The sequence below is a fragment of the Macaca thibetana genome, chromosome 15 (assembly GCF_024542745.1).
Source record: "Macaca thibetana thibetana isolate TM-01 chromosome 15, ASM2454274v1, whole genome shotgun sequence".
NCBI lineage: Eukaryota > Metazoa > Chordata > Mammalia > Primates > Cercopithecidae > Macaca > Macaca thibetana.
This window is the reverse complement of record NC_065592.1, coordinates 21,447,319-21,591,497: the sequence shown is the minus strand read 5'-3', so window position 1 is coordinate 21,591,497 and position 144,179 is coordinate 21,447,319.

Here is a 144,179-nt window from a genome sequence, read left to right as displayed (position 1 = left end):
CGTGATGCCTCCAGCTTTGTTCTTTTGATTTAGGATTGTCTTGGAGATGCGGGCTCTTTTTTGGTTCCATATGAACTTTAAAGCAGTTTTTTTCCAATTCTGTGAAGAAACACATTGGTAGCTTGATGGGGATGGCATTGAATCTATAAATTACCCTGGGCAGTATGGCCATTTTCACGATATTGATTCTTCGTATCCATGAGCATGGTATGTTCTTCCATTTGTTTGTGTCCTCTTTTATTTCACTGAGCAGTGGTTTGCAGTTCTCCTTGAAGAGTTCCTTTACATCCCTTGTAAGTTGGATTCCTAGGTATTTTATTCTCTTTGAAGCAATTGTGAATGGAAGTTCATTCCTGATTTGGCTCTCTGTTTGTCTGTTACTGGTGTTTAAGAATGCTTGTGATTTTTGCACATTAATTTTGTATCCTGAGACTTTGCTGAAGTTGCTTATCAGCTTAAGGAGATTTTGGGCAGAGATAATGGGGTTTTCGAAATATACAATCATGTCATCTGCAAAGAGGGACAATTTGACTTCTTCTTTTCCTAACTGAATACCCTTGATTTCTTTCTCTTGCCTGATTGCCCTAGCCAGAACTTCCAACACTATGTTGAATAGGAGTGGTGAGAGAGGGCATCCCTGTCTTGTGCCAGTTTTCAAAGGGAATTTTTCCAGTTTTTGCCCATTCAGTATGATATTGGCTGTGGGTTTGTCATAAATAGCTCTTATTATTTTGAGGTACGTTCCATCAATACCGAATTTATTGAGCGTTTTTAGCATGAAGGGCTGTTGAATTTTGTCAAAGACCTTTTCTGCATCTATTGAGATAATCATGTGGTTCTTGTCTTTGGTTCTGTTTATATGCTGGATTATGTTTATTGATTTGCGAATGTTGAACCAGCCTTGCATCCCAGGGATGAAGCCCACTTGATCATGGTGGATAAGCTTTTTGATGTGTTGCTGAATCCGGTTTGCCAGTATTTTATTGAGGATTTTTGCATCGATGTTCATCAGGGATATTGGTCTAAAATTCTCCTTTTTTTGTTGTGTCTCTGCCAGGCTTTGGTATCAGGATGATGTTGGCCTCATAAAATGAGTTAGGGAGGATTCCCTCTTTTTCTATTGATTGGAATAGTTTCAGAAGGAATGGTACCAACTCCTCCTTGTACCTCTGGTAGAATTCAGCTGTGAATCCATCTGGTCCTGGAGTTTTTTTGGTTGGTAGGCTATTAATTATTGCCTCAATTTCAGAGCCTGCTATTGGTCTATTCAGGGATTCAACTTCTTCCTGGTTTAGTCTTGGAAGGGTGTAAGTGTCCAGGAAATTATCCATTTCTTCTAGATTTTCCAGTTTATTTGCGTAGAGATGTTTATAGTATTCTCTGATGATAGTTTGTATTTCTGTGGGGTCGGTGGTGATATCCCCTTTATCATTTTTAATTGCGTCTATTTGATTCTTCTCTCTTTTCTTCTTTATTAGTCTTGCTAGTGGTCTATCAATTTTGTTGATCTTTTCAAAAAACCAACTCCTGGAGTCATTGATTTTTTGGAGGGTTTTTTGTGTCTCTATCTCCTTCAGTTCTGCTCTGATCTTAGTTATTTCTTGCCTTCTGCTAGCTTTCGAATGTGTTTGCTCTAGCTTCTCTAGTTCTTTTAATTGCAATGTTAGAGTGTCAATTTTAGATCTTTCCTGCTTTCTCTTGTGGGCATTTAGTGTTATAAATTTCCCTCTACACACTGCTTTAAATGTGTCCCAGAGATTCTGGTATGTTGTATCTTTGTTCTCATTGGTTTCAAAGAACATCTTTATTTCTGCCTTCATTTCGTTATGTACCCAGTAGTCATTCAGGAGCAGGTTATTCAGTTTCCATGTAGTTGAGCGGTTTTGATTGAGTTTCTTAGTCCTGAGTTCTAGTTTGATTGCACTGTGGTCTGAGAGACAGTTTGTTATAATTTCTGTTCTTGTACATTTGCTGAGGAGTGCTTTACTTCCAATTATGTGGTCACTTTTGGAATAAGTGTGATGTGGTGCTGAGAAGAATGTATATTCTATTGATTTGGGGTGGAGAGTTCTGTAGATGTCTATTAGGTCTGCTTGCTGCAGAGATGAGTTGAATTCCTGGATATCCTTGTTAACTTTCTGTCGTGTTGATCTGTCTAATGTTGACAGTGGAGTGTTGAAGTCTCCCATTATTATTGTATGGGAGTCTAAGTCTCTTTGTAAGTCTCTAAGGACTTGCTTTATGAATCTGGGTGTTCCTGTATTGGGTGCATATATATTTAGGATAGTTAGCTCTTCCTGATGAATTGATCCCTTTACCATTATGTAATGGCCTTCTTTGTCTCTTTTGATCTTTGATGGTTTAAAGTCTGTTTTACCAGAGACTAGTATTGCAACCCCTGCTTTTTTTTGTTCTCCATTTGCTTGGTAAATCTTCCTCCATCCCTTTATTTTGAGCCTATGTATGTCTCTGCATGTGAGATGGGTCTCCTGAATACAGCAGACTGATGGGTCTTGACTCTTTATCCAGTTTGCCAGTCTGTGTCTTTTAATTGGAGCATTTAGTCCATTTAGATTTAAGGTTTAGATTGTTATGTGTGAACTTGATCCTGCCATTATGATATTAACTGGTTATTTTGCTCGTTAGTTGATGCAGTTTCTTCCTAGCCTCAATGGTCTTTACATGTTGGCATGTTTTTGCAATGGCTGGTACCGGTTGTTCCTTTCCATGTTTAGTGCTTCCTTCAGGGTCTCTTGTAAGGCAGGCCTGGTGGTGACAAAATCTCTAAGCATTTGCTTATCTGTAAAGGATTTTATTTCTCCTTTACTGATGAAACTTAGTTTGGCTGGATATGAAATTCTGAGTTGAAAATTCTTTTCTTTAAGAATGTTGAATATTGGCCCCCACTCTCTTCTGGCTTGTAGAGTTTCTGCCGAGAGATCTGCTGTTAGTCTGATGGGCTTCCCTTTGTGGGTAACTCGACCTTTCTCTCTGGCTGCCCTTAACAGTTTTTCCTTCATTTCAACTTTGGTGAATCTGGCAATTATGTGTCTTGGAGTTGCTCTTCTCGAGGAGTATCTTTGTGGCGTTCTCTGTATTTCCTGAATTTGAATGTTGGCCTGCCCTACTAGGTTGGGGAAGTTCTCCTGGATGATATCCTGAAGAGTGTTTTCCAACTTGGTTCCATTTTCCCCCTCACTTTCAGGCACCCCAATCAGACGTAGATTTGGTCTTTTTACATAATCCCATACTTCTTGCAGGCTTTGTTCATTTCTTTTTCTTCTTTTTTCTTTTGGTTTCTCTTCTCGCTTCATTTCATTCATTTGATCCTCAATCGCTGATACTCTTTCTTCCAGTTGATCGAGTCGGTTACTGAAGCTTGTGCATTTGTCACGTATTTCTCGTGTCATGGTTTTCATCTCTCTCATTTCATTTATGACCTTCTCTGCATTAATTACTCTAGCCATCAATTCTTCCACTTTTTTTTCAAGGTTTTTAGTTTCTTTGCGCTGGGTACGTAATTCCTCCTTTAGCTCTGAGAAATTTGATGGACTGAAGCCTTCTTCTCTCATCTTGTCAAAGTCATTCTCTGTCCAGCTTTGATCCGTTGCTGGCGATGAGCTGCGCTCCTTTGCCGGGGGAGATGCGCTCTTAGTTTTTGAATTTCCAGCTTTTCTGCCCTGCTTTTTCCCCATCTTTGTGGTTTTATCTGCCTCTGTTCTTTGATGATGATGGTGATGTACTGACGGGGTTTTGGTGTAGGTGTCCTTCCTGTTTGATAGTTTTCCTTCTAACAGTCAGGACCCTCAGCTGTAGGTCTGTTGGAGATTGCTTGAGTTCCACTGCAGACCCTGTTTGCCTGGGTATCAGCAGCAGAGGCTGCAGAAGATAGAATATTTCTGAACAGCGAGTGTACCTGTCTTATTCTTGCTTTGGAAGCTTCCTCTCAGGGGTGTACTCCACCGTGTGAGGTGTGGGGTGTCAAACTGCCCCTGGTGGGGGATGTCTCCCAGTTAGGCTACTCAGGGGTCAGGGACCCACTTGAGCAGGGAGTCTGTCCCTTCTCAGATCTCAACCTCCGTGTTGGGAGATCCACTGGTCACTTCAAAGCTGTCAGACAGAGTCGTTTGCGTCTGCAGAGGTTTTGGCTGCGTTTGTTATTGTTTACTGTGCCCTGTCCCCAGAGGTGGAGTCTACAGAGTCAGGCAGGTTTCCTTGAGCTGCTGTGAGCTCCACCCAGTTCGAGCTTCCCAGCGGCTTTGTTTACCTACTTAAGCCTCAGCAATGGCGGGCGCCCCTCCCCCAGCCTCGCCGCTGCCTTGCTGGTAGATCACAGACTGCTTTGCTAGCAATGAGGGAGGCTCCGTGGGTGTGGGACCCTCCCGGCCAGGTGTGGGATATGATCTCCTGGTGTGCCTGATTGCTTAAAGCGCAGTATTGGGGTGGGAGTTACCTAATTTTCCAGGTGTTGTGTGTCTCAGTTCCCCTGGCTAGGAAAAGGGATTCCCTTCCCCCTTGCGCTTCCCAGGTGAGGCAATGCCTCAGCCTGCTTCAGCTCTCGCTGGTCGGGCTGCAGCAGCTGACCAGCACCGATCGTCCAGTACTCCCCAGTGAGATGAACCCAGTACCTCAGTTGAAAATGCAGAAATCACCGGTCTTCTGTGTCACTCGCGCTGGGAGTTGGAGACTGGAGCTGTTCCTATTCGGCCATCTTGCTCCGCCCCCTCACTTTTGTATTTTTTATAGAGACAGAGCTTCATCATATTTCATAGGCTGGCTTTGAACTCCTAGGCTCAAGGAATCCACCTGCCTCAGCTTCTCAAAATGCCGGGATGACAGGCATGAGCCACTGCTTCTGGCTTTAGCAAATGCTTTAAAAATAATTAGATTGTATATAACATAGAAAGGTAGTTACATGTGGAGGAAACAGAAAGAGTTAAAATGTGATGAGAAATCAAAGGGCATCTCCATAACACAGAGAAAACCATTGTTTCATTTGTCTGGAACATGGGCCTGAAGTCTGAATTTTATTCTTCATATAATGTGGAAACATTGCAAGTGAAGAATAGTCTGATTGAGGACAACTCATCAGACAGTTTTTACACATCAAACTAGAGAAGTAAGAGAATGGACACAGGGAGACCAGTTAGGTGATAATTTTAGGAGGTACCTGAGATTCAGTGAGATCTAAAAAGAGATGTGTCAAGAATTAACATAGCTTGTTTTAAAGATACAGTTTACAACCTGCGGCACCTGAATGAGTGTAGGTACTGAGGAAGAGGCATTATCTAAATACTTTTTCTCTTGGAGTTAAATGCGTTGAATTTAGTGGACAGAATTCTTATTTTCTTACTTCATTTAATCAAAATGATTTTGTTAGTGACAACATTGGTCTAGTTACCATAAAATTTCAGTATGGTGAACATGAAGAACCTCCAATTTATGTCCTATTTCTCTGTTCTTGTAAGAGAAGATATCCTCAATAAAAGTTGTTTACATGTATCTTAGATTCCTCTCCTCTCATTTCCTCTTAAACTCAGGCTAGGGTAGCCTTTGCCTCCATCATTTGATTAAAACGCTTTGTGTCACGGTTGCCATTAATGTCCATATTACTAAAACCAGTGGTCAATTCTCAGTTCTCAACCTACCTGTTGTTTCACAGGTATTTGACTCAGTTTGTTTTTTCTGCTCTTTCACATTCTTGTCTTTCAGCTTCCTTTATCCCTATGCTAATTTTTCTCTGGCTTCACTGGTTACCACTTCATAACTTCTTTTGGTGGTTCTATGTCTTCTTCCCCTACTACTTAATTTTAGAGTGATCGCGGGCTCAGTCCTTGACTTTTCTGTCTGTATTGCCACCCCTTTCCTGGTGATCACATTTAAACACTCGGATTAATCTTGTTACTCTCTTGATGCTGAAGATGTCAAAATGTATATTTTTATCTTAGATTTTTCTCCTGACATCAGAACCATGTATCCATCTGCCTAGTCAATATGTCCATATAGATGTAGAATTGACATTTCAAATCAACGTGTCCAAAACTGAAATACTCTTTTCCCCTAAATCTGCTACTTCCACCTGCTTTCCCATCTAAGTTAGATGTCTCCTTCCTTAGATTGATTCTTGGCTTCTCTCCTTCTCTTATACCATCACATTCCATAAATATATTATACATTCCAATGGCTCTATCATAAAAATATATTTAAAATCCACCTATTACTTTGGTCTGCATCCCAGTCATCTCTCACCTGGATGACAGTGCTAGCCTGCTATGTTTGCCTACCCTCTCTCCCTGCTCTTCTCCACAACACCAATCTAATTTTACTACATTTCAAGAATAATTATTTAAAAATGCAAGTCATATTGTATCACTTCATTGTACAACATGCTACATTGGTTCCACATTTCACTCACTGCAAAAGCCCAAGTCCTTGCAATCATCTGCAAGGCACCATTCAATCTGTTTACCATCATCAACGTGTTATTGCTCTGAGATAATATTGTATCATTTTCACTATTTTATTATTGCTCTTTTTTTTCCCTCTAGGCTGCCTGGTCTTTAAGCTATTTAGTAACACACCAAGCACAGTCTTAATTTAGGATCTTTGCCTAGAAATCTCTCTCCACTGATATTGGCAAGTAAGAATCTCTCACCTCTTCACATCTATGAAATATCACCTCCTCAAATATCCATCTGTCCTGTTTCTCTTATTGAAAATTACAGACTGCCTCTCCTCCTCCAATACTGGCTACTATTTTATCCTCTTCTCCTTTTGTTTTGTTCCCTACATTCTCTTGTCTTGTGGCAAATTATAAATATATGCACATATAAGTATTATTCATTATGGTCATCACCTGTCTCTCCCTATTAGAACATATACTTCATGAGGACAGGGATCTACATCTTTTTGTCCCTAGAAGAATCCCTGGCACAGAGTAGACACTTGATAAATGAATTCACAGTTCTGTGGGGTGAAAGATACATCAATGTAGTGTGTATAGCTATGATCAAGTACTGCTGTAACAAAGGAGAAGATATGCTTCTTTCTTGGGTAAAAAAATCTTCTTCAGAAAATATGCATATCTGAGTGAGTTGTGAAAGTATCAACTTTGAGAACTTGATTGTTAAATTTTAATAAGGATGAAAAATCTCTGATCTTTACATCTATCCTATAATGGAGTTTCTGGTGAAGAATAGCAGAAATGTTAAAGATTTTTCTATCACACGGGAGTACAAAACTTGAGATCCAAATAAGCCCACTTGTATTAAACTTTAAATCAACATGGATGTTTTCCAGAGCTACCTGCAAAAATCCTGTTAATTCTCGAAGGTTCAGCTCCAATGTAAGGTACTCCAAGAAGCCCTACTTACCTCCCAATAATCAGAAATAAGCACTTCCTTTTGCAATTATTGTTTGACATCCAATTCTCCATTCTAAATTATAAACTCATTATGAATATAGAACTCTAGACCTATTTTTGTGTTCCCTACAATTCATTAAAAAGGTGCCTGCATAGAGTTGAAGATAAGAGGTTACACTAAATTATTTCTTAAAACTCTTCTAAACCTTATAGTATATTGGAATATCTCAATCCAGTTTCATTGATATATCCAATTTTGTTGTACTGCCATAGGGCATACAGAAATTGAACCTATGAATTTGATTTTATAGGCCCCTTCAACCAAGGAGAAGAAAGGGAAAAATCGTTCAACATCTCTTATGTTCCAGGAAACGCGTTAGGGATTTTTACATACGTTATCTCATGCAATGTTCAAAATAGCACCATTATGCAGGCATAATTGTCCTTTTTTGTTTTGCAAATGAGAAAACTGAGTCTCATAAATGTTAAATAACATCTTGAAGGTCACACATCCTGTAAGTGACAGAGCTAGAATTCTAACTCAGTTGTGTATTATTCCACTAAATCACCATCCACATGGCAAAGGAAATGAACAAATGAGAAGTGATAGCAAATTCAAAATGTTGAAAAACCGAAGGGGATGCAATAAAATAGATATGATGAATGTCACACTGGGGCCTAGTTTGTGGAACTAATTCCACAATGCCATAAACAATGGGTTCTGGGAAGAGTTCACACTAAAACTTACAAGACAAGGAGCTATTCTTGACACTGTCTTGAGTAAAACACTGGTGTCGTCAGAGGCATTAAAAGAGGTTACAATGCTAAGGCAGGATGATGGTTATATAATTAAGTTTGGCATCTTTACTGGAGATCATATCAGTTACTTTTGGCCCAGTGAATTAAATAACATAGAGTAAGTTAGAAACTGCTGAAGGGAAAGTTAGAAATTTAAAATCTATTGAATCCAAAGGAAACTGGTTTAAGAATAATTTATGAGAAATCTCAAAGTTTTGTCAGCTACAGAACAACCAAAAAGCAGGAGCTAAGAGGGTGATAACAAAACTAAACTGGCTAGATGCAGAAATAGAACTTGATTTAGGTGAAGAAAGTCTATTTTAAACATTTAACATTAGTATATGTAATTTCAATGATGACTAATGTATTTAAGTGACTATAATATAAAAAAAAGAAAATAAAAGAATATTATCTTATAAATATCTGAAATAAGGCTTATGCCTTGTTAAATACTTGCAACAGCCCTACATATCCTATAGTTATATAATATGTGAAATTAGATGGCACTGTACAGATGTCAGAGGCATGTGAACCAGAGCAACTCCATCTTACATAGGAACTGGGTAAAATGAGGCTGAAGCCTACTGGGCTGCATTACCAGTTGGTTAAGACATTCTCAGTCACAGGATGAGACAGGAGGTTAGCACAAAATACAGGTCATACAGACCTTGCTGATAAAACAGCCCCCAGTGAAGGAGCCAGCCACCCGCCCAAACCAAAAATGGCCACAAGAGTGACCTCTGGTCATCCTCATTGCTATACTCCACCAGAGCCATGACAGTTTACAAATGCCATGGCAACCGCAGGAAGTTACCCTATATGGTCTAAAAAGGGGGGCCATGAATAATCCACCCCTTGTTAAGTGTATAGTCAAGAAATAACCATAAAAATAGGCAACCAGCAGCCCTTAGGGCTGCTCTGTCTATGGAGTAGCCATTCTTTTATTCCCTTACTTTCTTAATAAACTTGCTTTCACTTTGCATGGTGGACTTGCCCTGAATTCTTGAGCTAGATCCAAGAACCCTCTCTTGGGGTCTGGATTGGGACCTCTTTCCTGTAATATTTCTCTGTCCCGTAACAGACACTATGGAAGGGGTCACTCTTATCAAAACTTTTCTTCATCTTTCTGAGCATACATTTTCCACACTTCCTTGCATTGTGGCCAAGTCACTGAATATTTGCTAGCAGAACATGACCAGAACTGATGTGTGCTTCTCCAGGCTGAGCAATAAAACCTTCCTTATAGATGAGCGTCCATGTTCTTTTCCATTCCACTTCAGGTAAGTAAAGGAGGCATCTTAGGCAGGCATGATTGACAATGATGGAAGTACAACATGAAAAGACCCTACATCATTGATCTGCTTGCCAATTAGAAACATTGCTTTTTGAGCTGACTTGAGTAAGAAGTACATTTCTATAATGTTTGACCTATCATATATTTGGAGTTTTTGTGTTACAGCAAGTAGCATTACCTTAAACAATATAAAGATTATTTATCCAACCTAATCAATAGATAAATGAGGAAGTAAAGACTAGAAAAGTTAGGATTAGGATGAAGATGAGGGATCTGGCTTTTTAAATGCTTCTGTGTGAGGTTAAGGGTCTACAACTTTGGGAAGAATTGAAGCACAGGGCAGAAAACCAGGGAGTGATTGACATGAATTACTTAGTAGATATTCATTTAATGAAAACACCTTAATTCTTAATGTAAAATATAATTTCAGCCAGTCTGGTTTCAGCCAGACTTCCAAATTTAGAATCAGTGAAAGTCACACATAAATGCAAGACATTGCCTCCATGTGATGAAACCTATATGAAAGTAACAATAGAGCATCCACGTTTTTGAAAACATCTGGTGAAATTCTAGTTGTTAGTCATTTCTTATTTAAAGATTAGGTATATTTCATAAACATTTTCTTTGGAAATTTAATGGGAGATGGTCACAAAGACAAAATTATTAATAGGTTTTTAAATTGGCAGAGGAAATGAAAATAATTTTTAAATAATTCAAATAAGTACCAGAACAGTATAACATGAACATAAAGCTAGGATTCACACCATGTCGGTATTGATTCTGATTCTTTGATTAATTTGCTTGATGTTGAAAAAAAAACCCATTTAAATCTGCATTAGCCCTTTTATCTGTGAAATAGAAAGTATGGGTGTTGGTTTCTAATTTACATTGAAGATAAAATAGAGGGACTGTGTCCACTAGATAGTACAATATGCTAGGGATCCTACCTAAGCTCTATTATTAATAAGTAGATATTTATTATAGAAAAAATATATGCTCCTGTCTTCAAAATGCCAAACTTGGCCAAGACCTTGCTAAAGACTTAAGATTCTTATAATAATTTTGATATGGAAATTTCAGGACACACACACAAAAACAGTCACAGGTTCTACTCCCTCTAGATTACCTGAAAATATATTCAGGTATTTCCTACACAGCAATACCTCCTCTGACCAATAGTAGGAATCTTTTTCTATGAATCTATCTGATTCTTCAGTGGAAACCTTTTTCTTTGATTTTAGGGTGTAAAACAGAGAGGAGTTGTCTTTCTGTGGCTAAGTCTGCAGGCTTTCAAAAAGGGGGAGACATGTTGTGATCCCTTTTCTACCCTATTCCAGAAAAGAATTTCTTGGCTAAACATGACATCAAATCATGACCCTCTTAGCTCATATGAAATACTTAGGGGCAAGTTTAAAATGCAAATTTCATCATTTACAAACAAAAATGTCTGAAGTACAAGGCTTAGCAGGTTTTACATTTTTCTCTTCCCTCAATGTAGTCATTGTTCTTGAATGAAATTTACATACAAGGAAGCCCAGGCAAGAACTTAGATAATAGTCACTGCCTGCTAATGCCACCTGTTTCCAATGGAAAAGGCAACAATAGGATACGCCGATTTCCTGGTGTATCAGGGCTACTTAGGGAATTCACCAGAATCTTGAACAGACAAACACAGCACAGGGATTTGCTATCATCTTTTACTTCCATCTATTCATTAAGAAATGGGCATCAGGGGAGTAGAGAACATATTGGTATTATCTATACTGAGAGACAGAGATTAGATGGTGATTCAATCTTAGCATCAAGCAATTAGTTCTAATAAAAATCAGAAAAATGCCCAATAGGTCCAAGAGCCTCAACAACCTAATAGCAGATGAGATTTTGGACAGACAGCTGAGAAGTGCTGGTGGAAATTATGGTTTTAATGACTACCTGCTGATGGCTGCTGAATTAGCTGAAAGCTTTTCATGAAAGAGATGGACGAATGATGGCAGGAAGTTCAATAAAGACTTCAGAGGTTGGTGTACCCTGACAGTTGGCAAAGCGAGTTTTATAGAAAGAGAGAATTATGTTCAGCTGCTACATAAGTCATTCTCACAGATTATGTTTTCAGGTTAATAATACTGACGAGGAGAAATAGAAACAGTTTTAGAAAAATGATTTGACAATTTCAGCATACTGAGGGCATTTTAGGTTTTAAGAATTTTGTTGAAAATAAAGAAATGAAAGGAATGATGAGTGTGATTATAAGTTGAAATATGTCCACAGGGTTGTCATTATAGGAAGGGATCTGAAAGCCATGTCCAAGAAGAATTGGAGAAAGAACATGGCTAATTTTTTCCATAAAAAGAGAAAATGTGAGGGCAGCAGGATAGCCACATTCAAATGTTGTAGGGCTCCATTTGAGAATAAAAGGAAGACTTGGTTGAAAGATGCTTGAACTTATATTATGAACGAGAAAATGTGCTATTATAGGCTTGAACTGAATCATCCCTTTCCATGCTCACAATATACATTGAGAAAGGTGTTATTTTTCTTTATCTTGTAGATGAAGATACAAGATTCAGAATAAATTATAATAGACTGTAAGTAGGTAGCTGGTGTTTGAAACCATGGGTCAAATTTTCCCTTTATTTGTCCAAAGGCCCCTAAGGCTTTTTACAAAATTAGCAAATTTTTATTTTTCTTTGGAAAAAAATATAAAATTTCCAGACATTGACTATGAAGTTACAACAAGATCAGTGTGCAACATTCTTAGAAAGCTATTATTTCCCATGTTGCAATAAGTGGAATACATTCCATATAATGCTTGAAAGTTTCTGTAAGGTATCTCTGTTCAAAATCTGTACAACCTTGCTTTTTTACCTTATAAACAGTTTATTTACCATTTCTTAAAATTTCATTATCTTAAATTTTTTCACACATCCTCATACAGACATATTTTTTTCTTAGTGTTTCTGATTTCCATCCAGATATTCATATCTTAAATGAGAGCAAAGATAATTGTATACATTGAGAAGATATCAGACATATAAACACATAAAAGTTTTTGTTTTCTCTCCTCTCCTTAGCTTGGCATCTGAAAGGCACTTGGCAACTGGTCAATAAATTATAATAAAATATTACTGCTTTACAAAAAAATGTTCGACCTTGAGCATTTCCTAAAGAAATACACATATGACCCTTGTTATAAACAAATACCATCTATTTCACAAATGCATTAGTCATCTTAAAATTCCCAAAAATATTGATTCTAAAACTCCATCCCTGGAAGTCCATCCTAAGGAACTAATAGCAAACATAGATAAAAGCTTGATGAACCAATCCCATAGAAAGTGTAATATGTGTATCTATAACACATTCTTCTGAAATATCAGATACCCATCAAAATACTTATACGGATTTTGTATTAAAATGAAAAAAATGTATGCATATAAAACAGATGTTAAGCCAATGAATCAGAATAAAATTTGTATGTACACCACGATTTAAGTCACTGAAACATGCCCAGAAAAATTGAATAGAAATTATCAAAACATGACCAATAGCCAAAACTGAATCATGGGATAACGTAGGGGATTTTTTTCTGTTCTTCATAGTTTTGTGTACTTTTAAAAATATTTACCTATTACCTTTATAATGCATAAACCATTAATTAGTTTTTAAATTAATTAACCAATTTTTTAAATATGGCATGCAAGACTACAACATTTAATGAGAACAAAGCATTTAAAATGAATATCAAGACTCCAGCTGCCCTTGATGACATTTTTCTCTTCCCTAGAGAGAGAAAATCCAGTCCCTATTATTGGTTTCAAGGAGATGGTTCCTGAGACAATCTATGATAATACATAGTTTATTCAAGCATTTGCCTACTGATACATAGCTAGATCACCTTTATTCCACTGATAATGTGAAAGAGATGAAAATAATATCTTGAAATTAAGTTATTTAGAAGCATATGTCTGGGTATTGGCCATTTTGTATTAACATTTTCTAGTGTATTTCTTCAATCAGTGATTTAAGAGTTTTTTTTAATAAATTATTTTTATTTATATTTATCTGTTTCTCCAGAAGTGGAATCGAAGACTCATTGTCTTCTTCATGGTTCACTGTCTTTTCTTGACTCCCAGCTACCCTAAAAGTGCTTTGCTTTGTATTGCTCTGAAAGGCACAACAGGAATCAAATAGTTGAAGTCACAGGGAAACACATTTCAGGGTACCACAAAGAGGTGATGTCTAATAAGAGCAGTAATGACATTGGCACTGAACTCCAATTCCATAATTATTTACCAGTTCTAATGTCCTCTCTTCTGAGCTACCTTATGAGACAGTGAATTCTTAAGCATTGGAACTGTTCCCAGAGAGCCTGGGGTGACCCATCAAATATGTTGTTGGAGAAATTATACATGTTTGAAAGGGATGGATTAGAATACTTTTTAAGATCTCTTCTGAGCTCAACATTCCCTTTTGTGTATGTTAGAAATTTTGGACTAAAAATTTAGTTAACATTCGAATGAACTTGCGGTGAAGGGTTGGAAAAGTCACTTAGCTGTTAGTTTTCCACACTATAAAAACAGTGAATGAAATTGTCATGTCAGAAGGATACTACACAGATTAATTAGCTGATGTCTGCACAGCAATAAAGATTATACAACACAAGGTCTACCTAATAATAAAGGCTGTGCAAAAAGGCCAATTGGAATTTACCCAGCACTTCGTAATGGTAAAATGGGGGGCAAAGGGTGAAATGGCCCAAGAGAACCAGGAAAAAAAACAAAAGGGAAAAGAGTGCATAGTACACAAATGCAAATGCTTAAAAAACGCACACACCCATACATACAACAACTTAATTAACCTGTAGAGACCTCTGCGACCCAATGGTTACCAAGCAGATAGATTAGACAGGACATTTAAAAGAGTTTGTGGTTAGTAATGAGAAAAGGATCTGCAGTTAACAAGCTTATCCTGGTTTAGGCTTTTGAAATGACCTTCTAATTTTACCTGTGTTAAAATTAACTATTTCTTAGAACAGCTTTAGATTTACAGAAAAATTGCAAAGACAGATCACAAAATTCCCATAGGCCTCACAGCCAGTTTCTTCTATTATTAACATTTTACATTAGCATGGTACATCTCTAATAATTAATAAACCGATATTTGTACCTTCTTATTAACTAACGTTTATACTTTACCCAGATTTCCTTACTTTTTACTTAACATTCTGTTTTTGTTCCATGATCCCATCTAGAATACTATATGCATTTTAGTCACCATGGTTCTTTAGGTTCCTGTTGGTTGTGGCAGATTATCAAAATTTTATCCTTATTAATAACTATTATGGAATGAACTATGATTTCTTCTAAATTCATATTTCAAAGCCCTAACTCCCAATATGATGGTATTTGGAGATAGGGCCTTTGAGACGTCATTAGAGTTAGATGAGGTCTTGAGTGCCGAGGCTTCATGATGGGACTGGTGCCCTTATCAGCAGACACCAAAGAGTTTTTTCTCTCTCTCTGTCCACCATGAGAGGACATAGCAGAAAGGCAGCTGCATGCAAGTCAGAAAGAGGGCCCTCACCAGAACCCAATGATGCTGCTATCCCGATCTGTGCCAGCATCCAGAACTGTGAGAAAATAAACTTCTGTTGTTTAAGGCACCTAGTTTATGTTATTTTGTTATGGCACCCAGGCTGACTAAAACAATTATCTTGATGGTTTGGCTGAGCACTTATCAGATTATATTGTAGAAAGTCTCTCAAATGGGCTTTTTAGATGTTTTTTCTCCTCGTTAGAGGGGTGTTATGTATCTATGGGAGGAAGATCACAAAGGTAAAGTGTCATTTTCATTTCATCAGATCAAAGGAACATACTATCAATATGACTTTTCATTCTTGATGTTGATCTTTTTTATTTTTATTTTTTTAAATTATACTTTAAGTTCTAGGGTACATGTGGATAACGTGCAGGTTTGTTACATATGTATACCTGTGCCATGTTGGCGTGCTGCACCCATCAACTCGTCAGCACCCATCAACTCGTCATTTACATCAGGTGTAACTCCCAGTGCAATCCCTCCCCCCTTCCCACTCCCAGTGATAGGCCCCGGTGTGTGATGTTCCCCTTCCTGAGTCCAAGTGATCTCATTGTTCAGTTCCCACCTATGAGTGAGAACATGCGGTGTTTGGTTTTCTGTTCTTGCGATAGTTCACTGAGAATGATGGTTTCCAGCTGCATCCATGTCCCTACAAAGGACACAAACTCATCCTTTTTTATGGCTGCATAGTATTCCATGGTGTATATGTGCCACATTTTCTTAATCCAGTCTGTCACTGATGGACATTTGGGTTGATTCCAAGTCTTTGCTATTGTGAATAGTGCCACAATAAACGTACGTGTGCATGTGTCTTTACAGCAGCATAATTTATAATCCTTTGGGTATATCCCCAGTAATGGGATGGCTGGGTCATATGGTACATCTAGTTCTAGATCCTTGAGGAATCGCCATACTGTTTTCCATAATGGTTGAACTAGTTTACAATCCCACCAACAGTGAAAAAGTGTTCCTATTTCTCCACATCCTCTCCAACACCTGTTGTTTCCTGACTTTTTAATGATTGCCATTCTAACTGGTGTGAGATGGTATCTCATTGTGGTTTTGATTTGCATTTCTCTGATGGCCAGTGATGATGAGCATTTTTTCATGTGTCTGTTGGCTGTATGAATGTCCTCTTTTGAGAAATGTCTGTTCATATCCTTTGCCTACTTTTCAATGGGGTTGTTTGTTTTTTTCTTGTAAATTTGTTTGAGTTCTTTGTAGGTTCTGGATATTAGACCTTTGTCAGATGAGTAGATTGCAAAAATTTTCTCCTGTTCTGTAGGTTGCCTGTTCACTCTGATGGTATTTTCTTTTGCTGTGCAGAAGCTCTTTAGTTTAATTAGATCCCATTTGTCAATTTTGGCTTTGGTTGCTGTTGCTTTTGGTGTTTTCGACATGAAGTCTTTGCCCATGCCTATGTCCTGAATGGTATTACCTAGGTTTTCTTCTAGGGTTTTTATGGTATTAGGTCTAACATTTAAGTCTCTAATCCATCTTGAATTAATTTTCATATCAGGAGTAAGGAAAGGATCCAGTTTCAGCTTTCTACTTATGGCTAGCCAATTTTCCCAGCACCATTTATTAAATAGGGAATCCTTTCCCCATTTCTTGTTTTTGTCAGGTTTGTCAAAGATCAGATGGCTGTAGATGTGTGGTATTATTTCTGAGGACTCTGTTCTGTTCCATTGGTCTATATCTCTGTTTTGGTACCAGTACCATGCTGTTTCAGTTACTGTAGCCTTGTAGTATAGTTTGAAGTCAGGTGTGATGCCTCCAGCTTTCTTCTTTTGACTTAGGATTGTCTTGGAGATGCGGGCTCTTTATTGGTTCCATATGAACTTTAAAGCAGTTTTTTCCAATTCTGTGAAGAAAGTCATTGGTAGCTTGATGGGGATGGCATTGAATCTATAAATTACCCTGGGCAGTATGGCCATTTTCACGATATTGATTCTTCCTATCCATGAGCATGGTATGTTCTTCCATTTGTTTGTGTCCTCTTTTATTTCACTGAGCAGTGGTTTGTTGTTCTCCTTGAAGAGTTCCTTTACATCCCTTGTAAGTTGGATTCCTACGTATTTTATTCTCTTTGAAGCAATTGTGAATGGAATTTCATTCATGATTTGGCTCTCTGTCTGTCACTGGTGTATAAGAATGCTTGTAATTTTTGCACATTAATTTTGTATCCTGAGACTTTGCTGAAGTTTCTTATCAGCTTAAGGAGATTTTGTGCTGAGATGATGGGGTTTTCTAAATATACAATCAGGTCATCTGCAAACAGGGACAACTTGACTTCTTCTTTGCCTAACTGAATACGCTTTATTTCTTTCTCTTGCCTGATTGCCCTAGCCAGAACTTCCAACACTATGTTGAACAAGAGTGGTGAGAGAGGGCATCCCTGTCTTGTGCCAGTTTTCAAAGGGAATGCTTCCAGTTTTGCCCATTCAGTATGATATTGGCTGTGGGTTTGTCATAAATAGCTCTTATTATTTTGAGATACGTTTCATCAATACCGAATTCATTGAGAGTTTTTAGCATGAAGGGCTGTTGAATTTTCTGAAAGGCCTTTTCTGCATCTATTGAGATAATCATGTGGTTTTTGTCTTTGGTTCTGTTTATATGCTGGATTACGTTTATTGACTTGCGTATGTTGAACCAGCCTTGCATCCCAGGGATGAAACCCACTTGATCATGGTGGATAAGCTTTTTGATGTGCTGCTGGATCCGGTTTGCCAGTATTTTATTGAGGATTTTTGCATCGATGTTCATCAGGGATGTTGGTCTAAAATTCTCTTTTTTTGTTGTGTCTCTGCCAGGCTTTGGTATCAGGATGATGTTGGCCTCATAAAATGAGTTAGGGAGGATTCCCTCTTTTTCTATTGATTGGAATAGTTTCAGAAGGAATGGTACCAGCTCCTCCTTGTACCTCTGGTAGAATTCAGCTGTGAATCCATCTGGTCCTGGACTTTTTTTGGTTGGTAGGCTATTAATTATTGCCTCAATTTCAGAGCCTACTATTGGTCTATTCAGGGATTCAACTTCTTCCTGGTTTAGTCTTGGGAGAGTGTAAGTGTCCAGGAAATTATCCATTTCTTCTAGATTTTCTAGTTTATTAGTGCAGAGATGTTTATAGTATTCTCTATGGTAGTTTGTGTTTCTGTGGGGTCGGCGGTGATATCCCCTTTATCATTTTTTATTGCATCTATTTGATTCTTCTCTCTTTTCTTCTTTATTAGTCTTGCTAGCAGTCTACCAATTTTGTTGATCTTTTAAAAAATCCAACTCCTGGATTCATTGATTTTTTAGAGGGTTTTTTGTGTCTCTATCTCCTTCAATTCTGCCCTGACCTTAGTTATTTCTTGCCTTCTGCTAGCTTTTGAATGTGTTTGTTCTTGCTTCTCTAGTTCTTTTAATTGTGATGTTAGGGTGTCAATTTTAGATATTTCCAGCTTTCTCTTGTGGGCATTTAGTGCTATAAATTTCCCTCTACACACTGCTTTAAATGTGTCCCAGAGATTCTGGTATGTTGTATCTTTTTTCTCATTGGTTTCAAAGAACATCTTTATTTCTGCCTTCATTTCATTATGGACCCAGTAGTCATTCAGGAGCAGGTTGTTCAGTTTCCATGTAGTTGAGCAGTTTAGATTGAGTTTCTTAATCCTGAATTCTAGTTTGATTGCACTGTGGTCTGAGAGACAGTTTGTTATAATTTCTGTTCTTGTACATTTGCTGAGGAGTGCTTTACTTCCAATTATGTGGTCACTTTTGGAATGAGTGTGATGTGGTGCTGAGTAGAATGTATGTTCTATTGATTTGCGGTGGAGAGTTCTGTAGATGTCTATTAGGTCTGCTTGCTGCAGAGCTGAGTTCAATTCCTGGATATCCTTGTTAACTTTCTGTCTTGTTGATCTGTCTAATGTTGACAGTGGAGTGTTGAAGTCTCCCATTATTATTGTATGGGAGTCTAAGTCTCTTTGTAAGTCTCTAAGGACTTGCTTTATGAATCTGGGTGCTCCTGTATTGGGTGCATATATATTTAGGATAGTTAGCTCTTCCTGATGAATTGATCCCTTTACCATTATGTAATGGCCTTCTTTGTCTCTTTTGATCTTTGATGGTTTAAAGTCTGTTTTATCAGAGACTAGTATTGCAACCTCTGCTTTTTTCTGTTCTCCATTTGCTTGGTAGACCTTCCTCCATCCCTTTATTTGGAGCCTACGTATATCTCTGCATGTGAGATGGGTCTCCTGAATACAGCAAACTGATGGGTCTTGACTCTTTATCCAGTTTGCCAGTCTATGTCTTTTAATTGGAGCATTTAGTCCATTTACATTTAAGGTTAATATTGTTATGTGTGAACTTGATCCTGCCATTTTGATATTAACTGGTTATTTTGCTCGTTAGTTGATGCAGTTTCTTCCTAGCCTCGATGGTCTTTACGTTTTGGTGTTTTTGCAATGGCTGGTACCGGTTGTTCCTTTCCATGTTTAGTGCTTCCTTCAGGGTCTCTTGTAAGGCAGGCCTGGTGGTGACAAAATCTCTAAGCATTTGCTTATCTGTAAAGGATTTTATTTCTCCTTCACTGATGAATCTTATTTTGGCTGGATATGAAATTCTGGGTTTAAAATTCTTTCCTTTAAGGATGTTGAATATTGGCCCCCACTCTCTTCTGGCTTGTAGAGTTTCTTCTGAGAGATCTGCTGTTAGTCTGATGGGCTTCCCTTTGTGGGTAACCCAACCTTTCTCTCTGGCTGCCCTTAACAGTTTTTCCTTCATTTCAACTTTGGTGAATCTGGCAATTATGTGTCTTGGAGTTGCTTTTCTCGAGGAGTATCTTTGTGGCGTTCTCTGTATTTCCTGAATTTGAATGTTGGCCTGCCCTACTAGGTTGGGGAAGTTCTCCTGGATGATATCCTGAAGAGTGTTTTCCAATTTGTTTCCATTTTCCCCCTCACTTTCAGGCACCCCAATCAGACGTAGATTTGGTCTTTTTACATAATCCCATACTTCTTGCAGGCTTTAGTCATTTCTTTTTCTTATTTTTTCTTTAGGTTTCTCTTCTCGCTTCATTTCATTCATTTGATTGATCCTCAATCGCTGATACTCTCTTCCAGTTGATCGAGTCGGTTAGTGAAGCTTGTGCATTTGTCACATATTTCTCGTGTCATGGCTTTCATCTCTGTCCATTCGTTTATGGCCTTCTCTGCATTAATTATTCTAGTTATCAATTCTTCCACTTTTTTTTTTTCAAGATTTTTAGTTTCTTTGTGCTAGGTACGTAATTCCTCCTTTAGTTCTGAGAAGTTTGATGGACTGGAGCCTTCTCCTCTCATCTCGTCAAAGTCATTCCCTGTCCAGCTTTGATCCGTTGCTGGCAATGAGCTGCGTTCCTTTGCAGGGGGCGATGCACTCTTATTTTTTGAATTTCCAGCTTTTCTGCCCTGCTTTTTCCCCATCTTTGTGGTTTTATCTGCCTCTGGTCTTTGATGATGGTGACGTACTGATGGGGTTTTGGTGTGGGTGTCCTTCCTGTTTGTTAGTTTTCCTTCTAACAGTCAGGACCCTTAGCTGTAGGTCTGGTGGAGATTGCTTGAGTTCCACTGCAGACCCTGTTTGCCTGGGTATCAGCAGCAGAGGCTGCAGAAGATAGAATATTGCTGAACAGCAAGTGTACCTGTCTGATTCTTGCTTTGGAGGCTTCCTCTCAGGGGTGTACTCCACCATGTGAGGTGTGGGGTGTCGGTCTGCTCCTAGTGGAGGATGTCTCCCAGTTAGGCTACTCAGGGGTCAGGGACCCACTTGAGCAGGTAGTCTGTCCGTTCTCAGATCTCAACCTCCGTGTTGGGAGATCCACTGGTCACTTCAAAGCTGTCAGACAGATTCGTTTGCATCTGCAGAGGTTTAAGCTGCTTTTTGTTGTTGTTGTTGTTGTTGTTTAGCTGTGCAGTGTCCCCAGAGGTGGAGTCTACAGAGACAGGCAGGACTCCTTGAGCTGCTGTGAGCTCCACCCAGTTCAAGTTTCCCAGCCGCTTTGTTTATCTCCTTAAGCCTCAGCAATGGCAGGCGCCCCTCCCCCAGCCTCGCTGCTGCCTTGCAGTGAGATTGCAGACTGCTGTGCTAGCAATGAGGGAGGCTCCGTGGGCATGGGACCCTCCCAGCCAGGTGTGGGATATAGTCTCCTGGTGTGCCCGTTTGCTAAGATCCTTGGTAGAGCGCAGTATTTGGGTGGGAGTTTACCTGATTTTCCAGGTGTTGTGTGTCTCAGTTCCCCTGGCTAGGAAAAGGGATTCTCTTCCCCCTTGCACTTCCCAGGTGAGGCGATGCCTCGCCCTGCTTCAGCTCTGGCTGGTCGGGCTGCAGCAGCTGACCAGCACTGATTGTCAGCCACTCCCTAGTGAGATAAACCCAGTACCTCAGTTGAAAATGCAGAAATCACCTGTCTTCTGTGTCGCTCGCGCTGGGAGTTGGAGACTGGAGCTGTTCCTATTCAGCCATCTTGCTCTGCCCCCTCGATGTTGATCGTGATCAACTAGCTGAGGTCATGTTTGTCAGATTTCTCCACTGTAGAGTTATATTTTCCCCTTTCCATGTTGTATTCATTAGAAAGACGTCACCATGCACAGGCCACACTTAATGAATAAGGAGTTCTGGTGGTGAAGTGTCTACATCAATTATTTGGAATTCTTCTGTATGAGAGATTTGTCTCTTTCTCCCTACTAATATACTTATTTAATTATTTTTTTGTATCAATATCGACTCATGAATGTTTACTTTGCATTTTGATTCATAGTCCAAAATGATTTTATTTAAATTGTTATTAAATTGTTATTAAAACTTTTCCAACTTTAACAATCAGGAACCCTTCCTATTGGACCCTATGTTTGCCTTTGGCATACTCCCATACTTTTCTTTCCTTAAGTGCTTTAATTTTTGCTACTAGAAGATACTCCAGGTTCATTCTGATACACCTTGCATCAATCCAAGAATCAGCCATTTCTCTAAGTAGCCTTGTTTATTTTTATTTATTTTATTTTTAAAATTTTACTTTTATTGATACATAAAGGATATATTTTGGGAGTGCATGTGATAATCTAATACACGAACTTCTCCAGAGACAGAGGTGGAACACAATGGCCACATAGAACCATCCAGTGATCATCCTTGCTGCAGGAATACCAAATTGAAAAATTATCCACATAAGAAAGCACCTTCATAAGTACCAAAAATCAGGTGAGTAATCACAGCAACTGGTTTTAACATAATATCATTGAAAGAGTCACTAAAAAGGGTAGGAAAGACAGTCTTGAATTGCTGACACTTCCTCCCCCACCCCTGCAGTGACCACGTGTCACAGAGAGAGAATCTGTATGTTTGAGGGAGAGAGAGTACAGTGATATGGGACTTAGCATTGGAACTTAGTACTGCCCTTTCACAGCAGAAAGCAACATGGGACAGAATTCAGCTGACATCTATGAAGGCAGCATTTAGACCAACTTCTGCCGGAGGTGAATTTCCCATATCAGCAGTCAGAACCTGAGTTCTGGCTAGCTACACCACCATAGGTTAAAGTGCTATGGGGTTCAAAGTAAACTTGAAATCCAGTATAGGCAACAAGAACTGCAATTCCTGGGCAAGTTCTGGTGTTGTCCTGGGCTCAGAGCCAGTCGACTTGGGGTGCACATGACCCAGTGAGACAATGGCCGGGACAGCCAAGGGAGTCCAGTGCAGCTCATAGCTCCAGAAAAGATTTCTTCTTTCTGCTTGGGGAAAAGGAAAGAGTAAAGAGGACTTTGCTTTGCAACTTGGATGCCATCTCAAATACCGTAGGATAGGACACTGGGAGGAATCCTGAGCTCCCCATTCCAGGTTCTAGCTCCCAGAAGACATTTTTAGACACATCTGGGCCAGAGGGAACCTGTAGCTTTGAAGGTGAAGAACCAGTCTTGGCGGGATGCATCACCAGCTGACTAAAGAGCCCCTGGGCCTTAAATAAACATCAGTGGTACCCAGGCAGTTCTCACTGAGGGCCTTGGGTGAGACCAGGGCAGTGCTGGCTTCAGGTATGACCCAGCACATTCTCAGCAGCTGTGGTGGCCATGGGGAGAAAAATCCTCTGCAAAAAACCCAAAACCAAACAAAACAAAAAAGCAGGAAAGGAGCAAAGGGGACTTTGTCTTGCAGCTTGGGTACCAGCTCCATCACAGTGGGGTAGAGCACCAAGCAGCCTCCTGAGGTTAGTGATTCCAGGTCTGGGCTCTTGGACAGCATTTCTGGACTCACCCTGGGCCAGAGAGAAGATCAGTACACTGAAGGGAGAGATGCAGGTCTGGGAGCATTCAACACACACTGACTGAAGAGCCCTTTGGTCTTCAGTGAATATTGGCAGTAGCCAGGCTGTAATCATGATGGGCCTGGGGAATTGTGGCCATTGGGAGAGAATTCTTCTCTATGAGGAAAGGAGAGGGAGGAATGGGAAGGACTTTGTCTATGGGTTGGGTATCAGCTCAGCTACAGTAGAATAGAATATCAGGTAGATTCCTAAATTTCCCACCTCCAGGCCTTGGCTCCTAGCTGATATTCCAGGACCTGCCCTGGGCCAAGGGTTAGTCACCACCCTGAAGGCAAGGACATAAGCCTAGCTGGATTAACCACTTGCTGACTGAAGAACACTTGGGCCTTGATGAACATCAGCAGCAACCAGACAAGGATTGCTCCAGGCCTTGGGCAACACCCAGTGCTGTGCTAGCTTCAAGTCAGATCCAGTCCAGTCCCAGTGGTGGTGGCCACAGTGGTGCTAGTGTCACCCCTCCCCCAGCTCCAGGCAGCTCAGCATGGAGAGAGAAACTCTGTTTGTTTAAGGTTAAGGTAGAGAAAAAAAAAAGTCTCTGCCTGGTAATCCAAGGAATTCTCTGGGATCATATCCAAGACCACCATTGTGATATCTCCATGAGTCTGCAAGAGTCATAGTGTTACTAAGCTTTAGGCACCCCCTAAGACAGATATGGCTTCAGTGACCAAACATTTACATCACAATACTCAATTCCCTTTGAATGCTTGGAAAACCTTCCAAAGAAGGACAGGTACAAACAAGCACAGACTCAAATACTGCAATAAATACCTTAGTCTTTAGTGCCCAGGCATCGATAAACATCCACCAGTATCAAGACACTCCAGAAAAACATGACATCATCAAACAAATTACATAAGGCAGCAGTAACCAATCTTGGAATTACAGAGCTATGTGACCTTTCAGACAGAGAATTCAAAATAACTGTGTTGATGAATGTCCATGAAATTCAAGATAACATAGAGAAGGAATTCAGAATCCTATCAGATAAATTTAAGAAAGAGATTGAAATAATTTTTTTAAAAAATCAAGCAGAAATTCTGGAGTTGAAAAATGCAATTGATGTACTGAAGAGTCTCTCAACAGCAAAACTGAACAAGAAAAATAAATAATTGTGAGCCTGAAGACAGGCTATTTGAAAATATTCAGTCAGAGAAGACAAAAGAAAAATGAATAAAAAATAATAAAGCACAACAACAAGATATAAACAACAGCTTCAAACAGGGCAAATCTGAGAGTTATTGGCCTAAAAGAGTACATAGGGAGAGAGATCATTGTAGAAAATTTATTTAAAGGGATAATTAAAGATAACTTTCCAAACCTATTGAAATATATTAACATTCACATACAGGAAAGTTATAGAACACCAAGCAAATTTAACTCAAATGAGACTACCTTAAGACATTTAATATTCAAACTTCCAAAAATAAAGGATAAAGATAGGATATTAAAAGCATCAAGAGAAAAGAAACAAATAACATACAAAGGAATTCTAATATGTCTGACAACAAACTTCTCAGTGCAAATCTTAAAGGCCAGAAGAGTGTGGGCTGACATATTTAAAATGCTGAAGGAAAAATGTCTTTTGTCCTGAAAAAGTATATTCACTGAAAATATCCTTCAAACATGAAGGAGAAATAAAGACTTTCCCAGCCAAAAAAAAAAAAAAAAAAAGCTGAGGATTTTTCATCACCAGACCTGTCCTACAAGAAATGCTAAAGGAATTTCTTCACTCTTAAGAAGAAGAATGTTAACAAGTAATAAGAAATTAACTGAAGATACAAAACTCACTGGTAATAGTAAGTACACAGACAAACACAGAATATTTTAACACTGCAATCGTAGTGTGTAAACCACTCATATCTTGAGTAGAATGACTAAACAATGAACCTATCACAAATGATAACTACAAGGCTGGGCACGATGGCTCATGCCTGTAATCCCAACACTTTAGGAGGCTGAGGTGGGTGGATCATGAAGTCAGGAGTTTGAGACCAGCCTGGTCAACATGGTGAAACCCCACCTCTACTAAAAATACAAGTATCGGGGAATGGTGGTGCACATCCGTAATCCCAGCTACTCATGAGGCTGAGGCAGGAGAATTACTTGAACCCAGGAGGCAGAGGTTTCAGTGAGCCACGATTATATGTTGCACTCCAGCCTGGGTGACAAAGCAAGACTCCATCTCAAAAAACAACAACAACAACAACAAAAACAGTGACTACAACAACTTTTCAAGACATAGATAATATAATAAGATATCATAGAAACAGCATAAAGTCAAAAAGTGGCAAGGAATGAAATTAAAATGTACAGTTTATATTAGTTCTCTCTTAGTTTTTGCAATCAATGTTAAGTTGTCATCAGTTTAAAATAATGGGTTATAAGATGTTATTAATATTTGCAATCCTCATGGCACCGTTAAATTAAAAAAATCTATAACCGATACACAAAAAAATAAAAAGCAAGACATTAAAATATACAACCAGAGAAAACCACCTTCACCTAAAGAAAAATAGTAAAAAAAGAAGGAAGAGAAAACAATAAAACAAAACAAAACAAAAAAAAACAAAAAAAACCCCAGAAAACAAAGAAGAAAATGTCAGGAGTAACTCCTTACTTTTCAATAATAGCATTGAATGTAAATGGACTAAACCCTCCAATTAAAAAATATAAAGTGCCAGTATGGATTAAAAAAATGAGACTCAGTGATCTGTTGTCTACAAGAAACACATTTTACCTATAAAGGCACACATAGACTTAAAATAACAAAATGAAAAAAGATATTTCATGCAAATGGAAACTAAAAAAGAGCAGGAGCAAGTATGCTTATACCATACAAAATATATTTCAAGAGAAATCTATAAAAAAGACAAAGGAGATCATTATACAATAATAAAGAGGTGAATTCTGCAAGAGGATATAGGAATTATAGATATATATGTATCCAACACTGGACCTCCCAGATACATAAGGAAAATATTATCAGAGCTAAAGAGAGAGATAAACTCCAATACAATAATAGCTGGAGACTGCCACATCCCATTTTCAGCATTGGATGGATCATCCAGACAGAAAATAATTTTTAAAATATTATTTTTTAATTAGGCTGAATCAGCACTATAGACAAATGGACCTATTGGACATTTACAGAATGTTTCATCTAATGGCTGCAGAACGTACATTCTTATCCTCAGCACCTCAGTCATTCTCAAAGATGGAACATATGTTACACCAAAAATCAAGTCTGAAAGATTCAAAAAATTGATATTATATTAAGTACCTTCTCTGACCACCACAGTGTAGTAAAACTAGATATCAATAATGGAAGGAAACTTGCAAACTATAAAAACACATGAAAATTTAACAATAGGCTTCTGAATGACCAGTAGGTGAATGAAAAAATAAAGAAATGAATTTCAAAATTTCTTGGGCAAATGAAAATGGAAATACAACATTCAAAAGTTTATGGGCTAGAGCAAAAGCAGTACTAGGAGGAAAGTTTACAGCAATAAGTCTATACATAAAAAGTAGAAAAATTTCAAATAACAACCTAACAATGCATCTTAAGGAATTAGAAAAGCAAGAGCAAACCGAAAACAAAATTAGGAGGAGGAAGAAAAATAATAAAAATTAGGACAGAAATAGATGAAATTAAAACAAAAATTACAAAAGATTAATGAAACAAACATTTGGATTTTGGGAAAGATAAAAAAATTGACAAACCTTTAGCTAGATTAAGAAAAAAGAGGGAAGACTCAAATATGTATAATTATAAATGAAGAGGAGACATTACAAGTGATACTGCAGACATTCGAAAAATCATTAGAGACTTAAATGAGAAACTATTTGCCAATAAATTGAACAACTTAGAAGAAATGGGCAAATTCCTAGATACATAAAACCTACCAAGGTTGATCCATGAGCAAATCTGAAACCAGAATAAATTTATAATAAATAATGAGATTGAAGCCATAACAAAAAATCTCCCTGGAAAGAAAAGTCCAGGACCCAAAGGCTTCACTGCTGAATTTTACCAAGCATATATATATATATATAAATAATATCAACCCTACTCAAACTATTCTGAAAATAGAGCAGGGAGTACTTCCAAACTCATTCTACAAGGCAAGTATTACCCTTATATCAAAACCAGACAAGGACACATGAATAAAAGAAAACTATAGGCCATTATCCCTCGTGAATATTGATGTGAAAATCCTCAACAAAATATTAGCAAACTTAATTCAACAACATGTTAAAAAGATCACTCATCATGACCAAGTGGAGTTTATCTGAGGGGTGCAAGGAGAATTCAACATATACAAACCAATCAATGTGATATGTCATATCAAAAAATTGAAGGACAAACCTCAGGCCTGGGCGTTGTGTCTCATGCCTGTAAATCCAGCACTTTGGAAGGCAGAGGCAGGCGGATCACCTGAAGTCAGGAGTTCAAGACCAGCCTGGCCCCCATCTCTACTAAAAATGCAAAAAAATTAGGTGAGTATGGTACTGGGCACCTGTAATCCTAGCAACTTGGGAGGCTGAGGTGGGAGAATCGCTTGAACCCAGCAGGCAAAGGTTGCAGTGAGTCAAGATCGCACCAATGCACTCCAGCCTGGACGACAATAGCAAAACTCCATCTCAAAACAAAACAAAACAAAACACCACAAACCTCAAAGTCCTGGGGATAGAAGGAACATACCTAAACACAATAAAGGCCATATATGACATCCCCACAGAGAGTATCATACTGAACAGGGAAAAACTGAAAGCTTTTCCTCTAAGATCTGGAAAAAGGAAAGGATATTCACTTTCAACACTGTTATTCAACATAGAACAGGATGTCCTAACCAGGGCAATCAGACAAAAGAAAGAAATAAAAAAAAATCCAAATTGGAAAGGAAAAAGTCAAATTATTCTTGTGTGCAGATAATATGATCTTATATTTTGAAAAACTTAAAGACTCCACCAAAAGAAAAACTGAGAGAACTGATAAACAAACTCAGTAAATTTGCAGAATACAAAATCAACACACAAGAGTCATTATATTTCTATAGACAACAGAGAACAATACGAAAAGGAGAACAAGAAAGTAATTTCACTTACAATAACTACAAATAAAATAACATATACTGGAAGAAACTTAACCAAAGAAGTGAAAGATCTCTGCAATAAAATCTATAAAACATTGATGCAAGAAGTTGAAAAGTACACAAAAAAGTAAAGATATTGTTTATGGTTTGCTAGAATCAATATTATTGAAATGTTCATACTACCAAAAGCAATCTACAAATTCAATGCAATCCTTAAGAATATACTAATGACATTCTTCACAGAAATAAAAAAAAAAATCCTAACATTTATATGAAACCACAAAAGGCCCAGAATAGCCAAAGGTATCCTAAGCAAAAAGAACAAAACTGGAGGAAGCACATTACCTGACTTCAAATTATAATACAGAGCTATAGTAAACAAAACAGCACGTTTATGACATCAAAACAGACACATTGATTGATAGAACAGAATAAGGAACCCAGAAATAAATTCATACATCTACAGTGAAATTATTTTTGACAATGGTGCCAAGCACATACAATGGGGAAAGAACAGCCTCTTCAATAATAGCACCAGGAAAACTGGATATTCATATGCAAAAGAATAAAACTGGATTTTATCTCTCATTGTATACAAAAATTAAATCTAAATTGATTAAAAGACTTAAATCTAAGACATCAAACTAAGAAACTGCTAAAAAGAAACATTAAGGAAACACTCCAGGACATTAATCTAAGTAAAAATTTCTTGAGTAATATCCCAAGAGCACAGGGAACCAAAGAAAAAATGGACAAATGGGAGCACATCAAGTTAAAAAGTTTCTGCACAGCCAAGGAAATAATTGACAAAGTGAAAAGAAAACCCACAGAATGAGAGAAAATATTTGCAAATTATCCATATCTATATATATAGCATACATATTGCATATATATAGCACAGGTATATAGCATGCATATATATTGCATATATATAGCACATATATATAGCATGCATATATATTGCATATATATAGCACATATATATAGCATGCATATATATTGCATATATATGCAATTAGTTCCTAAATCAAAAAAGTAAAAAAAATCAAATAAAAAGAGAAATCTCAAATAACTCTCTCTCTATATATATATATGTGTGTGTGTGTGTATACACACACCTACTATGTACACATAAAAATTTACAAAAAATTAAAAATACATTGATATAATTTTTGAAGCTCAAATAAGTATAATAAGTCATCCATCACTTTAAATATTTGTCTTCTCTTTATCCTAGAAATTTTGAATTATTGGAAATTTGAGCTCTTCTAGCTATTTAGAAATATTCGGCTGGGCGTGGTGGCTCATGCCTGTAATCCCAGCACTTCGTGAGGCTGAGGTGGACAGATCACGAGGTCAGGAGGTCAAGGCCATCCTGGCTAACACAGTGAAACCCCATCTCTACTAAAAATACAAAAAATTAGCCGGGTGTGGTGGCGCACGCCTATAATCCCAGCTACTCTGGAGGCTGAGGCAGAAGAATAGCTGGAACCCAGGAGGTGGAGGTTGTGGTGAGCCATCATGCCACTGCACTCCAGCCTGGGCAACAGAGCGAGACTCCGTCTCAAAAAAAAAAAAAAGAATTGAAGAGATTGATTGTATTTAATTGGTGAATAGTATTGGAGAACAAGATCTAGGAACTAAATAATATGGACTCACACTTTTGAGACAGTTTTTTCAAATTTTTCTCAGGGCTATACATAAGAAGTTTCTGCTGCTGCTGAGAACAAAACTGCTTAGTTCTCATATTAAGCAAGATGGTATAGGTGATGGATATTGATAAGCTATTAAGTGCACAGATATGCAAGTGATGTCTTCTGTCATATTATTATTACATTATAATTACATTATAATACAATTATATTAATAAATATTACATTATATTTATATAATTATATATAAATATTATAATTATATATAAATTATATAATTTATATAATATATATTAATGTAATTAATATTATATTATTACATACACTATTATATTATTATATAATTACTGTATTAACTATAGTAGTATATTAATATAATTCACATTATATTATAATATAATAATAGCATATATATTAGTATAACATAATAATGTATAATTATAGTATCTGTGTTACATTATACTATTATATTATAAGTTTTAGGGTGAATTATCATATGGAGAGTATTTGTACATGGCTAATGGGCAGTAACCAAAGAAATAAGGGAAAATATTACCTACACCCATGTACACACACACACACACACACACACACACACACACCTGGGTATCTCTTTAGTCATTTTTACTTACTAAGATTGATAACTTTAATAAGCTGGTTTCCAGCTTATTAAAAATAACAGTATCAACAATAGTGTGGTCTTTTGAAAGAAATATGATTCTGGCTTTGTCTAAATTTTGGACTCCTCTAGATTTATTTATCAAAATATGAATGTCTCCATTAGCACCTTCTTCTGGATTTCAAGAATTTTTTTGCTTGCTTGTTTTTGCATTCTTTCACTCAAAAAGCCTTAATATTATTAGTTCTAATTATCTAATTTTGAAAAGTATAAATATTTAAAGTGTTCTGAAAATACTTCAATAATAGTCTAAAATAGATGAACATATTGGCCAAATTATTCATGCAAACTTAAAATTAAAGCAGCCTATAAGTGTAGAACAGTGGGGATTAGGAATATTGAGGGTTCATTGGTCAAGTTTTTCAGTTTCATAAGGAAAGCTGACTACAATCTCTAAGAAGGAGAGAAACTGAGACATATAGATTTTCAAGTGTAATTTGTAGACAGCACAATTCTGGACAATGCCATGAAAAAGCAGGTCATGTTCACCTGACAAGATTGTTTTGGTTGGTTGGGCCTGAGTTTTAAAAGGAAGCTTCATTTTTTGTAGAGAAGATTGTTCATTTCTTTCAGCTCTATCACTGATATCATATAATCTCCATGATTTTGGCTGTGCACATAGAAGTAAAACTTTCCCATTGTACTGGAAATCAAATTCATTTCTTACCATAGCTCACAGCAGCCTACACTGACCCCTGTCTTTTTCTCCAGCCAGATCCTCTTCTCCTTTTACTTTGTTCTCTACACATAAGCCATATTTTCCTTCTTTCTGTTCCTCAAACAAAGAGAGATTACGCTCTACTTAGGTTCTTCACAAACTCTCTTACTCCTGGGTGGAATTTTCTGTGCTCATTTTGTTTTTGTTTTTCCCAGGGTTGGCTCCTTATTACTGTTTCAGTTCTTATCTCAAATGATACAAGAGACCTTTTCTAAGTGCCACTTCTTTAGTCTTTTATTCCATTGTTTTCTTATTTTTCCCCCAACTTTTAAGTTCATGGGGTACATGTGCCGAGTAGTTACATGGGTAAAATGTGTGTAGCAGATATTTGGTGTACAGATTATTTCCTCATCCAGTTAATGAGCACAGTATCCAATTTTTTGTTTGTTTTTCAATCTTCACCTTCCTCCCACCCTCCACCCTCAAGTAGGCCCTGGTGTCTATTGTTCACTTCTTTGTGTCTATGTGTACTCAATGTTTAGCTCACACTTATAAGTGAGAATATGCAGTATCTGGTTTTCTGTTCCTGTGTTAATTCACTTAGGATAATGGCCCCCAGCTCCATTCATGTTGCTAAAAAGGACGTGATTTTGTTCTTTCTTACAGATGTGTAGTATTCTGTGGTGTATATGTACCACATTTTCTTTATCCAGTCTACCACTGATAGACTCTAGGTTGATTCTCTGTCTTTTAATATTGTGAATAGTGCTGGAATGAACCTAGGCATGCATATCTTTTTGGCAGGATGATGTATATTATTTTGGGTATACACCCAGTAATGGGACTGCTGGGTTGAAGGGTAGTTTTAAGTTATTTGAAAAATTGCCATACTCCTTTCCACAGTGGCTGAACTAATTTCCATTCACGCCAGCAGTATATAAGCTGTGGGAATGTAAATTTTCTGTGCAGCCTTGCCAGCATCTGTACTTTTTTGACTTCTTAATAACCATTCTGACTGGTGTGAGATGTTATCTCTTTGTGGTTTTGATTTGCATTTCCCTAATGATCAGTGATGTTCAGTATTTTTTCATATGCTTGCTGGTCATGTATATGTCTTTTGTTGAGAAGTTTTGATGTCCTTTGCTCATTTTTTTTAAAAAATGGTACTGTTTGTTTTAGCTTGTTAATTTGTTTTGGTTACTTGTAGATTCTGGACATTAGACCTTTATTGGATGCATAGTTCACAAACATTTTCTCCAATTCTATGGTTGTCTATTTACTCTGTTGGTAGTTTCTTTTGCTGTTCAGAAGCTCTTTAATTAGATCTCAATTGTCTACTTTTGTTGTTTATTGTAATTGCTTTGGTGACTTTATCATAAAATCTTTGCTAGGACCTATGTATAGAATGGTATTTCTTATGTTTATTCAAGCTTTTGTAGTTTCAGGTTTTACATTAAAATCTTTAATCAATCTTGAGTTGATTTTTGTATATGGTGTAGGGAAGGGGCCCAGTTTCCATCTTCTGACTATGGCTATCCATTTATTGCAGCATCATTTATTGAATAGGGAACCATTTCCCCATTTTTTGTTCTCATCCACTTGTTTGAAGATCAGATGGTTGCAGATGTTTGGCATTCTTCCTAACTTCTCTATTCTGTCTATTTGTCTACATGCTTGTTTTTGTACCAGTACCATGCTGTTTTGGTTATTGTAACCTTGTAATATAGTTTGAAGTCAGGTAATGTGATACATCCAGCTTTGTTCTTTTTGCTTAGGACTGCTCTAGCTAGCCTGGCTCTTTTATGGTTCAAAGTGAATTTTAGAATAGTTTTTTTTTTTTTCTAATTTTATGAAGAATATCATTTGTAATTTGATAGGAATATTATTGAACCTGTACATTGCGTTGGGTAGCTTGGCCATTTTAACAACATTGGTTATTTCTAACTTTGAGTAGGGGATGTTTTTTCATTTGTTTGTGTCATCTCTGATTTCCTTCAGCAGTGTTTGTGATTCTCCTTGTGGAGGTCTTTTATCTACTTGCTTAGTTGTATTCCTAAGTATTCTTGTTTCCTGTGGCTATTGTGAATGCTATTGCATTTTTGATTTGATACTTTGTGTGCTGGAAACCATACAATTACACAAAAATTAAACCACCTGTTCCTGAATAACTTTTGGGTAAACAATGAAAGACCAAAATCAATAAATTTCTTGAAACTAATGGAAAGAAAGATACAATATAACAAAGCCTCTGGGACACAGTCTGATAGACCACTAGCTAGACTATTAAGGAAAAAAGAGAGAAGATCCAAATAAGTGAAGTCAGAAATGCCAAAGGAAATATTACCACCAACCCTACAGAAATTAAAAAAAAAAAAAAATCACAGATTAGTACAAATATCCCTGTGCACACAAAATAGAAAACCTAGAAAAAAAAAGTATAAGTTCCTGATAACATGCTATCTCCATAGATGGAACCAGGAAGGAATGGAATCTCTGAACAGACCAGTAACAAGTTCCACAATTGAATGAGTAATAAAAAGCCTATCAATCAGAAATAACCAAACCAGATGGATTCATGTCCAAATTCTACCAGATATATAAAGAAGAGCTAGTACCATTCCCACTTAAAGTATTCCAAAAAATCAAAGAGGAGGGACTCTTCTTGAACTTATCCTATAAGTCCAACATTTCCTGATACCAAAACCTTTCAAACACACAGCACAAAAGAAAACTTCAAGCTAATATTCTTGATGAACATAGATGCAAAATTCCTCAATAAAATACCAGCATACTGAATCCAGCAGTTTATCAAAAAGCTAATCCACCATCATCAAGTAGGGTTTATCCCTTGGATGCAAGTTTTTTTCAACATATACAAATCAATAAACATCATTCATCACATAAATAGAACTAAAAAAAAACCTCACATGATCATCTCAATAGATGCAGAAAAAAGTTTTGATTCTATTCAGCATCTTTTCATGTTTAAAAGCCTCAATAAAGTAGCTGTTGAAGGAATATAACTCAAAATAATAGAGCCATCTATGACAAACCCACGGCCATTATTATGCTGAACAGGAAAAAAGCAAAAAGCATTCCCCTTAAGAACTGGAACAAGAACAGGATGTCCACTATCACTCCTTCTAGTCAACATAGTACTGGAAGTCTTAGCCAGAGCAATCAGGCAAGAGAAAGAAAAGTAATCTGAATAGGAACAGAGTAAGTCAAACTATCTGTTTACAGGTGATATGATTTTATACCTATTTTATTGTCTCTGTCCAAAAGTTCCTAGATCTGATAAACAGCATCAGTGAAGATTCTGGACACAAAATTAATGTACAAAATTGGTACAAAAATTGAAACGGTAGCATTTCAATATACCAATAGCATTGTTTTTTTTTCATTGTGGCCAGTAATGGTCTTTTGTTTCCATGTTTAGCATTCCATTAAGGATGTCTTGTAAGTCAGGTCTTGTGGTAATAAACTCTCTTAGTATTTGCTTGTCTGAAAAGGATTTTATTTCTTCTTCATTTATGAAGCTTAGTTTGGCTGGATATAAAATTCTTTGTTAGAATTTCTTTTCTTTAAATATGCTGAATATAGGTCCCCAATCTCTTCTGGCTTGTAGGGTTTCTACTGAAAGGTCACTGTTAGCCTAATGGGGTTCCCTTTGTAGGTGACTTGCCTCTTCTTTCTAACTGCCTTTAACATTTTTTCTTTTTTTTTTTAATTTAAATTTTAATTATTTTCTATTTTCTATTTTTTTTTATTATTATACTTTAAGTTCTAGGGTACATGTGGATAACGTGCAGGTTTGTTACATATGTATACTTGTGCCATGTTGGTGTGCTGCACCCATCAACTCGTCAGCACCCATCAACTCGTCATTTACATCAGGTATAACTCCCAATGCAATCCCTCCCCCCTCCCCCCTCCCCATAATATGCTCCGGTGTGTGATGCTCCCCTTCCCAAGTCCAAGTGATCTCATTGTTCAGTTCTCACCTATGAGTGAGAACATGCAGTGTTTGGTTTTCTGTTCTTGCGATAGTTCGCTGAGAATGATGGTTTCCAGCTGCATCCATGTCCCTACAAAGGACACAAACTCATCCTTTTTTATGGCTGCATAGTATTCCATGGTGTATATGTGCCACATTTTCTTAATGCAGTCTGTCACTGATGGACATTTGGGTTGATTCCAAGTCTTTGCTATTGTGAATAGTGCCGCAATGAACATATGTGTGCATGTGTCTTTATAGCAGCATGATTTATAATCCTTTGGGTATATCCCCAGTAATGGGATGGCTGGGTCATATGGTACTTCTAGTTCTAGATCCTTGAGGAATCACCATACTGTTTTCCATAATGGTTGAACAAGTTTACAATCTCTCCAACAGTGTAAAAGTGTTCCTATTTCTCCACATCCTCTCCAGCACCTGTTGTTTCCTGACTTTTTAATGATTGCAATTCTAACTGGTATGAGATTTGCTGTGCAGAAGCTCTTTAGTTTAATTAGATCCCATTTGTCAATTTTGGCTTTTGTTGCCATTGCTTTTGGTGTTTTCGACATGAAGTCTTTGCCCATGCCTATGTCCTGAATGGTATTACCTAGGTTTTCTTCTAGTGTTTTTATGGTATTAGGTCTAACATTTAAGTCTCTAATCCATCTTGAATTAATTTTCATATAAGGAGTAAGGAAAGGATCCAGTTTCAGCTTTCTACTTATGGCTAGCCAATTTTCCCAGCACCATTTATTAAATAGGGAATCCTTCCCCAATTTCTTGTTTTTGTCAGGTTTGTCAAAGATCAGATGGCTGTAGATGTGTGGTATTATTTCTGAGGACTCTGTTCTGTTCCATTGGTCTATATCTCTGTTTTGGTACCAGTACCATGCTGTTTTGGTTACTGTAGCCTTGTAGTATAGTTTGAAGTCAGGTAGCGTGATGCCTCCAGCTTTGTTCTTTTGATTTAGGATTGTCTTGGCAATGCGGGCTCTTTATTGGTTCTATATGAACTTTAAAGCAGTTTTTTTTCAATTCTGTGAAGAAACTCATTGGTAGCTTGATGGGGATGGCATTGAATCTGTAAATTACCTTGGGCAGTCTGGCCATTTTCATGATATTTATTCTTCCTCTCCATGAGCATGATATGTTCTTCCATTTGTTTGTGTCCTCTTTTATTTCACTGAGCAGTGGTTTGTAGTTCTCCTTGAAGAGGTCCTTTACATCCCTTGTAAGTTGGATTCCTACGTATTTTATTCTCTTTGAAGCAATTGTGAACGGAAGTTCATTCCTGATTTGGCTCTCTGTTTGTTTATTACTGGTGTATAAGAATGCTTGTAATTTTTGCATATTAATTTTGTATCCTGAGACTTTGCTGAAGTTTCTTATCAGCTTAAGGAGATTTTGGGCTGAGATGATGGGGTTTTCTGAATATACAATCAGGTCATCTGCAAACAGGGACAACTTGACTTCTTCTTTTCCTAACTGAATACGCTTTATTTCTTTCTCTTGCCTGATTGCCCTAGCCAGAACTTCCAACACTATGTTGAATAGGAGTGGTTAGAGAGGGCATCCCTGTCTTGTGCCAGTTTTCAAAGGGAATGCTTCCAGTTTTGCCCATTCAGTATGATATTGGCTGTGGGTTGGTCATAAATAGCTCTTATTATTTTGAGATACGTTTCATCAATACCGAATTTATTGAGAGTTTTTAGCATGAAGGGCTGTTGAATTTTGTCAAAGGCCTTTTCTGTATCTATTGAGATAATCATGTGGTTTTTGTCTTTGGTTCTGTTTATATGCTGGATTACGTTTATTGATTTGCATATGTTGAACCAGCCTTGCATCCCAGGGATGAAGCCCACTTGATCATGGTGGATAAGCTTTTTGATGTGCTGCTGGATCCGGTTTCCCGGTATTTTATTGAGGATTTTTGCATCGATGTTCATCAGGGATATTGGTCTAAAGTTCTCTTTTTTTGTTGTGTCTCTGCCAGGCTTTGGTATCAGGATGATGTTGGCCTCATAAAATGAGTTAGGGAGGATTCCCTCTTTTTCTATTGATTGGAATAGTTTCAGAAGGAATGGTACCAGCTCCTCCTTGTACCTCTGGTAGAATTCAGCTGTGAATCCATCTGGTCCTGGACTTTTTTTGGTTGGTAGGCTATTAATTATTGCCTCAGTTTCAGAGCCTACTATTGGTCTATTCAGGGATTCAACTTCTTCCTGGTTAATTTTGGGAGAGTGTAAATGTCCAGGAAATTATCCATTTCTTCTAGATTTTCTAGTTTATTAGCGCAGAGGTGTTTATAGTATTCTTTGATGGTAGTTTGTATTTCTGTGGGGTCGGTGGTGATATCCCCTTTATCATTTTTTATTGCATCTATTTGATTCTTCTTTCTTTTCTTCTTTATTAGTCTTGCTAGCAGTCTATCAATTTTGTTGATCTTTTTCCAAAAACCAGCTCCTGGATTCATTGATTTTTTGGAGGGTTTTTTGTGTCTCTATCTCCTTCAGTTCTGCTCTGATCTTAGTTATTTCTTGCCTTCTGCTAGCTTTTGAATGTGTTTGCTCATGCTTCTCTAGTTCTTTTAATTGTGATTTTTAGGGTGTCAATTTTAGATATTTCCAGCTTTCTCTTGTGGGCATTTAGTGCTATAAATTTCCCTCTACACACTGCTTTAAATGTGTCCCAGAGATTCTGGTATGTTGTATCTTTGTTCTCATTGTTTTCAAAGAACATCTTTATTTCTACCTTCATTTCGTTATGTACCCAGTAGTCATTCAGGAGCAGGTTTTTCAGTTTCCATGTAGTTGAGCAGTTTAGATTGAGTTTCTTAGTCCTGAGTTCTAGTTTGATTGCACTGTGGTCTGAGAGACAGTTTGTTATAATTTCTGTTCTTGTACATTTGCTGAGGAGTGCTTTACTTCCAATTATGTGGTCAATTTTGGAATAAGTGTGATGTGGTGCTAAGAATGTATATTTTGTTGATTTGGGGTAGAGAGTTCTGTAGATGTCTATTAGGTCTGCTTGCTGCAGAGATGAGTTGAATTCCTGGATATCCTTGTTAACTTTCTGTCTCGTTGATCTGTCTAATGTTGACAGTGGGGTGTTGAAGTCTCCCATTATTATTGTATGGGAGTCTAAGTCTCTTTGTAAGTCTCTAAGGACTTGCTTTATGAATCTGGGTGCTCCTGTATTGGGTGCATATATATTTAGGATAGTTAGCTCTTCCTGTTGAATTGATCCTTTTACCATTATGTAATGGCCTTCTTTGTCTCTTTTGATCTTTGATGGTTTAAAGTCTGTTTTACCAGAGACTAGTATTGTAACCCCCGCTTTTTTTTGTTCTCCATTTGCTTGGTAAATCTTCCTCCATCCCTTTATTTTGAGCCTATGTATGTCTCTGCATGTGAGATGGGTCTCCTGAATACAGCAGACTGATGGGTCTTGACTCTTTATCCAGTTTGCCTGTCTATGTCTTTTAATTGGAGCATTTAGTCCATTTACATTTAAGGTTAATATTGTTATGTGTGAACTTGATCCTGTCATTGTGATATTAGCTGGTTATTTTGCTCGTTAGTTGATGCAGTTTCTTCCTAGCATTCAGTGGTCTTTACATTTTGGCATGTTTTTGCAATGGCCGGTACCCTTTGTTCCTTTCCATGTTTAGTGCTTCCTTCAGGGTCTCTTGTAAGGCAGGCCTGGTGGTGACAAAATCTCGAAGCATTTGCTTGTCTGTAAAGGATTTTATTTCTCCTTCACTGATGAAACAGTTTGGCTGGATATGAAATTCTGGGTTGAAAATTGTTTTCTTTAAGAATGTTGAATATTGGCCCCCACTCTCTTCTGGTTTGGAGAGTTTCTACTGAGAGATCTTCTGTTAGTCTGATGGGCTTCCCTTTGTGGGTAACCTGACCTTTCTCTCTGGCTGTCCTTAACAGTTTTTCCTTCATTTCAACTTTGGTGAATCTGACAATTATGTTTCTGGGAGTTGCTCTTCTCGAGGAGTATCTTTGTGGTGTTCTCTGTATTTCCTGAATTTGAATGTTGGCCTGCCCTACTAGGTTGGGGAAGTTCTCCTGGATGATATCCTGGAGTGTTTTCCAACTTGGTTCCATTTTCCCCCTCACTTTCAGGCACCCCAATCAGACATAGATTTGGTCTTTTCACATAATCCCATACTTCTTGAAGGCTCTGTTCATTTCTTTTTCCTCTTTTTTCTTTAGACTTCTCTTCTCGCTTCATTTCATTCAGTTGATCCTCAATCGCTGATACTCTTTCTTCCAGGTGATTGAGTCAGTTACTGAAGCTGGTGCATTTGTCATGTATTTCTCATGTCATGGATTTTATCTCTGTGAGTTCGTTTATGGCCTTCTCTGCATTCATTCTTCTAGTTATCCATTCTTCCATTGTTTTTTCAAGATTTTTAGTTTCTTTGCACTGGGTATGTAATTCCTCCTTTAGTTCTGAGAATTTTGATGGACTGAAGCCTTCTTCTCTCAACTCATCAAAGTCATTCTCCATCCAGCTTTGGTCCGTTGCTGGCGATGAGCTGCATTCCTTTGGAGGGGGAGATGCGCTCTTATTTTTTGAATTTCCAGCTTTTCTGCCCCTTTTCCCCATCTTTGTCATTTTATCTGCTTTTGGTCTTTGATGATGGTGATGTACTGATGGGGTTTTGGTGTGGGTGTCTTTCCTGTTTGTTAGTTTTCCTTCTAACAGTCAGGACCCTCAGCTGTAGGTCTGTTGGAGATTGCTTGAGTTCCACTGCAGACCCTGTTTGCCTGGGTATCAGCAGCAGAGGCTGCAGAAGATAGAATATTGCTCTACAGCGAGTGTACCTGTCTGATTCTTGCTTTGGAAACTTCATCTCAGGGTTGTACCCCGCCGTGTGAGGTGTGGGGTGTCAGTCTGCCCCTAGTGGGGGATGTCTCCCAGTTAGGCTACTCAGGGGTCAGGGACCCACTTGAGCAGGCAGTCTGTCCCTTCTCGGATCTCAACCTCCGTGTTGGGAGATCCACTGCTGTTCTCAAAGCTGTCAGACAGGGTTGTTTGCGTCTGCAGAGGTTTCCGCTGCTTTTTTGTTTGTTTGTTTAGCTGTGCCCATTCCCCAGAGGTGGAGTCTATAGAGATAGACAGGTCTCATGGAGCTGCTGTGGGCTCCACCCAGTTGGAGCTTCCCAGTGGCTTTGCTTACCAACTTAAGCCTCAGCAATGGCAGGTGCCCCTCCCCACCGCCTCACTGCTGTCTTGCCTTTAGATTGCAGACTGCTGTGCTAGCAATGACGGAGGCTCCGCAGGCAAGGAACCCTCCCGGCCAGGTGTGGGATATAATCTCCTGATGTGCCCGTTTGCTAAGATCCTTGGTAAAGTGCAGTATTTGGGTGGGAGTTACCCGATTTTCCAGGTGTTGTGTGTCTCAGTTCCCCTGGCTAGGAAAAGGGATTCCCTTCCCCTTTGAGCTTCCCAGGTGAGGCGATGCCTCACTCTGCTTCAGCTCTCGCTGGTCGGGCTACAGCAGCTGACCAGCACCAATTGTCCGGCACTCCCTAGTGAGATGAACCTGGTACCTCAGTTGAAAATGCAGAAATCACCCGTCTTCTGTGTCGCTTGTACTGGGAGCTGGAGACTGGAGCTGTTCCTATTTGGCCATCTTGCTCCACCCTAATATTTTTTTCTTTTATGTTGAGCTTAGAGAATCTGATTACTGTGTGTCTTGGCAGTGGTTATCTTGTATAATATCTCACAGAGGTTCTCTGAATTTCCTGAATTTGAATGTTGACCTCTCTAGCAAGACTAGGAAAATTTTCATGAACAATATCCTCAAATATGTTTTCCAAGTTGTTTGCTATTTCTCCCTCTCTTTTAGCAGTGCCCAATGAGTCATAGGTTTGGACTCTTTACAAAATCCCACATTTCTCTGAGGTCTTGTTCATTTTTTTTATTCTTCTTTCTTTATTTTTCTCTGACTGATCTGATTTGAAGAACCATTCTTCAAGTTCTGAGATTCTTTCCTCAGCTTGGTCTATTCTGTTGTTAATAGTTCTTATTATACTATGAAATTCTTATAATGAGTTTTTCAGCTTTATCACATCAGTTTGTTTTTATCTCAATGTAGCTATTTCATCTTTCAGCTCTTATTCCATTTCACTGTATTATTAAATTTCTTGGCTTGGATTTCAACTTTCTCCTGAACCTCAATGTTCTTTATTGCCATCCAGATTCTGAATTCTATATCTATCATTCCAGCAATTTCAGTCTGTTTAAGAACCGTTGTTGAAGAGTTAGTACAGTCATTTGGAGATAAGAAGATACTCTGGCTCTTTGAGTTGCCAGGGTTTCTGTGCTGGTTCTTTCTCATCTGTGTGAGCTGATATTCTTTCAGTCTTTGACATTGCTGTTTTTTGGATCAGGGTTGTTGCCTTTATATTCTTTGATGCCTTTGAGTGTCTGACAGTGGTATAAGTGGTGTTCAGTCAACTGGCTTTGTTTTTGGATGATTTCAGGGGGCCAAGAGCTCAGCACTCCTGAGCTGCATGCTTAGCCCTAGGGGTTTAGACCAGGCATACTGCTTTGAGGGCACCTTTCCATAAGTGGGCATGTAAGCACACTTAATGAAACAGTGGAGTTAGTAATGTGGATCCAAGCAGAAAAGATTCTGAAGCAGAAATGCATTTGTATTTGAAGAACAGCATCAGAGTCTGAGTTTTGTGAGTGGATGAAGTGAGGCAGGGAGTGGTAGCTAGTTGATAAGGTTCAAGATAAAATGACCATATAGGTGACTGAAGCCACTGGCACCACTGGTTATTGCTCTGGGAAAAATGGGAAATGACATGGAGAATGAGTGACATGATCTGACTTAAATTTTAAAAGGATCAATCTGAGGCTCTCTTGAAGACAGATTGCAGGGGTGCAAGTGACTTAGCAGGTGGGGCCAGTTCATATATATATATATATATATATATATATATATATATATATATACCCATTTAATATGTAAATTTGTAAAATGAAAATTTTTTGAAAGCAGAGATTGGTCTTTTTTTTTTTTTTTTTTTGACAGAGTCTTGCTCTGTTACCCAGGCTAGAGTGTAGTGGCATGATCATGGCACGCTGCAGCCTCAACCTGGTCGGCTCAAGCAATCCTACCACCTTAGTCTCCCAAGTATCTGGGACCACAGTCATGTGCTTCCAGATCTGGCTAATTTTTTAACTTGTTTTGTAGCGATACAGTCTTACAAAGTGTTCCAGGCTGGTCTCAAACTCCCGGGCTTAAGCAATACTCTTGCTTCATCCACCCAAATTGCTGGGACTGCAGGAGTGAACCACCATGCTTGGCTCATCTTTCTTTTTCAACAATTTATAACCTAGTGCTACTCACAGTATCTTTTTCATGGATATGGTTTCTCTTAGCTATAAAATGGGGAGATAACACTCAATACAAGGTATTAAATGACATAATAATCAGAAAGTTTTAATATCTCTTCCCAGAAACATTAAACAAAATTCGTAGTTTTAAATGTCACAATGAAAGATTAATTCACTAATTCCTGCATAAATATGAAGGCACCTGCTCTGTAAAAATTTGAAATAATAAGGTTTTCCAACCTCCCTCTCCTCCCTCTCCAGGAGTAGGGGAGAAGGAACTATTTAATATTACTCCAAAGAGCTGAGATTACAATAGGTTCAGAAATGAGGATGATAGTAAAATATCAGAGTTGAATTACTGGGAGAGTGATTGCTACATCTAATTCATCAGGTCTAGTTCAATGATTATGTAAATATATTATGAATGCTCTTTAGGTTAAAAAGAAGTCCTACAATATTCTTTCACAGAGCTAAAAAGAAAATTAGCCATAGTTATTTATATGTAGTTTGTTATAGCTTAAAAATACTTTAAAATATAAGCTGGTGTTTTAATAAATAGAATTTAATAATATTAGTGAAGGCTTAATTCACATAAATTAATTTCATTTGTGTGTGTGTGTGTGTGTGTGTGTGTGTGTGTGTGTGTGTAGAGATGTCTTATCCAAAATACGCCATTCCTTGGCCAAATTCTTGTTGTAACCCTCATTCTTGGTTTTCTCTTTAAAGATAGCATCTGCATTAGATAGATACGCTGAAAGTGTCATGGATAACAGATAACAGTATTTTTTACTAGTACTATGAAAACGATTGATATTTGTGAAGAATAGCATTCTGGAGTATTGTCCTATATATCATTTTGAGCAAAGAAAAAAAATCCAAAATGGAGCCAGGCATGGTGGCTCATTCCTGTAATCACTTGAGATCAGGAGTTTGAGACTAGCCTGGCCAACATAGTGAAACTCCATCTCTACTAAAAATACAAAAATTAGCCAGGTATGGTGGTGCACACCTGTAATCCCAGCTACTTGGGAGGCTGAGGCAGGAGAATTCTTGAATCTGGGAGACAGGGGTTGCAGTGAGCCGAGATCGTGCCACTGCACTCCAGCCTGGGCAACAGTGTGCAACTCTGTCTCAAGAAGAAGAAAAAAATGGTGTTCCACCCCCTTTTACCATAAATACAATGTTTGTCATGATATTCACACAGATATCTTTAATCCACAAAATGAGTCATAAATATGATTGCATTTGATCATTGTACCCACCCCTTGAAAACAAACCCAGTTTTGCTGTTTCAGCTCTACAGATAAAGAAACAAAATTGTCCATGCTTACCTGGTAAGTTAAATCATCAGATTCGAACTGAAAATGTTGAAGACCAAAGGCTGTTGTGTATTTCAAGGGATGTTTATAGTCAGTGTTAATGTTTAACTGAATGTTTGATTTTTGCTTATTTTTCCTTTTACTGGATGTCTGTAGTTGTTAACTGAGGAATTCATGAGTGAGATGTTCAAAAATTTCTGGCTATACTACAGAATTGAATTAAAATCTATTAATCCTTTCTCCATTACTGATATCCCTATAACAGCTCACATTGTTTCTTTATTGGGCAGGCATACCATATACTAGCATCCCAGGACAATTTAAAAAGCATAATAGCAGGATATAAATATGTATCAGAAAGGGTAACTCATCATACCTCCAACTGATTTGTGCATTTTTTAAAATGAAAGCAAAATTGCCAGAAGATACAAAAGAATGCTTCTATGACAATTTTGGACCCTGGTTTCATTCCCAACTTGACCATTTGGTCTCCAAAACACACCACTATTTTTCCTTGGGCAATAATGTTGAGATCTGTCCCCAGTTCACAAAGGCATTGTGGAGCTTATTAAATATAGGTAATGTGTTTTGGAGCTGTCTTTGAAATGAATGAGGTGTATGCAAAACAAGATTAGCCTCTGTTGCGTGGCTGTTCTGAGTCTAATCAAATGCATAACACAGCTTTTTCAAAATGTACATGGGAAAATCTACAATATATGCAAATGTTAATAAACTTCCTCTAGCTTTTATGATCCCTGTTAGGACACGACAAAGTTTAGTTGTATTGTCAAATGTATTTGAGAGGCGCATTTGGTTATACATGATGTACAAAGGAGGGAAAGATATTTTCTCCATCAGAGGAAATTCATTTCATTGCACTGAGTGATTGAAACTATGGTTTGGGAAAGGGAGGTTCAGTAAGCATGAAACTGAATAAATTTACTTACTTAATGCAGATACTGCTGGAACCTACTAAGTCCACTAATAGTAACAATAATTATAATTATGATTGAGATTATTAAAACACTATAAAAGCTATATAAGACTTTCTACAGGAAAAAAAAAAACCTTAAAATTATTAATAATCCCAGACATGTTTTGTTTCTTTTGTTAAACATTCATTTATTCATTCATTCATATCTGTATTAAATAAATATTTATCAGAAAAACTGTTACATGCCAGGCATTATATGATACTTATAAATACTGCAGTGAATAAAAAGAGGTGAAAACCTCTCTCCTTATTGAGCCTATACTTACAGTTCTTAGTTTATCATATTGGTGTTTATGATGTTATATAAAGTATGTCAGGTGCTGGTAGTTGATTTGAGAAAATATAATGCAAGAGATGTGTGGCAATGGTGTGAACAGGGTTGCATTTTAAAATAGGGTGGTTGAGGAAAGGTACAGTGAAAAAATAAAATTAGAGCAGACCGGTGGGGGAGCAAAGAATAAGCCATGTAGGTTTTTAAGGTAAGAGTATTTCTGGTGGAAGTGAACCAAGCACTTGAAATGGAGGCAGGTGTGCGTGCCTAGCAGTCACTGATCATGTGACCAAAGTAGGCTCAGTAACAGGAAGAGCAATAAGAGCTGGAGTAAGAGATAATAACAAAACTGATCTCATAGGGCTTTTTAGGCCATTTTAAGGATCTTTGGTGTTTGGAAATATAAAGAAGTTAGTAAGTTAGGAGACAAAGAGAAAGATCTTGGCACACCAGAAGCCAAAAAAGGAGTTTTCAGGATAATTTTAATAGTACTTGGTACAATTACATTCTAACAAAAAATAATCATTTCTTAAATACTGGGATATATACAAAGCTTTAAGCTGTATGTGAGGGTCTATCATGCTTGTCTCATTCTCTATTGTCTCTGCTGCAACTAGCCCATGACGGACACATAGAGACTCCAGGAAATGTGTATTTTTTAAAAAGATGAATGCATTTTCTAATTTAATGATCACAGCATTATTTTATCATTCTTCCATTATACAAATGAGGGAAAGAAGACCAAGAGAGGGTAAGGAACTCCAAGAGAACCCCTCAGATTTTTTAGCCTATGTCCCGTATTTCTGGCTTTCATAAGAGACCCCCAAATTTTCAGAGTAAATGCCTGAAATCTGGGACCTTCCCTCCCTCTTGGATATCAGAAAAACCTGAACCTTACCTGCTGCTCATTTCTGGCTGCAAATAGACCTCTAGGTGCCAATTTTACCTCCCCACTCTCAGATGTCACAAGCTACCCTGCTGAATTCTCATCTTGCCAGCCATGGCCTCGCTTGGGCATCAAATGGCCAGGGTAAACAAACAAGGAATTATCACTTGGAACAAACATCTGATTATCTCAGCAGCAATTGCTATGAAAACAGAACACAGGAAAGGGCAGCTGCTGGCTTCTCTACTTTCATTCCAGGCTCTGATTATTATGGAATGAGGTGGCCTTTCCACCTGGCATTGGATCATAGGGCCAGGTGGTGCCAGGTGGCATGGACTGTGGGGAAGAAGTCAGAACATCTGTGGCCCACCCATTCAAGCTCTGAGGAGTCTTTTCAAGTCTCCAGGGTGCTCTAATATGGAAAAAATAAAAACAGAAGAAAGAAGAATCCTAGAGATGTGGTTTGGGACCCTACCTCTACAACTTATGTGCTGGAGATTTTAAGCAAGTTTTTATTATTATTATTATTATTATTATTCTCTAAGGTATTGTTTCAACAGTGATGGAATGCTGTTCGTAGTGCCTAATTTAAAATATTGTTGTGGGACTTAATGTAAAAGTATGTGGAAATAACTGGTTTCAGTGGAGACCAAAAATGATAGTTGACTCTAATTAACAATGGCCCTTGTACTGTCCAGCTTACGAGAGTTCTCCATGAGGGTCTGGAGTGCAAGCATATTCAATTAATAAAATATTATGTGCATTGCCTAGACACCATAAAGGGAAAACTTTCTGTGCCTGAAGGCAAAATTTTGGTATTACTGGCATATGATCTTTTGGTTTCATACTAGAAGTAATTTGGAGGCCATATTTAACAAGTGCATTTTTAGTAGTTATAAATGGATCTCATTAGTTATGGATGAATCTTGGTAAAAGTGAGGTAGATCTTCATAGCCAACTGTCATCGAATAGTGCTTTTGAGAACTGAGTGAGAGAAAGTGAGGTGCATGGCAGACATAAAATAAAAAACTTTGCCTTGGTTTGTGAAGACAAGACGGACATTTGACTAATAAAGGTCTTAGAAACGGCTGGTTGCAGTGGCTCATGCCTGTACTCCCAGAACTTTGGGAGGTCAAGGTGAGTGAATCATGAGGTCACGAGTTCAAAACCAGCCTGGCCAACTTGGTGAAACTCCATTTCTACTAAAAGTACAAAAATTAGTCAGGTAAGGTGACGCATGTTAGTTGTAATCCCAGCTACTCAGAAGGCTGAGGCAGAAGAAACGCTTGAACCTATGAGATGGAGGTTGCAGTGAACCGAGATCGCGACACTGCCCTCCAGCCTGGGCGACAGAGTGAGACCCTGTCTCGAGAAGAAAAAAAAGTCTTAGAAACCATTTGTTCTGTGCCTCTGAGGAGACATAGGGGGCAGAGAGAAAGAGGAAGATCAGGAAAGATGCTTATAAGGTTGTACAAAGTCTCTTGGGGGTTAAATCTAGTAGGTCAGTAAAGCTAACACCAATGCTAGTCCAAAGGGATCACTGTGAAAACCAGAAAAAAGATGCCCCTTGCTCCACAAGCCTTATTGCTACCTGCTTGAAGGTTATCACAAATATGCGATGTTGTGGAAACTAGGATGTGAATAGGGACTGCTAGAGGTTTTCATAGCTCGATTTGTACAACCAAGAGCTGCAGCTCTTAGACTCAAAAGCTTTAAATTTGGTAATTTGGTTATATTTGGTTGTTAAATGCTTAGAAGGAAGGGGAAGTTTTCTGTGGTGGATGCCTTTCTCTTAGTCTTCAACATCCAGTAACTTTTGTTGGATTTTTGGGTGGCAACTTTGTACATTAGTTGCAGATGTGTATCAGGTGCTAATGGCAAGAAGAAAGAAGACAATTTTATGAAACATATACTAAGTACCAGATATTATATAGTTAACTTTATATGTATTTTTCATTTAATTCTTATTTTTACAAAACTTAGTGAGAGGAATTATTTATTCCATTTTATGAGTAAGAAGAATGAAAAAGTTAAAAATTTCTAGTATGTGGCAGACTGGTATTTGTATCTGGACCTGACTGACTCCAAGGTAGTGTTAGTGAGAATAATACAAGTAAAACCAAACAAAACCTCACCTTTTCTCATTTCAATTTAGTTTAGCTCTGCCAGCAAAGATGATGATTCTGGAAGGGCTGTCCTTTTTGAAGCCTTTTTCATATCCTCAAAAGGATGTAAGCATTTATGTCATTGGTGTTCAAAATGATGTCTGTGGATAACTAGAATTGCCAGCATCTGAGAGTTTGTTAGCAATTCTGAGTCCCATCCAGACCTACTAAATCGGAACCTACATTTTTAACATCTGTAGCTAACTTGGTCATTAAAGTTTGATAAATACTGATCTAGGACTTCAAGATCTTCAACTTTAATATCCTTTGAGCCCGTTTGCCTGCAGCTCTTAATTCTAAATGAGGCAGTGTGTCATAAAAAGCGCTTAAATTTTGGAATCAAGAAGTCCTTACTCAAATATGAGCTACTTTTTATTATCTAAGTTGCTTTGGGTGGTCTCTTATCTTTTGGGGGAAAGTTAAAAATGGCCTGATTCAACAGCCAGTTTCTTATGTCTTACAAATGGGAAGATCCAAGCTGCCTTCCTGCCACTAGGTCAAAATAGAGAGTTCAGTGTCGAATGTGTTCACATTTTAAGGAGACACAATCCCTTTGAGTCATACGTCTCATCACAAGTTATAGACCATCCTGCCCTCCCTAGTAACCCTGAACTCAATTTGCTGTGTGGCGCCAACAAATTTGCTTTAATGTTCATGCTCTCTGGCTGTCACTCAGGAATTCTCTGATTAACTGCATCCTAAGGAATGACAAATGGATGCATGATCTGTTTCTTTTTTTGTGGTTAGATTCTATCTGTGCTCTGTGATTAGATTCAGGAAGGAGAGTGAACCTGTAGTGAAGTCTGCATAACCTCACCCAAACCCTTTGGCAAGTAAAGTAACATTTTTAAACCATCAGTGTTTTGAGGCCATCTATTCTGGGTTTTCGACCACTCCTACTTTCTGAATCCTATTTTAAACTCTTCTCTGTAGCTAACAAGCTGTAACAAATAAATCTTTTCCTTGTCATTACTCATTCTGGATACCAAAGGAAAACTAAGACAGCCGGTCCACTCACAGGGATGCTTCTCCCTGACTCCCCCATACATGATGAAGGTGGAAACACTGGAACTAGGGCAGAATAGGGATGAAAAGCAGGAAGATGAGAATGTGAACTGGAGATAGACATGAAGATATAGACACAGAGAGAGATGAGGGTTGGGGAAGGAAGAGAGGAGACTAAAATAGAATGAAGAACAAGAAATGGAGATAGCTATTTGAGAGGGAGATGGCTAGGTATGCAGTGTAAAGGGAAGAATAAAGAGAAAGAAAGAGAAAATAAAATGATTAAGTAAAGAGAAGACTTAAAAGAGGAATAAAGTAACCAGAATACAATGAGATTAAAATGCATATTAAAAAAGAGTAAGTGTGTGTGTGTGTGTGTCTGTGTGTGTATGTATGTGTGTGAGAGAGAGAGACAGAGAGACAGAGAGACAGAGAGAGAGAGACAGAGAGACAGAGAGAACAAGAATTATAGAGGGAGATACAAAGACTGAAAGGGTAGAATGGTTATATAATAACTTATTATCCAAACTTTGGGAGTAAAAAAGAAGGAAATTAATAATGGCATGAAGCCAACAGAGGAAAACAAGATTTTCCTGAGCAAACTGGGATATGTGGTCAGTTTGAATTCTATTTAACTTAATTCCTACTTCCCATGTATCACTTGTTAATTGAGGCTGTAGGTGGATCTGTTGCAAGACAGAGGGGCTGTAGTGTAGGGTACAGTGTATAGTGTAGGGTACAGTGTGTAGTGTAGGTGATATGTTGGAGGAAAGGAAAAAGGTGAGCTTGGGCCTTAGAATTGTTTTCCAGGAAATAAAGCCCATAAGTCTAGTGAAGTTATTTGATAGAAAACCATTTTGTGGTCTCTACAATAACCAGTTATTCCCACACACTCTTTCATTATGTTTTAGAACAACATTGTGAGTTAAGCATTATTATCAGAATTTCACCCCTGATGAGGAAAAAAATATATATGAATGTCTGGAAAGGCACTCTCAGGATAAGTTAAGGTAGGCTCAATTCTGCAATGAAGCTTTATTCTGCCACCAGAGTCAGTCTCTAATTCATGCACATCTTTGTCATACCATTCTCATCATTCCTTCTGCTCCACATTATTTCTGCTCTCCCGGTCCCATTCTCCATTTCCTTCTGTGTTGTTCTGTACTTCCCAGAGGAAGAGCAACTGCAACCTCACCATGCTTCTCCTCCCTTTAAAGCCCACCAGAGCCCACTAAAGAAGCCCACTCATAACTTAAAGTCCACCTTGTCCAGCTCTTTGCTATTTGTCCTCTACGTGAGTCATCGTTTATTAGCCATTTCCTATTCCCTATCTATACTAAACTTCAGTGAATTTGGTAAATTCTATAATTACCAAATTACTTATTTCTTGTTTGGCTTGCTTTCTATTCTTGAGGGTAGGAGCTATCTTAGACTTTTATTTTTACCATTTTATTGCCCCAGAGCCCAGCCCTATTATAGGCATAATGTTAGGGTTTTAATTATTTTTTTTGAATGCATGAAGAAATGAACTCAGGTGGCCATAGTAAAAATATTTGAATTAGTTATAGGAAAATAGAGGCAAATAATATTAACCAGTACCAAAGTGACCATAGTTATATGCAGCAGAGACAAGTTCATCTCCCAAACATGTCTTTTTAAAAAATAATTACTTGTCATCACGTCCTTGTGAGAGATGAAAAGTGCTAAGAATGAAATGCAAGGTGTGTTCCAGAAAACCTTTCCTGACAGGTTGAAAGCAGGGACAAGACTTCCACCTCTTTATCTGTGGAACACAGCATAGTGACTGGCACAGCACAACACTCGTAAGTAATATTATTTAGCAGAGAAATACTAGATGTACTAATACATTCAACCATTTGTTATTGTATTTCAGTCCTTGTACAAGTTCCAGGTCAAAAGACATAGCCATATAATCCTGGCTTAAAAGTTCCTTAATATTATTTTTAGCCTGAACATCCTTTCTTTAAATGAAGTTGTACTCAGGAAGCTCAGTATATAAAACAAATGAAAGAAGTACTACTCTGTTTGAGATAAGGGATTAGGACAGGTGTCTGACCACCAAGCACCCTCTTAATTTCCTGAAGTTCTTGAGGTAATTCCTTGAGCAAAGTTTGAAAACAGTTATTAAGGGGACAGAGTACAGAAGAGTTTCAATTTGCAGACAGAGCTGATTAGTTGGGGCCTGGAAGTCATCAATCCTGATGCCAAAATTGGAATATAATCAAAATCTATGGGCAAGCCTTCTATCCATTCTTCTATTTATTCATCTGCCTATCCATCCATCCGTTATTCTATTTCATCATCTGTAAAGTAAGTTTAATAACCTCTTTTCTACCTTGATAAAATAGAACCTTTAAACTTCTAAAAGTTGTCTAAAATAATGAATAAGTGAAGGTGTTCTAGATTAGCTCCTGCTTCTGTATTTATAAGATAAATTCTTGATTCTATCTATATGTTCTGTATCGAGCTTTAAAGTTGTGAATATATTCATGACTTCCAAAATGCTGGAAATGGTTAAGAAAGCAGTTAATACAGAGATGAAGGTCTCCATAATGATCAAGAAATAGAATATCTAACTTTAAATGACAAAACTGGGATTTAGAACCATACTCTCTAGTTCAGTAGCTGCTAGTCACATGTGGCTATTAAGCATTGTAAATGTATCGAATATGACTGACACACTAAATCTTCAATTCTACTTAATTTTCAGCAATTTACATTTAAATTTAATAGCCACATGATGCTAATAACTGTCAAATTGGACAAGAAAATATAGAATAGTCCCACCTATCTTGGGAAGTTGTATTGGATATTGCTATTCCAGGAGAGTAAATTACTTTTTAAGTGTCATAGAATAGTATAAAGATAAAAATTCAGTTCAGTCTTATACTAAATATGAAACTCTTTACAATGGATGACTGGCTGGGAATCAACAGACCTAGTGTTAAATGCCAGCTCTGCCAATTTCCAATAATAGTTTACAGGAAAAGTCAACTTGATTCTCAATTTTTTAACTACCAAGTAGAAATATGATATAAAATGAAATTACATGTAAACTAATGATTACTTACTTATAACAATATATAATACTTGTACACTTAGCTAATACAGAATAACAAACTACCATAAAACTTAATAGCTTACAACAGTAATGATCTTTGATCTCTTGTGAGACTATGGATCAACTAGGTGGCTCTGCTGATCAGGGCAAAGCAAAGCTGATCAGCTGGGCTGTTCATGTCTGGATCAGCTATGAACTGACCTGGAAAGGCTGCAGCTAAGACAATTGGGGTGACTTGGCTTTACTCTCCCTGTCTTATCCTGCAGCAAGATAGACCAGGAAATGTTTATGGAGATGAAACAGGAGCAAGAGAAGAAAGAGAAAAAGTGAAACTATGTAGGCATTTTTACGAGTCCCTGTGTCAAGTCCCTTAACATCCTGTTGACCAAAGCAAGACATAGGGCTAAATGGTGACCAAGCCCATAGGAGAATCCGTTTAGTGAGAGGAACCTCAAAGTTAGAGCACAGAGGGTGAAAATTGGCACATTTAATGAATTCAATATAAAAGTGTTAGCAGCAATACTTAATTTTTACTTACATGGAAAATAATATCCAGTCAAGGAGTTATTTTGAATACAAGTTTAAGTTATTATTTGATAATATTTTATAGTTATTTCAAATAAAGCATGTTACATTGCTTTGCAAGTTTTAAAGCTAATATGAGGCCCTGGATCATTTGAGTCATACTTCCTAGAAAGGAACTATGTAAAGATAAATGGATGCCACGATTACCTTGGATCCAATGTCCTCCAGCAAAGTGAACAACATAAAGGGAGCATACGAAACATGAAAGAGACAAGGGGACTAGTCTCAGTCTAAGTACTAACTGTGAAAACTAAAATCTTAAAATTCATTTTGTCTTTCTAGTCTCAGTCAATTAACCTGTGTAATAAGTATTTTGTCAGGAAGGACATATTTGGGGAATCCTTGCTGTGCCTCATCCTTCCTATGCCAATCATAGCCATCATTAATTGGTTAGAACACACGGTTCCTCCCTTGTGGTAGCTTCAGAATCCGCCCTAACAGAATACTTCGGATAGCCATCCACAACCAAATAGTGACTGGCCCTAATATTGTGTAGGATGTAGAAGATCTTGGCATGTGTTTTGTAAGTTTGCTTTGCTTTTGTTTTATTTTTTGATGTAAAAAGTCAATTATTCCTTAATGTCTATTTCACATGACTTACTGTGTTCCTTTCTATTATCATGGTAAATATCTAGTTCAAGGTTTGTATCAATTTATTCCTGAAGCATTATAAAGACTTCCCTAACAGTTTCCCTGCTTCCAGTCTCTGCCCCCACCATAATTGCAATGGGATATTCCAAAAAATTAACAAGCTTGTAACATGATGTTATTATTAACCTATTAATAGCAGAGTCACAAAATCAGTCATGTAAGTATGGCAAGCAGCAAAAATGTACTTCTTTATTTTCCACATAAGCAGTTAGATTGTTAGCATGCTCCATAAACTATGCATAATCTAGTCCCTACCTACCTAACCATCTTCATTTCGCTTACCTCCCTCTCTCTCTGCCCTCTAACCACACAGTCCTTCTTTTAGATCCTCAGTTATGGTCCACACTCCTACTATCAGCACATAGAAGGTTCCCAAAAAATATTTGTGAAATAAATAAGTAACGCACTACCATCCAGAGTAACTAAATGGCCAGTGTCAAATAAATATGCTTACTAATGACAGAGACTAGACATAAATCAGTTTTTCTAATCTGATGTCCAGTATATATATGTTTGAGTGAGTGCATTTATCAAAGCGCAACACTGCCTTTCTGAATATTAATTTATTATTTTAAAGAAGGAAAGGGTGATTGACTGCATAAAGAAAATGTGGCATAGATACATCATGGAATTCTATACAGCCATAAAAAGGGATGAGTTCGTGTCCTTCGCAGGGACATGGATGAAGCTAGAAACTATCATTCTCAGCAAACTAACACAGGAACAGAAAACCAAACACCGCATGTTCTCACTCATAAGTGGGAGTTGAACAATGAGAACACATGGATACAGAGAGAGGAACATCACACACTGGGGCCCGTTGGGAGGTGGAGGCTAGGGGAGGGATAGCATTGGGAGAAATACCTAATGTAGATGACGGGTTGATGGGTGCAGCAAACCACCATGGCATGTGTATACCTATGTAACAAACCTGCACGTCCTGCACATGTATCCCAGAGCTTAAAGTATAATAATAAAAAGCCACAACACTGCCTTTCTGAATATTAATTTATTATTTTAAAGAAGGAAAGAGTGAAATGAAGGAAGGAAGAAAGGAAGGAAAGAAGAAAGAAAAAGAAGAGAAGACATACATTTAAAAAAAGAAATGGAGGGAGAAAAAGATATAAGGAGAGAGAAAGAGAAAGAATCACAGAATTACAAGGACAAGTCATCTCTCTTGTAGTTCCCTTTGATGGTATCTTCAATGTTTGACCAAGACAAATAAAACTTCTCTTGGAAATGAAATACATAAACTTGGATTAACTGAAATGAGAAGTGTTAAAAATCACCAATAATTTCCAAGTATTCTTAAATGGAAGGCACTTTGGTTTCCAAGCTGAAGGTTATTCTTGAAGACTTCCAATCAACTCGAAGAAAAGACAGCAAACATTTTATAAACTTTTCTTTATTTGTTGGATACTGACACCTGTTGGCGTCATTTGTTGGTATTTGACACCTGTAACTTATTTTGTACACACAAGAGCTTTAAAGGTAAATACTTGTATTATGTTAATTTTATAGGTGGGGAAAATGAAGACATAGATAAGTTATATTAATAAGTGGAGAAATACTCTTCCCCAGTCCTCATGTGAATAAAATAATTGTAGTATACATTGTTAGCAAGAATATAGAGAAAGAGTACTCACATATATTGATGAAGGGCCATAATTTTATACAACCTTTCTGTAGGACAATTTGGCAGTAGGGATCAAAATTGCAAAGCACTTATCTGCTGGGTGCAGTGGCTCACACTGAGAATCCCAGCACTTTGGAAGACAAAGGTTTGAGGATCAAAGCTATTTGTCGTACATCGTACAATGTTTAAAGACTGATGCCATTTCTTTTTTTTTTTCTTTTTTTCTTTTTTTTTTTTTTTTTTTTTTTTTTTTTTTAAGACAGAGTCTCGCTCTGTCGCCCAGGCTGGAGTGCAGGGGTGCGATCTCAGCTCACTGCAAGCTCCGCCTCCGGGTTCACGCCATTCTCCCGCCTCAGCCACCGGAGTAGCTGGGACTACAGGCGCCCGCCCCCCACCGCGCCCAGATGCCATTTCTTTTAAAAGTCAAATATCTGTGATTATAATTATATAACAGAAAAACATTAAATTACATAATATAAAAATGATAAGTGATACACAGAAACACTCGTATACAATGGATCAGGATAGTGAGAGGTGACTATGACATAAAAGAATTTTACGTAGTATTGATTGTTTTTTTAATCTTATTTTTCAGGACACATCATATATTACTTCTATAATTTAAATAAATAATATAGGGAAAACATTCAGATTTCACCAATTTTAACCATAGTTTGTGGCCCTGACCTTCAAAGACTTAGAGTAGAAGGGGTCATAGATAGAATGTAGTCCACTTGTGCTCACACAGGAAATTTTGTGTCCACAATGCAACAGATGATACTCAATCCTTTAATTGGATCCTTTGAGTAACAGGCATTTCTTTCCATCATTCATTCAGTTGTTCATTAATTGAACAAAAGTATTTGAGTACCTGCTGTGTGTCCTTTTCATGCCTTTTCCAGATCTAATATTCCATAATGTATTTTTATTTACATTACAATGGCATAGGAGTAGGTTATTAGTATATTCACACAAAAAGGGTAATATGTTTGGAAGAGTTTACGGTGTTTAAAAGAAAATGGAACATATTTAATTTAATGTTTATGGAAATATGTAAAAGATCTAAATAAAAGTTGGAAAAACTAATACTCTCCTTTCTGTAGTTATAGTTTTGTTTATACTTTCAATGTTTAATCTTCCAAATATAATTTTCTTGTGGAATTTATTACTTTTTCATCCCCAGAACCCAACAACTTTCTTGGCATAGAGTAAATACTCCACATAAACTAGTTAAATTAATTGCCTTATTAAAAATAAGTAAGATAAATGTAAAACATTTTCAAAAGCATAATATGTTACATGGGAGGCTCCACTATCTGGTGTAAAGAGTTCTGAGCTTGGAGTCAGCCTTTTTGAGTTAAAAACCATCCTCTGCCTTTTATTAGTTGCTTAACCCTCTGAAAGTCATTCAGTGTCTCTGAACATTGATGTCCTTTGCTGTAATCAGTGGGTCTACATATTTTTTCTAAATGGTTTACACAACTACTTTCAGAATCAACTGGGATAATGGACACTGTGAGTTTTAAGAGTTTTGAATTTACTATAAATATTAGCAATTATTAATGTTACATATGCAAATAAATTAATTCATCCATCACCCCCTCAGCTAGATTCCTGTAGCACGATGTTAGTGCTTGCTTATAGTTTATTCATAAGGGTCATGACTAGTCCAAGAGGCTCAGCTCTTTGCAAGGAAAGGCTCTGTTTTATACATTTTGAATCCACAAAACATAGACATATGATTTTTTAAAAAAGAGTTTATTTGCCAGGCATATGATAAAAACATTATTTTAATATTTCTTAATGAAAATTAAGGAAATTTTATTTGATCTATAATGATTTGAGTAATTGAAGTGATACATGTTTTATTATTATCATTATCATTATGACAAAAGTGGAAAAACCCGTATAAGCAAAAGAAAAATGAACAAAACCAGGAAAACAAATGCCCGTAATACCACCTTTTAAAATAGTTTATCTCAAATTTTTAAGGTATAGCATTTCAGGCCTTTTTCTGTGCATTTTTAGAGGCTTGAACTGCAGAATGAAAGTCATGTACGAGGTGCTTATAACACTGAACTGCTTACATAACAGTTCTAAACTTGGTGATGTACTCATGTTCAAAATGGGAATAATTGTACCTCAGGAAGTGATTGATGGTTAAGAAGGTAGCACATGTCAATTGTTTAGTGCAATACATGTTGTTTCTTATATTCTGAGCATCTTCACTTGTCAGTGAATATACTTATCCAATACTGTATTAAATGATGACATATTCCAATAGAATTTGTCTAAATGGATGTGCAGACAGTGTGAGACACCTCTCAGCCCTCCCATTTTCAGTTTTTTCTACTTTCTCTCTGCTGGCTGGTTTCTCAGCCATATTTCACTTTAAGGCTCCACTTACAGAACTACTGCTTCCCAATGACTCTTCTCCAGTTCAGATTCCATTTTTCTCTGCCTTTCCTTACAACACACCTACAAGGATAGCAAACTCCAGGCCAAACACCTATGCTCACCAAGAGAAATCTTACTGCTGGCATGGTCCTTGGGTGGCCATCACTTCTACCCTGTTGAGCTAATCAGATAGACAGGAAAGGGCTAATATTTATTTGGCTCCAATTCTTTGAGATATCTCAGTGTTCTACCTGGGAAGGAAGTACAAGAAAGCAAGAAATTCAATATTCTAGTAGAAACTCTCACCTTAAAGTCCTCCAGAACAGTGCGTTTCTGATAGGGGTCTGATGTCCTTGGCTGTACAGGCTGCGAGGAGATGTGTTCTATAAACACTTACAAATTCTGGTTTAAGTCCTGAGAAGCTGTTACTCAAAAGAGTGGTTGCCGCTTAAGAGGATAACACATTCCAGTTCTAAAATTAGTGCACAAAATCTGGAGTTAGTATAGATGGGTGTAATTCCAGCCCTTGTAACCTACTATCTCTGTTATCCTGTGAAAGTTTGTTAACTTCTCTAAGTCATAGTTTTTTCAATTATAACATGGTTCTAATAAGAATACCTACCTTATTTACTTTGGGGGCTAGTGTGAAAAGAAGGATAAAATTGTATTTATGATGTGATTATACATTTTGATACTTAAAATATGCCAGTTTCCTTAATCTTCTGGTGGCAACATTTTGCTTTGTTCGGTTTGGTTTGGTTTTTTTTTTTTTTTTTTTTTTTTTTAATTGCAGTTTTATTTTTTTTATTTTTATTTTTAAATTTATTTATTATTATTATACTTTAAGTTGTAGGGTACATGTGCATAACGTGCAGGTTTGTTACATATGTATACTTGTGCCATGTTGCTGTGCTGCTCCCATCAACTCGTCATCTACATCAGGTATAACTCCCAATGCCATCCCTCCCCCCTCCCCCCTCCCCATGATAGGCCCCAGTGTGTGATGTTCCCCTTCCTGAGTCCGAGTGATCTCATTGTTCAGTTCCCACCCATGAGTGAGAACATGGTTTGGTTTTTAAGAATAGGCTGTCCCCACAGTGAATTCACCCAGGTTGGATGGTTCTTTAAAATATTTTCGCTAGAGGTTGAAGCATGATCTCGTCTCATCCAACTGGTGTATTCCGTCTTCTGGGTTGCTGTGACTGAGGTCCACTGGACTGATTTTTGATCAACCTACCTCAGGATGGCTATTAAAACCTTTTGGGAAAAAATGCTTTCTTGTCACTGGAGCTGCTCTGGACAGTAGTGTGTGACCCTGTAATTGCCTTGAACACCACCTATAGGGACCCTACCTTGAGTGGAGTCAGCTCAGAGAAAGACACTGCTGAGTGGTGGAGATGACATTGAAACTTTTGTTCAAAAAGACAAAATCAGTTACATAAATAAATAATTTCCCTTGTGTTCTTAAAGAAAAATGTGTGTTACGTTTTCTGTCCCTTGTAACTAAGTGAATAAAACTAATAGAGATAGTATTTTGCCATTTTTAGATAAACAAAACAAGTCTAAAAGAAATTAGGTTACTGGCCCAATGCTTAGAGCTAGAAAGTGGAACATCTAAGCAGTTTAGCATGCAGTTTCTAAAGCCTAGAGTATTGGGTTCAAGAACTTTAGGGTTTCATTACTCGTTAGCTATAGGACCTGGGGCAAGGTGCTTACATTCTCTGAGTCGCAGTTTCTTTGTCTATACAGCGAGGATCATGGACCCTAACTTATAGGCTTGTGCTTTGATACATATCCTTTAGAACCTAGAAGCATTAAATAATTGTTAGCCCTAATAACAATAACAACAATAATAACAATAGCTAAGAGTTATATGTATGTGAGAGTTATAATAATCCCAATTATGTAATGATATCTAATATTATTTGGGATCAAATATAGGGCTCTGATATTTAATCTTGTACTTTTTCCACTATGACTATTTCATTAGGATGTATGGATACAAAGGGGTCAAGGAGGTATGAGTCACTGCCTCCCAATGGAATAAAAATTAAAGAGATTGAAGTCTAAGTGACAGGGCTTTTGTTGCTATAACGCAGGCCTGAGATTCTGGGAATTACAACTAGGTGGTGGCAGTGGAAATGGAGTGAAGCAAAGGAAAAGGCTCTCCAGACTTTTGAAGCCTCGCTGGTCTGCCAGCAGCCATTTGGAAACACTGCCATAAATTTCCCCGTGCTTCAGCACCACTGGCCTGACCAACTCCCTTGAGAGCTCATCTACTCCCCACTTACGTGAATTCCTCTGAGGGCATAGTGGCAGCATGGAGTGGCAGAGACACCACCTTAAATCACCAGCTTCATGCTCCAGCCCAGCTGCTCGCCTATTTCGGAGGCAGCTTGAAACACTGCATCACTGTCTCTGAGCAGCTTGGGGGACGATGGATGGCACAAACTTACTCAGGCAGCTGCTGGGATCTGTGTTTGTTTCTTCTCAGTGGGAGCTGGGTCCTCCTGGTGATATCTCATTCCTTAAGAAAAGAAGAGCCACTCTGACAGCAATTCCATAAAGAAAAGGTGGGACCTGAATGATGAATCTCAAACAATCATGAACCTCTGATTGTGCTCTCCAATCTGAAACTAGATCCAAGATTTATTGTAGTTAGTACAGGTAGCATTTAGGAGCCTAGGATCTGTAGTCAGGCAGACCTAAGCTTAAGTCCCATCTCTGCTGCTTACTAACTCTGGCGATCTTGGAATGTATTAATCATCTATATTTTGTTCTTCTGCTGTCTAATTTTCAACATTTGTAGCAATTAACTTTGCCAGTACTTGTACCTATTAATCCAACCCAAAATTCTGTGGCTAAGACACAAATCACTTATTTTCATAATCACAGGGCATTGGCTGACAGAGACTGGGCTTCACTGGAGTTGAACTCTTCACAGGCTGCAGAGTTGGAGGCAGCTCTGCTTCACCCTGTTGGTGGTTGTATGAGTTGGTTCTGCAGCACTTGTCTCAGCTTCCTAGGATTAGCATGTTAACTGGGACTCATCTCTCCTCTAGGAAGACAAAGGCAAAAGAGATCACGTGAAAACATGAAGCTTCTTCAGGCCAAGGAACAGGTACACTTTTACAATTGCCCTACATATTTAGCCACAGAAAATCAGATGTCCAAACCTCGAAGTCAGGAATACAGGGAAAGAAACTTATCCCAGGAGGAGCCTATGGCAAGAGTAGGGATGCAGGAGAGGGGTGAAGAATTGAGCCAACATAACTCTGGATTATTGAGATGATTCCATAAGATAGGTATATAAAATGCTTGCTTGACACACTCCTTGGCAAATAGTAGGGCACTTAATACACGACACTCAAATTATTTATTATCTATTTTGCTAGTCTATAAACTCAATAATGTAAACTCTATGTTGGTCATTTGACTTGTTGCTGTCAAATTCATTCCTTACTGTTCTCTTTCTTTGTTCCAAATCACCAGAGAATGACATTACATCATTTTCTTTCTTTCTTTCTTTTTTTTTTTTTTCCGAGATGGAGTCTCACTCTATTGCCCAGGCTGGAGTGCAGTGGCATGATCTCGGCTCACTGCAACCTCCACCTCCCTGGTTCAAGCCATCCTCCTGCCTCAGCCTCCAGAGTAGCTGGGATTACAGGCATGCACCACCACACCTGGCTAAGTTTTGTATTTTTAGTAGAGATGGGGTTTCACCATGTTGGCCAGGCTGGTCTCAAACTCCTCAGGTGATCCATTCACCTCTGCCTCACAAAGTGCTTGGATTAGAGGCGTGAACCACTGCGCCTGGCCATATTACAACATTTTCTAAGAGCCCTTGCTCTTTGGCCTCCTGGCAGATTTGCCAATGAGAAGAGTCGATTGACAACTGGAGGGCAGAAGAAGGGGAAACCTTGGAGTAGATGCCCCTTGTTCTCTCTCTGACTTGGGTGGCTCCCACAGTGTCTTCATATCCTCTGTGGCTCCAGCTCCCAATGGGCTGGCACCAGCATCTTTTCAGCTCTCACCTTTGGCAACTTTTCCTCCTATCATTATACCTCCAACCCTAGAAGCGATGGTGGCTTTCTTTCCTTAGAATCATTAGATTGACTCCAATTCCCTTATTTGAAGTTTTAGATTTCCCCTCCATCCCCCATCTGTTTGACCAATTCAGTTCAATTCCCTCCACTTGTAAAACTCAGAAGTATTTCTATTTTATTGACCAGTATCAACTATATTACTTTTCTATTGTTGCATAACAAGTTACCACAAACTTAGAGGCTTAGAACAATACTATTTTTTTATTACTCAGTTTCTGCTGGTGAAAAATCTAGATGGGCTTTGCTGGGTATTCTCCTCCAGATCTGAGAAGACTAAAATCAAGGTGTTTGCTGGACTTGGCTCTTATAAACACCTCTGGAAAAGAATCTATGTTTAAGCTCATTTAGATTGCTGAATTCACATATTTTCTCAATGGGATAAGGCTGAGATCATTGTTTCCTTGCTGATGTCTGCTTTGTGATGTTAGAGGCTTCTCACACTCTCTCTCACATGGTCTCCCCTTCTATTCTCAAAGCAACAACCACAGGTTGAGTCTCTCTCATACTCTAAATCTCTCTGACTCTACTTCTACCACCACTGGGAGAAAGTACTCTGCTTTTAGGGATTCATATGACTTTGTTGGAGCTACCCAGATAATCAAAGATTATCTATTTTAAAGTAAACTATGCCATGTAGCATAATTATGGGAGTGATGATATGTCACCATAATCACATGTGCCAGGGGTAAGGCTAGGAAAGGACACCTCTGGGTGGCCATTATAGAAATCAGCCTATCCCACTGACAAATACAAGAAGGGACTCGATTTCTCTTATTCACAGTAATATTGAAGAGTATACTGTATAGCTCTGCCTGTGTTCTAAGTAGCTATGGTGAATTATGAAATAGATAAATGGATATTTCCAAAAGAGTGTCTGAGCCTTTCCAAGACTCATAAAATCCAACACATTTTATATATACATATATTTAGTTTTGTCAAAGGACCTGAATTTTACAACCTAATATGACATTTGAAACTCACTTGAGTTAAGATAATAATTAAGTTTAAAATCATATCTCAAAGGATCTCAGAAAGTTGGAAAAAAGTTGCTTTAAAACAAATTTAAAAGGGATGAATATAAAGTCCTGAATTTAGATTCCTAAAATATCTTTGCACACAAGGAAATAAACCCTACCAGTAACACATATAAAAAATTAGTTCTCAAGTTCAGTGGGTATCAGCAGTATAAAATAGCTGCTCTCAAAACTATTTAAGGTTAAATTAAAGAAGTATAATGTTAGGCTCCAGGCAGGAGATAGCTTTACTTTATGCATTCTGGCAAAACCATGCCAGGTTTCAGATAGTGTAATTTAAAGAGGATTTGGACAAATACAAACAGATCAAGAGAAGAAAAATCATGTTATATGTGGTCTCCAAATTATGCCATATGAGGGAATTTAGTCAGAAATGACTAGACTCAGGGGACAAACATGAAATATGTGAATTATCAGGACATGAACCGGGTCAGATAACTCAATATAACAACTATCTTAAAGCTGGTGGAGGGGCAAATACAGACTGACTGCTTAATAGGCATAAATTTCCTTTTGGGTTGATGGAAAAGTTCTGGAAATAGATAGTGATGATGGTTACACAACATTGTGAATGTGCTTCATGCCACTGAAATATATACTTTAAAACTGTGGAAATCATTTCTGTTGTGTATTCTTTACTGCATTTAAAAAAATGGTTAAATGATAAATTTGACAATAGGTATATTTTGCCAAAATAAAAATTAGTGTAACTACCTCAATAAGGCTGCTCAAATCCTTCTCTGCATCAGAACCACCTGGAAAGACTTGTTAAAAATATGTACCTGACACTTTACACTGCAGAGTCCTATTCAGAAAATTAAGGATGATGGTTAATATTCTATCTATTTATCAGCAATTGATTAAATGCCTGATTTGTTCCTGACACTCTGCTGTCACTGGCCTGGAACAAAGACCAGCATTTGGGAACCATTAACCTGGAACCTTAAGTTATTCCTATTAATGCAGACATTCAGGCAGTGACATTGGAATTGCAATTCCGTATTAAAAAGCTATGAGCCCAGAGACCTATTTTTTCTTGTCCAACTCTCAAAAGTATTTGAATTGATAACATTGCAAGAAATCAATCACAGGTTTATTGTATATCTTGACACCAATAAAAAAATAAATTATTCTTCTATTTCTTCTTTGTGCAAATAATAACATGCCCAAATTGATCTCAGGTTGCAGAGGAAATGGACATGATCATTTTCCAAATTCTCCACTTGTAATGCTTGAGTGACTAATAAGGAGTGACCAAGAGTCAGTATACCACAGTGATTTACATCATCGGTTGTTTGTATGTGGGTTCAAACACTGGTCCTAGTATTTGTTAATACTATCTCTTTGAACTATGTCATGGCTTTTTTGTTTGTTTGTTTGTTTGCATGTTTGTTTTTCATTTCCTTATACTATGTCAGTTTCCCTGAAACAGACCCAGATTCTGATATTTGTAACAAAAGCCACAGCTGATCCTGTGAGAACTTCTGGGGCTGGGTGTTGCATGTTCCTGTCTCAAGGTCAAGGGGCTGAGACTTCATAACCTACAGTTCCCGTCACTGAATGTGAGCTTCCTCTGGGGAGGGAGTGTGGCTGTGGGTGGGGTCAATTGTCTTTATCCAATGATGCCTCCTGGAGATGGACTGAACTAAGAGTCCTTAGCAACTAAATCTCCCAACGGTTGGGAGAACAGGGGTTCAATCCTGAAGTGGGGAGGAAGAAGTTTGAGTGGTACCACAGCATCAACTATAATCCCTGAGTCTCAATTACTTCATAAAATGATTGTGCTGTTTAAATAAGATAATGCATGTATAGTGCTTATCACAGTGCCTGTCTTATGGAGACTGTTCAAAAATGATACATGCAGTGGAGAGAATTGTAAGATGATGTCCAAAATCTCCTCATTTTTGTATAATCCCTTCTGCTTTTTATTGTGGGTAGAGCATGTGAATATGAAGAGATATTACTGTGGTCATAATGCTGCATTATACAGCAAAAGGGAGGTTTCCCTAGGTGGGTCAGATCGAATCAGATAAGTCCTTTAAAAGCAGAGAGTTTTTCTGGTTATTGCAGAAGAAGAAGCCAGAGAGATGTGCTTGGCTTGCCTGCAAGAAGGCAGACATCAATCTGGTAGGCTACCTATGGAGGGAGCCGCATGGCAAAATTTTGAGACCAGCCCCTAAGAGTAGAGAGTGGTCCCCATCTGAAAGCTGGCAAGAAAATAAGAATCTCAGTCTTACAGCCACAAGAAAGGAATTCTGCCAATACCCAGCAAGCTTGGAAGAGGACCACAAAACTCTGGTGATAACCATTGCCCTAGGAAATGCCTTGAGTTCAGCCTCGTGAAGAATCCAGTCACTCTATACCTGGCCTTTGGACCTATGGAAACTGTTAAGACAACAAATTTAAAGCCACTAAAACCACTAAATTTGTAGTACCTTGTAATGTCACAATTAAAAATGAAAACAGTTTATTATTATTACTACCACTACTTTTATTGTTACTATTAACAAACTTTGTCTTAGACTCTCTGGCAACTTTTTGTATCCAAGGTTGAAGTCCTCCAAACCTTTCCCAGAGCAAGTAATCAAGAGAATGGAGGAAGGATCAGTGATTGAGCTCTGAAGTGTTATCCTTAAGGCTGCCTCTTTTGTCTTCTGTGAAATTTTGTATTAGACCAGGCTAAGGGCAGACAATAGTTGAGTCAAGATGTAACTTAAAACCCTGACTTGCCAAAGCAAGTCTCATTTATTCTTGTTGTCACAACAGAGTTAATAATCGCATCCTCTTTAACTTTAATAGTATCACAGGTGAAATGATAAATTATACAGTCACCTCCCAGCTCATTGACACAATTCTGACTGCAGCCAAATTGGAAAAACTCCTTTCTCTTGTTTTTAGCAATCAATTGATCAGTCAACCCTTATTGAATATTCACTGTATGCTAGATGATGTGGACATAGCAATGAGCAACACAAGACTGATACCGCCATTCCCTGTCCCGTCACATACACACACACACACACACACACACACACAGAGAGAGAGAGAGAGATCCTTCCTGGAGTTTAACATCTAATGAGAAGTATTGACAGCTGGACAATATTACACTATACGTTTTATGGTTGAGAGAGATGGGGGCGATGGGAACAGTGAAGAGGGAGAAGTTTGGACTTCGGGAATCACAGGTTTCTCACAGAATGAGTACAGAAGAGTTGGTCAGATAAAGAAAACAGAGGAAGACTTATCTTTTAAATGATGCTAATGGTTTGGACATTTTTGTAAAGGAAAAATTGAGATGTTGATGTGTTTAAAACATGGTAATTAATGTTTCATTGTTTTTCTACATTTGTGACTTTATTTACGTCCTACCTACCAACTAAGATGCCTCATACCTGGCTTTGCCTATCAATACCCACTTCCACTTCTTAAATTACACCCATGATAATTGTATTTCCTGGTGCATGTGAACACATCTTATCTGAGTCTCTATTTTGACATATTACATACTAACTTTCTATTTCAGTTACCCAGATGCATATTTTGTTTTTCCTGGGTAAGACTTGACTATCAGCTCATTGAGAATGGTGATCATGCCTATTAGAGGTTTTTTCATGTAATAAATTTCCAAGTTTTATTTAAAAACCCACATTCATAATTTTAACATAAGTATTAGGTATTCACTATTTGTGCCAGTTACTTGGAGACTTCAAAGTAGAGCAAAATCTTCTTCCTCGTCTCAGGAGCTCACACTGCAGTGGGTGAGATAGTCAAGACAAGTAAGAACAGGGAAGAGACATGAGTGTCTTAAAACATAGGTCTTATTGTTATTCAGGTATTCAGGCTTCTCCTGATCTGTTGGAGATCAGAAGAAACCTAGCGTTGAAAAGACAGTTTGTTACTTACAGTTCCCGAGAGGTAGGAGCATGCCACACTATGCAAGAAGGTCACATGGAAAGTATCAGCGTTGGGCAGGAAGCAGTAGGAATATGAAAAGTATGTGAGTAACAGCTTTTATTGTGATTTCCACAGGAAGGACCAGGTGAAGACTACGCTTATGATTGCCTAGTTTGAATAATTTCAGTGAGTTGTGGAGTGTAGGAGCTGTCCTGAGTTGCCTGGTACCTGGACCTGGGGTGATTAGGTTAGAGGGATATTGGCCTGGAATGCAAGAGCCAGATAGAGGAGGCATGTGGAGGGGCAAAGGACATGATGTGCTCTTGGTTAATGTACATATGAAAAGGATGCTCACAGGTAGATTGTTTACTCTCTCTAGGAATTTTCCAGTCCTTAAAGCGGAATTTCTTCCATGGTCAGTAAGGCCCCAGATTTGAAAAGATCAGATGAAAAAGACATGCTTAACCCATTGAGCAAGAAACTGTAAGAAATCAGAGAGGTAGCCTGTAATTCTGAATGAAATTAATACATTATGAAAACAGCCCAGGATTAAAACTTGATTTCAAGCATCATTCTGCCACTGAACAGCTATGTGACAGTTGTGCAAGTCACCTCATTGCTCAAAGTTTCAGTTTCACAGGATGAAAAATGAGAGCACTGGATCAGTGGTTCACTGACTGCACTCGCCACAATCTCAATAGAGACCTTAGGAGGGCCCAGTCCGGTCAGCCAAGAAGATTGGGCTTTTAGGCTTTACCCCAGCTTCAATCAAAGCACCAATACCTTTTTCCACTTCACTTCACATGCTGGAACCAAGGGTTTCTGAGTGTGAGTGCATGCATGCATCCGCTTTCCCCCAATACAGACCCAAATCTGAGAACAATTTGAGGAGGTGATAGCTCTTTCCTTTTCTCCTTCTTCCCTCTCCTTCCATTATTTATTTATTTATTTATTTAGAAAGTCATTCTGGGACTCTGAATGGAAGAAGAAAAGATAACCAGAGCTGGAGCAGATGGCCAGAGGTAAGCAAAATCCTCTGTGGTGGCTGCAGCAAGCTCCAAGAGCCTCCTTATCAGTAAAATAACCACATGCCACAATTTGCCATGTGCGGAGGACTCTCAATGCTTTCTCTCTATATCTGTCTCTCATTATAGCTCCCAGCTCCACCTTTTTGCACCATTCACACATTTCAGCCAGTAGTAATACCCAGACCACTAATTCATGCACTGTAAATGATAACTGTCTGACTCACCATGGAGTGGACCACAGGAATGGATTGCTATGAGCCCACAGCAATGGAATAATTTGCAAACCAGAAAACCATTATTTCTTTTTTTTCAGCAACATCTTCGAAAGTTCTCCCCATTCTTCATTTCTATTTGTAGTGCCTGAGTTCATACCTCATTACCTCTCATCTGGTCTATTTCAGTAGCCTTTGAGCAAGTCTCTTTATCTTCCAAATCATCTTGCACATACCAGTAATGAAATGCTGGCGTTATAAAGCAGCCTGGATCATGTTACTCCACTCCTTAACGCTATTTACTGGCTCCTTGTTTATATCACCATAAATTACATAGAACCTAGATATTCTAAATATTGGCCTCAGTCTACCTCTTTACCCCTTCCCAACTTATGCCCCAGCTACACTGGATGCCACTGTCTCTCCTATTTTTCTCTGACTTACCCAGTTATCAGTTTTCCTCCTCTTTCCAAGTCTTATAAATGTTGACTTTATCCATAAAACTGTTGCTGTCAGTCAGAATCAACTTATCCCATCCTAGAGGTTGATTGGTACTCCAATTATTTTATTTTATGTTTTGGCACATCAGTTGGTCTCCTCGGAATATAAATGTTTTATTCATTGCAAAAATATGTGTATTGTTTAGAGTGGAACTTAGCCCACAATTAGATTATTTTTAAAATAATTTAATAAAATTTGAGGATTGATGTAATTTTTTTTTTTATTTCAGAGGTACTACTCTTATACCTTTACCCATTTCTCTCTGACATTTCTAACCAAGTCAATTATAGTTGGATGGCTACTAAAAGGCCAACTTCTTCAAAATAAATCCTTTCCCTACCAACATACGGCAAGTAATAGAGTATCAATCTACTTTCTCTTCTGCATTCTCTCATAAACTCATTTCTATTTATTTGTTTATTTATTGAGATAGGATTTCACCCTGTTGCCCTGGCTGGAGTGCAGTGGTGTGATCTTGACTCTTTACAACCTCAACCTCTTGGGCTCAAGTGATCCTCCTACGTCAGCCTCCCAAGTAGCTGGAACGACAGGTGTGCACCACTGCATCTGGCTATTTCTTGTTTGCTTTTTTGGTAGAGATGGGATTTCAACATGTTACCCAGGCTGGTCTCTAACTCCTGAGCTCAGGTGATTCTCCCGTCTTGACTTCCCAAAGTGCTGGGATTACAAGCGTGAGCCACAGTGCCCGGCCTAACTCGTTTCTATTTAGGCTTTTATTGTCACCAGCCTTCTGAAATATTATGACCATCAATTATCCCAAGTTATGTCTGATTGTCATTTCTTCTCCTTTTTTTCAAACTTTCAGAAACACTCAACAGAACTGGTCACTTTTTCTTTTTTAAAGAATCACTTTTTTTCTCTTTTAGAAAAACATTTTCTCCTGGGGTTAATCACACTGCACTAGCTTTTCCTTCTTAGTTATCTTTGTCATTCTTTTTCAGCCTGACTGCTAATTTTTGGTTTAGCCTCTAAAATTATTTCTGGCCACCTCTGTTCTCATATCTGAACTCTTTCTCTAGGTTAGCTTGTCCGGCCATTTGGCCCCATGGCTTTAATTACCATCTGTTTGCAGGTAACCACCATGTTTTTATCTTTGGTACAGGCTTCCTTGAATACTATACTCCTCTATAAAATATCTTTTTAAATGTATATTCTTGGAATTACCAAATGTTGAGATTTTGAGCTTTTTTCCCACTTTATGACCTGAAATATCATTAAATGTCATGAATTACAAATGTAGAGATTTTGAGCCTTTTTCCCACTTCATGACTTGCTTCTACCCTAGTCATTGTCCTTTCGATATGTGGCCTTCGGACACTAAAATCTAGAAGTTAATCTTAATAATTTCATGCCTTAGAATCATTCTATCATTAAAAATCATTCTATCACTAAATTCTGTCAACTGAACATCCAAAACAGTATTCCAAATTCATTTACTTCTAATTTTTACTACTATTTCCCTGGTTCAAGCCATCATTATTTCTTAGGTTTACTTTAATACTCCTTGTTCATCTTATGACTTACACTCTTAGTCATAAGACCAAAAAGAAGTATTAAAGTAATCCTACACAGAAGCCTGTGTCATCTTTTTAAAAACATACATCAGATTATGTAATTTGCTAGCTTAAAATCTTCCAACTGTTTCCAATCACATTTAAAATTAAATCAAAACAGTTCACTATGATCTGCAAGTAGATCATGAGACCCTTTAAATAATCAAGACCCTGATTATCTTTTTAGAATCACTCATACTCAGCTTTCTTTATGTTCCAGCCATGCCTTCTATCACTCAAAAGTCTAATGTCATTGTAGCCCTATGGCCTGTGTATTAACTTTTCCCTCCTACTAGAATCATTCCCCACCATATATTGCATGGCTGTGCTTTCCTGTCATTTATAGCTAGGTGGCATTCACAGTCACTCAATGTAAAGAATCAATTGCTTACTATCACAGCATCATATTTATCTTTTTTGTAGCACTTATTACTATCTTAAATGTTTTATTTCCTTATTATTTCCAGTATCTCCTGATTAGAACATAAACCTTATAAAATCTGAGCCCCATGACTCTTACTGTTTCTGCCACTTGGAAGAGTGCCTGGCTTATTGTAGGTATTAGTTTGTTATTTATTAACTGAATAACTATAAACATGATTTTGAGAGCCATAGAAAGATAGATTTAAGTCTTAGCTGTTAGTTTTTCTACTCTTGTGACCCTGAGAAAACCAGTTTGACTTTTTGAGACTTGATTTCCACATCTATAAAATGAGGGCAGTGATATTTTTGTTTTGTGTAATAAAGCTTAAATGAGAGTATGCTGCTGAAATCCCTAATATGGTACCCCAAACTTAGAAAGTACATAATGATTCATATTCTTCTTGTTCTAAAGTATGATGATTAGTACCATTGTTATATTATCATTGTTACCTAAGCACCTACGATATTTACCTTGTTATTATTTTCACTGCTAATCATTATTACCTCATCACTGTTTTCACTATTTTGGATTATGGATCATGTGCTTTAGGGTGTGAATGTCACTTTCACAAGGTAATGAAACCATTGTCAACTATTACCTTACTATAATCACACCTTAATACAATCTTCTCTTCAAAATCTCTTGTTTCTGAGTGGAAGAAAACTAAGCTCTGTGCTGGGCATGGAGGCTCACGCCTGTAATCCCAGCACTTTTGGAGGACGAGTCAGGTGGATCACCGGACATCAGGAGTTCGAGATCAGTCTGGCTAACATGGTGAAACCCTGTCTCTACTAAAACTACAAAAAATCAGCCAGGTGTGGTGGCAGGTGTCGTTAAGCCCAGCTGCTCGGGAGGTTGAGGCAGGAGAATCACTTGAACCCGGGAGGCAGAGGTTGCAGTGAGCTGAGATCTCACCATTGCACTCCAGCCTGGGCAACAAGACCAAAATTCCATCTAAATAAATAAATAAATAAATAAATAAATAAATAAATGGAAAGAAAAAGAAAAAAAAGACAAGTAAGCTCTGAGTAATCAAAAGTTTAACCCAGGCAAATCAAGATTTGAGAGGACTGTAACCAGCTCTTTCTTTGCATTCCATTTTGTTCTCAACAAGCTCCTGTTGATCCTTGAGGAAAAATCAAATGACCCCCATACACTATAAATAACTCTAAAATTAGAGCGCTTTCCATTATATCACTTAGACAGTTAGATATTGAGGCATGGTAAACCACTCTAAAACTTTGTGGCTTAAAACAGAACTCATTCTGTTAGCTCAGGGTTCTATGGTCTAGTAATTTGGGCTGGACTCTGTGGTTCTGCTGTCTTTAACTGGATTTACTCATGCATCTGAGGTCAGTGCTAGTTAGATAGGCAGCTCTGACTCCAGTGTTTGACTGGTTGTTAGTTGGGTTGACAGTGGCACCTGGTCTCCATGCCTTTTATTCTCTGGCAGATTGGCCTGAGTTTATTTACACATTGATAGCAGGTTACAAGAGCAAAAAGATTGGAAGTTTTAAGACTTCTTAAAGCCTAGGCTTCTACTTGGCACACTCGCTCTTCCTCCACATTCTATTGGCCAAAACTAGTCACAAGGGCATCCCAGATTCAAAAGGTAGAGAAATCAACTACTTATTAATGAAAGTTGATCCAAAGTATTGTGGCTATTTTTGCAATCTATCACAATCAAATCGCCTGAGTATAGTATGAGAGATGTTAATAACACAGTAATATCTGAAGGCGTTAGCTCCTACCATTCCTCTAGTAATGTCAGATCAGACAGTGCACACCCAATCCACCCCACCTCCTTTGTAGAAGTCCTTGCATACAACGTTGGAGTACATGCCTACCCTCATCTGCTTTTTGCTTCACTGGCTTAGGTTCTACACTCTTTTAGCGAATGGCTAGTGTCCTCATCATCCATATCAGAGATATTAAACCTTTCATGTTCTTTTATCTACTTAATATCATCTGTCATCTGTTCTATTTCTTCAGAACTCAATTAGAAAGGCACTGCTTAGCTAATAATCCATTCAATTATATTACTAACTAATGATGATTTTATATCTTGGAACAAATTGGCAATTTTCTTTTCATCTTCAATTTTCAAAATGGGCAAAATGGTAAAATTTCAGGCAAAGTGAGTGGGTGGGCCAGAAAAAGAAAAATGTGGGGAAAATGGGGTGGTTTGTTTATCTGGGGAATAAAATGACACATTTCTATGCATAAAGTTAACTCTATTTCCCAGATTCCAACAATTGTGGTAGTGGCTTTAAGACTTTGAAGCAATGGCATGTGTTACAAAAAGCTTTTTCCATCTTCCCAAAGAGCTGTCAGGCACACACAAGGGCACACACAAGGTTCTCTACATGAATCACATGCATATGTAGCTCCAAAACATCTGGTGAATCCAGTACCCAAATTAGTCAAACTGATGATTTGGCATCCTATAGACCAAGTATCTAAACAATCAACAAAGCAGATTGAAATTACTGGGGCTTAGGATGTAATGTGAAAACACCAACTGAGCTAGGAATGGTTGGTTGACAGGCTGTAGCTGGCTGGCTGGCTGCCTGAAACATATGGGGGCCCCACTGGTGTATGGACTTCTTCCCAGAGGCGATAGTTCATGAAGTGGCTGTGGACAGGGGACTCTTTTTCAAAGATACAGTCAGTGTCAGCTGGCTGGCTTTAACTAGCAAAGCAACATTCCATGTAAGTACAAGCTGCCCCCCAGAGGGTTCAGCCGAAGGGTTCATAGTGAGTGGGCAGTTATCCTTCACGTGAATATAACACACTGTACAAAGCACTTTCACATAAACTGTCTCATTATAGAGAAGCATTCTTTTGTTTTATTTTTATCAACACATAATAAGTGAGAAAATTGTTGAAAGCTTACTAATTTCCCCAAGGTCACTTAGAAAACAGCTGAGCCAGGCCAAGCATCTAGATGTCCTAAGTCTGGGACACTATTTTCTGTGAAGAGATGATGGAGGATAGCTATAGGAGTGATCATCGTGAACAAATAAGGAATGAAATTTTCAGTATAGGACATTGAAACCATATAGGGAGAGTAATCAGAGATGACACTAATATAATAGTCCATGATCATTTGGAGTTGAAATTATTTTAGATGTAATCCCTCTCCAGAATAAAAGATTTTTCCATCCTGATGGTTACACAAGTTCAAAAAGTGAGGAAAAACATGATAGTTAGACATGTATAACCTAAACAAACTCATCAAAAGTGGTGAAAACAAAGTTATTGTTATTCTCTTTGGTTACCTGAAATATTTGTATCTCATGAAACAGGATAAAGTCTCATGAATTAAAGAGGGTCAACAATTCTTTGTTATATTCTCATTTAGAATTGATGTTCATTCACCCTCCCATTGTATCTGCCCTTGGTCCTGTGAGTACTTGCCCCTACTAGGAGGAAGAAGTGATATTACACCAGTTCTAGGCATACCCTTTAACAATGTGGAAAATGTTTGCTTCTTCCCTCTTAGAACATTTTTTTCTTACGATGCTATATCTTGGAACCCAATTGCTATGGTGTGGGAAGCCCAAGACACAGAGATTGTCCATGTGTAGTTCCAGCAGACCATCTTGGCTCCTAGGCAACTGCCAGTATCAACTGCTAGCCATATGAGAGAACCATCTTTGACCTTCTAGTTAGTCAAACTCCTGTTGACTGGGATGAAAGTCATCATCCCAGTCAACATTGTATAGAGCAGAAAACCACTCAGCAGAGCCCAGACAACAAAATAATTGTTTTTTAAAAAATAAAATGGTTCTTGTCTTAAAATGAGTTTTGGGTGATTACTTATTCAGCAACAGATAAACAAAACAGAAATTACTGCCTGGAAGTGTAACATCTTTTTAGCAAAAATGTAACTATTTGGCACTGGATTTGGAGCTAAGAGCTAGGCAGAATGTGGTTTCACATTAAGGAAATCATAACAAAAGATGAGAAGGACAGGGAAAACTTTTTATTTGAAGCTGAAAATAACGTTACTTATTTCATATAGTGTCAAAAGCTAGTCAACACTGTCACCTAAGGTAACATAGAAAGTAGAAAAATGCCTAATGAACTTGTAAATTCAGCTGAGAATATTTATAGGCAAAATGTTAAAGGTCCCTACTCATTTATTTTAGCTGCATATAATATAATATAAAGACAGAGACAGAAGAAAGAGATATGAATTAGAGAAGGGATTTTTAGGTTTTCAAGATAAGACTTGCTGTTTTGTTTTGTTTTTTAAAGAATTTTCTTCCCTAGACACTCCCAGAAAAAGACTCTTCAGACAATAATTACATCCAGGGCGCTGCCAGAAAAATGTGGTCTGAGGCAGAACTTCAAGGGTGCATCTGTTAGACTCTTTGTTAGGATCTCAGACTTAAGGCAATGCTTTTCAGCTGGGCAATAAGGCTTCTAATCCTCTGAAGTCCATTTATCCTAGACCGTCTCTGGGATCTAAAGGGTGTTATTCCATATTACTCTGACTCCCAGGCTAAGCAAGGTAAAAAAGGACCAGTCTCAAAATGATCTGTGGGTCCATTATTTTGGTTAATAGAGTAATGTAGACTGTGATTTATGAAGTAAATTATAAATTGATACACAGGAAACCCACACAATGTTTAAGGGATTTTATGGACTTTGCATTAAAGGAACAGAGGTAATTTATAATAAAAAGAGATATTGAGGCCTCTAACTTTCTATGGACAGGAAGAAGACATGCATGCTAATTAAATGCAAACTTGGGGCATTTCTTGTCCCAAGGAATGGAAAAGGAAGGATGGCATGGAGAGAAGAGCCAAGAACCCAAAAAGTAGAGCCAAGAAGCATCGAAAATCACCCCCAAGGTACATGTCTCTCATAAATTATTGCCAATATGTACCCAACTTGATTTCACAATTGCTGTGGATCATTGACATGGTTCCTATTTCCCAACTCCCCTTCTTGGATGGAACAGAGTGGTGTACAAGGGCCATTTGTTAAGTGTTAAGGAATTTTGCAAGCTAGTTAATAACACATTGATAGATTGAAATTGACTATGCTATTCACACTGTTGAAATCAGCAAATGTTACAAACTGATACTTCCCCTGTCACTGGAGAACCTTTGATAAGCATTTACTAACAAAGCAGGGGTTGGGAATGTGAATTGTGGTTCTCCTCTTCCTGTCTCTCTATTATATGTTGAGTATGTAGGGGTCAAATTAGTCACTTTATTTCATTAGGCTTTCATGTTGAAATATATCACATCCAAGACATCTTATCTGTAATTAAACCTCATTTAAATGATGAGATCCTGCCTTGAAGCCACATCAGATAAGAAAATGAGATTTTTGGAGGTCTGGGAGAAGAGAGAGTATATTTCACATGTGAAAGAAATATAAGTAATGTAAGGCCATAGAGCAAAATCTAGGTATCTTAAAGATGTCCACAGCTTCTTTGTATTTCTCCCTAAAGTTGAAATGTTTATTCCTCATCTTCTTGAATCTGGCTCATCCGGTGGCTAACTGCTCAAGTAATATACTCTGATAGAAGTGACACCGTGCCAGTTCCAAGCCTACACTTTAAAGGGAATGAGAGCTGTCATTTCCTCCCTGTTGGAACACTTATATTTAAGAAGTCAAACCATAAGAATAGCCTGTATATAACTGCTCCAGTTGACAGCCCCAGTTGAGCTCCCAGCTAAGAGCCAGCATCAATCACCAGCCATGCAAATAAACCATCTTGGAGTTCCAATGCAGTTAAGCTACTAGATGACTGCAGCACCAGCCAATGTTTCATGGAGTAGAAGAACTGCTCAGCTGAGCCCAGTCATCCCACAGAATTGCGAAGGAGAATAAATTGATAGTTTTTTAAGCATAAAATTTTGGGAAAGTAGTAGTAAACTACCAAATCAACAAATAAGTTTTATATTAAACTATTTCAGTTTACACCGCTTGGGGTTGGAGAAGGCAGGAAAAGTCATGGTTGAGGTAAATGTTGTAGTTAAACCCCTAGTTTTAGAGATAAAGACACTGACATCTTAACTAGGGTAAAACAGCTTGTACAAGGTTACAGATATTGTTAGTTATTGAGCTTGCCTTGTAACTCATGTTTTCTAAATGCTATCTCATATGCATCATTTTATATCTGGGTTTTTTTTTTTTTTTTTTTTTTTTTGGTCATTCTCAGATGTTCTTTTACTTTATTCTCTGTAATGTTTATAGTATTTTTACAAAACTTCCACTGAGTCAACACTTCTGCCTCAAGTTTATCCTGCGAATCATGAAAACTCAACCCAACTGTCTCCCTGCCAACGCAGAAAAAGTGTTAGGACTCAAACCTAACACTTTATGTATCCATCTCCTCTACTTACTATAGCATCTACTAAGTACTAGGCACTAAGTAGAGGTTTGATTTGAAAATATTTCTTGCTAAATTATTTTATCTCTTTTTCTCAGTATCTTAAGCAACATGTGTCTGAATGCATTCATTACTTGGTGTTCAGCAAGTATATATTAACTTTTTTACTTGTGCAAGGTATAGGTAGAAATATGTAATAAATATATTAAAATTAACTTGAAGTTCTTGGAAAAAGAACATAAACATTTCAAGGAAAAGTATAAACATATCTGTATCTACAAATGCAACAATATTAATGTATTTATGAACAATGATACAAACAATGTTTGTTTGTTTGTTTTTGAGACAGAGTCTTACTCTGTCATCAGGCTGGAGTGCAGTGGCATGATCTCAACTCACGGAAACCTCTGCCTCCTGAGTTCAAGTGATTCTCATGCCTCAGCCTTTCGAGTAGCTGTGATTACAGGGGTGCATCACCATACTCTGTCAATTTTTGTATTTTTACTAGAGATGGGGTTTCGTCATCTTGGCCAGGCTGATCTTGAACTCCTGGCCTCAAATTATCCACCTGCCTCAGTCATTCAAAGTGATTACAGGCATAAGCCACCACACCCAGCCCAAACATAAAAGGTTTATGTTTGCTTTTGTGAAAATTCTCAAAAAGTTTACCAGCAAAAACATGTATGTAACCACCGTATAAGCACACACATACACACACATTTAAACATTCTACACAACTTTGTTTGAATTATGAGAGAATGACTAAATAGTCCCTTTTCAAGCTAAAAATGTTAAATAAATTTTTTGCCCATCAATAATTCAAAACTTAAACGAAAAAAATCATACTTCAGAGTTGACATCTGACTTGAACTCCATGAAAAATTGTTTCCTGCTAACCCCCAAGATGAAAAAATATATAAAAAATGACTATAAATTGCATAACCTCTCCCCACAAATTGCTTCTGAATTGTGGCTACTAACTCCATCATGTTGCGTAATGGTTCACATCTACACTCAAGCAGGCCTTTCTAGTACCATATAATCTTAATGCATTGAACAAAAGCTCACCTCCTTTTAAATTTCCAGACAATTTTATTTGAATTTTCTTGAAAAAGTTTGTCTTAACTTACCTAATCCTATATGGTGTCCCTTACTTTAAAGCATTAGTGATATTTACATACATGTGAACTTTGTGTAATTTCATAATTATGTATTATAATAACTCATTAAATATTCACTCAGAGCTAGGTATCATTCACCTATATTAACTTGCTTAATCTTGCCCAAAATTCTCTAATTTTAACAATTAAGGAAACTAAAACAAAGATAAATTATGTAACTTTACCAGAGTCTTCTATCAGAGGAAATTCCAATAAGGATTATAATAATAATTATCATTTAATAAGAGTCCACTTAGTGACAATTTCATTACCACATATCAAATAAGGTAACTGAGGATCTAAAAGGTTAAATAATTTGTCTAAAATTATGCTAGTAGGAAGCAGTGAAGCTTGGATTTTAGTCCCAGTGTGTCTCCTTAAAGCACTAAGAAAGTTTTGAAGAATAGTTATTGAATCTTCCATATTAGAATCTGATTAGACGATTATTATCTATGAATGAATGAATCATAACAGAAGAAAGGGCTATTTTGGGGAGGACATTAGGAGTAGATTTACATAACTGCTGCTGATGGTTCTGCCAAGTTAACCTTTGTGGTCTCTCTTTTTTGTGAGATTTCTTGAGAAAAATAAAATTAAGAGCTGTGAACAGCAGAACTCCTGTTTGATTGCCTGGGAAAAAATGCCTTAAGGCCAGGGCTTAGCAAATATGACAATGCAGTCAATTTGCAGCCAAATGAATATACAATGCTCTAGGCTTTCAGGACATTCCAGTAGTGGGCTTCTCAAGACTCAGTAAAGATCAGTTTTTATGTTTTAAATTTTTTGCATAACATTGCATATTTGCAACAAATAACGTATGTCAACAACAATGTAATTCATATTTCTTATTGGAAAAATTTTACCTAGGCATGAATGAGTAAATTTGAGCTCCTCTTTGCTTTTTAAGCCATGTGTTATGTTGGAACTGAAATTAAATTCCTGCCGTTTGTGACAACATGGATGAACCTGGAAGACATTATGCTAAGTGAAATGAGTCACTCAGAGAAAGGCAAATACTTGATGACCTAAAATAGTGAAACTCACGGAAGCAGAGAGTACAATGGTGGTTGCCAGCAGATGTGGGAAACGAGATATCAGATGTTGCCCAAATTGTAGAAAGTTTCATAAGTTCTGTTGATTTAATGTAGAGAATGACAACTATAGTTAATAATACTCTATTATATACTTGCTATTCACTAAGATGGTGTATTAGTCCATTCTCATGCTGCTTTAAAGGACTGCTGGAGACTGGGTAATTTATAAAGGGAAAGGTTTAATTAACTCACAGTTCCACATGGCTAGGGAGGCCTCAGGAAACTTACAGTCATGGCAGAAGGGGAAGCAAAGATGTCCTTCACATGATGGCAGGAAAAAGTGCCCAGCAAAAGGGGGAAAAGCCCCTTGTAAAACCATCAGGTCTCATGAGAACTCAATCACTATCATAAGAAAGCAGCATGGGGGTAACCATCCCCATGATTCGATTACCTTCCGCTGGGTCCCTCCCACAACACATTGGAAGTATGGGAACTACAATTCAAGATGAAATTTGTGTGGAGACACAGCCAAACCATACCATTCCACCCTGACCCCCCCAAAATCTCATATCCTCACATTTCAAAACACAATCATGCCTTCCCAGAAGTCCCTCAAAGTGTTAAGTCATTCCAGTATTAACTCAAAAGTCCAAGGGCAAAGTCTCATCTGACACAAGGCCTATGAGCTTGTTAAATCAAAAGCAAGTTAGTTACTTCCTAGATACGATGGGGATACAGACATTGGGTAAATATAGCCATTCCAAATGGGAGAAATTGGCCAAAACAGAGGGGCTACAGGCCCCACACAATTCCAAAATCCAACAAGGCAGTCATTAAACCTTAAAGTTCCCAAATGATCTCCCTTTTAAGGGTAGAACATACCCTTAATACAGATATTCACTTGAGAATGTCATTTTCAATTTATTCTCTAGTTTGCTATTCTAAGAACTACACAAATAAAGTGACAGAGGTTACTGACAGAAATTTTAACCTCTCATTCTTCCTGGTAGCAATGCCTATACATTTCTCCCATCTTCCCAAGCTGCCTGTGTCTTCATAGAGTCACAAATAATATATCTGTTAAAAAGAAGAAGAAAAGGTAGATAAAAAAAGGAGTTGGAAGGAAAAAAAGTAACACTTTAGAGCTTATTAACCATTTTCATTAGTGGTTTATTTGATTTGTACTGATACTTTTTGGCTGTGTCCCCACCCAAATCTCATCTAGAATTGTAGCTCCCATAATTGCCACACGTCATGGGAAGGACCTAGTGGGAGGTAAGTGAACCATGGGAGTGGGTTTTGCCCATGTTGTTCTCATGACAGTGAATAAGTCTCATGAGATCTGATGTTTTGTTATAGGGCAGTAACCCTGCACAAACTACTTTTGCTTGCTGCCATGTAAGACATGACTTTGCTCCTCCTTCACATGCCACCATGATGGTGAGGCCTCCCCAGCCATGTGGATTTGTGAATCCATTAAACCTCTTTTCCTTTATCAATTACCCAGTCTTAGGTATGTCTTTATTAGTAGCATAAGAACTGACAAATACATGTATTAACTTGCACACATTCCAATTTTCAAAGCCTTCACCACCCACGCTCCTTACCACTCATTGCTGATGGCATGCACATATGCTACAGGCTCTCATTGGTATTTGGCCAGTCACAGGGTACTGTAACTCCACCCTTTCCTTTTATATCCAAAAATAATATCAGAGCACAAGTAAGTATATTATCAGCCACTCTTATATTTAAATTACTTACAAACTTTATTTATATTTAACCAATTACCTGAAACTTGAATTCTAATTGTCCTATTTTCTTTACATGAATTATTCCATTAAGCATGCAATAATCCTATGAGGTAGTGATTAATAGCTTTATAGCATAAATAACCAGCTGTCAAACCAAGTATGTTCTCTTCTTGAATAGAGTATGTATGTATTAGTTCCTGGGGCTGCCATAACAAATTACCACAAAATTGGTGGCTTAAAACAAGATAAATTTATTTTCTCACATTTCTGGAGGCCAGAAGTTATAAATCAGTTCCACTGAAACAAAAGCAAGATGCTGTCAGGGTCATGCTATCTCTGGAGGCTCTAAGGGAGAATGTATTCCTTGCTTCTTCCAGCTTTTGGTGTTTCACCAGGTAGTCAAGTTATGCGGCAGGATAAACGATAGCACGAAAGTGGCCAAGGTGAAAACACAGGTAAGTACCACTCAAGGAAGAGACCACTACATGATTTGAGGTCACTGAGAACAGACAGCATGCACATCAGGCTCAAGTGGTAGGGTGCTTACTTACAGCAAGAGGGTAGAGAGCACACAAAATGCAGCCTTTTCAATGCCTTAGTCCCTCATGGATAGGAGATTCATTTTTCAGCCAATGCCTACAATGTGACCAGATGAAAAATACTTTATGTTGCAGTGGGAGGACATTAACCCTTGACCCATGGAGTCTGAAATACAAAAAGGTGGGGGCATTCCTGAAAACCATTGACTCATGCATAGCTAACCAGTTCCCCAGAACATGTGCCTCATACAGAGAGCAATATACAGGGTTCACTTTTCTCCTCATTGTGGAAACATGTGTAATCTTTTGTCCTTTTGACAATAGCCATTCTAACAGCTGTGAGGTGATATCTCCTAGTGGTTTCATTTTGTTTCTCTGATGATTCATGATTTTAAGCATTTTTCATGTATCTATTGGCCATTTGTTTGTCTTCTGTTGAGATATGTATATTCTGATCCTTTAATCTTTTTTATTTTATTAAATTTAATTTTTATTGAGTTAAAATACACATATAATTTACTAGCTTTACCATTTTAAAGAGTACAGTTGATATGGTTTGGCCGTGTCCCCACCCAAATCTCATCTTGAATTGTAGCTCCCATAATTCTCATGTGTCATGGGAGGGACCCAATGGGAGTCAATTGAAAGATGTGGTGGGTCTTTCCCATGCTGTTCTTGTGGTAGTGAGTAAGTCTCATGAGATCTGATGGGTTTATAAAGAGGAGTTCCCCTGCACACACTCTCTCTTTGCCTCCCAACATGTGAGAAGTGACTTTGCTCTTCATTTGTTTTCCACCATAATTGTGAGGCCTCTTTAGCCATGTGGAATTGTGAGTAAATTAAACCTCTTTTCTTTATAAATTACCCTGTCTCAGGTATGTCTTTAATAGCAGTGTGAGAACAGACCAATACAACAATTTAGTGGTGATAAAATGCATTTATATTATTTGTTTCTCCCTTCATTCCCTTTCCACACTCCCCTTTCTAGCCTTTGGTTAATCACCAATCTACTCTACCTCTAGGATATCCACTTTTTTAGCTCCCATATATGAGTGAGAACATACAATATTTGTTAAGTCCTTGATTGACTTCTTTCACTTAATGTAACGGTCTCTAGTTCCGTTCTTGTTGCTGCAAATGAAAAGACTTCATGCTTTTTTAATGACTGAATAATAGTCCACTGTGTAATTGAGTTGTTCATTTTCTTACTGTTGAGTTGTTTTTGTTTCTCATATATTTTGGATATTTTTCCTTATCAGATGCATGATTTGTAAATATTTCTTCCATTCTGTAGGCTATCTTTTATATTTCTTCCATTCTATAGGTTGTCTTTTCACCGTTGATTCACCCTTTCGTTGACTGTATAGAAGCTTTTCAGTTTCATGTAATCTCATTTGTCCATTTTGTCTCCACCTCTTTCTTTAAGGCCTGCATGGACAATCCAGGGTAATCTCTCCGTGACAAGATCCTTCATTTAATAAAATCTACAAAGACTCTTTTTCTCAGAAGGTGATATTTACAGGATTCAGCGATTAGGACCTGCTATATTTTGATAGCTATTATTCAGCATACAAAAGTAAAGAACTACCCCTGAGAAACAATGGTTCAGTCAATTATACTTCCCTAATAGCTTTACCTCTGGATGTAATAATGTGATGTTATTGTCAATAGAATGTAAGCAAAAATAATAATAATAATGTGAGCTATTTTTAGGCAAAAGCTTTTCTGAAGTATGATAACCTCCTCCATGCTTTTTCCTGCCTTCCACTCGGTAGTTGCAGATGATTACAGGGTTTTAGAGTATAGCAGAGCCAAGGGATACGGGGATCTTGGGATACTGGATTACATGAGAAATAGATTTCCTTGAGTACTGTATGGAAGAGAGGTGTCTGATGATTAGAAACAACACAGTGGGTTATAAGAAAGAGAAACAAACAAAAAAGTCTACTGTGTGTTTGAACCATGGTCTATGACAGTTGCTACTATCCCAATTAATTCAATCTCTATTATAGCTCACTGAACTTCAGAAAGATAAAACAGAAATTTCACATTCAACATCCATTGTGAAATAATGCATCCTTATGGGTCCTAGGTCAGGCCTTCAGCCCACATGCCCTTTCCAGCTGAATGTCATAGAGCAAATAATACCTAAATTTCAAGTCATGATCTCTCTCTCTCTCTCTCTCACACACACACACACACACACACACACATACACACATACACACACACACACACACACCATCAGATCATACTTTTCCTCCCCTTTGGCTAAAGACATGTGAACATTATTTTTCGTAGCCAATGCTGACCTTAATGTGTCACATGAGTTTTAATTCCATCCTCTGCCTGAGTTCCCACAAGTCTTCTTGCTTGATCACACATCCCTGCTGCTTCTTCTCACTGACTTTGTGTCTCTTCAGCCTGCCCTTTATTCTCACTTGAATGACCTTCTTGAATACAACTTCTGGCTCTGCTAACTTCCAGAATGTGCCAGTTCCCTCTCTCTTATTCAAATTTCTAGTCTGGGTCATTATACTTAGATTAGTCTAGTGGTTGCAGGAATCCTGAAACACATGTGGGCACTAACTTCCACCTTTGCAATACTGAACTAAATTGATTTAAAAAATATGAAGGGAAACCAGTTGCTAGTGTTGATTGAAAAACAAAACAAAACAAAACAACCCATGTAATGTGTTTTGGGCAGAAACCAAGCATGGGCTATCCAAAAAATCATAAAAGGAGGTAGATATTCGAACGATATGTCCTTAGATGTAAATACCCATTTGCCATAGGCTATAATTGGACTTTGGTAAGTTCACCTAACAAGTTCATGAACAATACCCTTTCCAAAGCTGAAATATTTACAGATACCCCCTCCCAAGTAATTCAAAGTAGGTACTCTTTGCTATTGGAAATCTGCTGCCTGTACTAGAAGTTGGCAATGAAAACCTTTGACCTCTTGTTGTCTATTAGCTTGTACAACCTTTGAAAAATGAAAAATTAACATGCCACTAAGAAAAGAAACAGCCACATATTAATGTAAATCAAGGCCAACCAAAGTGGAAAATAAGGAAAAATATAATTCCAAATTTATAAAACAATCTCAATATATTTGTTCCCCAGTTGGTTCCTCAATTCAGATAATATTCCGTCAGCATTGATTTTTGTAAAATTCTATTTTAAAAGTAATATGCCAACACCAATAAAGACTTATTTTTATATTTAATAAATATTGTCCTACCACACTAAAACAACAGCTGTGATCACTTTTACCTGAATTGATTCTCAACCAATATTATAAAAATCTTAGTCCTGTAAAAAACTTCAGAGTTAATACAACGGGCACAATGTTCACTACTCAGGTGATGCTTACACCAAATCCCCAGATTTCACCATTATGTCATACACTCATGTAACAAAACTGCACATGGACATCCTCAATCTATAAAAATAAAAAAAAATAAAATTAAAAGAAAATAGTAACAAAAAACAGGCCAACCCTCATCTACAATTCCCTTATGCATAAACATCTGCCTATTGTCTTCTTTAATTCATAGCCACACTCACCATGAGATTGGTTTCTGATTTAATAGGAAGTACACAAGAAAGTACTAGTAGATATGAATCCTGTTAATCTGTCTTCCAAGCTTGGCTGTTTCTCAACTTGTTTTATAACCTTAGGGAAATACCAGTCTCTCTCTTTCCTCAGTGATTGCTAAGAATCCTTATAACTGTAAAATAAAATGAAAATAAATCAACAAACACATACACAAACATGAATAAAGCCTATGCTATCTCTATGACTGAAATACGTTAATGGGTGCATAATCATGCATTGCAGAGCTTCAGGGGTGATGTTGAGAAAGATTGGAAGAGGCCTAGCCTAAGCAAAATATTATCTACTCAGAATTGTCTGTGGTAAGCTGACTGAGCTACATCTGCTACGACCAGCTCTGCTGTTGCATTTGTGCCTTCTAATTCAGATATGGACATAGCCCTTCCTGAGGCATAATATTCCCTTCTATCACCTCAGTGCTGTACCTTACAGTCCCTCTCTATAGTTACCTTTAGGTGTTATTTCAACTAAAATTGGTTCATGAATTTGCATTTTTCATTTTGGTGCTAACAAGTTAAAGGGCACTGCCTGACTCCTTGGTCCAAGGAATAACATCTTCCTCTGGAGTCTTCCAGGGACAGGGCTTTCAGTGCTTTTCTTAGTAGTGCATACAGTTTGAATCGCTTTATTGATGACGTGTGGTGAAGGATGGGGGAAAGGATGAGTCTGATTCAATTACCTATATTTGGTTGAGGAAGGGAGTGGAGCTGATTCACCTCCCCATAACCAATCCTGGATACTGAATATTTTTGCCCCATTGCTGTTCCCGAGACCAGATCCAACAGTGAAAAAACATTGTTTAGAGCCAGTATTTCATCAAGACTAAGTCACTAGGCTGATGGAATATTGCTTCTCGGAGATAAATTATGCTTTTAATTTTGCAAATGCATCTGGAGCTGCAAAGGCACACACATCTAGATGTAAAATTAAGAGCAATGCCTTAGATTAGGAAGCATTCTAATTTGCATTCTGCTGAGCAGGACCAATGGGCATGGAGTGGTTTGAATCCCTCAGTTTCTGCTGTTTAATATTCTATGTCACAGTGACTATGCTATTGTGTTTTATTTTCCATAGTCACAATAGAAGCATGCTTATTTACTTTAAATTAAAATATATGTCCTAATCAATAATATAAAGAAACATAGCTTAAGTGCTTTTTATTCAGTAAATGTGTGCCTGGCCTAGGAAGAAGGCTTGTGAAGATATTTATATGGCAGCAGATTTCTCTCAAATTACTAATTTGATTTTCTTGAAGGTCCAAACAGCAGAAGCTAAACTATCAATTTTTAATATGCTTTTTAAGTTTTTGGTTGTTATTAAAAATAAGTTAAAATATCTTAAATGTCAAAAAACTGCCTTAGTACGAATTGGAAATGGATAGAAGTCTATCCTTCCCAACAAAGCTCTCTTAATTTCTTTCTCTTTGAATGAAACTCATGAATAAAAATCAAAATAATAGTCATACTCAACTGCACACAATAATAGTCATTAAAATAACAGTCATCAAAATAAGTCATAATCAACTGCACACAATAATATATTCATATATAAGTTTACTATAACACATACACATACATGCATAATATTGATGTACATAGGGATGGCACAGCTTTCTATGTGTGTGGAGTTTAGAGATATGTACATGTGTGTACATGTGTGTGTAAATGTGTGCATGTGTGTATGTGTACATGTGCACATGTGTGCATGCATGTGTGTGCGTGTGTACTTGCATGTATGTGTATGTACATATCTCTATACTCCACACACATAGAAACTCTCAGGCATGAAGTTACATATACATATTGATGAACATAAGCTATGAAACATTCCTCTTAACCCAAATGCCAAGTCCAATCCAGAAAACCCATTTATGAGAATTCTAAGTCAAACTCATTCATTCTTACCATATTAATTACAAAGTTCTCTTAATTCCCCCTTCTTCTATCACTGTTCTTTCCCCTGCAATTGATATATGCCATTTGGTATCCAAATTCAAGTGTGCAGGTGACTATAGTCAGGAATTCATTTTTCACTAATATGAGTGACCAGTCCTATGATAAGCATCTCCAGACACTCAATGACCTTCAGTGAAACACTGTCTCAAAATCCATAAATCATTTCTATGTCTATTCTTTCTCAGGACAACAAGGATCTAACCTCTGTAGATTTTTAATTGAATAAAACAAAGGATAATGAAACCCTCTCAAAATGTGTTCAAGTTCTTTTAGGTGCAGATTAAAAATAATCTTGACTCTACTGGTCCACCACTCTTTGATTTTGTGTGGTTGCTGGGTTACATTGAGATTTGTGAAGATCCACATAATTGGATTTTACAGTGTCTTGAAGTAAAATAGTTCTAGGAGAAGAAATTGGAAAGTTTGTTCCTTTAATAAAAGCTGACCTTATTAATTCCCAACATCCATCAAGTTTATTTACTCAATGAATTCTTGTTAAAATGTCTATCCTTTGCTAGGGACCTTAGAGTTACACCATAGAGATACAATGTGGGCAAGAATACTCATGGTTTCTGTCCTTATATTGCATACTGTCTAAAGTAGAAAAACAAATGAATGAAATAAATAAGCGCAGAAACGCATGTAAAGCTACAACAGGAAAAACCTTTTTTTGAAAGAAATAGCTCTAAAGGAATTTAACTAATTTGAGGTTTTAAAATAATTTTCCTTGGAGCAGTGACATTTGAACTAAAATCTAAAGAATAAGTAATGTATGAGGTGATCTGAAAATAGCAAACAAAGGGGTTTGCTCAGGCAGATTTACTCTACTAGATATTATATGAATATTTATATTATACTTACATAATGTATTTCCCTCCAGAATGTAGCCTTTCTAGGATCAGGGAATTTGTTTTGTTTCTTGTTTACCTCCAGCACGATCTGTCCTTGTGTATATTGGATACTCAATAATAATTGTTTTAATCATGAATTCTTGCTTAATACTTACAAGAGCCCTACAAGGATAGTACTATCATAATCTCTCTTATTAATGAAAATGTTAAGTCCAGGATGGGTATGTGACTCTCTCAAAGTCAACAGGATTCACACAGATCCATTTGACTCTTAAATACTCTGCCTTCCTGTCTCTGAACTGACACCATTATAATCTTAATGGGACATCACATGGAAAAACAGCAGACGTTCCCAGCAGTAGAGAAATGGTCAATCAAGCAAATTATGTTGTAATGTTATGTGATATGATATCATATAGTAATAAAATATAATTGAATATGTTATGAATATAATCTCCAATGAACGTTGCATATATAGACATGCTTTATAAAATAATGGGTTCTTAAAAATATATGTTAGTGTTTCTTACATGCATAGGCCCTGCTAGATATAATGGGGTACACAAAAATCATTCTGATATGTATCCTATCGTCAAATTTCTTATAATCCTCTTATAATCACAGTATCGACTGTGGAAATATTTTCCTCCCTTTATTTTCTAATAGTGGCAGAACTTCAAGTAAGTGAATAAATATCTATTATATTTTTAAAATTTTATTTTATTTTTAATTGACATAATATTTATGGATTTTTGTAGGGTATAGTGTGATATTTTTATAGCTGTATACATTGTATAATGATTGAATCAAAGCATTTAGTTTATCTATCACCTCAAACATTTTTCATTTTTTATAATGAGAATGTTCAAAACATTCTCTTCTAATTATACTGATGTATACAATGTGATTTTCTTTTCTTTTCTTTTTTTTTTTTTTTTTTTTTTTTTTTTGAGACAGAGTCTCGCTTTGTAGTCCAGGCTGGAGTGCAGTGATGTGCTCTCGGCTCACTGCAAGCTCCACCTCGCAGGTTCGTGCCATTCTCCTGCCTCAACCTCCCAAGTAGCTGGGTCTACAGGCGCCCACCACTACGCCTGGCTAATTTTTTATATTTTTAGTAGAGACGGGGTTTCACCATGTTAGCCAGGATGGTCTTGATCTCCTGATCTCATGATCCACCCAACTTGGCCTCCCAAAGTGCTCAGATTAGAGGTGTGACAATGTAATATTTTTTAACTGTAGTCATTCTATCTTCTTATACCTCTTATCTGTAACTTTGTACGTTTTGACCCATCTCTTCCCATATCCCCCTTCCCTTTACCCTCCTCAGCCTCTTGTAACCACTATTATATTCTGTACATCCATGAAATGTTTTCTTAAATTCTGCAAATGAGTGAAATCATGTGATATTTATCTTTTTGTCCCTGGATTATTTTATTTAATATGAAGTCCTCCATATTTATCCATGTTGCCGTTGCCACAAGTGACAGGATTTAATTTTTATTTTATGACCAAATAGGATTCCATTGCGTATATATACCACATTTTCTTTGTCCATTCATCTGTTGATGGCCACTTAGGTTGATTCTACATCCTGGCTATTGTGAATAGTGCTTCAACAAACATGAGAGTTCAGATATCTCTTAGACATACAGATTTCATTTCTTTTAGATAAGTGGGATTACTGGATTATATGGTAGTTCTATTTTGAATTTTCTAGGAACCTCCATTTTGTTTTACATAATGGCTATAGTAATTTACATTCCCTCCAACAGCACACAGGCATGCCTTGTTTTATTGTGCTTCACTTTATTGTGCCCCATGGAGATTGCATTTTTCACAGATTTAAGGTTGATGACAATCTTTTGTCAAGCAAGTCTATCTGTTCCATTTTTCCAATAGTATGTGCTCATTTCATGCCATTATGTCACATTTTGGTAATTATCATATCTGTTATATCTGTGATGACATTATGACATGATTATGTCATTACTAAATAATTATTATTATGACATTATTACTGACATGTGTTCAGCAATCTTTAATATAACCATACCATTGTAATTGTTTTTAGGACACCATGAACCACAGCCATGTAAGATGACAAACTTAATGGATAAATGTAGTGTATGTTCTGACTGCTCCAATGACCAGTTGTTCTTTTATCTCTCTTCTTCTATTCAGGCCTCCCTATTCTCTGAGACACAAGAATATTGAAATTAGGCCAATTAATAACCCTACAATGGCCTCTAAGTGTTCAAATGAAAAACAAAGTTGCATGTCTCGGACTTTAAATAAAAAGCTAGAAATGATTAGGCTTAGTAAGAGGAAATGTCAAAAGCTGAGATAGGCCAAAAGTTAGTCTCTTGCATCAAACAGCCAAGTTGAAAATGCAAAGGAAATGTTCTTGAAGGAAGTTAAAATTGCTACTTCAGGGAACACATGAATGATAAGGAAGTGAAACAATATTATTGCTGATATGAATAAAGTTTTAGTGGTCTACTTAGATTAAACCAGCCATAATATTCCTTTAAGTCAAAACCTAATCCAGGGCAAACCTCTAACTCTCTTTAATTCTATGAAGCCTGAGAAAGGTAAGGAAGTTGCAGAAGAAAAGTCTGAAGCTAGCAGAAATTGTTTCATAAAGTGTAAGAGAAGTCATCTCCATAACATAAAAGTGCAAGGTGAAGCAAAAAGAGTTAACGTAGAACCTGCAGCAAGTTACCCAGAAGACCTAGCTACTAAGATAATTATTGAAGGTGGCTACCCTAAATAACAGATTTTCATTAAAGACAAAATAGCCTTATATCAAAAAATATTCCATCTAGGACTTTCTTAGCTAGAAAGTAGAAGTCAGTGCCTGGCTTCAAAATTTCAAAGGACATTGTTAGGAGGTAAGTAGTTGGTGACTTAGGTTGAAGCCAATGTGCATTAACCATTCCAAAACTACTAGTGCCTTAAGAATTATACTGAATGTTCTTTGCTTGTTTTCTTTTTTTTTTTTTTTTTTTTTTTTTTTTTTTTTTTTTTTTTTTTTTTGAGACAGAGTCTCACGCTGTTGCCCAGGCTGGAGTGCAGTGGCGCGATCTCGGCTCACTGCAAGCTCCGCCTCCCGGGTTCACGCCATTCTCCTGCCTCAGCCTCCTGAGTAGCTAGGACTACAGGCACCCGCCACCGCGCCCGGCTAATTTTTTGTATTTTTAGTAGAGACAGGGTTTCACTGTGGTCTCGATCTCCTGACCTTGTGATCCACCCACCTCGGCCTCCCAAAGTGCTGGGATTACAGGCTTGAGCCACCGCGCCCGGCCTTTCTTTGCTTGTTTTCTATGAATGGAACAATGAAGCATGGATCACAGCACATATGTTTCTAAAATGGTTTACTGAATATTTGAAGCTCACTGTTGAGACCTACTGCTCAGAAAAAGATTTTTTCAAAATATTACTGTCACTGACAATGCATCTGGTCACTCAAGAGTCCTGATGGAGATGTACAAGGAGATTAACATTTTAATGCTTACTAACCTATCAGCTATTTTGCAGCCCATAGAGCAGAGTCATCTTGACTTGCAAGTTTTATTATAAGAAATACATTTCATACGGCTATAGCTGCATAGACAGGGATTGCACTGATACATGTGGACAAAGTAAAATGAAAGATTTCTGGAAATAATTCACCATTTTACATGCCAAAAAGAAAATTTGTGATTCATGTGAGAAGGTCAAAATATCAACATTAATATGAGCTTGGAAGAAGTTGATTTCAATCATCTTGGATGGCTTTAAGGAGTTCAAGATGTCAATGGAGAAAGTAACTGCAGACGTGGTAGAAAAAGCAAGAGAACTTGAATTAAAAGTGGAACATGACTATGTGACTGAATTGCTGCAATCTGCTGATAAAACATCAACCAATGAAGAGTTGCTTCTTATGAATGAGCAAAGAAAGTAGGTTTTTGTTATGGAATCTATTCCTGGTGAAGATGCTATGAACACAATTGAAACGACAAGAACATATTTAGAATATTATATAAGCTTAGTTAATAAAGCAATGGCATGATGTGAAAAACATGATGGTATTCTCCTACATTTTTGTGTAATAGTTTTTATGGTTTGAGATCTTACATTTACGCACTTAATCCATTTTGAGTTGATTTATATATATGATGAGAGAGAATGGTCTAATTTCGTTCTTCTGAGTGTGGATATCCAATTTTCTCACCATTTGGTGAAGAGATTTTTCTTCCTCCAATGTGTGTTCTTTGTGCCTTTGTCAAAAATCAGTTGGCTGAAAGTGTGCAGATTTGCTTCTCTGTTTTCTGTTCTATTTCTTTGGTCTGTATGTCTATTTGAATGCTAATACCATACTGTTTTGGTTACCATAGCTTTGTAGTATATTTTTAAATCAGGTAGTGTAATACCTCCGGCTTTGTTCTTTTTGCTCAAGATTGCTTTGGCTATTTGGGGTATTTTGTGGTTCCATACAAATTTAGAATTATTTTCTATTTTTGTGAAGAAAGCTATTGATATTTTGATAGAGATTTTATTGAATCTGTAGATTGCTTTGGGTGAATGGACATTTTAATAATATTAATTCTTCCAAGCCATACAAATGGGGTATCTTTTCATATATTTTTGTCGTCTTCAATTTTTAAAATTAATGTTTTATAGTTTCTATTGCAAAGTTATTTCACCTTCTTGTTTAAATTTATTCCTAGGTGTGCATTTTCTTTTAATTTTCTTGCAGCTATTGTAAATGGCATCTCAATATCTTTCTTTAGATAGCTTGCTATGGTGATATGTAAGTGCTGCTGATTTTCTGTATGTTAATTTTGTATCCTGAAAATGTACTGTATTTATTTATTAGTTCTAACTGTTTTTAGTGGAGTCTTTGGGTTTTTTTTTTTTTTAATATGTTAGATTATGTCACTTCAAACAGGAAAAATTTACTGTCTCCTTTCTAATCTGCATGTCTTTATTTATTTGTTTTGTCTTATTGCTCTAGCTAGGAATTCCAGTACTCAGTTGAATAAAAGTGGGGAAAGTAGGCATCCTTGTCTTGTTCCAGATCTTTGGGAAAAGCTTTCATGTTTTCCCTATTCAGTATGGTGTTACTTGTGAGTTTGTCATATATGGTTTTCATTATGTGCAGTTATGTTTCTTCTATAACTAGAGGAATTCCCTCAAATTTTTTGAAATCATTAAAAAATATTGATGTTAATTTTTCTTTTAGTGTTTGATATAATTCACCAGTTAAGCCCTCACGTTCTGGGCTTTTCTTCGATGAAAGACTTTTTTATTATTGACTTAATACTTTTCCTTGTTTTTGATTTGTTTAGATTTTCTATTTCTTCGTGATTCGTTCTTGGAAGATTGTATGTGCCTAGGCATTTATCAATTTTTTCTAGATTATCCAATTTGTTGTCTCATAATTGCTCATAGTAGTCTCTTATGATGATTTTTATTTCTGTGATATCAGTTGTAATGTTTCCCCTTTCATTTCTGATTTTACTTAATTGAGTCTTCTCTCTATTTTCTTAGTCTAGCTAAAGGGTTTTCAATTTTATCTTTTCAAAAAACTATTAGTTTCATTGATCTTTTATATGTTTTCATCTCTATTTTGTTTATTTTTGCTCTGATCCTTATTATTTACTTCCTTCTACTAATCTGGGGTTTAGTTCATTCTTGTTTTTCCAATTCATTTTGCTGCAATATTAGATTGTTTATTTGAGAACTTTCTAAATTTTTTATGTGTTTGTCTTAAAACATTTTTTGCTGTAGCTCATAGGTTTTAGTATGTTGTGTTTCCATTTTCATTTTTCTAAATAAATTTTTTAATTTCTTAAAAAAATTTTTATTGATGGAGCCACCATTTAGGAGTATGTTGTTTAGTTTACATGTGTTAGTATAGCTTCCAAAGTTCCTTCTGTTATTGATTTCTAGTTTTATTCTATTCCAGTCTGAAAAAATACTTGATCAGATTTTGATACTTAAAAACTTACTAATATTTGTTTTGTGGCCTAACACATGATCATTTCTGGAGAAAAGAAGAATGTGTATTCTGAAACTGTTTAATGGAATGTTCTGTAAATATCTGTTAGGTCCATTTGATATAAAGTGCAGTTTAAAATGGACGTTTCTTTGTTAATTCTATGTGTGGGTTTGGATGATCTGTTCACTGCTGAAAGTGGAGTGTGAAAATCCCTTATCATTATTGTATTGCAGTCTACTTTCCAGTTAGATCTAATAATATTTGTTTTATATATTTGTGTGTTCTGATGTTCAGTATATATATATATTTATAATTGTTATGCCCTCTTGCTGAATTGGCCTTTTTATTATTATATAATAATCACAATTTTCTCTTTTTAGAGTTTTCAATTTAAAGTTTATTCTATCTGATACAAACATAGTGACTCTTGCTCACTTTGTTTTCATTTGTATAGAATATTAGTTTCCATACCCTTGATTTTCAGTTGATATGTGTCCTTACCAGTGAGAGGCATCTCTTATAGGCAGCATAGAGTGAGTCTTGTTTTTCTTTATTTTTCAATACATTCATTTGCTGTGTATCTTGTTATTGGAGAGTTTAATCCATTTACACTCGAAGTTATTTTTGATAGATAAATATTTATGCCATTTAGTTTATTGTTTTCTGTTATTTTTAGACCTTTTCTGTCTTTTTTGTTTACCTTTGTTTGGTGGTTTTCTGTAGTAATAAGCTTTGATTCTTTTCTCTTTTTCATTTGTGTTTCTGCTGTCATTTTTTATTTTTTTTGTAGCTCATTTGAGGCTTATATAACAAATCTTATAGTTCTAGAAGACTATTTTAAATTGGTAACAATTTAACTTTGGTTGCACACAAGTATTCTAGACTTTTACCCTCTTCCACAAAATTGATAATTTTGTTGCCTTAATTTACATCTTTTTTTACTGTGTATTCCTTAAAGCTTTGTAGCTATAGTTTCAAAAATTATTTTTATTTTTTTATTACACTTTAAGTTCTGGGATACATGTGCAGAACTTTCAGGTTTGTTACATAGGTATACACGTGCCATGCTGGTTTGCTGTACCCATTAACCTGTAATCTAGGTTTTAAGCCCTGCATGCGTTAGATACTTGTTTTAATCACCTCCCTCTCCTTGCTCCCTACCCCACTGACAGGCCCCGGTGTGTAATGTTCCCCTCCCTGTGTCCATGTGTTTTCATTGTTCAACTCCCACTTATGACTGAGAACATGAGGTGTTTGGTTTTCTGTTCCTGTTTGCTGAGAATTATGGTTTCCAGCTTCATCCATAGGACATGAACTTTCATCCTGCAAAGGACATGAACTCATTGTTTTTATGGTTGTATAGTATTCCATGGTGTATATATGTCACATTTTCTTTATCCAATCTGTCACTGATGGACGTTTGGGTTGGTTCTGAATCTTTACTATTGGGAATAGTGCTGCAATAAACATACGTGTGCCCGTGTTTTTATAGTAGAATGATTTATAATCCTTTGGGTATATATTCAGTAGTGGGATTGCTGGGTCAAATGCTATTTCTGGTTCTAGATCCTTGAGGAATTACCACACTGTCTTCCACAATGGTTGAACAAATTTACACTCCCACCAACAGTGTAAAAGCATTTCTATTTCTAGCTATATTTATAATTGACCATTTTGACTTTTCAACTTCACATTGGAGATTTAAAACATTGCGTATCACCATTACAGTAATCTGAATTTTATTATGCATTTATTTGTACAGTTTAATTTTATACTTTCATGTGATTTTTGGTAGCAGTTAATGTTCTTTTGTTTCTGGTTAAAGCACTCCCGTACAGATTTCTTGTAAGGTTGGTCTAGTCATGTTAATTTCCTTCAGCTTTTGCTTGTCTGAAAAGACTTTTTTTCTCCTTCATTTCTGAAAGATAGCTTTGCTGGAAATAGTGTTCCTGACTGACAGTATTTTGTTGTTTTTGTTGTTGTTGCTTTCAGCACTTCGAAATATCTCATTCTCTCTTGGCTTGCAAAGGTTTTGCGGAGAAATCTACTAATAGTCTAATCAAGATTGCCTTATATACTACTTGATACTTTTGTGTTGCTGAGTTTTGAATTATCATTTTGTCTTTGATTTTTGACAGTTTAATCATAAGGTGCCTTGGAGAGGACCTCTAATTAGGTCTTTTGAGCTTCATCAATCTGAATGTCTATATCACTCCCTAAAATTGGGAAATTTTCAGCTGTTATTTCCTTACTAATCTTTTTGTACCTTTCTTGTTTTCTTTTTTTCTAAAACTTCCATAATACAGATAACTGTTATCTTAACGGTATCCATTTTCATTCATTTTTCTTTTTCATCTTACTTAGTTATTTCATATGATTTGTCTGTAGCTCAGGAATTATTTCTTCTGCTTGATCTAGTCTGCTGTTGATGCTCTCAATTATATTTTTAAATCTGTTTCACTGACGTATTTCTTGCCAATATTTACATTCCTTAAATGTTTATAATATCTATCTCTTTGTTGAATTTATCAGTCAGATCAGGAATTGCTTTCCTGATTTCATTGAATTATCTACCTCCTGTGCCTTGCTGAGTTTTCTTAAGAACATTATTTTGATTTTTTTCAGGCAATTCATACATTTCATTGATGGTGTGTCAGTTACTGAAGAGTTATTGTCTTACTTTGTTGGTATTATATTTTCTTGGTTTTTCATGTTTTATTTTTCCTCTGTTGATACTTGTGCATCTTATACAATTGTTACCTCTTCCAATTTTATAGAATGCTTTTGTATTAAAATATTTTTACCTGCAAATATGTTCTAGGGTTTCAGTTAGTTAGGATGTGTTGGCTTTGGTTTTGCATGGGAGTATTAGTGTAGTCTACATGAAATTTATTCAGCTATAGTCAATGTCAGTGAAGTCTGTAAGTGCCTTAGTGCCAGTGAAGTCTGTAAGTGCCTTAGTGACCTAGGCTGTAGGAGTTGCTATGATTGCTGGGGCACTACCTCCCTGCTGAAGGTGAGAGTGATGGGATGCTCTGAATGCTGTGGGTATGCAGGGACTTCTTTGCTACCGGTATGCCTGCCTGCTGGGGTTTGAAGCACCAGGCTGTTCCATCAGGCTCTGAAGATATTCAGCAGCTGTTTTGCTGCCATTTTTATCATGGTTTCTATTGAGCATAGCCACCTGATTTTGGGGGAAAGAACACCTTATTGGCTCAGTTGTTAGTGTTCTGTTCTGCTGAGTGTAGGATCTGAGTAGTTGGGGTTGGGCTGCTGTAGTCACTGGAGTGGGGAAGATGGAGTGCCTTTTAGGCAGTTTATTCCCAGGAGGTCAGGAGCTATAATAGCTTCTCAGCTGGGGAATGATACACTATCATTTGTGAGCACGATATAAGGGCAGCAGAGCTTCAGGAAAAGGGAGATGCACTGACTACTGTCTTCTGTCATAAGACATACTCTCACAATGGCTCTGGTCTCTAGATAATGTCTTACAGTCACAGCAGTTTGGATCACAGTGGAGAGGAGGCAAAAAAATAGTCTCCAACTTTGGAATTATGCAACCATGTGGACTTTTTTGGCAGCTCCCTATACTGGGCTCAGGGCCTGGGAGGACTGCAGGGTTCTTCTGCAGCAAAGACTGTAGGTGTCTGCAGCTTTCATGGAGATTGCTGGGGAGTCTCCTGCTTACCTTTCTTTGCAGAGAGAGTCTCACCTGGTTCAGAGTCAATCCAAACTGAGCAAGTAGAGACAGGTGGCAAAGGCAGGGTATTTTGTTCCTTTTTACATGCATCTATCCTGAGCCTCTGTGCTCTACAGGATTTCTGGCACTCCCCTGCTGTACTAAAGTGCTGTCCTTCAAATACTCCGTCAAAATATCATTGTTCATTTATATTTTTGGTCTTTTTTGTGGGGGAGACAAGCCTTAGGTACCTCTAGTCAGCCATCTTGCTAATGTCACCTGAGACTTAACTTTTTTTTCTAAATTAAGTATAGGGGGACAATAACTCTCTCTCTAGAGTTTTGTGAGCACTGGAAATAATGTTTATAAGGTGTATGGTTAATGGTAGTTGCTCAAATAATGCCCTTGATGATAATGATGGAATGTAGATAATGATATGATAAGGACAAGAACACCTACATAGATGATGAATTAGGGGATGTAAGGCATACATAGATAGCAATAATAATGTAAGGCTGGATGTTATGAGTACCTTAAGAGAAATTTACTTACTTCACAATGGAATTTCAAAAAAGAAACATATAGGTTTACATATTAGTATTAAGAGAAATGTTGTGGTAATTTAGAAAATGATAACTCAAAATAGCAAATGTATGCCCTGGTTACAAATATGCAGAGGCATACATATATGTTAAGAGGCATCTAAAATGATTTGATATAATTTGTATAATTTTTTCTATATAGTTATTTTACTCTGTTGTAAAACATATACAACAATACCTACACCCACATCTATGCACACTCATACACTCACCTAGTGGGCTTTTTCTATGTCAAGAGGCCTTTTCTTCATATTAACCTTGGTCTCTAGAGCAAAGAACTCATTACCAGTCAAGGCTGTTTTGGAAGCTATGACAAATGAACCCATGGCTTTGGTCCAGTTTCTAATGGACATATGTCCTGTTGACAAATATCTCCTTTCACAATGGGCATACTTGGATCACCCAGGTGTCAGATCACTATCAAGACAAAAAGAATCAGTCAAGCATCTCTCCTCTTTTTGAAATCTGAGACTATCTTCGCGGGCTACAGTGCCCATTTCTGCAAAGCAACCTTGGAAAGTATGCATGCATTAAGGATAGATGGAAACTCACCTGCAGAGGTTCGGAAATTCCAAGATTACAGGAAGAAGGTAGAGATATCAGGAAAATGTGTTGCGCAAGCACAAAGTGGCCAGAAGTTAGTTGCGTCTCCTCTATCAGAATATAGGGTCTTTTTCCCCACCCTTTGAATTTGGGTTGGCCTTGTGACTTGCTCTGACTAATATGAAGTAGCAATCATGCAATTGTGAGGTTCCAGGGCTTAAACCTCAAGACACCTTTAATTATTTTGATTGTTCTTTTAGAAATATTCTCTGAGACCATTACGCAAGAAAGCTAGAATGGCATTCTGGAAGATGAGATGCCACAAGAAAGAAAACAAAGGAGCCTCAGTTGAGTTTCTGCACCAATTGTCAGACAAGAAGTGTGGGCATCTAGGAGCTTCCAATACACTTGAATGTACTTGCTTGAAATATTCCAGATGAAACTAGCCCAACCAACCATCTGAATTGTGAGAAATAATAAATCAGTGTTGCTTTAAGTAACTAGGTTAAGGGGTTGTATGTTACACAACAATAGATAACTGATACATTTGCTCATGGGGATCAAGTGAATTCCATAAGTGCCTTTCTGTTTTCTCCCTGAAAAAGCAATTTAGAGAGCAAGATTGGTGTTGGTTACATCTTAAAACATGACATCATGAAGAGGAAATGGCCAATGGTTGTGGGTTCCACAGTTAAAACAGATTTATTCGTTTAATAGCTATTTGGGAATCTAGCCAGCGCTTGCATTCCCTCTGTACTCTGAAATTAGTCCATCTTGTTGGCTTTCTTCTTTCCCACCCTACCTCCCCTCAAATTTTCACTCCCGTACTGACCAGGGAGCCACATAATTTTGCTCTCGGTTATACAGAGCAACATGCTCTCTCCTTCTCATATTCAATCATTTATTCACTCATCAACTCACACTCTCACTCATCACATATTTATCGATTACTTATTTTATGTGAGGCAATATGCAGGGGATATTTCTTTTTGACCATAGGTTAAAAAAAATCATGTCATGGTTACATATATATTCCAAATCTATTAATGTGCCTAGCTGGGCAAGTAAACAAATGAAATAAACTTTCTTTTTAAAGTACTCACCCTATTTAAAAGAAAAATTTGGTGATAAAACTGATATTTTCTTATACTTCAGGTATCTATGTATATGTGCACACATGTTTAAGTGTATTATGTAGTATATGTGTATTATATGCAGTTTCATATGAGTTTATGCATTTTGGGGTATTCATAAATGTGCATAGATGAGAATGTACATACTTTAGTTGTCATATGCCAGTTGGTATAGCGTATGAGTTTTAATGTGTGTGTGTGTGTGTGCACGTGTGCGTGTGTGTGTGCTTATAAGCAGAAAAGAGTACAAGCAGGCTAGGGATAGTGGCTCATGCCTGTAATCCCAGCACTTTGGAAAGCTGAGCCAGGTGGACTGCTTAAGCCCAGAAGTTCTAGACCAGCCTGGGCACTATAGAGAAACCCCATCTCTACATAAAATACAAAAATTAGCTGGGTGTGATGGCACAAGCCTGTGATCCCAGATACTATGGAGCCTTAGGTGGTAGGATCACCTGAGCCTGGGGGTCGAGGCTACAGTGGGCTAAGATTGTACCACTGCACTCCAGCCTGGGTGACTGAGTGAGACCCTGTAGCAAAATAAAATAAAATAAAATAAAATAAAATAAAATAAAATAAAATAGTAAATGCAGAAAATATGCATTTAATGTAGATACATTATGATTTCAGTGTACACGGATACATGTAAACATCTATATGTATATGAGAAAGAGAGGAGGAAAACACATTGGATAAAGAATTCAGAAACAAAAGTTGGTTCATTTTCTACATGTTTCTAATGAAGTAGCGGCTCCTCATGTCTTTGTTTTAGGCATCCTTGCCTTGACATTCCTGAAAGCATCAAAAATAGGAAGAGAAAAGATGGCCCCCAAACTTCTAATATCCTCTCAATTTCAGTATTCTATTTATTCATCTCTAAACTTCACTCCTGGGCATTAAAGATCTCTAAAAGAAGACAGTAGCCATCATTTAAACAAACAGATCAGACCCATCAGTATCATTATTAACAATCAACAAGGAAATATTGAGAAGGAAGATGTAAATAAGTTAGTATTAAATGAAACTGACCATTGATATTTTATGTTGCTTTTATAGAGACAAACAGATCACCAATCGAGGGCTTTTGTTACATAGGTTGACCCCTGAAACGTGCCACATCAGCTTCACTAATTAAAGATCAGGGAATTTCATTGAACCCATTGATGACATGGACTGCTGACAGAATGCCGTTTCTAAGCTGTTAAATGAGCAGGACCTTGGTTAGCAGTCATTACCCATTTGGAATGAATTACTTGCTTCTCTTTCATAGTGCACCCGTAGGAAATCTTAATGGGCAATGTGTTTTATATTTTTTGATTTAGCAATCACACAAGATAATGATGCAACAAAGTCTCCATTGTCTTACCTTGGAGGCCCCTGCATTCTCAATATGTTCAACAGTTATATTTGGGAGGTCCCAGTCTCAACAAGAAATTGCAGCCTCTAACAAACCAAACAAAACTATTATGTAATTTGTTGTGTTCCTCAAAGCAAGCTTTTTAAGCATCTGAAACAGCCTCAGAATTCTCCCACTCTACTAATCAGCCTTGCTACAAATAATACTTATGGCACTATTTAAAATAGAGCTATAATAACAAAGAATTTCCCCCTTTTTAAAAATGTAATTGAATATAATTTTTTAAGTTCTGTGGTACATGTGCAGGATGCACAGGCTTGTGACATAGGTAAACGTACACCAAGGTGGTTTGCTGCACCTGTCAACCCATCAGCTAGGTATTAAATCTATTTGCCAGTAATACACATGCATTATTTCATTTCCTCTGTACAGTATCCATGTAGGTCATTATTATTATCACTATTTCAAAGATGATGAAATGGAGACTCATAGAGGATTAAGGGACTCACAGTGGCATATGATAAGAACTTGGGAAAATCTGGATTAAAATCCAGATCTGCCTTATATACATTTATTCATTCAGCAAGTATTTGCTGAGCACTGTCCATACACTAGCACTTACTCTAGAAGCTTGGAATACAGCATTGAACAAAACACAAATTTCCTTCTATGTGAATTGACGATTGGATTTCACAATGTGAATATCATTGCTGACCTTGGTAAGAACAGGTTTAGTGGTCATGAGTGACTGAAATACCTCAAGGGAGGATAGGAGAAAGGAGTTTGAGACAGGGAGTTAGACAACCTAGAGAATGCTTTTAGAAAAATGTACAGTAAAAGGTAGCAGAGGAAAAGACAAAAGGAGTCTCCGTCTTTCTCTCTCTATGTATATAGAAGATTATTTCAAATATTTTAACTAAGCAGGAACTAGTGGGCAAGTAGAGGAGTTGGCTTTAGACGGGAGCATAGACAGCAAAAGAAACATTGGGGAATAATGTTAAGGTTCTGGATATCAAATTAGATGGGAGGGATCAAAGAACATGAGCACATAGGTTTATTAGATGAGACAGGGAGTGGGAGCTTATGGAAATTCTCTCTCTTTTTCTTTCTCTCTTCCTCTCCTTTTCTTTCTTTCTCTCTTTCTCTCCTTATTTCTCTCTCTCTTTCTCTCTTTATTTCTCTCTCTCTTTCTCTCTTTCTTTCTTTCTTTCCAAGCTCTCACTCTGTCACCCAGGCTGGAGTGCACCAGGCATGCACCACCATACCCAGCTAGATTCTTTTTTTTTTTTTTTTTGTAGAGGTGGTGTTTCACCATGTTGCCCAGGCTAGTCTTGTACTCCTGGGCTCAATAGATCTGCCTGCCTTGGCCTCCCAAAGTACTGGGACCAAAGGCATGAGCCACTACACCTGGCCATGTTTTTTTTTTTTTTTCTTTTTTAATAAAATATGATGCAAAATAACTAGTTGAGACTGAGCATTAACATGAAGAGATTGGAGGCTTGAGGAGAACAAAAAAGGTAGAAAATGTCATCTAGAGGAGTGGGAGAGCTGCTGGGCCAGGGGTCAGTATTATGATACCCTGGCAGTATCAAGGACAAACTTAAGTCTGATTGTGCATTTAAATATTTCAGTATACTTTTTCTTTTAATTATTTTTTATTCTTCTTTCTTTCGGTTGTCCTAGTTCCTTTTTTTTGTTGTTGTTGTTGTTTTTTTCACCTCACTCAAATCCGTTTTTTTTTTTTTTTAATACTTTAAGTTCTACAGTATATGTGCACAATGTGCAGGTTTGTTACATATGTATGCACGTGCCATGTTGGTGTGCTGCACCCATTAACTCGACATTTACATTAGGTATATCTCCTAATGTTATCCCTCCCCACACACCCCACCCCATGACAGGCCCCAGTGTGTGATGTTCCCCTTCCTGTGTCCGAGTATTCTCATTGTTCAATTCCCACCTATTAGTGAGAACATGTGGTGTTTGGTTTTCTGTTCTTGCGATAGTTTGCTGAGAACGATGGTTTCCAGCTGTATCAATGTCCCTACAAAGGACATGAACTCATCCTTTTTTATGGCTGCATAGTATTCCATGGTGTATATGTGCCACATTTTCTTAATCCAGTCTGTCACTGATGGACATTTGGGTTGATTCCAAGTCTTTGCTATTGTGAATAGTGTCACAATAAACATACGTGTGCATGTGTCTTTATAGCAACATGATTTATAATCCTTTGGGTATATCCCCAGTAATGGGATGGCTGGGTCAAATGGTATTTCTAGTTCTAGATCCTTGAGGAATCAGCACACTGTCTTCCACAATGGTTGAACTAGTTTACAGTCCCACCAACAGTGTAAAAGTGTTCCTATTTCTCCACATCCTCTCCAGTGCTTGTTGTTTCCTGACTTTTTAATGATCGCCTTTCTAACTGGTGTGAGATGGTATCTCATTGTGGTTTTGATTTGCATTTCTCTGATGGCCAGTGATGATGAGCATTTTTCCATGTGTCTGTTGGCTGCATAAATGTCTTCTTTTGAGAAGTGTCTGTTCATATCCTTTGCCCACTTTTTGATGGGGTTTTTTGTTTTTTCTTGTAAATTTGTTTGAGTTCTTTGTAGGTTCTGGATATTAGCCCTTTGTCAGATGAGTAGATTGCAAAAATTTTCTCCCATTCTGTAGGTTGCCTGTTCACTCTGATGGTATTTTCTTTTGCTGTGTAGAAGCTCTTTAGTTTCCTTAGATCCCATTTGTCAGTTTTGGCTTTTATTGTCCTAGTTCTTAATCATGTTTGCACAGAAGAGAAATACAAATTTGTGGCTATAGCCTTTGTTTACTTAGAAGTACTAGATCCCAATAACAAATCAGTTGCCTAATAGCATTTTGAGTTTGGGCTTGTTAAAGTTAAACTTCAGTTTCCTCACTCATCAAATGAAGTTAATTTTATTCATACTGCTGTTGTACAGTTCAAAAGAATACTTTATGTGATCATGTATTAATCATTCTAAAGTGGTATATTCATGAATTTTTCCTGTTTTCATCTGAAGTCTATGTAGTAATGTGTCTTTAATACTGTATGTTTTATAATATATATTTGCATATATTAACTATACATTCTTGGTCTCTTCCACAATATTGTGTGTAATATCATCCCAAGTTAATATCATTCCCATTTTTTGGAGGAAGGCATAATGAAGTTTCAGACTGAGTGACTCACTCAAATTTATGCAGTCCACTCTGGCTTCTGTAGAAACTCCGGGTAGCTGATTTACATTTTAGAGACCTTGGTCACAGAACAGGAACAGATGTATTAAAATAGGAAGAAAGCAAATTGTTATTCAGGACCTTAACATTATTCCCTAGTGTTTCTATGACAATTTAAATCTAATGACTTTTGTGGATACTAGAGTTCAGGGGTCTCTGCTTAAAGAACTGTCAGCAGCAAGAGCTAAATATAGAGATTTTGGGGGCAATCAGAGGTCCCACACAGAGTATCCAAAAGAAAGAAAAAAAAAATCATAAAGGGGAACAAACTCTAGGTAATATGGGTGTTTTTCTGAATCACCTAAGTAATTGCAGACAAGCAGAGGAAGACATTGAGTCTTTCTTTAGAAGAAAGAGGGCTGGGACAATAGGTACTTCTTCAAACCTTGAATCTCATGTTTAAGTATGCACAACACATTTTAATTATCATCAGTATTATACCATTCATCACCATGCTGCATTGTAATAAGAGGTAATAGGATGCATTGTCCCTTTCTTACATTAAACGTGTCAAGTACCATAAATAGGACAATTGACATAATTGCTGTAAATCCCAGGATGCGTATGTGTGTGGGTGGTAGTGGGGGAAACGATCACCCAGCCCTCACTCACAATATTCTAGGATGAAGTTACATAATTGCATCTAAAAATGGTATGTCACCATTAAATGTACTCCCAGCTCTTGCCTCTGGCGCATCACCACCCTCACTCCTCTTTTCTGGGGAGGAGGGGTTGCTACCGTTTTCATTATGTTCCTGTAAATCTTCCCTATATTCTGTGGGCTGATTGGAGACAAAAAGTAGGGCTGATATTATTGGAAGCGAGCTCATTAGTTTGTTAAAATAAACCTTATTTAATTACTTTTGGATGAGGAATGGGATAAGACATTTCACATTTTCATGACAAATACAGAAATTGAAATTAAACAACATCATCTAAAATAATTATATTCCAGAACATGTCTTGACATACTGGAGGAAGAAGGGCAGGATCAGCCATCTGACAGGAATTTCAGCTGCAATTTACCTAGAAAAACATTGCGAACTTATTATAGTATTTCACAATTTTTTAGAAAATCACCTTGAAACAATCACAGTGGGAGATGTACGTAGTAGAAACACGACTATCTCCCTATCCAAAAACATGAGGTAGAAGATGAAGAAATTTTGGTTATCTTCAAAATGGAGAAGGGCAACTAAAGCCATTGAGAGCTGAAAGCCATAGCACAGTCCCAGAGTCAATCCCATCATCTCATAAAGCTAATCTAAACAGACCACTCTAATCTGTAAAATGGTAAAGAGCAGTCATAGATTATGCATTTCTAACTTGTGTTTTGCCTTGCACTGGTGGATTACACTCTCTTTTTCCTTAACATTGTTACCAGAACTGTCCTTTTATAAAAAATGTGTTAATTCTCCATTAGGCTAAGCTTCATCCTAAATTTTTTTCTCTCTAAAAGCCATCAGCATTTTGAAAACATTTTGAACATATGCATTTAGAATTCTTGTGCTCACATCAATTCATTTTCCATAAAGCATCTAGAATGATTCTTCCAAAAGTTTAGATGAACCCTGCCATTCTTCTGCTAAATAAATTTTACTATCTTCCCATTGTATTAGGAAAACGTTCAAATTTGGCAACATGTTTTAAAAGGCTTTTAAAAAAATGCTTCTTGGGCCGGGCGCGGTGGCTCAAGCCTGTAATCCCCAGCACTTTGGGAGGCCGAGACGGGTGGATCACGAGGTCAGGAGATCGAGACCATCCTGGCTAACACGGTGAAACCCCGTCTCTACTAAGAAATACAAAAAACTAGCCGGGCGAGGTGGCGGGCGCCTGTAGTCCCAGCTACTCGGGAGGCTGAGGCAGTAGAATGGCGTGAACCCGGGAGGCGGAGCTTGCAGTGAGCTGAGATCCGGCCACTGCACTCCAGCCTGGGCTACAGAGCGAGACTCCGTCTCAAAAAAAAAAAAAAAAAAAAAAAAAAAAAAAAAATGCTTCTTGACCTTTTGGTTAAGATCAGATGTAAAATGCTCCTTTTGATCTGGCTTCTGCCTAAGGTATAAATCTCATTGCATATTTTCTTTTCCACCCCCACTCCCAACACCTACCTGAACTCCTTGGTCCCCCACCTTTTTATTTACATTTTCCAAGTTAACCATATTATCTGCCATGAGGCCAAGATAGAGGATCTTACACCTCTCAGGGACATTCTCTCTGCATGCATTACAATATCGCCTGGCTAACTCCTTCTACTCTTCTGGTGTATATTAACTATCACTTCCTTTGAGAAAGTCTTCAATGTCTACTACTCAACTCACGTACAGGCAATTTAGATAGTCCAAACAAGGGCTAGCATAACCTCTGCTTCCACTACATGAGACTTCTTCTTTTTTTTCTAACAGTCCAAAGAAAGCTTTTAATTCGTTTAATGTTCTATAAGCTAGTGGTATCAAGAAAATGTATATCTTTGTTGTTTTTTAAATTTTTTGGCCGCTTATGGATTTATTTATTTTTATTTTAATTTTTTATTATACTTTAAGTTCTAGGGTACAGGTGTACAACATGCAGGTTTGTTACATATGTATACATGTGCCATGTTGGTGTGCTGCACCCATTAATTTGTCATTTACATTAGGTGTATCTCCTAATGCTATCCCTCCCTCTCCCCCCACCCCACAACAGGCCCCGGTGTGTGATGTTCCCTACCCTGTGTCCAAGTGTTTTCATTGTTCGATTCCCACCTATGAGCCTTCTTTCCCATTTCAGTCAATGACACCTTCATCTGTGTTCAAGTTAGAAATCTGGGAGTCATTCCTTTTCCTTACTTCCTTACTTACCCTCCCTGTTTTATTTGGTTCCAGAACAATCCTTTGGCCAGTGATCTTCCTCTACTTTTAAAATAGATACCCTGTATTTATCCAGTCTTCTCCACTTTCACCTTGGCCATCCTAGCTCAAACAATCATTTCCTTTCACAATGACTACTACTTAGCCTCTCAGCTGACCTCTCTGCTCCATTCCTGGAAACCTACAGTCTATTCTCCATAGGTAGGAAAGATTCCTTGAAAATATGAATCAGAATGTGTTACTCTCCCTACTTAAAACATCTTGGTAGCTTCTTATTGGACAGTGAGGAAAGTCCAAATTCCTTGTGAAAATCTTTAAGATATTACGAAAATTGCACCCTGTCTATCTCCTGGCTCCCTGGTCAGTGTTGGATTTGGCTAGTTACTTCTCATCACTCAGAAATAAATTTAATTGTCATCTCTTCATCAAGCCCTTTGTGACTACTCTTCCCACCATCTACCTACTCATTGTCCCCAGTCCTGCTCTTTTTCACCCCATAAAAGTATACATTTTGTAATTTTTATTTTTTCTGTCTAATCACCACAATGTAAGTGTCATGAGGATAGGGAATATCAAAAACTTATTGACCACTGTTTCCTCATAGTCTGGTCCAGTGCTTAACATAGAATAAGTGTTCAGTATTCATTGAATAAATGAATAGCACATACTTCATATAATGATAATTACTTGTTTAATTGTTTTCCACTCAGATATACCTTTTGGGGGCATAATCAGAGTAGTCTCAACATCACCTTGATAAATTATCTGGTAAATTGTGATTTTTTTTAACTGTTTATTGACTGATTAACTCAATTGCTTATAATACAACATTTGTCCATCTTTTTACCCACAAATTTTATATGACAGTTATTTGATAAATATTTTTAGTTGGATAAACACAGGTAGCTTTAAATTTCTGTAAGGATTTAAAAGTGAAGAAGAAAAAAGGCCCTGTTGAAAAAGACATTAGGGGGCTATACATTCTGTATTCCATCCTGAAAGCTCTCATTACAGATCATCTTTTTTTGTTTGTTTGGTTTTTGTTTTGTTTTTGAGATGGAGTTTTCTTCTGTCACCCGGACTGGAGTGCAGTGGTACAATCTAGGCTCACTGTAACCTCCGCCTCCCAGGTTCAAGTGATTCTCATGCCTCAGCCTCCTAAGTAGCTGGGACTACAGGAGCACGCCATCACTACTGGCTCATTTTTGTCTTTTTAGTGGAGACAGGGTTTCACGAGATTGGCTAGGCTGGCCATGAGCTCCTGACCTCAGTTGATCTGCCCACCTCAGCCTCCCAAAGTCTTGAGATTACAGGTATGAGCCACTGCACCCGGTGCAGATAATCTTAATTAAGCCTGTCGAACCTAAATTAACTCAGCCTCCTAAACTTATTTCATCGAGCATTTCTTCCTACTTAAGTCTTAAGTTATGAGAAAGTTGCTTTGTAAGAACTATTGAAGAGAAAAGAACAAGGGACTTGTGGAAGAAGATGGTGATATAAATATTACCTCTGCCAATTACTGTTCATAAGACTTAAAAGAAGTTACTTAATCTCTCTGCACCTTACTCTTCACATCTTTCAAATGGGTGTAATGATGTCTTTCTCTCAGCCTTATCGTGTTAGCAAGGTGGTGTGTTAGTGCCCAGAACATGGCAGGCGCTCAGTAGAGGTGTCTTTCACTTTGTAGCTCCCATCCAGCCTTCTCTCATCCAAAATGCATGAAATAATGTTGTCATTTTTGTTATTTTCTTTTACTACAATAGTAAAGGAGACTTGGCTATGACTCTTTAAGTTCCTTTGTTTACAACAGCTGTTCTCCATGGAGTCAGAGATCATTAATAGTTGATTTTGACCATATACATACCAGCAGCAGTCAAGATACAATTCTTCAGTCTCCCCTGGAACTGCAGATGGCCACAGAACCATTTGTGCCTTGAAGACTGAGTCATTCTTAGAAACACTATGGAAGGAAATGACCATTTGCTACCTAACATATAAGTCTTACACTGATGGAAAATACTGAAATCTTCCTAATTTATTCTTTGTCTTTATGGATATTTGTATTTTTATTTTCTTTAATATTCTAGAAAGAAGGCCACCTTGATGACGTTTTTCAACATAATAATAACTTAGATTCGTATAGTGCCATATACTGTTTCTACTACAGAGCTACTTCCATTCATTCCAAATGACATCTATGAACCACCATGTGTCAGTCACTAGGGATGTAAGAGAGATTTTAATGAAGAATCTGCTCTCAAGAGATCATACATAAATATATGGTCACTAAACATTGAAATCCAGACCAGCTCCTGTTCAGCTTTCGGGCACATTAGATATAAGCCATGGTCCCCACTTTAAAGCTGAGAAAACTGATCTAGAGAGTGGATAAATAGCTTACTCAAAGTGACTCATCATTTGCCTTCTATCATGATTGCAATAGTGAAACCTCACTGACTCATACTACTAAGAGAAAATTACTCTAAACAAATAAAACATGTAAATTGATGAGTCTTTTAAAATAAGTATATTTGTCTTATTTCATACGGAGAAAATAGCACAAATGGTTACATAAATTTTGATAAATAGACAAGACATATAATTACCATAGTTCACAGGACTTTAAAATCACTTCATTAGAATTTCTAAAACCATCTTAAAGAGTTTGACCCTGGGTGGGGGGAAAGTGTTTATATTGTTAATGTGCTAATTTTGCCTAGCTTCATAATGTTCTCTTTATGATAATCCATGCTTTAATCATACCTGATTATTATATTTTCTGGAGTAATTTATGTTCTTTACTGTGCCTTGAATCTCCTTGTTTTCTTGAACACCAAGGATATGCTCATTCTGTAAGACTTTGCCAGATAGGAACTCCTCTCCTGATTTCTTCAGATAAAATTAGTTAGAAATTAATTTATGATCTCACAACACTATGTAAATGTTTCTACTATAGCGTTTTAATCCATGATGCAACAATTATTTCCTTATGTGTCTGTGTTAAATATATAATCCATGACTTGTCTATCATCATCATTATGGACAAGAACAGTACAAATAATAGTTACAATGTGTTAAAGGCTTATTACATACCTGTGTTACAGACTTTACAAGAATTATTTTATTATAACGATTCAGTGTTATTATATCCATTTTCCAAGTGAAAAAAAAAAAAACAGATTCAGCCAAGTTCACAGAAATGTGAACATAGCAGTCACAGAATGTAAATCCAGATCAGCCTGACTTTATAGCCTAGAGACTTTTTAATTATTACATCAGAGCCTATCTCTGTACTTGACACTCAGGTATGTACTAAAATATTTTTTGAATTGCATTAAAAATTAAACTTAGAGATTGGATGGGGAGGCACTTTCGCCTAGCTAAAGTCAAATAAATACACATTGCAAATTAGTGAGGTCCAGATTAATAAGGCCCAGGTAGAGTTCTGGTGGTGGTGCTAGCAGATGTTATTATGATCTATTATTATAGCTAATAATCATCATAATTACAGGCTGAACTATGTGTCTTGGTTACATAATTTTCTCTGACTCATCACAGTGCACTAAACTGGACAAAGATACGGTGTTATCTGCTGCGTGTAGTTGCAGTTATATTAGACAACTTGAATAGTTGAGGAAAAAATTAAATGTCTTGCATTCAGCTCTGTTTTTGTTGACCTAACGTGAAATAAAACCAATAAGGAAGATGTCTCTTTAGCAATTGTTGAGGCATCCATTAGAATCATGCTATCTGGGGAAAGAAACATTTGTATTTATTTAGCAACTACAATGTACTAAATGATTTATCTCATTTAATTCTCTAAGAGATTAGGAGGGCTAGTGATTATCATTGTTATTGTGTAAAATGAGGAAACTATGACTTAAAAGTAAAAAGTTGTAAGGTCGGTGGGGAGAAGGATAGACACTAGGTGAGGAAAATTGACAGGAAAATACTGCAGTGATATGGGCCAAGGAGCCTGTCCTTGCAGTTCCCTGATGGCAGAACACAGTAACATGATTGGAGTGGAATTTTAGGTCTTGAGTGATGGAGCCTTGATTACCAGTGGACCAGGTCACCACAGGTCTATGAAGGGACTTATCTCATTTTTGCCTCCTTTGGACCATCTAATGCAAAGCCTGATAACTTAATACTTATTTACTATTCTCTGTTTTCTTTTATTCACACACTTCAAGATATTATTTTCTTTGTGTGATCGCCAGTGGTGGAAAAATTAGTTTAGAGGAAAGAGGGAGAGATTTTAAGTTTGAACTTTAGGCTAAATGATATCACATTGCTTAATTCACAAAGGTGTACTTCTTTGAAGATTATTTTTAATGGGTTAATAATTACAATCTTTGGAATGGAATTTTTTTAAGAGAGAGAGGACTGGTTCAATGCAGAATGCATACGCTCTTGGATCTTCTAGCAAAATAGCATCTAAAAGTACAGTAAATCTCACCCTAGCACCTCTAATATAGTCCATCTTCTCAAAGGCTGCAATTGGAAATATCACATTCAGATGAATTCAAACTACCTACTCTTGTCTTTCAATAATAATCATAACCAATTGTATCTCATGCCTACTCATTCCTATACATGAGGAAATTACTTTGGAAATGTGTTCACTGGGATTCTTTAGATTGCAAGGGACAGAATCGCAACTTTATGCTGACCTAGGCAAAGTAGACAGTTCATTGGAAAAATAACAGAATCAAACAGAAGTCTGGATAGGCAAACCACAGGGAAGAAGTAGATAAACCTAAGTGTCAACAAAATTCAGGGACCTTACTCCCAATAGGGCTCTATATCTCTTGTCTATGCTTTTTTTGGTATATTGTCTTTAGTGTCTCTCATTGCAAAACAGCGACCTCTATGTTGTAAAAAAATAAAATAAAATAAAATTGTAGGAGATGACAGCTCTCTAGTATCTTATCTAATAATTCCCAGAACAAGAAAAGGGAAAATTCTCGTTTTGATACAATTTGAAAACAAATGCCGTAGAAAGGGCTCTGTTGTTTAGCAAAGTTTGGGTTGGATGACCATCCCTGTATTAATAAAAGTAACCAGTGGTTAAAGGATGGAGTAAAACTTCTAATAACAGGTCTTTGAGCAAACATACAGTTTGAATGGCAGAAGAAACAAATCCTTCAGGAGGCTTGCTATTTAGATAAAGCAACAGGTTTTCCAAGAAGGGTGAGGTGATTTTTTCCCAAGATACATAGTAAAAATGGTAGGGAAGATGCTAGAATCTAAGGCTTTCTCTTCCAAAGCAAATGCATTCTTTTCTACTTCATGCAAGTATTCCCATCCAAAGAATCACTTCACCATTTTACGAGGTTAATCTCACCAATTTGTCCTTCACATAGTAACCTTATCTCCACCTCCCTGCCATCATTTATTCTAGTCTTTTACACCTCTAGGCTTTCCTCTACCTCCTACTTATTCTTCTTGGTCCATGGGTCTATATATTTTTCAAGATGTTATCCATGTAGAGTAAATCCATTAATGGTCTCCTTGTCCTCCAATATTCTAAAGCACATATATTTTACTTATATCATTTTGTGTGGTTTTGATATTAATTTGAATTCGTTACTATTGTGTGCCTGTGGATGCACCTTTTTTTCCCCTTTTCTTTCTCTGAGCTGATTATAAGCCTTTTGAATTCAAGGAATGTATCTTAAATGCCCATATTCAAAACAGATTTTAGTATGAGACTGACCTTATAAGATTTATACAGTTAGTAAAATTAAATTTAACAATCATTCATAGTACACTTATTATAAACAAATCACTGTTCTAAGCACCAGATTAATTGCTTGTGTTGTTGTTGTTGTTTGTTTGCAGATGAACATCATAGCTTACAGAAGAGTGATCATCATATATAGAAGAATTATGATCTACTCCTTTATTTTTCTCCCCCAACTCTGTCCTCACTTCCTAACTTGCATACCATAGCCTAGTCACACCAAATGGCTTATTAGTTCATGAATATGTGGTGATTTTGAAGCTTTCAAACAGTGAGCATGTAACTTTCTCTGCCTGGAATGCTTTCCATATCTTTTTTTTCTTGAGATCGAGTTTTGCTCTATTGCCCAGGCTGGAGTGCAGTGGCCTGATCTTGGCTCACTGCAACTTCCTCCTCCCAGGTTCAACGGATTCTCCTGCCTCAGCCTCATGAGTAGCTGGGACTACATGCATGCACCACCAAGCCTGGCTAATTTTTGTATTTTTAGTAGAGATAGGGTTTCACCATGTTGGCCAGGTTGGTCTTGAACTCCTGACCTCAAGTGATCCACCTGCCTTGGCGTCCCAAAGGGCTGGGTGTTGGGATTACAGGTGTGAGCCACCGTTCCTGGCCTGGGATGCTTTTCATATTATTTTAAAGTTAACATTGACCTTAGTAAACTTCCCCAAATCAGAGTATGGCTCTTTCCCCTACTAAACTTCACTGATCACCATCTTGGCATACAGTAGGCTCCCATTACACTGCATATGTATGTATCTATTGCATCCCACTCTTTTGCTGTTACTATTTGAAAAATAGGGGCTGTAGAAACAAGGATTCTTTTCCCTGACACACGTGAAAAACTGGGTAAGGGAACAGCAGCCAACTGCAGTTCTGCCCAGAATGCTCTCAGCCACAATCTCGTAATTGAAAAGTGTCACTCTGAGGGGAAATGGCCACTCAAGGTAGCAGCTGTAGCAGGCTGGTGTTTATCACACTACATCTTGCTATTTTTTTAGACTAGTTCCTGCTGAACTTTTCCCCTTCCTTCTGATAGCTTCTCTGCTGCTTACCGACACTGTGGTGAATCAGTATGGCTATTTTGTTATTGAAATATGTTGTCTGGGCTTTTTTTCTTTTTGCCTTCTTTTTCTTGGGGGGAGAGAAAATAATCATGGAGTAGAAACCAAAGAATTTGATCCAATCAAAATATTCCCAAGATGACAATAATTTGTTTCTAAGCATAGAGCTGCAGGTATTTTATTTCTAATAACAACCTGTAATATAGATTTTTTTTCTAGGTTGTTTTTGTTTATAGCCCTGGTAATAGAGGTTAGCATAATCATCTGGCTGAAATGGGTGAAGGAGGATAGGACTATTAAGCCAACAGGAAGCCAAGGGTTTTGTGACTTCAGTACTTCAAAGCCTAAGCCTGCTGCATGCATCCGTCCACGTGTTTTTCAATCAGAAAAGGCCATTGTCTGCTTTGCTTGCAATCAACTTTGACTTTCCATTTTTCATGCCTTGCCTTGAAACCTAATATTGGTCTCTTGGCTCCACCTAACAGAAGCTATCAGATGTGGATTCCAGTTCTGCTCCCTAACTTTCTAGCTAGATGACCCTAAGTAAGTCTTTCTATGTCTATTAGTGTTTCTCTTTTCTTCTTTTGAAAATTATATCTAGATCACAGGGAAATCAACAATGGGAGGATTGCTCAAAGTGTCAGATGAAATAATGAATGTTAAAATGTTTGGTAAGACTGAGTATTAAATAAAGAGTTTTAAGATGCTTTTACTCATTATTGAATTGTTTTTCATATGATTACAGATGCTATTATTCATATATATATATATATATATATATCCAAATGTTCATTCTACTCTTACATTTTACACTTCATCTACTGTTTGTCATTGTTCTTCCAAAATAGATATGATTTCTATGAGGAGATCAGTTTGGCTTTTATAGAAAACTGAAAATCTCATGAATTCCTCTACATTTAATATTTGTCCATACCATTTGTATCTCCTGTTATACCCTCTTTATATTCTTCTACCTAAATCATTCCAATCCTTGTATACTTACGTAAACTCCACACGTTTATTTTTTTTGTTCTCTCTCACAGTCACTCCTGATTATTTTCCTCCCAGAGCCACACTTTAGTAGTTTTCTAATCATCTGTAACATATAAAGAGGTGGACTTAATCTTCATTATTTTTTACTGTTAGTTATCTTTGCACATATTCATGCTATACATCCTCATGAACTTCATGGGCTGGGTCAGCATTAGCTTTTCAATTCTTTATACATCATAGAAGCCAAAAGATGATGATGAGGAGGAAAAGTATAAGGATGATGGTATGATAAAGATAATAATAATGATGATAACGATCTTTGTGATGATAGTGTCAATGATGACAATGATGACACTCTTGCTGATGGTGATTATGATGATGATTCTAAAACCTGCCAACTTTAGGTCCTGAGTAGTAATGGACCAGTAGAAGTCTGAGAAGTCTGGATTGCATCCACAGAAAAGATAGATGAGGGATTGTTCAGTTAGTGTAGAAAGAGGGAATGTGTAGGTACTAAGAATCCACACAGTGCAAACCAGGTCAGAGCTTGTGTAATCTAATGGACTCTGGAGTAAAGGATGCTTAAACTATTGCCACATAGTCTGTCAGGAAAGAAAGAAGGAACTAGGCATAAGAGGGGTTTGGAGCATAAGTCTGATTATTGAAGCAGGTTTCTGCAATAAATCTGAAATGAAAAGTCATGTGATTTGAGATCGCATCTCTTCACTTTGAGGTGATAAACATGGATTTGGGAAGTGGGCAGGACTGTGTCAGATCCTAGTTTTATCTATTACCAATCATGTGACCTTTGTTACTTAATGCCTGTACATGTTTGCTTCTTCTGTTTAATGGGGTAACTCAGAATTTTTGTATAGATTGAAAGAATTAATGTTTGTAAACTGTTTCTTATGGTGCTTGGCATATTGTAAATTTTCAATTATGGTAGACAAATATAATAAGGATATTTCAGTGGATGAGGAAGCATATTGAGACCCTGCAGCAGGTGCTCATCGAGAGGCAGCAGAGATTCTTTTTTTAAGAGAGATACAACAGTTTACAACAGGTTGTCGAGGAATTCAGAAGCATGGTCCCTAATCTTCAACCAATGGATAGCATAGCAGGGTTCCAGGACCATAATTGAATGAGTTGAGTCAGAGAGCATGACTTTAGGTCCACCACTTGATTGAATTGCCAGGCAGGGAGACTGAGGCAGCATCCCAGGCATACAAATGGAATCAATACAGCAGGGAAAATCAGGACAAAATTACTCTGCACACAGGATTGGGGAGTATATCCTAAGCACCAAATACCAGGTGGATATTTAAAGCAGCAGGATTCATTCCATGTCACACACTCTGATGGGCCTGAAGCTAGTGCACCATCTGCCCTGTCAGACTGGCTCGGAACTCGATGAAGCCAGGTTTACAAACGAAAGCCCTGTTTCGAATTGTGATGCCATACGGAAGGTGGAAAGATGAAAATTGTATAGATGTGCAGTCAAAGTACAAGGCTAATTATCTCCCCTGAGGTTTGGGCCAGATATGGGGGTCCTTGGAAAAGTGGAATAAAAACATATAGGAGCAATTGGCATATGCCATGGAGAATACACGTGGGAAGATGCACCAAAGACCCACTCAGTGGGTCTGAGATTCTTATGTTGAATCTTGAAAGTTATTAGCTGTGCGATCTTGAGAAAGCAGCTTTAGCCTTCTAGACCCACTTTGTCTTTACTTATAATACTAAAAATAGCTGCCTTTTATTGAGCAGTGACCAGGTACCAAGCTTATATTGCAAAAAGCCTCACATGCACTATCTTATTTCAATCCCGTAACAACTTATGAGAGACAAAACATTATTTTCTCAATCTTCAAATGAGTCTATGAAGGCTAGAGTAGTTGTACAGCTAAATAAGGGTCACAGAGGGTTGAAGTCTGGATTTCAGTTTGGGTCTGTTTGACTCCAGATCATCAGATCTTAATTTCCACACTTACAGCAGAATCCAATGTCGTATGATTTTTTTTTTTTTTTTTTTTGCATGACATGGCCTGGTGACATCTCACATGTAGTAAGTATGTAGGGTGTTTTTGCTAAGTGAGCTTAAAAAGATAACATGTTTAAGCAGAAAACCAAGATTAGCATCTCAGACTTGAATGTTTGTTGATGAGCCTATACATGAGTCCTATGATGCTGTATTTTCTATAGATAAGCAACTGTTTTTCCTTTATGCTAGTATTTCTCAATGGCACATATTAATTCTTTATTGTGAGGGGCTGTCCTGTGCATCATAGGGTATTCAGTAGCATCCTTGGTCTTCAATCTCTAGATGAGAGTAGCACTCACTTTTAGCCCCAGTTGAGACAATGAAAAATGTCTCCCAACATTGCCAAATGTATTCCAGGGGCAACACTTCCCAGGTTGATAATAATTCTTCCTAATTTATTACTATATTTTAGTATCAGCATGGAAGGCAGGCTGAGTATCTTGTCTTTAGTTTAAAAAGTCACTGCAGGGGTGGGCGGTTTGTCAACATAGTGTACAGAGAACACTAGGTCCTTTATGTCATTTGACATCAGACCCTAAAATTATACAAAACTGAAGTCTGCTATAAAGTGTAGTCTGTGCTGCTTTAGCTCAAATGTGACAGGTAATAGCACAGAACCTGGTCAGCCCAATATAAGTTCAAATCCCAACTCCACCATTCATTTGCTAACTCTGTGAATTTGGCCAAGTTTCCTAAACTCCCAGAACCTCATTTTACTCATCTTTAAACATAAAAATTATAATACAATTTATTTCAAGAAGTCATCTATAAAATGGAGAAAATGGTGGGATGAATCTCATAAAGACACGATAATTTAATCTTCGTACAGCATAGTGTTAAAAAAAAGAATAAACTGAATGAATGTAAACTGTTACTTTTAACAACGTCCAGTCTTATTCAATAATAGGTTGCATTTTCTTTCTACCAACTGGACTGCTAATGTGATTAGATGGTAAGCTCTTTTGAACAGAAGCCATATCAAAACTGTTTACTGCAGTTTTGATTCCTAGTTTCTAATTCCTAGGGCAGTGCATGGAATATAATGGTTGCTCAGTAAATATTTGATGAATGAATAAAAGGATTGAATAATGAACTAATATTCTAAGAAGAATCAAATGTTGTCAGTATCATTAAGGGTTCATTATTTCAAGAGCACTAATTGTAATGCCAATGGGTTGAGTGGAAATGGGAGGAAAATGATATTTATTTTAATAGGTACAGAGAGACGGAATCTATACACCAGTTAGCTTTCGAAACTGTCTAAAAGTTAATTTGAATACAAAAGTTGATTCAGTTGGCCTTCCCCTTACCTGAACACAAGGCAGATTGTTATTGAAACATACACTTCCAGGAGCAGAAGAATAATGAGCTGCCTGTTGCAATGTCACTCCCATGAATGAGAGCCAAGGTGGTCCCAGGAGAGATACCCTTCTTCTCTGGGTAGAGTGGATGCAGCTGTACTGATTATGAGAGAAAAAAAAAATGATGTTGGATGTAGACAAGAGAAGAATGATTCCATCTATGGAGATCTGAGCCGGCTTTTGTAGGGAAGGTGGCATGACGTCAGCTCTTCTCCAGCGTTGAGACAGGAATCCATACATTCAGAAATAGAGAGACAGATATTTATAACAAACAAAGATTATAAACCTTACTTCTGCCACTCACTTCCTAGGTGTGCAATGTTATTTTTACTTTATTTATAACCTCTTTCTAAGCTCCAGTTTCATTATCTAACAGATGGATAAAATAATACCACATCATTCATGAGATCATTGTAAGCATTACGTAAGATAAATGCTAAAATCATTTGGCATGGTTCCTGGCACACAATAATAATGAAATGCAAGCAGCTGCTATTATTGATGTTATTATTATACTTGAGTTTTCATTCCAGGGGATATGTAGCATAAACTTGGGGTGTAAAGAGGCTATAAAGTGCATAAGTTGGAAACCAGCTCTGTTTTTGAGAAAACGCAGAGGGAAGTTTGGGAAGAAACGCAGGTAGGAATCAGATTGATGAGGGCACGGAATGTGGATCTAAAGCTTTGGGGCTTTAATGACAAGAGTGAGAAAATGGAGATATTTTTGGTTTTCTGTCAATCAGAGCACTTATTTAGGCATGAAGTGGCCTTTCAATCTCTGTAAATCAATTCATATAGGTGACCTGGCCCAAATTCTCTGTCTGAAAAGGAAACGTTGCTTGTGGCAGGATTTATTCCCTAGCCAATCTTCTCTATTTCCCTGCCAAAATGAGGGCCTCTTTTATTGTGTGATGGAGAGAGAATGCCACATGTAATTAGAGAGAATGAGCAGAGAGGAAGAGAAAAGGCGGTGAGCATGCCACCGTACTGGCGGAAGTCTCCCAGGAACAGAAGGTGATGCGTTGTGACAGATGCCTTTGTTATGTTGTTTGTTAAACACTGTGTGGCTGCATTTCACAACATTTCTGAATCTGCCCCTGCATTCCCTGGGTATTTTGGCAGCAGAAAATGAAAACTATTGGGGCTGGAGAGTGGGGGCTGGGGAATAGTTAGCAAGGAGGGCCCAGAAATAATAATGCAACGAGATACGTGTTCAAAATCACCTTCGCCAAATATACCATGCTCATGCAGTCACTGTTTGTTTTAGGGTTTGAGAGTTATTGCTTAAGAGATATGTTCATTGTGTCTAATTAAATTCAAATTGAGTGAATATTTGAATACCAGCAATGTGCCAAACTGCGTTAGGCTTTGGGGATAGAAATAGGATAAAACACTATATTTACTCTCAAGAGAGTCACACTCTAGTGTAAACAATTAGGTAAACACATGCTGCACATACACACAATGCACACCCATACACATATACATGTTCAACATAGAAACTGAACTGCAATGAGTTTTTAAATAGTCAAAATTTATTCAAGTTTGAGGAAAAGGAGGTTAGGAGGAATCACTGAGAGGAGTGAGTGTAATTCCAGGTAAACAATAAAGAGCTTATATATACATTTATAAACTTGAGTTTGCATTCCAAGGGATATCCAAGTATAATAAGAGAGTATACGTATACACACACACACACATACACAGAGAGATACACATACATAGAAAATTTTTGTAAGTGTCGATGAATGAGGTACAAGGTGCAGGGAATAGTATGGAAAAGGCAAAGAGATGAATGCTTGAAAAACAGTGAATGATTCTATTGATCTGTAACATAGGACTATGCAGAAGAGAAGAACCTGAAGAGGGCAGAATGAGAGTTTTATCCTGCCCTATGGAGGTATTTCCTTGGCTAGGAGAGAGAGATTCGGTAAGGGAGAGCTATTGCGAGATTTCTGAACATTGGTGTTGACGCTTCAGGTTACACTTCGAGGTGCCACTGAAACTTCTCGATGAAATGAAACCTTGGGTGAAATATGTTATAAAAGTATGGTAACCTAACTTTTGTCTCAAATCCCTTCCACTCTCAACTCTAATCTAGATGTCCCTTCTGTGCCCAGCTTCTGTCAGGGAAAGTGGAAAGATGAGTATGAATAAACTTTTGGGCTGGCATAAGCTTCAGGGTGGAGAGTAGGAATGAAGAGCACCTCGGCTGTGTGCCAGGAAAGAAGCTGGGGACCAGTTTTACAGAGTCTGTCTTAAAGACGCAAATCCAGGGAAGAATTGACTTTCCAAGTTCTTGAACCTTAATGGGGAAGCTCAGCATCAGTTTCACATGCACATGCTTGATGTTCCTGACCACAGGAAAAGAAATAAAAAATGAACAGTGGTTAAATTATACCCCATTCCTGTTACTGGCAGAGGGAAATAAAGCAAAGAAGTAACCAGGATGCTCAGGCTCAGAACTGGAATTCATTTTCTCCTGAATCACTGAACCTAAGGAATAAACAATATTTATTTTTCCATCACTCTTGGGCCTGCGATTACCTAGAGTAATCCAGGAGACAGGCAGGACAGCCTGTGAATTAACAAAGGAAAACAGCTACACTTCTCGAGGAATACACAGTCAGAGAAAGATGCTCAAACAGAATAGTCATTCAGAAAAATAGAGATATAGAACAGTTCAATTTGAAGACTTAACAAAAACAGTAACAGTGGTAATAATAACTTGTAAGAAAACTCAAGAGCAGTATAATATGCTTCCTGGAACTGAATTTATGACTTTCAAACTATAACTAAATCAGAAAATAATAAGGAATAAAATTAAAGAAGTCACTATTAGAACCCAAATTAATAACATGAAGTATATATGTACATATATACACACACACATATATACATATTCATTTTTACATATATGAAAATGTATGTGTGAAAGCACTTTGGGTAAAAATGAGACAGAAAAGATTCCACAAGATAGAGGAAGATAAAAATAAACAATAAATGTGGGTGTTTTTGTGTATGTTTGTGTGTGTGTGAAGCATGGATTACTTGAAATGCTAAATATTTGTTGAATATGTTGAAACGCTAAATATAAATGCTAAATAAATGTACTTGTAACTAGGAATACTAATATTAGCCTATAATAATTCTAAACTTTCTTAGTGATACCTAGGAAATGGCAGTCAACAAGAGAGGGAGAAATTAAAATAATTACAAAGGTTTTGTCTGAGTTAAGTCAGAGAGGAGGAGTGAAGAGAGAGGAAGGGTTCTCAAAGCTTTGTTTTACTGAGAAAGGGATAAAATGGGAAAACAATAATGTCTTATAGAGGTATGTTATTTTTAAGTAATTATAGAGGAATCTGCAATTTCTTGCAAACTCATCTGAGGAAAAAGTAAACACTAAAGAAAGAAAATTACTAAGGAAGTTGCAATATTCCGATGATGAGAAAAATGCTAATAGCTGCTTAATCAAATAGCATATATGAGTGAAAGGAGAAAAATAAAATACAAAGTAAGTCTATAGTAATATGGAAGAAATAAAATTAAGCATATTAGTTATTACTCTAAGTATGTGTTAATTGAAATATCTAAGAGTAAGTCAGTAATCATTAGATGAGGTTAAACAACAAAACATAGTTATATGCTGTTTATAAAAAATGCATTTAAAACAAAGCCATAAAGAATGGCTAAAAAGCAGTGGGATAGCCTAAGGGATATTATACAAATACAAACAGCAACGAAGGTACCAACAACAAACCACAATAACAAAAATATTAGCATAAGTCACACAGAAATTTAAGTTAAAACAGTAAAAGAGCCATAAACCTTTATGCAGCAAACAATATAGCAACTAAGAACAGAAAGCAAAATCCATAAAAAATGTGAGAACATAATATATATTACAATGAAATACTTAGATACCTTTCATAATTGGAAAGTTTTAGCAGACAAAATTGAAAAGAACTTATTAGAAGAACAAATTAAAATAATTAGTATACTTCTGATTGAGAAAGAAAGATAAAAGAGACTTTATGAAATGATATACATTTTTGTTATATCTAAGAAATATTTATAATATTTGGTCATATACTTGGCAAGAGACAAATTCTTTTTATTTAAATTTATTTAATTTTTTTATCACACATCTGTACCAACCAAAACAGATTCTTAATTAAAATATACGATGGACCACATTATCTTATAATAATCCAATTTCATTAAAAATAAGTTATTTGAGACCATGCGCAGTGGCTCATACCTATAATCCCGGCTCTTTGGGAGACTGAGGTGGGCCGATCATGAGATCAGGATATCGAGACCATCCTGGCTAACACGGTGAAACCCTGTCTCTACTAAAAATACAAAAACTTAGCCGGACATGGTGGCGGGTGCCTGTAGTCCCAGCTATTTGGGAGGCTGAGGCAGGAGAATGGTGTGAATCCGGGAGACGGAGCTTGCAGTGAGCCGAGATTGCACCACTGCACTCCAGCCTGGGTGACAGAGCAAGACTCTGTCTCTAAAAAAAACAAACAAAAAAGTTATTTGAAATTTGACTAAAATATATTTAAAACTTGAAAATTAAATAAATTAAATTTATGTAGCCTTTGGATCAAAGAGGAACTAAATTGCAAACCATCTAGAAAGCAATACAAGGAAGTCCTATCAGAAATGCTTCCACAATTAAAAAAGATAGTTAAAAACTATGAGTTAGTGCTCATGTAGAGAAATTAAGAAAAAAACAGAAAATAAAATTATAAAAACTCTCCACATGAAATTAATAAAGATAAAATCTGAAATTAATGAAACAGAACAAATAAGTTGCAGAAAAAAATATAAACAGCATTCAGACCAGTTCATTGTAAAAGCAAGTGAAATACATAAAACATTTTAGCTTAATTAAAAAGAAAAGAGATGGATAAAATGTATTAAAAATTAAGGAATATTAAGGAGGTATAACCACAAATAAAAATTTGATCAAGGGATAATTTAGAGTAAAATTTTGAAAACCTAGAGGAAAAGGATCATTTCCTAGGGATCTGTAAATGATTATAATTGACCACAAAGGAATAGAAAATGTGAATAAATCAAGTCCAATAAAAGACAGGAAGTATGATTAAGTAGCGATCATTAAAATAGTCACCAGAAACAAATAAGTTCACAGACTGAGTCTATCTAACTTATAAATAATTTCAACATGATGCTCTCTAGAATAAAACATCAACTCAATTTAGTTTATGAAGACACTAGGGCTTTAAAATCAAAGCATAATCTTAATGCTAATAAGAATGTTATAGAGTTGCTACATGTATAAACTCCAAATAATATATTTAATATCTATTTATATGTACATAAATATATATAAGCTCTAAATAAGATATTAACAAACAGAATGAAGGTATAAAGCCAAAAAGAGAATAACAGATTTATCCTTAAATATTCACGGGCAATTCAAACTACTGTTTACTCTGTTGCGCCAATAAATAAGAGGGAAAGATCATAGGATTGCATTAATATATGCTGAAAAAGCATTTGATAAAAATCAGAGAGTTTACTAAATATAATTAGTATAAAATAAAACAACTTAGATTTTATAAAGTCTACATTCAAAACCTTATAGCATACATGACTCTAAATGGTAAAACACAAAACCCTTTAAGTAATGTACTAGGCAAAAATAATCAGTATTGTCATGATTAGTATTTTTTAAATGCTCTAGCAGATTCAATATAAAAAAGTCAAGATAATATGTTAACAATAAGAGATTATAGTGGGGAAAACAAACACATAGTATCATAAGAAAATTGGGTAAGGCAATTGGATACAAGACAAATACTCAAGGGTCAATATCCCCTCTATATACTAGCAATAAACACCATTTTGAAAAGAGAGCATTTCTATTAACATCAAGAACAAAAATCATATATAATTAAATATAATTTTAACAATAAAATCACAGTATATACATAAAAATGTAAAGTCTACTGTATTAATTGAATTAAAATGTATGTTCAAGTACTATTTTAACTAATACATTAATTTGTATTTTGAAAATTATGCAATTCCAGTTAGAAACCCAACAGAAATTATGGAATAAAATTACATAATTTTAAAGTTTAAAACAAAGAAAAGATGGCAAAGAAGAGTCCAAAAATTTGTGTAAAAGAACAGCAGGGAAGGGAAAATGCTTCAACCGATCTTAGTACATACCATAAAACCAATGTAATCAAATGGATGGGTTGTGTAGGAATAGAGAAGGAATGACAGCTTAAACATTATGTTTTGTTTGCTGATATATTTCAAGCACATAGAAAAGTGCCCAAGGAATACTGACTGATTTAATTTATGGAATAGATCAGAGGAATTGTATAGGGAGCCTAGATGTGGATCTCAATAGATAGGACTTATGGTAAGTAAAAGACATTTTATTTAAATATAATATACATACAAATTATAAGTGTGCAGCTTGACAAATTTCGATATATAAACTCACTTCTGTTAGCAACATATCTCATATATACATAAAATCATTACATTACCCCAGAAGTCCCATTTGTGTATATTCCCAAGATATACCCTCAAATGTTCTCCAAAAATAACTTCTGACTCTAAAACCATAGATTTGTTTTTCTATAGGAAGTCTTAAGATAGCATTGACTTTTTGTTGAAATTATTAGTAGTACTGTTGTTCTTTTTATCTCTTCTGCTCAAGTGGTCCTTAGGTTGAAAGCCAAATTATCATCGTTCTCATAAAGCTACAGTAAGTAGATTTTGAGTAATAGTATAAGTTGAGTGCTTTACATTCATTTTCTAATGTAGGTCACATAAAACCAAGATGAATTGTATGAAATTTTATTGAGAAAGTGAAGAATTTGAGGCTTAGAGAGATGAAGCAATTACTTAAATTTATGCAGCGAGAGGCAGTAGAACCAGAACTCAAACCCGTTTTCATGTAATCATCCTGTAGCTCACTGTTTTCATACTACAAAGTGTTATGAGAATTAAATCAGATAATACTTAATGAGGTGTTTAACACATCACCTGCTCTAAAGTGTGTCCTTAATACATGTATAGTTATAATCGTAATGTCAAAATTCTTTCAGTCTTCACAATGAAAAGCTAGGTTTATTAACCTCACATTTGAAGACGAGAAAACTGAGGTTTAGGGAGGTTAAATTACCTACCACATTCACACAACTACCTGGCAAAGGCAGGGTTAGCCTTAAGCCATTTCTCTCCAAAGTCTTATTCTTAAGCACTGTGTGGGCCCAGGTTCCACCACACCTACATTGACCTTAGGCAATTCATTCAGTCTCTCTGTCTTGGCTGAATAATCTGTATTTTAAAAGCCAAAACCCCTCCTCTGTTTATCTCAGAGCGATGGTGTAAGAAAGGTGAAGGGGCTTTGAAACAATAGTATCATAATACAGAAGACTGTTGCTTATTTCTCCCTTAGCAACACAAGGTGGCAGATATAATAGCCAGGTCATCATTATCTACAACAAATATTCATTTCAGACTAAGAAGAGAATTATGCATTTTGACCTATCCTCTCATAATGATTTCATAAAATCTTCAATTTTTCTGAAAATGGGCTTTTATCTGTCTGGTGAATGGTTCTTACTTCTTTATTTCACAACATTAATGCCAAAAAAAGCAGAGCAAGCTATTTTTGTCATTTTGGAGGATAGAGGTGGGGTGGATAACAGGCATAGAAGATAATAGATATCTTCATGATTCTGTTGTAAACTGTCACTTAAACAAAGGCAAGAATCTGTATCTACCAACTTCCAAGACTGCATGAGTCCTCGTACAAAGGGTGAAAAGTCACTTCAGAGACAGTCAAGAAATAAGACACTGCTACCTCTGTTAAAGAAGGTTTCTCTACTAACTACCAGACCACCTGTATCTCCTGTAGCCATCAGGTCTCAATTCATCTCAAACTCCTTCTAAATGCTCCATATCTATTTTTTTTTGACCTTTGTTACTCTGCTTCCTAAGTAGTCCCTTTAACCTCTCCTTCTTATGTACTCACTCCACGTATCAGGAACCATTTCAAAAGCCACAGCTTCCCTAAAACTTCCTCTAGTCTTCCTGACTTAATATAATATTTCTCATTTCCGTCAAGTGCATTTAGTTTCATTAGTGGCATATTTCCTTTTTTCCATGACAAAGTTACCTTTTCCCCATTTTAAAAGTATGACAATAAAGTATGTCTATTTTAAAGTATATAAGAACTATAAACTTAGTGAATAGTATTAGTGAATAGTGAGTGCTATTTTTACCACTCTTATCCTACTCTCCTCTGCCAGCGTACCCTATTTTAATTTTTTTAGTTGATAGTTTTACACATATTTTACATGCATTTAAATGCTCCACTTAATCCAAAGATACTTTGGAATGAAAATCACTATTCTGGCCTTGGATATATTATCAGGTAATAACAACAGCTATACAGAAAAATAAAGTGCAGTAAGATGATTGATTTGATAAAAACATATTCTCTCTGAGAAGACAAAACCCATAAAATGGAAGTAGGAATGTTCCTGGAAGTAAACTACAGAAGTTCAGAGAAAAAAACAGTTGGGGCCTTAATGAACTGGAAAATGCTTCAGGGGGCAGTGCTGCTAGCACTGCAGAAGGGGTAGATTTACGGAGCATGAGCATAAGCATTACACATTGGAGGTACACAGTAAGCAAAGGCACAGCAGCAGGATGAACAGAGTGAAGGGAAGATAGCAAGGTGATTATTTCCATTTCTTCCCCTTCTCCTCTGCTCCCAAGTCCTGATTACACTAACTCAGTAGTACTTCTTGTTCTCTTCTTTCACTTGATCACTCCCCAACCCAGACCAAGGGCATTTACCTTCTGGTGGCTGTTTCCTGGGTCCATCTGCACCTTCCAAAAAATCAGTATTGGTCTTGCATGTCTCACCATGCTTACTCCCCCAAACAGCCCAAAACACACCACTTTATTAACATACATACACATATTCACCTGCATATATGTACATACACATACATACATATACACACATGCACATGCACATAAATATGTATTTCAACTTTCTTTTATTTTAATTTCAAAATAATAGGCTCATAATTCATGTCATTAATTTTTCATTTTTTTAGTAGAAGGTACTAAATTTTTTAAAGGAAGTTGAGAATTTAACTCTTTTACACCGCTTCCCAAATCATCCTCCCCAATCTCCCCACAAAAATACATATATATATTTCCCTGTATTCATTATTATGTATAGTTGTGTTACTATATAAATAGTATTCATAACTGAGTCATGTAGTTTACTATGTGTCTTTGCCCATTTGTGATGCTAAAACAAAATACCTGAGACTGGGTAATAGATAAACAACATAAATGTATTTTCCTCAGTTCTGGAGACTGGGAAGTTCAGGACCTAGGCACTGGCAGGTTAGGTATCTGCTGCTGCTGGTCTCTGTTTTCAAGATGGCGCCTTATACAATGCATCCTCCAGAGGGAAGAAACACTGTGTCCTCATACAGCGGTAGGAAAGGAAAGAAAAACAAGCCCTAACTCCCTCCAGCCCTTTTATAAGGCACTAATCCACATGAGGCTGAGCCCTCATGGCCTAATCCCCTGCTATAGGCCTTGCCTCTTACTACTGTTGCATTGAGGATGAAGTTTCAACATGAATTTGAGGGAACATAACATTCAAATCATAGCACTATGTTTGCATTTACTTGCTTTGACTTTATTTTTCTTCTGGAATTGATCATTGCTTCATTACTTTCATTTGCCTTATTTTCAAACATTGTTTCATTCTGCAATTTTCCAACAATACCAACTATAGAAATTCTCTTATTTTAGTGAATTACCACAGTATGCATGTATGTGCTGAGAAACATCCTCCTTCACCCCCACACCCCAGAGTCGTTCCTCCTGCCCAACTGTGGATTCAGTCATTCCCTAGCAGGAATTTTCAGTTCTTTCATGGGAATATTTTCACCATAATTTTAAAATTGCCTTGTTTGTTCTTCTGGGTTGGATCCTCTGTTTCTTTCAGAACACTCTTCTGAGTCTTCTCTTTCCTGGTTTATACCTTTGTATTATTGGACCATGTCTTCCAGTATTTCCTCACATACTTTCAGAGATATATTTTTGAGATACTGTTTGTTTAAACATGTCCTTATTATACCCTAATATATAATGACGAATTGTCTGTATTTATTTTTTTTTGCTGGAAATAATTTTCCCTCAAAATTTTGATGCAATTCATCCACAGTCTTCTAATTTCTGTGCTGGTGATGTCGCCTAGATACTTGATCATTGTATATGGCAATGGAAATAGATTGAGCAGAGGAATGCTGCTTTTCTTTCTGGAAGATTTTACGGATGTTCCTTTCTCTCTGCATGTTGAAATTTTATTCAGAAGTGCCTTAATGTGGGCATTTTTTAATTTGGGGGGATGAGAACATGGGATTCCTCAATCTAAGAGCTGATGTTCTTCATTTCTTAAATACATGTATCCACATACTTACGTACAAATACACACACGTGTGTATATAGAGTTTACATATGTATATATACACTGTATGTATATATAGTGCATAGTGTGTATATAGTGTATGTTTATGTATAGATATACATGTATATATAAAATTTATCTCCTCTATATTTTATATTGTCTTTACATAATTATTATTTATATTGGACATCCTAGATGTGTCTGATATCAGTCTCTTTTCTGTTTTCTATATTTATGTCTTTATGTTCAACTTTCTAGAGATTTCCTAATTTATCTTCCAACCCAGCCATTGAATTGTTTTAAAATATTTTGTATTTTAAAAGTGTACTCTACACTTTTTACTTCTAAATTTTCTGCCATTTTTAATAGAACATGTTCATACCCCACTAAGGACACCAATCACACTTGTATGTAGGTGTGTCTTGTAGTTTCTATTTCCTCTGCAGTCACCTCCTACCTGGTTTCTCTGCATCAATCCTTCCCCACTAGAGTCCATTTTCAACATGGCAGCTAGAATTATCATTTTAAAAAGTGATTAATGTTTTAAGTGATAAAATAATCCTTACCCCCAAAAACAAGCAATATGGAAATTTATAAAGTAAAAAGTAAAAACTTACAATCCCACTACCCAACAACTGTCATGAATATTTGGTGGTTGTCACTCTGACATCTCTCTAAGGAACATATATATATCCCTGCCTAAAGAATATATAGAAACATGATAGATGAGAGACAGATAAAAATGTAATGCTGTTATAAGGGCTATTTTATTTTTATTATTATTTATTATTTATTTATTTTTTTTTTTTTTGAGACGGAGTCTCGCTGTGTCGCCCAGGCTGGAGTGCAGTGGTGCAATCTCAGTTCACTGCAAGCTCCACCTCCTGCGTTCACACCATTCTCCTGCCTCAGCCTCCCGAGTAGCTGGGACTACAGGTGTCCGCCACCATGCCCGGCTAATTTTTTATATTTTTAGTAGAGATGAGGTTTCACCGTGTTATCCAGGATGGTCTTGATCTCCTGACCTCGTGATCTGCCCGCCTCCTAAAGTGCTAGGATTACAGGCATGAGCCACCATGCTTGGCATATTATTATTTTTTACATGATACATATTTATGGTATGCAACATGATGTCTTGATACATGCATATAATATGAAATGGCCAAATTAAACTTATTAACATACACATCGCCCCACATAACTATCAAATCATCCACAGGTCACTATTCCAGAAATTCTCAGGTACACAATAGATTGTTACTAACCCTAGTCATCATAATATACCACAGATCCCCTGAACACATTCCTCCTGTCCAATTGAAATTTTATATCTTTTGACCAACATCTCCCGAATTGCCTCAGCCCCCAACCTCTGGTAACCACCATTCTCTCTGCTTCTGTGAGTTTTACTTTTTTAGATTCCACATAAAAGTGGAATCACGTGATATTTGTCTTTCTGTGCCTAGCTTATTTCACTTATTATAATGTCCTACAGGGCTACTTTAAAATAGATAGTTTAACCAAACACCTCATGTTCTCACTCATAGGTGGGAACTGAACAATGAGAACACTTGGACACAGGCTGGGAACATCACATACCAGGGCCTGTCGTAGGATGGGGGGTCGGGGGAGGGATAGCATTAGGAGATATACCTAATGTAAATGATGAGTTAATGGGTGCAGCACACCAACATGGCACATGTATACATGTGCAACCAACATGCACGTTGTGCACATGTACCCTAGAACTTAACTTATAATAAAAAATTAAAAATAATAAAAATAAAAAATAAAAAAGATGGTTTAAATTTAGTTTTACTTGATTTAGCAATAAGTAAAATATATTGAAGTAAATATGAAAGAATTGGTGAATGCCAAATTAAGTATTTTCCACCAGAAGGAGAGACTAGTGTCTGAAATATCTCTAGAGTTAAGAAAAAGAGGTAACAAGAAACTTTAAGTTACACTCTTTTTATAAAAAAATAAATGTTTCTATTTTAGACCTATCTGTTGACTCCTGCTGTGAAGAAACCAGTGGTCTCATATCCTCTCTCTCTTTTTCCCTCACTGTCTCTCCAGGCCCCCTCTCTCGTATGCTATTCTTAGGAAGGTTTAAAACATTTACATATTCTGGTCTGAAACCACAGTTTTCACTGTTGTTTCCACTTAATTGTATATTTAATTGAAATCTGTCATCACCCCTGACCCATTTCCTATGGCTTATATCCAATTACTTTGTCATCATTTGTATTTTTGTTTACCTGATTTCATCTTCTGGAAGCTTTTTGTTTTTCAAAATATATATTTTATTTAACCCCATCTATTCAAAATATTCTCAATTCGATGTGTAATGAATACAAAATCACTGAGATATTTTAGTATCTTTTTCTTAGCAAGTCTTTAATCTCTGGTGTGCGTTTTACACTTAGAACACTTTTCAATTCCACTGGCCATATTTCAGGTGTTCAGTTGTCACACGTGGTTAGTGACTACAGTCTTGGGGGCACAGTTCTGTACTTTGTCTTTTCCTTTGTCTCCTGTTAAATCATGATTTCACCCCTGCAGTTTCTCCAAATTGTGAGGTTCTGTCCTAGAAGGGATTGCGGGGGTGTCAATTTTTGGTTTATTGTGTTTTCCAATGTTTATAATTTTTTATTTTGAGATCGTTGTAGATCCACATGCAGTCAAATGAAATCATATACAAGCTTTTTCAAATAAGAGACTGGGGGGTCCTTGGTTCTTTCAGTTTGTGCATGCTTCCCAATATCTGCATCCTGCTTTTACACTTGACAGTAACTTCCTTTTTAAATGTAAGTGAGATCATGTAATTCTGCTGTTTAAAATCCTGCCATTGTACCCCATTTCACTCACTGAAAGCCAACCATCTCTATATAGTAGATGACAAGTCATGAAAGTTCTTACTCTCAGGTACTCCTCTGTTAATAGATGGGTAAGATTATTGCCTCTCTGCTTTCTTCAGCTTCTCCACCTCCTTTTAATTCTTTTCTGGCCAAATGGCCACAACTGTAAGGCCTAAGTTTTTCCCCTCTGACTTCCATTGCCTTGTACCAGATATGCACATGGCCACTCCCTCACCTTCAAGATTTGCCCAAATGTCACCTCAGTGAAGCCTACCCTGAGCAGCCAATTTAAAATGAATTACTTCTCTCACCCATTCAACACTCCCAATTCCCTGTTGCAGTGCTCACCCTAGTTTCTTCTTTTCCAAAGCACTTTGCACTTTCTAATGTGCTATATAATTTACTTATTTATGGTCTTTGTTTGTTTAATCCCATAGCCAAAATAAAGTTCTGTCAATTACTGTTGACCATGTTAGTTTGTTTAACTTAACTGTGTCTCAGTTTCTCCATCTATAAAATTTAAATGAGAACAATTATTTTCACTTATTTAGTGGCTACCATGTTCAGTGCACTGTGATAGTCTCTCATATGTAATTTGTCATGTAAGCACTGCAATCACCTTCAGGTAGATTGTCCACATCTAGCAAATGAAATAACATTAGAAAAGGCTAAGTGACTTGCCCAAGGTCCCACAGCTAGTAATTGATGCAGACTGGACAGAATTATAGGAGATAACTTAGACACCCACTACCATTTAAAAAATAAAAAAAAACTCTTAGTAAATGTTTACTTAAAAACATATTTTATTTTTCATTGCATCCATTTTAATAATTGCTTATGTAGTTATTCCCATTTTACAGATAAAGAAACTGAGCTCCCCAGAAGTTAAAATACTTGGTCAGAAAATTGGTAATTATTGAACCTGGATTTCACAACCAGGGTGTCTCTGGCTGCAAAACTCTTGCTCTTTTGATACTACCAAAAGGCATTCAAAGTTTGCTGGATGAAGAGTAAATGTAACTAATGTATAGTTTCTCATTTTTACTTGCTAAATATAAAATCTCTTCTTCAATACTGCTTAAGCACATGTTATTTGATCTGGATATGATTCTCCTAACGAATTTAGGCAGTGAGAAATTAACACCATTTCAATAAATTGGACATTGACATTTTTTGAATTGCTGTCTATTTTACTCCAATTTATGGGGTAATCAGCACTCTATTCCATAATGCTATGAGGTTTCCCACTGCTATCAATCATTTCTTCTCTCTTCATGGTATTGCTGCCTTCACTTGGTGGCCTCTGCTGCCAAATAAAAGGTCACTTAATGGGTCCTTACTCTTTGGAGCACCATCCAAAGCCTCCTCTTCAATCAGCTTCTCAGGGAGAGATCCAGGTGGGGGCAAAGAGGCAGGTCATTTCACTTCTGTTTCCATGGCAACCCATATATGAATGTGATCTTAGTCCACGACCTTGGACATAATGACCCCTAATCACATCCTCTGAGCCCCTGAGGAGTCAGTGACTGCTATGTCAATTTCCTGTGACTCACTTTAATGGCACAAGTCTCAGAAAGGAAGACAACCCATCTCAAGCAGGCAGGGGCAACCAACAATTACTTTGGGGCAGAAACTTAGAACAGACAGGGTCTTTGCAAGAATGCTACAACGGCAGTAGTTAAAATATGTTACTAGGCTCTGAGGTGCCAAAGAGACCACTCTTGTTGGAGTGTTTCAGCTCCTAATTAACCCTGACTCAATTCAGTTTTGACCTACTTCATTTCTAAATCCCACAAAAGATCATGTGAATAAAGGAAACTATGTCTAAAGAGAAATCTCTGAAGAAACAAAGAACGCTGGGATAAGTAGGAAGAGGATACACTATATGGTCGAAGTTAACTATCTTCAAATATATCAAATGTTGACATGATAAAAAAATTGGGGTCAGACTGTTATCTGGAAGTACAATCACTGGGAGACAGTTATAGGCAGGCATCCTCTCCTTGGGAGGCTCATATATCATGGTGGCCAGGATAAGATTTGAATCACAACTCTCCTTTTTACTAACTGTATGGCTGTGTGCAAATGTTGGTTTTTCTGTTACTTATATTTCCTCCTTTATAAAATAGGAAGAACATTGGCATTCCTATATTTAATATTTATTAAGTCTGTCTTCATTATTTTCATAGAGATACTGTGAAGATTAAATATGCAAATTCATAGAAAACTTAGCTTACTGACTGGCACATGCGATGTATGTTAAAGGTAGTCATTTCTTTGCTGTTGTTATCATTAATATTACTTAACCTGTCGCTAAAAATAAATTTTCTAAAAGTCAAACATGCTAGGAAAGGTTGCTTGAGAAGGTATTAGTTTCCACTGGACAAACTCTGCTAGTGAACATATGGCAAAGGTGGAAGGGGGTGCAATTCATCAGAAGCAGAGATTTAAGTACTGGGAGATTAGTTGAAGTATAGACTTTAAATTTATACATTTATAATTGGAAGTTGCCATTATACCGTGATGTTCAGACTTTCCTTAGTATTTACAAATGTCAATAGTGATATCTGTTCTGTCTTTCTGATAGCCGGTAGGTATGAGTAGAACCACCAGGTGTTACCAAAGCAAACTGATAGAAAAATTTCAGGCCTCCTCTTTATGTCACTCCCATGCTTTCATCATTCCAGCCCCATAAATTCTACCCAGCTCTATTTTTTATATTTTTTTACATATGTCACTGTTAGGCCATTATATGCCCATGTGTAAGCTTAATTTCCTACTTTCATGGGTTTTATTTATCTACATCCAAAGCTCAACAGTCAAGAAATCCTGTGAAAGTTGAACCTTGAATATCATCTTCTCTTCCCACAGTTCCCATATAGCATGAATTTCTTGTTCTCTTGTGGACATGTTAACTCATTCAGCACACAGTCTAAACCACTATTCTGTGCCAGGTGTGCAGACACTATGGATAGAGCTAAGGACAGTCTACCTTAAGAGCATCATGGAGCTTTGGCCCTAGTGGTGGAGGCAAATAAGCAATATGTTACATAGACAACCAACTTTACCCACATGGAATAGAATAGCATGCAACAGTAATAGTGAGTGGACTAAGACCAAACCTATTAACATGGCTACATCTCAAAAACTTATGTGAGTGGACAAAAGAAGTGTGCTTTTAATAATGTAATAACACATTTATATGGATTTTGTAGGTATATGCAAAGAGTAATAGAAACCAAGCTCATAAAAGTGCTTACCTCAAGCGGGATTGAGAACAAGAGAGAAGAATGGAATCTAGTAGGAATATTCAAGGGTTGTAACTTTTTAGGGAAATCTTATTTCTTTTTTTGGAAGGTGAGTATATGAACTGTTTCTTTCATATATTTATGAATGAACATTCACATATATGAATGTTGATATATATGTAAATTTTTCAGAAAATACCTCAAAAAAGGAGAGAGAGATATATATATATATTCTTTCATATACATTTTTAAAGAATGGTTCATATATATGAATGAAATGATCTCTAAAATAAAATTTTTCTATAGAAAGATATTACGGATTGCCAAAAAAAGTGTTTTCAATGACACTATTATATTAAATCAAAATTAGACATACTTGATTTAGAAGGGGCATATGATAGGAATAGCTTCTCTGTGTCTCTGTGGAAATAGCTTTGAAGAAGAGATAACTAAGTAAAATGTGGAAATGTGGGAGTGAGGGGTAGAAGGGAAAGGCGCTCCACTAACTTTACTCCTTTTTAAACTTTTGCTTGCATTTTGATATCAATTGCCAACATGAAACCGATTTCAGCCTATTCTAGCTCCTCAATTGAACAGGCAGCCCATTAAGACATTGCGTCTTACTTAATTTTGTATCCGCCGGAGCAATGAACAAAATTTATTATGTTAAACACTCATAAAAGTCAAGGCCTTGGACCTCATGTAACCTGAAAGTCACAAATATGCTAAATGTTGAATACACATTTATTTTTTAATTTATATTTCATTGGCAACTAGCCCAAGTTTATGCAGTTTTAAAATGGATGTTCATATGGATTTTTTTACACTATCTGTGCCATCTAATATTTCATCTGGATTTTCAATAAAGTAATGAAGGATATCTTTGGATCATGCCCTTCCCTCTGTGTAAAATACGTTTTCTTTTTTATCCTTCACCTATCAAGTTCAATTTGCTCTATTTATTAAAGTCCTGCTCATATGCCTCGCCTTCATGAAGTCTTTGCTAATCAGTTCAGTCCAAAGACGGGGCTGCCTCTTATAGACTCCTTTGTAACTCTGTGACATTGGTTAGGTTTAGCATAGTTCATAGTCCATTGTAGAGAGCCACTGCATTGTAGCCATTAATATTATTGAAGGATATTCCCCGCCTTTAGAAATGCACACTTCACCAGGGAGACAGCAATGACACAGATGCAACATTATATGGTTTAATACAATTCGATATGTCCCACAGCCTAACACATTCGTTTTTTGGCACAAAGCAGCTGCTCAAATAAGAAAGGATGAAATGAATAAATAAGTCAATGAAATGATCAACATATGAATTGTATTTGTCTAGCCCGTTGGAGATCTCAGCCTTGCAAACATACACCTTGCACCCCAAGGGGTAGAGTTATTTATTGTTTGCATAGGACAGCACTTTGACAAATGAACAAAAGTCTGAGCTGGCTTCATTAAGAGGGATGGATATGAAGCAGCAACATGTCTGTGCTGAGCCACTGAAAGTAAAATGGGATAATTGCTGTGGTTACATTGAGGCTGATCAAGCTGAGAGAAACAAGTTTCAAATTGTTCCAATCAGTCCTAATCCAGCAGAGTTATTAACAGTGTTCTACCCTGGTGTGACTGCATCTGCTAACCTGAGATAATGATTTATATCACAGTTTATGAAAGTTCCAATTTGTCCTAATTCAATAAGTGAAACCCAGCAAGGCAGGCAGGAGACATACATTGCACTATGACTGGAATTCCCATTTCTTTCTCCTCTCTGCACCACCCACAGACTGATAGCTGATGTGCATCTGCTTGCCAGGCACCTTTTGTTGTAGTCTTGTGCTGAGGGAGACAGAGCAGCAAGTTGGAGTAAAAGTTCTCAATCACACCCTAGGTCTGAAAGATCCAGCAGGAAAGGGTGTTTCGAGCAAAGCTGACATGGTAGAATCATACAATCAGACGAGTCATGGAGACTTCTGAGTCTAGGAGTTCTTAATGTGGAAATCTTGAGACCTTAGGTTAGAAAGCAGTGATTCTATGAATGCTGCAAAAGTGTGCATTTATGTGTTTGCATGTGTTTGTGCAATTTTCCTTCCTCAGGAGAAAGTTCAGAGCTTTCATTAGACCTCAAATTGTTCTTGCGGCCTAACGAAGTTATGAACCATTGACAGGTCTAATCCACTCACTATAAAAATGAAAAAACAGAAAGTAAGTCATTAAGATAATTTCCCTAAATCACTATTAAAGAAAGAACTGGGGATAGATTACAGGAATCCTAAAGCCAGACAGGAAATAATTTACATGTTTGACCACAGGGGAAAAAAAAATGTGGCTTCAGCCAAGTGTGGTTTCTTGGACACTGTTTTTCCCTATCCCTTCCTCCTCCTGTCCTATTGGCAATGCTGCTCCCATTTAGATAGGCAGCTGCATGTCTCCTTCATATCCAGAGGTATCCTAAAAAAAATAAATAAATAAAAAGGCTATTGATAGACATAGAGACATAGAGATCATATGATGCCATGGAAAGAACATGCTAGCAACAGTTTCTGGTAGACTGTCAGAACAGAATTACACGAAGTGCGTATTTATTGAACGAATCAATGAGCTGAAGGACAGGAAATATTGTGTACTTCTTTGACACTCTTTTTGACAATCTGAAAATGAGAATATTTGTTTTCAGAATGTCTCAGCTTCCTTTCCTTTAATATTTGATGACTGTGACAGTCATTTTCTTGTGACCTCATTTCCCACTATGAATTAGAGACCTTTTTTCAAGAGATCCCATGCATCTGTGCTTAGATTGAGGATGGGAGAACTGTATATCCCCCTAACTCAAGGAGGCAGCTACTTTTTCAGCTCAGCTGTAACTACTGCTCTCTGACCCTCAGTCCAAGGCCAGCAAGTTCAATATGCCAATATGGATTAATTTGTCTCATTATTAAAGTAAATAAATAAAAATGCTTGAGCGTCGTTCCTAACCAGATCAGATTCAAGGCTCTGAAGATACAAAAGTAAATTTAAAAGGGATCCTTCCTTAAGGGATCTCACAATCTGTGGGAAGACTGATATATACCCTGCAGGCTAGGACTCAATCCTTGACTGCAGTGTACATATTTGGATTGGTAATTACTGAAGTCACAGATTGAGCAGAGTATTCAGATCATATGGAAAAAAGAGTTATGAGTAATTCTGGGTGCAGCAATGGAAGTGAAAGAAAAGCATTAACTCAGTCTTGAGGATAAATAAGTGTGAATGTACCAGAGAAGTCGAAAGGAAAATCCATAAAACTAAGACGGCTCAAGCCAAAGCATGACACTCTCAAGGCACATTACATATTTCTAGAGTGGTGAATACTCTGGTATGAGCCTAGGATGGTGCTTCGCATTTAAAGAGAGCTCAATAAATATTTCTTGAATTAGTGAGTGAATCAGTAGCTAAATAATCATAATTATTAACAGTGATAGCTAGATTTATTAAATTATTTAGTGCCAAATTCAATATTAAGCGCTTTTCATCTATTGTATCACTTAATTTCCACAACAAACATAGAAGACAAGATTTGTTATTTTTTCCATTTTGTACATGAGTTTCCTAAAGCTCAGGGAGACAGAGGAACTTTTCCAATGTTACATAGCCAGTATCAGTATCAGAATTTGGCTATAGCATGACTGCATGACTTTAAATTCTATGCACTTAAATTGTTTCACCTAAAGTATACAGTGTGTTGGAAAAGAGGATGGAATAAGAAATGTCTGGAAAAAATACATTATGGTAATATTATGAAGGAAGTTGAATGCAGTATTATGAAATTTGCGTTTCATCCTGTTATGAAGGGAAAGCTATATAGAGTTTTCTGACCATGGATAATGCAGGGCCTGAGCTGTGTTTTAGAAAGACAATTGAAGGGTTGTGAGTCATAGGCTGAAAAGGCAAGAGTCTATATGGTGCAGCACCATTGGGAGATATATAAATAAATCATCTTCTCCATATTATCCTGTAGCCTGCTTTTGTTTTGATAAATATTATAGCATGCATATAGTTCCACATCAGTACATCTTCATCTGCTTCAATTATCATTATTTAGAAAAAAAAATCACTATGAACAATTGTAAATGTAAAAAGCATAGAAAATAAAATCCTAAACCTGTGTCCCTATCATGTGCTTTTCATAATTATCAAGCCATAATTTTTGATAAAATTATCAAATTTTATCATCTATAACCCCCACTATCCATCCTATTTTGAAGCAAATTTTGAAGCAAATTCCATTCTTGACATTATATTATTTACTCATAAATAGTTTTACATTTCTTTCTTTCTTTCTTTGGTAGAGCTTTGGTCTTGTTATGTTGCCCAGGCTGATCTTGAATACCTCAAAGAATCCTCCCACCTCAGCCCTCCAAAGGTGCTGGGATTACAGATACAAGCCACCACTCCCAGACAACATATTTTTTTTTTTTTCTTTTTCTTTTTTTTTTTTTTTTTGAGATGGAGTCTTGCTCTGTTGCTCAGGCTGGAGTGCAGTGGCATGATCTCGGCTCACTGCAAGCTCCGCCTCCCGGGTTCACGCCATTCTCTTGCCTCAGCCTCCCAAGTAGCTGGGACTATAGTTGCCCGCCACCACGCCTGGGTAATTTTTTTTGTATTTTTAGTAGAAACGGGGTTTCACCGTGTTAGCCAGGATGGTCTCGATCTCCTGACCTCGTGATCCGCCCACCTCGGCCTCCCAAAGTGCTGGGATTAGAGGCTTAAGCTATTGTGCCTGGCCCCAGACAATATATTTCTTAAAAACACCATTATCTTACACCCTCAATCTTGATTTTCTAAAATAGGGTTCCTGAACGCATAACCCAGGCCAAATCCTGCCTTCTCCATCTTTGTGTGCCATTATATCTAACAATGGTTTGGGCATTTTTGCATTTTGACATAAATGAATTAAAAATAAGAATACTATTTCATGACCAGTGAAAATTACATGAAATTCAAATTTCAATGTCTATTAATAAAGCTGTATTGCACCCAAACTACTATCATTCATTTATACATTGCTTATGGCTGCTTTTGTGCCAAAATAACTGAGTGGAGTAATTGTGACAGCGACCACATAAGATACAAGCATCTACACAATATCCTCAATTTTGTATCTTGGATCACAGAGCTTAAACTCTTTAGTGATGGTGAGAATCACAAATTCCTGGGACCCACCACAAAGGTTCTAATTCAGTAAATCTGGGGTGAGGGCATGAATTTGAATTTTTTGGGAGTTCCCAGTGGGGGCTGATACCACTGGTCAGGCGCCTCAGTTTCTCCGACCTAAGAAAAAAATGAGCAGGGATTCAAGGCAAGGAAAGTGATGGGATTCTAATGGTCAACTCTTCACTGAATTCCTTTCACAGTGCCTCATCTAAGGGTCTCAGTCTCACCCTATATCAACACAGCAACTGCAGCACGAACCTGATCAACACTTGACCTGTCATTGCTTCTTGGAAAAAATGAGGAAGGCGTCCTGACACAAGTGAATCAAATTTTCCAGGCAGATATTTATTCATTAGATGCATATCACACCTTTACTCAGAGTCTGGATCCTAAGCTTAAAATATGGGTGATTATCCAGTCACAAAAATAACCACTCCGCATCGAGCCTTTAAACAAAATGAGGAAGGAGGGCCCAGTGAACACTGAGGATGAGAGAAAAAGACTAAAACAAAAAGTTCATAATGAAAGCATCTATTTTTAAAAACTCAAATGTCAATTTTCCAAAATAGAACATTTTATCCCCATTTTGTCCGTGATCTGAATCTGACATGTTTCTCCTCTGCACTGCCTTTCTGTGAAGAGCTGTGGTCTTTTCCTTGAGAGTCAGTGTGGTGTGGGAAAGAAGTGTGGGCTTTGCAGTGAGAGAAGATGAATCCCAGCTCTGCTCCCTTCAAGCCACATGGATTTGGCTACCTAAGCATTCAAAGGCTTGGAGCTCGGGGGTTGAGGTGATCAAATCCTTCCCATTTGCCTGGGACTTCCCTTCTTCCCCTGCTGTTTTTTTTGTTTCTTTGTTTCTGGGTTTTGTGTTGTTGTTGTTGTTTTTCTCTTTTTTCTGAGACAGGGTCTTAGCTTTGTCTCCCAGGCTAGAGTGCTGTGGCATAACCATGACTCACTATAGCCTTAACCTTCTATCTCAGCCTCCTCAATAGCTAGGACCACAGGTGCACGCCACCATGCCTGGCCTTTTTTTTTTTTCTTTTCTAATTTTCTGTAGAAATGGGGTCTCGCTATGCTGCCAAGCTGATCTTAAATTCCTGACCTCAAGCAATCTTCCTGCTTTGGCCTCCCAAAATGCTGAGATTACAGGCATGAGCCATCATGCCCAGCCTCCCATTTTGACACTGAATGTCTCATGTCTTGGGAATCTCTTAGTCTTGGGCAAACCCAGGTGTTTGGTCATTCTGTTGCAACACCTGTTAAAATACAGAAACAGTCCAGGTACAGCCGCTCATGCCTATAAACCCAGTGCTTTTGGAGGCCAAGGAAGGAGGATTACTTATGGCCAGGAGTTTGAGACCAGTCTCAAGAACATAGTGAGATACCATCTGTACAAAAAATTTCTAAAAATGTAGCCAGAGATGGTTGTCCATGCCTCTAGTCCTAGCTTCTTGGGAGGCTGAGGGAGGAAGAATGCTTGAACCCAAGATTTTGCATTATGGTGAGCTATGATTGTGCCACTGCACTCCAGACTGGGTGACAGATGGAGACACTGTCTCTAAAATAATGATGATGATGATAATAATAATAATAACAACAACAATAATAAAAAGCAAAGGTTTATATTAGCTAGTTTAGAGGGGTGTTGCAAAGGCTTAATTATATAACACCAGCCATAGTGGAGGCAATTGTTGAAGCTTGGTTTACTCCTTCCCTTGTCCCCAGATACAACTCTGAAAATTCTGGCATTCTACTTGAACCCCCTTTCTAAGGTACAGCCCACACATTCCACACTCTAATCCTTGTAGAGCATCTTCCACTAGCTCTAGTCACTCTGGACTCCCACCTCCACTGCCTCAGTGCAGAGCCTCATGTTACTATGTCCTCAGCTCTTGTCTTCCCAATTCCATTCTCTGCCTCTCCATCTCACGAAGAGCTCTTTCTGAGTCATCAGTCAAGCACATTATGTTAGAGCTACATCTCTTTCTATGACTCTGTTTTCCCTGACCAAAACTGAAGCCCCACCTCTTCCAGAGGCTAATGGAAGCCCTCTACAAGTGAGTGATCACCTCCTTTTATGGCCTAATCTCCTATGGTCCACACTTCAGTTTCAATGATTTGCTTGGGGTTCTCAAGTAGTGTCAGCTCTCTATATAAGGTTTTTCCTCTGCCAGAGATATCCTCTCTGTATCCTAAACTGAGGCAGTGCCTCTCAGCCATGGCACTATTGATGTTCAGGGCCTGATAGCTCTTGGCTATGGGGACTGTCTTGTGCATTGTAAGATGTTTAGCAACATCCATGGGTCCGTGGTCACTACCCTCTACTCCTTAAATGTCAATATTCCTTCACACTCATCAGTTATGAACCAGCCATCTCTCCACACAATACCAAATGTTTCTCAGGGGACAAAACTCTCTACTCTTGAGAGCCAAAATTGTCTACTCACTTCTGCTCACCACCAAAAATCTAGCCCTTCTGATATTCATCAGATCTTCCTAACATATGCTTATGCTTTAATTTGCATCAACTGCTTAAGAATATTGTTCTTTCTCATAATATTGAGAATTCTTTTAAGGAAAGATCTGCTTTCCCTTTTTATCTTTTTACTTTCTCCACGAGCCAGTATAAACTCTTGATTAGCAAGTCCCCAAGTAAGTATTGGTTGAATGAACTGTAAAGTCAAATAGATCGCTTTTTTTGTGTGCTTTATGTTTCTTGATGAAAGTTAACCCAGGGTTTCTAAGTCCACTAAAATCATCTAATATTACTAATGCCTTTAAATAAATATATATGTATGCATGTGCATACTACTAAATTTGTAAAGTTTGAGTTTACAAGCATCTTGTGAAGACCATAAAGTTTCAGAAAATATGGTTTTCTCATCCTTCTCCAATCCTGTTTTATATTCTATCTTTGTTTGTTTTCCCTTGACCTTCCTTCTTCAAGCTTGGTCCAATTTTACCTGGATTTTCAACCTTTGCTTAGCTTGCAAGTCTATATTGCTGTGTTAGCCAGTTATACAGTCACATTTGCTTCTCTATCTTGTCTCTTTTAATCAGCTGCTCTACTAACTGGTGGCTGGCATAAAGAATTCGTGCTAAGTGCACATCTGTTCACATCTGGCACATAAAGGCCTGTAGGTCACATTTGTACAGGCAGCACAGCTGACTTCATTCACAGCAGTCTGAGAAAAGAAAAAAGAAAAAAAAAAAAAAACCTCTGACCTAAAAGTTTTCTGTATTTGATCGACCACAGTAATTGGGGCATTTCCAGCTGGCATGCAGTTTGGCACAGGGAGAAATGAATGAGGCAGGTTAGGATCAGGGAGCTGGCCATTGCCAAGACCTTTTCTTCTTTTGGTTCCTTCTGGACTCCAGCATAAGCAGTGAGAGAGGCTTGTCCATCTCATTCTGTCTTGCAGTGTGCTCTCTCTCAGTTTGCTGAGACCAGTCAATGTCAGACCATTGTTTCTAAACGACAACCCTGACTGTCCCTGGCTTGCAAACATTAGCAAGAGCAGGCAATGTTTTTACAAATAACCGAGACTGTGATTGTCTTTCCTCACTCTGGTCCTGCATCTAAAGTAACAGATTGGAGAAGGGAAGCCAAAGTTCTGGATCCTGCTGGGAAGGTCAGAGCCTCCTTCTGATTTATTGGGGGCCTGCTGCTGAGATCAAGAGGCAAGGGGACACATTGGGAAGTAGCCAGGAAAACACAGGCTGGTGTGGATGAAGTCCAAAATGAACTCAGGTTTTTGCATACAAAAATGAAATGAAAGTTATTTGTGAATGTTCTTCTGGGACAAATTGTTGCAGGAGCCAAAGAAGCATTCACTGGCGGCCTCAACTAGATGTTGTATAAGGCATTTTTAAATCTTGGTATTTC